Source organism: Thalassophryne amazonica, chromosome 3 (assembly GCF_902500255.1).
Source record: "Thalassophryne amazonica chromosome 3, fThaAma1.1, whole genome shotgun sequence".
Taxonomy (NCBI): domain Eukaryota; kingdom Metazoa; phylum Chordata; class Actinopteri; order Batrachoidiformes; family Batrachoididae; genus Thalassophryne; species Thalassophryne amazonica.
In genome coordinates, this window is record NC_047105.1 from 55176909 (window position 1) to 55321087 (window position 144179).

At 40.0% G+C, this 144179-nt stretch overlaps 3 protein-coding genes across 3 annotated transcripts; 1 reads left to right on the forward strand and 2 right to left on the reverse strand.

Annotated features, from left to right (window-relative positions):
* The first annotated feature begins 2577 nt into the window (after window positions 1-2577).
* On the forward strand, window positions 2578-102419 carry uba7 (ubiquitin-like modifier activating enzyme 7). Its single transcript, XM_034166346.1, has 24 exons — window positions 2578-2759; window positions 2827-2995; window positions 15231-15365; window positions 16272-16378; window positions 16466-16556; window positions 19229-19361; window positions 19682-19779; window positions 19879-20028; window positions 21143-21307; window positions 25266-25379; window positions 25473-25553; window positions 26919-27074; window positions 27601-27766; window positions 27872-28068; window positions 28488-28552; window positions 30683-30893; window positions 44305-44379; window positions 47605-47806; window positions 47896-47987; window positions 54848-54940; window positions 55431-55622; window positions 91297-91398; window positions 95288-95379; window positions 102195-102419. The coding sequence occupies exons 1-24, from the start codon at window positions 2713-2715 to the stop codon at window positions 102352-102354; spliced, it is 3093 nt and encodes a 1030-aa protein (XP_034022237.1). The 5' UTR covers window positions 2578-2712; the 3' UTR covers window positions 102355-102419.
* A 2571-nt stretch (window positions 102420-104990) lies between these two features.
* On the reverse strand, window positions 104991-108041 carry LOC117506760 (PAK4-inhibitor inka2-like). The gene is made up of 3 exons (XM_034166347.1): window positions 107933-108041; window positions 107788-107835; window positions 104991-106130 (listed from the first exon to the last, which is right to left on the reverse strand). The coding sequence occupies exons 2-3, from the start codon at window positions 107788-107790 to the stop codon at window positions 105228-105230; spliced, it is 906 nt and encodes a 301-aa protein (XP_034022238.1). The 5' UTR covers window positions 107791-107835; window positions 107933-108041; the 3' UTR covers window positions 104991-105227.
* Window positions 108042-118206: 10165 nt separating this feature from the next.
* LOC117506761 (guanine nucleotide-binding protein G(i) subunit alpha-2-like) lies at window positions 118207-126089 on the reverse strand. Its single transcript, XM_034166348.1, has 4 exons — window positions 125946-126089; window positions 125379-125532; window positions 125095-125287; window positions 118207-119363 (listed from the first exon to the last, which is right to left on the reverse strand). The coding sequence occupies exons 1-3, from the start codon at window positions 126072-126074 to the stop codon at window positions 125097-125099; spliced, it is 474 nt and encodes a 157-aa protein (XP_034022239.1). The 5' UTR covers window positions 126075-126089; the 3' UTR covers window positions 118207-119363; window positions 125095-125096.
* Between the last annotated feature and the right edge of the window lie 18090 nt (window positions 126090-144179).

The window sequence follows — 144179 nt, forward strand, 5'->3', positions numbered from 1 at the left end:
AATGACTCCAAGATTTCTCACAGTATTACTAGAGGTCAGGGTAATGCCATCCAGAGTAAGGATCTGGTTAGACACCATGTTTCTAAGATTTGTGGGGCCAAGTACAATAACTTCAGTTTTATCTGAGTTTAAATGCAGGAAATTAGAGGTCATCCATGTCTTTCTGTCTGTAAGACAATCCTGCAGTTTAGCTAATTGGTGTGTGTCCTCTGGCTTCATGGATAGATAAAGCTGGGTATCATCTGCGTAACAATGAAAATTTAAGCAATACCGTCTAATAATACTGCCTAAGGGAAGCATGTATAAAGTTAATAAAATTGGTCCTAGCACAGAACCTTGTGGAACTCCATAATTAACTTTAGTCTGTGAAGAAGATTCTCCATTTACATGAACAAATTGTAATCTATTAGACAAATATGATTCAAACCACCGCAGCGCAGTGCCTTTAATACCTATGGCATGCTCTAATCTCTGTAATAAAATTTTATGGTCAACAGTATCAAAAGCAGCACTGAGGTCTAACAGAACAAGCACAGAGATGAGTCCACTGTCCGAGGCCATAAGAAGATCATTTGCAACCTTCACTAATGCTGTTTCTGTACTATGATGAATTCTAAAACCTGACTGAAACTCTTCAAATAGACCATTCCTCTGCAGATGATCAGTTAGCTGTTTTACAACTACCCTTTCAAGAATTTTTGAGAGAAAAGGAAGGTTGGAGATTGGCCTATAATTAGCTAAGATAGCTGGGTCAAGTGATGGCTTTTTAAGTAATGGTTTAATTACTGCCACCTTAAAAGCCTGTGGTACATAGCCAACTAACAAAGATAGATTGATCATATTTAAGATCGAAGCATTAAATAATGGTAGGGCTTCCTTGAGCAGCCTGGTAGGAATGGGGTCTAATAAACATGTTGATGGTTTGGATGAAGTAACTAATGAAAATAACTCAGACAGGACAATCGGAGAGAAAGAGTCTAACCAAATACTGGCATCACTGAAAGCAGCCAAAGATAACGATACGTCTTTGGGATGGTTATGAGTAATTTTTTCTCTAATAGTTAAAATTTTGTTAGCAAAGAAAGTCATGAAGTCATTACTAGTTAAAGTTAATGGAATACTCAGCTCAATAGAGCTCTGACTCTTTGTCAGCCTGGCTACAGTGCTGAAAAGAAACCTGGGGTTGTTCTTATTTTCTTCAATTAGTGATGAGTAGAAAGATGTCCTAGCTTTACGGAGGGCTTTTTTATAGAGCAACAGACTCTTTTTCCAGGCTAAGTGAAGATCTTCTAAATTAGTAAAATAAGATCTACTGTCAAGCCATTGACTCAAGTAACTGAAAAGAAGTCATAAAAGTACAGATTTTTTTCTATGTAGTTATTTATTTTTGGTTCCAAAGGTTCGCACTTTTCTTTTACCTTTTTTGACAAGGAAGGACTTTAGTTCTCAGTTGAAGATGCTATGTTTACATTTTTACAAAAAAGGACTTGATCTTGGAGAGACCATTATGTTTACATTTTACATGCACTTTTTCCTTTAATTTTCTCCACAAAGGAAGGACTTGATATCATAGGTCTTTGTTTTTGAAATGTTTGAAAATATATCAAACTTGTTTTCAACATTCTGTCTTGTGATTTTTTTTAAATGCATTACACTCTTGTGTACATACAGTATGAGTAAACTTTAGGAATACTTTAAGGAGTATATTTTCAGTATATAAATAGTAAGCTACAAGTAATATGGCAAGCAAAATTAAAGTATTAAAAGTAAAATAGTGAAATAACCCATTTGTATAACAGTATATTTTAAGTATACGATAATAAACTAAAAATAGGGACTCTAAGTATACAACTAGTACATCGATAAGTGCTCTTGTGGTATACTTTAAGCATAGGAGAGGGATATATCAAGCACATTGATAGTATATAGATGAGTGTACTTGTTGTATGCTTTAAAGTGTACTTTTGCAAACTTAAAACGAACTTTAAAATATACTTTTATAAACTTGAAATGTTCCAATTTAGTCCGAAAATTAAGTTTGTGTACTTTCTACTATACTAACAGTACACGGTCTGTAGTATACTTGCTATACTTACACTTGGTTTGGTCATGGTCTTGTATACTTACATTAGGGGAGGTGATGGTCTAGTGGTTAAGGTGTTGGGCTTGAGTCCAGAAGATCATGGGTTCAAATCCCTGCCTGACTGGAAAATCACTAAGGGCCCTTGGGCAAGGCCTTTAATCCCCTATTGCTCCCGGTGTGTAATGAGCGCCTTGTATGACAGCACCCTGACATCGGGGTGAATGTGAGGCATAACTGTATCTGATCTGATGCAGATGGAAAAGCGCTATATAAATGTAGTCCATTTACACTTATACTGAAGCATACTTAATAAAATGAACTTTAAGTATACTACTTTTTGCTAAGGGAACTTAGTATTCTTTCTCTTTCTTTTCTCTGTCTTCTGTGTGGTTTCCCCACTCAGCCTGATTCCACTCGCCCTCCCCACGAAGGCCGGATTCTTGTCGTCCTGCAGCGCCCTCTGGTGGTCAGGAGGCACTTGTGTGAGAGCTGCGGGGAAGCGAAAGTGAAAAAAGCAGAAGCGGTTCCGCTGCCTGTCACAATCGGAAGTCCACTCGTGCTTCTGCGCGCGTGTTGGAGGAAACTTTACACTCGAGCTCTGACTGAAATCATCGCAAACTCTAAGCGACATGTCCGGAAAGGAGAAGATCGATGAGGGCTTCTATTCTCGACAGCTGTAAGTACTTGGATGGCCTCAGACGGCGGGAGCTGTTCCGGGTTTGAGCCTTTTTCTCTTTGCACAGGTATGTTTTAGGTCATGACGCCATGTTCCGCATGGAGACAGCCAGCGTCCTCATCGCGGGCATGCGGGGGCTCGGAGTGGAAACGGCCAAGAATGTGATCCTGTCCGGAGTCAAATCTGTCACTGTCCAGGACCAGGAGCCGGCAGAGTGGACCGACCTGTCCTCCCAGGTACCCCACTGACACTCATCCACAGAGAGATTAGCGGAAAGCATCAGCAGACTTCTCTAAAATGCACTTTCAGTTAGAGGTGGACGGATCGATCCTAATATTGATAATATCAATACCAACGCTGGTATTGATATTGAATGATCCTCGTGTAAAAAGATCGATATTTAAGTTTTTTTTTTTTTTCATTCCCGCATGCACTGACTGCTGCACACACAGATTCATCAAAGTCTACTTTGTCTGTAAGAGCAGCGCTGCTCCGTGTCACACAACACGGAGCAGCGCACCCTTGTATTGTGGTTTGTCAGCCCTCTACCTCAGTAGATTTTGTTTTATGTTGTGTTGAGTGATTTTTTTTTTTTTTAAACAAAAATGTGATTGTGATAATAAAGCATTTTGTTGTCACGTACAATGTTTGGCAAATTTCTATCCTAGGAGGCTTTGGATCCTAGGATAGATCCTTTGGATCTATGAAGCTTAAATATGAAAAAGTATTGGTATCGGTATCGATATCGGCAATAGTGGGCCTGTATTTACTTGGTATCGGATTAATACCAAAATTCCCGCTATCGTCCACCTCTACTTTCAGTCCTGGCCAGGGCGTGCCCCGCCCTATGCCCCGTGACTCCACCCCCCACCCCACTGACCCTTAATTGGAGTACAGAAAATTGATTAATGGGTGATGCAAATTCAAAACAGCAGGAAAAAAATTCAACTTAAAAGGAACACCTGGTAACAAACGTGAATAACATATGACAAAAAAGGCAACGATTTTCTGACAGATCAACGGCAACAATCCCACTGAAAGCATACACATGGACAAAATTGTTGGTCCCGCTATATTTTATGAACACATTTTAATATATGGTCAGAAATAAATGCAAACTATTGTGTCACAGAAGGTTTGTTTGAATATTGCCCAGGAAGACAGCTACAGTAGTGTTCAGAATAATAGTAGTGCTATGTGACTAAAAAGATTAATCCAGGTTTTGAGTATATTTCTTATTGTTACATGGGAAACAAGGTACCAGTAGATTCAGTAGATTCTCACAAATCCAACAAGATCAAGCATTCATGATATGCACACTCTTAAGGCTATGAAATTGGGCTATTAGTAAAAAACAAAGTAGAAAAGGGGGAAAGTAGTAGAAAAAAAGTAGAAAAGCTACTATTATTCACAATAATAGTAGCATCTGCTGTTGACGCTACAAACTCAAAACTATTATGTTCAAACTGCTTTTTTAGTAATCCTGTGAATCACTAAACTAGTATTTAGTTGTATAGCCACAGTTTTTCATGATTTCTTCACATCTGTGATTATTGGTTTGGAACCAAGATTTTACTCATTTACTAGTGTGCTTGGGGTCATTGTCTTGTTGAAACACCCATTTCAAGGGCATGTCCTCTTCAGCATAAGGCAACATGACCTCTTCAAGTATTTTGACATATCCAAACTGATCCATGATACCTGGTATGCGATATATAGGCCCAACACCATAGTAGGACAAACATGCCCATATCATGATGCTTGCACCACCATGCTTCACTGTCTTCACTGTGAACTGTGGCTTGAATTCAGAGTTTGTGGGTCGTCTCACAAACTATCTGCGGCCCTTGGACCCAAAAAGAACAATTTTACTCTCATCAGTCAACAAAATATTCCTCCATTTCTCTTTAGGCCAGTTGATATGTTCTTTGGCAAATTGTAACCTCTTCTGCAGATGCCTTTTATTTAACAGAGGGACTTTGCGGGGGATTCTTGCAAATAAATTAGCTTCACACAGGCGTCTTCTAACTGTCACAGCACTTACAGGTAACTCCAGACTGTCTTTGATCATCCTGGAGCTGATCAATGGGAGAGCTTTTGCCATTCTGGTTATTCTTCTATCCATTTTGATGGTTGTTTTCTGTTTTCTTCCACGCGTCTCTTTTTTTTTTTTTTTTTTTTGTCCATTTTAAAGCATTGGAGATCATTGTAGATGAACAGCCTATAATTTTTTGCGCCTACGTCTAAGTTTTCCCCTCTCCAGTCAACTTTTTAATCAAACTACGCTGTTCTTCTGAACAATGTCTTGAACCTCCCATTTTCCTCAGGCTTTCAAAGAGAAAAGCATGTTCAACAGGTGCTGGCTTCATGCTTAAACAGGGGACACCTGATTCACACCTGTTTGTTCCACAAAATTGACGAACTCACTGACTAAATGCCACACTACTATTATTGTGAACACCCCCTTTTCTACTTTTTTTTTCTAATAGCCCAATTTCATAGCCTTAAGAGGGTGCATATCATGAATGCTTGGTCTTGTTGGATTTGTGAGAATCTACTGAATCTACTGGTACCTTGTTTCCCATGTAACAATAAGAAATATACTCAAAACCTGGATTAATCTTTTTAGTCACATAGCACTACTATTATTCTGAACACTACTGTATGTGCATTTTTTTTTTAACAGGCTTGAACAACCGAGTGGTCTCTCTTAGGGCAGACACAGCCTTTTATAAGCAATTTTGTTTAATCAAAATATTTTTAAACATGTCCAAAGTTATTTTGCAGCAACAACAAAACAAAAGAAAAAAACCTGATATTAAATGTGTGCTGGACACAATTATTGACACACTGATGAATTTACTGTAAATCATCACAAGTTAACGTATGAATACATGTACATTTCCAATTCACTGAATGTGTCTTTGAAATAATTTCTATCAATCTTTAAGAAATACAAGATGTGTGGTACTGTGTGGTAAATCAGTCTGGAGGAAGCATTTCTCAAAAATTGAGTGACTGTGCAAGAAGGTGACTAGTGAGGGAAGCCACTAAGACACCCAGACAACTCTAAAGAAGTTGTAGGTGTCTGTGGCTGTGATTGTAGAAACTGCACACAGAGTAACTCTTAATTGTTGCATCACCAGTTATATATGGTATATATATATATATATTCAGTGACTTGGAAATATTCATGTATCCATCCCCTGACTTGTCTGAAGAAAACTGGCAATTAAAGTGATTATTTACAGATATTATACCAAGGGGACTGATTACTTATGCAACCCATCATTTTGGCTTTTATATTTTTACGTAATTTATATCAACTTGTAGAGATTTACTTTCAGTTTGAGTCTAAGGAAGATAATTTTTGAAATTTTTATATTGAGAAGCCTGATGTACTTTTTGGATCTGCAATTAAAATGCATGAAATTGATGTTATTTGGAAATTATAAAAAAGATATACATGGGGTAAACATAGAGCATGTCAAAGAGAATAAGTTTGTTTGTTGCTGTGACGCCACTCTGAACTTCACACGGTTGTATACGCTTCTTTTATTTCTGTTTAGCGCTCTTCTGGTTATTAATTGTATCTACTCTGAACGTTATTTAACAACAGTCTTGTTGTGAATTGCTAGCAGTTAGCATTCGCTAGCTAGGTCGACCCCTCCCCTCTCCATCGTTATTTTTAATAGCTGTTTCTTTTTTTACCTGTTTAATACTTATGTTCATTTTTCAGTCGAACTGCTGTGAATTTATTTTACTCCTGTGTAAAATCTTAGGAGCGGCTAGCATTTTTGCTAGCAGTTAGCTTGCGTTAGCTATTTTGGACCCCCGTCATCATTTTTTCATTTCATTTTTTTTACACTCCTGTTAGTTAATTAACTGTTTAGTGTATTTTATAGCTGCTGCTTTTTTACCTGTTTAATACTTCTGTTAGTTTTTCAGTGTAACTGCTGTGAATTTTAATTCATTTATCTGCGTCTGTGCGAGCCTTAGGAGTGGTTAGCTTATCCATTATTGGATAGCTCGTGTTTGCTTGGCTACATTCTTGAATTTCTTAGTGCACAAAGTACACTACTAATTCTACTTTACACCCTCCGTAAATCGTGCGTGATGTTGGAAGATAGGGTGGCTCTCTTAGAGAGCCGTGTCCGTAAGTTAGAGCAGCTTCTTAGCTCAGTGGAGTTAGATGTTACGGGCACTCCAGATGAGGTTAGTGTTGGGCCGGCTAGCGAGCCCATTAGCATCAGCTTAAAAACGCCGGCTGTGGAGGACGGCTTTCGGACTGTGGCTAGGCGGAGGAAGCCCCGTAGGGCTTGGTGCCCGGTTGTGGCACCCCGATCACACTCGCCAGTGCGAACTGTGAATCGGTTCTCCCCCTTGGATTTTCCTGATGTGAATTCTCTGAGCCCACAAGTGACTTCCACTCCTGTCTCCAGGCCGAAACACCGGACTTTAGTGATAGGGGATTCTATCAGACGCTGGCTGACGTTAAATGTATTCCTGGGGCCAGAGCTCCCGACATTGCATCTCATCTTAGGGTGCTGACGCTGCAGAAGGGAAGACAGACGAAGGAACATGACATGAGATATAGTCATATAGTTATTCACGTTGGCACCAATGATATCAGGATGAAGCGCTCGGAGGTCACAAAGATGGACTTAGAGAGAACTTGTGACCTTGCCAGAAAGATGTGTCGGCATCGATTAATATTCTCTGGTCCCCTCCCCTCCCGGGGTACTGATGAGGCGTTTAGCAGGCTGACATCATTAAATAGGTGGCTGGCGCAGTTTTGTAGACAGCAAGGCTTTAGCTTTATTGATAACTGGCCTTTGTTCTGGGGCCGCCGTGGCTTGCTGATGCCAGACGGCCTCCAACCTACTGGGGAAGGCGCCGCCATCTTGACTGCGAACATAGATAGAGCTCTACAGGGAGGGTAACATTAGGAATCTACAGCAGGCCATGGAGCAGGTGATTAGAGACCCTGCAAGGCTTATGACAAATGTGGGTAGCTTAGCGGGGAATTTAGTGCAGAAAATCCACTATGGTGATAGTGCAGTTTATTTGCCAGGGAGGGAATTTCAACAAGTTGAGACTGTGGCCTGCTTCCGTAGTCGTGTCCATAAAAATCATAGAGGGATATGCTTTCCAAACTTAATACCCATTACTATATTGGATGATGTTGAAATTGAGGATGACCCAGTGGTTGTTCCAGCAATAGCAAAGATTTCGTGTCTGGTACCTACAACGCGCGAGGAATGTCTCAAACCTAAATCTACTTTTAGGCATCTTATATATGCTACTCTGGAACCACCCCTAAACCCAAACAGTTCAACAACTGTCAACCCCACTGAGGTCCTTAGACTGGGTCTCATTAACATAAGATCACTGTCCTCAAAATCATTGTTGATCACTGATCTAATTATTGATCATCACTTAGATATGATTGGGCTATGTGAAACCTACCTTAAACCTACAGCTGTCCTCCCCTTAAATGAGGCCTGCCCACCAGCATATACATTTAGTCACTTCCCTCGTGATGTGAAGCAAGGCAGGAGTGTTGCTCTTATTTATAAATCTAGGTTTAGCTTATTAGCTGTTGGGGGTTACAAATATAACTTCTTTGAGCATCTGATTCTCCGCTTTGCTCAGGATATTACACATTGCCAAGGTCGGAAGAATAAAAATCAGTCGTATTACTTTGTCACTGTATATAGGCCTCCTGGCCCATATTCTGAATTCTTAGATGAATTTGGTGCATTCATCTCTAACTTGTCAGCTAGTGTAGATAACATTCTGATCATTGGTGACTTTAACATTCATATAAATAAGCCTTCTGATCCCCTCTGCAAATCATTTATGGAAATTGTGGATGCATTAGGATTTCGGCAATGCATTCGGGATTCGACGCACGTTAGTGGAAATACCCTGGATCTGGTTCTCGCACATGGTATTGCTGTCACGAATATTGACATCATGCCTCTTACATCAGTGGTGTCTGATCACTCACTTATTAAGTTTACAGTTTCGCTGCCGTGTTTAGTGGAACAACAACCTTATATGTCATTGCGGCGATGCATCAACTCCTCAACTAAGACTGAACTCGAAGCTAGACTGCCTGATGTCTTAGCTTCACATTTGACAAATACCCAGTCAGTAGACAGACTTGTGGATAGTTTAAACTCAGTGCTCAAAACTACACTCGACATGATTGCACCCCCTGTGTTAAAACCACGCTCCCCCAAATCACAGTCACCTTGGTTCAATGATTATCTGCGTGACCTCAAGCATAAAGCAAGAGGTCTAGAACGGAAATGACGTTGTTCAAAATTAGAAGTATTTCACCTTGCGTGACGTGATGCTATCTTAGACTATAAGCATGCATTATTGGCTACAAAGCGGACTTACTACTCTGATTTGATCAACAAAAACAAGCAAAACTCAAAGTTCTTGTTCGACATGGTGGCAACACTTATGCATGGACAACCACCTGTAGTTTACTGTCCTTTTACAGCACAAGATTTCCTGGATTACTTTGGGAAGAAAATAAAAGACATCAGGTTAAACATATCCCAGCATGCCTTAATCCAGCCACTACACCCTGCTATTGAGGTGGGCGCCACTACTGAGGTATTACCTAGATTTACAGAATTTGATAGTATCTCACTAGGCATGCTGACAAAACTCGTAATGTCAACAAAAAGCACACCTGTTTATTTTATCCTATACCAACAAAACTGTTTAAGGACCTGTGGCCCACTCTTGGGCCGACTGTGTTGGAAATTATTAATCTTTCTTTAACTTCTGGATCTGTTCCTAAATGTTTCAAGTCTGCAGTGATTAAACCATTACTTAAGAAACCTAATCTTGACCCTAGTGTATTGACAAACTATCGGCCGATTTCAAAAAGTGGTGTCACGGCAGCTCATAGACTATCTTACTGAGAATAATCTCTTTGAGCCACTGCAGTCTGCTTTTAGAAAATATCATTCCACAGAGACGGCGCTCACTAAAGTGGTGAATGATCTTCTGCTTACAATGGATTCGGACACCACTACGGTTCTGTTGCTGCTAGATCTCAGTGCTGCATTTGATACAGTGGATCATCATATTCCACTTGATAGGCTGGAAAATCATTTTGGGATTACTGGGAGTGCCCTTGCACATAAAATCCTTAGAAGATTGCCTTGCAGCAGTGAGAAGTTGGATGTCTAGAAACTTCCTACTTTTAAACTCTGATAAGACTGAAATGATGGTTCTTGGTCCAGTGAGACTTCGGCATCAATTTGACCAGTTAACACTCAGCCTCTGCTCATGTGTCATACATCACACTGACAAAGTGAGGAACCTTGGGGTAATTTTTGAACCTTCGTTGTCCTTTGGCCTCCACATTAGAAATATTACTAGGACTGCTTTCTTCCACCTGCGAAATATAGTGAAGATTCGTCCCATCCTGTCTATGGCTGATGCTGAGACCCTGATCCATGCATTTATCTCTTCTAGATTGGACTACTGCAATGTTTTATTTTCTGGTTTACCGCAGTCCAGCATTAGGGGTCTCCAATTGGTTCTAAATGCTGCAGCCAGACTTTTGACACGAAGCAGAAAGTTCGACCACATTACACCCATTTTGGCATCCCTTCGCTGGCTTCCTGTCCCAGTGAGATCAGATTTTAAGGTTCTGCTACTAACCTATAAAATTATTCATGGACTGGCACCTCCCTACCTAGCTGACCTAATTAAATCTTAACATACCGGCCCGGGCTTTACGTTCTCAGGGTGCAGGACTACTTTGTGTCCCTAAGGCGAATAAGACGTCTGCGGGTCACAGAGCTTTCTCTTATCATGCCCCTGTTCTGTGGAATGATCTCCCTGCATTAATAAAACAGTCAGATTCTGTGGAGATTTTCAAGTCCAGACTTAAGACGCGCTTATTTTCTCTTTCATATGGCTAGCATACTGGTACAGTTTTGTTTTACGCTTTTTACTCTTTTAATTCCTTTATTAGTAATTGGAGCGGGCCGCGGCCTCAACTTTACCTAAATTCTGGGTCTTTTAGTGAAGTTTAGGGCTAGTGGCCGGCGATCACCTTAGTATGTCTGTTTTTCTTGTTGTTTAATGCTGGCAAATTATACAGTATTTTTTTTTTCTTTTTGATGCCTGATTCTGTTTTTTTCTCTCTGTTTAAGGTGCAGCTGCATCCAGAGATGGGAGTTGTATTTGTGTTGGCAAGCCTCCTGTCCTGTGCGCCAGTAGCATTTCTTGTATATTCGTCCGTCAATTGTTCTGTAATTTATGTTGGCCCAAGCAGAGGGTCACCCCTTAGAGTCTGGTCTGCTTGAGGTTTCTTCCTCAGAGGGAGTTTTTCCTTACCACTGTTGCTCTGGGGGTTGGTAAGGTTAGACCTTACCTATGTGAAGCGCTTTGAAGCAACTCTGTTGTGATTTGGCGCTATATAAATGAAAAAATAAATTGAAAATAAGTTTTTAGGTGTCATTATTAATGAAAAAATTAATTGGAAAGCTCATATTCAGCATATTCAACTGAAGGTATCAAAGAGTATTGTAGTATTAAATAAAGTAAAGCATGTTCTTGATTGCAGAGCACTTCATACTCTGTATTGTTCATTGGTTGCACCCTACTTGACTTATTGTGCTGAAGTTTGGGGTAACAATTATAAAACTTCATTGCAACCATTATTCATTCTTAAAAAAAGAGCATTAAGGACAATTCATAATGCGGGTTATCGAGACCACACCAACCCACTGTTCATTAAATCTCAAATATTAAAACTTAATGATATGATTTCATTCAAGACTGTTCAATTAATGTACAAAGTGAAAAGTAAACAAGTGCCATTTAGAATTCAGGAATATTTTACTGAGAGAGAGGGAAAATATAATTTACGGGGCATGTATCATTTTAAAATTGCTGGCGCTCGGACGACCAGGAAAGGTTTCTGTGTCTCCATGTGTGGCCCTAGAATATGGAATAACCTGACAGATGAACTCAAACGATGTCCAAATATCAATCAGTTTAAAAATCAGTATAAAAAAATGATGTTTTCAAGATATGTATCTAATGAAGTACGATGAGTTTTGTGTTGTCAGTTGTAATTGTGAACTGGTTCAGTAACATTCATTTGTGTATGTGCATGTATGTATATATATATATGTGTATATATATATATATATATATATATATATATATATATATATATATATATATATATATATATATATATATATATATATATATATATATATATATATATATATATATAATGTGTGTGTGTGTTGGTGTGTGTGTATACATGTAGACTGTATATGTATGTAAATATGTATGTAGACGAAGACACGGTGTTCACTAGATATGTTTATGATATTGGGATTTGAGTTTGTGTTGTTAAATGTGTTTGTAGCATGGCCCAAGCAGAGGGTCACCCCTTAGAGTCTGGTCTGCTTGAGGTTTCTTCCTCAATACATCAGAGGGAGTTTTTCCTTACCACTGTCGCCTGTGTGCTTGCTCTGGGGGTTGGTAATGTGTATATATGTATGTATATAAGGGGTGGGCATTTATAACTTTGCTTCTTCTCGCCCCCTTTTTGGTCACACGTCACTGTGGAATTGTCTTGTGTATCAGTTTTTGTTGTTGTCGCGTTTGTGTGCCAAAATAAATAAGTTCAAGTTCAGAAATACCAAGGGACTGAATACTTTTGCAAGCCACTGTATGTGTAATCATTTTTACAATATTAGAAGTAATAAAACTAAAACATGGCCTTTAAATTAAGAGTTTTTTAATCTGACGTAGTGGAAATCATATTTAGTCTCATTTTCTGATTATAGGTTTGAGTGAGCTATTAGCAGACTTTCATATTTTAAAAGTGTTCTTAAGTTTGTGATTGGCTTATCTGAAACTGCACAATGACAGCTCAACATGTTCACAGTGAATAATTAACATTTTTGGATGCAGGGTTCTCCCCAGACATTTTTAGTATCACGTTGATGTTGGGAACTATAACCGCGTGCATTTCCACTCGGGGTCTGAGCCGACCTTGTGTCCTGAAGCCCAAAGACAAAAATGAAAATCTTTTATTACTGTTTCTGGTCTGATTCTGTGTTGAATTGTTGATTAGTTAAAGTAATCTAAAATGTTTGTGTTTTGTTGATACACTGTATGTAACAAATGTTCAGTACACTTATTTGAAAGAAAAAAAATAATGTACAGAAAGACAGTTTAAAATGTGGGAGATTCCAGACTTTTTTACACTTTTCCCTGCATAGTTTTCAGTTTGAACAGTTTGAATAAGTCACAATATCACCAGGCTGGGGGCATTCACTTCAAAGTGTTTAAATCTCACCTTGTCCTTGTGATCCAGAATTTGACACCTCTCCATACTGTCAAAAAATGGAAAAACAAAAGGTCCAGCTTTCTTCCCCAAGTCAGCAGGTGCATTTCTGGAAAATGTCTTATTACTCTGCATTTTACTCTGCATTTATTGGCATTTCTCAGCATGTGATGCACATTTTAGGAAACGCAGAAACATCAGGCTGACACAATGAAGAAATGAGCACTGTTTCATCCGATAACGAAGCTTCTGAGCTTTCATTCGAAAGTAAAGGTTCAGATTTACAGAGGCTGTACAGAGAGACAGGAGGCGACACACTTCACCCCAAAACTCTTCATTTTTTCAGACTGTCGGATTTTGGATTCTAACATGTGGTGACGCTGCTGTTTGTGTCGCTGGACACTATTTTAGGCTTTCTAGTCAAAACGTCCACAAACCAAAAAGTCTACAGCCAAAAGGTCCAGACCTAAAATGTCCAAATGCCAAAACGTCCATAATACACACCAAAACGTTAACATGTCCACATAGATTGAATTTGTTTATTATTAGTTCTGCTTCCTCTTCAAATATCATAAACAAAATATATGTTGCTTTTACTAAATGTTAATCTTTTTTGTGCATATAATTTTGCTTTGTTTTAATTTATGATTATCATAGAAAACTAATTTAAGTGAAATATATTCTGCTTTTAACGTGATTACTGTTCAGTGTCTTACTTTGCTTTATTATTATTGTGATTATTATAATTACTATTTTCTGTGGGAAAATGCTTAGAGAACATATTGTATATAATATAATTACTATAGTCGAGTGTGGACGTTTTGGACTTGTGGACCTTTTAGTTTGTGGACGTTTTGGGTTTGGACTTTTTTGCTTGTGGACGTTCTGACCTGATACCCTATTTTAATCCCGCCGTGAGCGTGCACACGGAATGTCTCCATGGCACGGTTTCTTTACAGGCTGGACACGCAGCTGTTTTTTGTTTGTTTTGTTTTTTTTACATTGGGAAAAAGTCGGAATACTTTATTTTCAGGAGATAATGGACTTTCTATCTAACCATGAGAGAACTTTGTGAGGAGCTCTGCAAAACCGGTTGGTGATCACGCGCAATCCGTGCATGGGGACCTTTGGTGGAGTGGACTTTGGAAATCATAAGTGGATGACTGTTCAAGGTTTTTTTTCTTCTTCTTCTTCTCAGTGGAGGGTTTATTTTTATTTTACTTTGAGTGTCTGTCTTGATGTGAGACTGTTCTGTAACGGAGCAGCGTGCACCGCACTTGCACAATGTGCATGCACACTAAGTTTTTGCACAGTGTAAAGCGGCTCCTTTACCGTGACTGCATCAGAATGAACAGTTATCACTTAAAAAACGAGTCATCATAACACAACATCACACTTATATAAACGTTGTAATTAATCTGTGGTTCCGTTTTTAACCTTAACAGCATTCAAGTGCACAGTGTCCTCTAAGAAACGCTGTTGGAAACACTCGAAAATGTTCTAATTTCAGTGCGACATGTCGTTTAAAACATAGAAAAATGGAAATAATGCACGCAGCTATCCAGCACCAAAATCTCAAAGTGGGTCTCGGTACCTGAATAATTTTGAATTCCGTTCTGCCGTTTTCTTCATAAAAGCGTCCCTGTTCACTGTCACAGAGGCTGCAGTATCGTTCTTAGCCTCTGATCTGATCGATTCCACAGCAGACAGCATTGATCGAGTCGGCTGTGCACCCGCCTCTGTGACGCTTGGAGCCGGCGTGCCTCCTCCCCAGACAGCCCGGCCATTGCTGCGTCCCTGCCAAGACGAAACAAAACATGCAGAGATCTGGCTTCGTGTAAGGCTTGTTTTGTGTCATCTGGATGTAAACAGGATAAAATAAAGCTGAAGTTGTTTATGTGAAATTTCCCACAAAAGCAGGTTTGCGTGCTGATAGATTCCCACCAAGGTGAGATGACACTACACTATAGTGGCTCTAGATGGCAGTATGACGGCGTGGCGCCGTTGTTCCATTGTCTGGGGAGAACTCTGGGATGAGTCATATCTGTAGCTTGTTTTGGCTCACACAAAACAAAAGTGTGTGTTGAACAGTTTGTAACAAATTTGTCCTTCTCCACCAGTTTTTCCTGAACAAGTCTCACCTTGGTCAGAACAGAGCCATTTGTTCCCTGCCACAGCTGTCTGCCTTAAACCCGCACGTGCAGGTGTGCGCTCACACTGAGCCGCTGGATGAGAATTTTCTCCTGCAATTTCAGGTAACTTCAGAGATCCCCCTCTGTAATATCAGAAACACTTCAAGGTGCCCTGTCTGGACATTGTCTGAAACTCACCATAGCATCAAAACCACACATATGTACAGAGAGAGAGATGGAAGAAGTGTCTGTTTTAGCTGCATATAGACAGACAAACACAGTCACACCTACACACACAGACAATTTCATGTTTCCTAATCACCTAACCTGCATGTCTTTGAATGTGGGAGGAAGTCAGAGCACCCGGAGGGAACCCACACAGACACTGGGAGAACATCCAAACTCCAAACAGAAAGGCGACAGGTGGGAATTGATCCCATGTCCTTGCTGTGAGGCAACAGTGCTAAGCCCTAAGCCAATAATCAGTCATATTTTTACAGTCTTCTAGACAAATATTTTTCTCACATACAGAAAGCTGAAATTGTTGTGAACATTTTAGTATACAACACATGGGCATTATACTAAAGGTATGTGTAAAGGGGAATTTCTTAAGGTATGGTTAAATCAAGAAAATTCCCTTAAAAATCCTTTCCACTGGGGTTGTGTGGGGATATGACAGATATTATGTGAAACATTCACAAAGCAAGTATACCTCTCTGATTTAGTGCATTTCTGTCCAGGCATTGTCTGTCACTGACAACCACACCTGCTCCTGATCCATCATCAATCCAGCATCCACTAACTATCCACCAGGTGGCAGACATATCTGTGGAATATTACATAGGCAAAACAAAGGTGCTTTTTGATCTACTGGATCAAAGTTCACCAGATTTCTAAGTGTTTGTCATGTTGACAAACCAGAGGGAATGGAGTAATCGATCTGTCTGTCTATATCAGATTGATGGAGTGGGAAATAGTTTAGTGTAAAAACTATGCAATTAGCATACTTGATTTTTATTTTTTTTTTAGGTGGTCGTCCTCACTGACTCCACATTGGATGAACAGAAGCATTTTGGTGAATTCTGCCATTCGCAGGGAATCAGATTCATTGTAGCTGACACCAAAGGACTCTGTGGGTAAGTCGGCCCTCATTATCGATATCGATCTGATACGCTGAATATTGAACAAAGTAAATGAGCCAAAGTGTTTTGATCTATTTGCAGTCAGTTGTTCTGTGACTTTGGGGAGAAGTTTGAGGTCACAGACGGTGATGGAGAGATGCCTGCATCAGCAGTGATTGATCATATCAGCCAAGTAACGTCTGCACGTTTCTCTCTGTTTCATCCATTAATTCCTTCATTTAGATTGATGGCTCCCAACCTTTTTGTCCACTTGTATCCAAAGTCATTCAAACCAATTATGTTATTTTAATTATTTGTTTTGGGGGCCAAAATTTGCACGTTATAATACACCATTTTTTCCTCTTAGGTTCATTGCAAGGGGGATTTTTTTTTTGTTCTAAGTTAGTCTTGATTGTGCAGTAAGTGTGTTATTATGGCTTTATTTAACATGCACAATTAGTCTGACAACCTAGGAGCAGAAAAAAAAACCTCATGCACTCCCTATGATCTTTGGTGATTCCCCTGCTTTGTGTTTAAGATTAAACTAGAAATGGTCTTTATAAGGGCTATACTACTGTATTTTCCAGAGTATAAATTGCAGGGTTTTTACTAGTTTTGAGGTTCTGTAGTTTATTCTCCAGTGCAAATTGTATGCCAAAAAAAATTTGTGACTAATAATAGTAGTTCTAATCCAATTACTTTTTTTCCCGCAAATCTGTTTGTTGTGAAATTTCAGACCGTAAAATATCAGGTGTAAGATCACAAAAATATTCAACCATTTCACATTTAATGTATTACTCCGCGTCCTAACCGGCCGTGCCTGCTACTACGCAGATGTCAATAATGGCGGTGTTAGCTGAGAGCGAGTGAAAGTCGCGTACCAATGACGATGCTGAAAAGGGTGAATTTAAGCTACCGTACAAAAATATTGATGTGGATTCTGATACAGAATTACCATTTCACATTTGATCGATTTGATGGATTTTCACATTTGATGGATTACTCCGCGCGCTGACCAGTGTTGGAGCGATGCTGCCCCATGGTAAACCTCGCCGACCAAATTACCTATAGAAAAATAAACCGTGCAAACGATGGAATTGGATTAGAATGGGAACAACCCCCTTGTGTCTGTTGATTTGTGGACATTCATGCTGGATTATGGTCGCAAATATCCGTTTTCCGCTCAATTTGTGACCGTATAACCAGCATGAACGTCCGCAAAACATCAGACACAACAGGGTTATTCCCTACTTATGGTACATAGGGCTTCCCAGGAATCAAAGCACAAAACAAAATATACTCTAATAATAAAAGAAGAAATGGCAATTATAAAAAGTACACGACAACAAAGCATAAAAATACCAAATTAAAGAGCTGATAATACAGAAAAAAGGTGTGATTTATACCGCATCTGCCTACCCCTTTTTTAATGAAAGTTGGGTAAACTCCCACTCTAAATTAGTTTTTTTTTTTTTTTTTTTTTGTATAAAGTTGATTAACAGCCACCCTAAAATAAATTAATTTCGTGACTCCCCGACACATTGTAAAAAGCAAAAAAGAGTATATTTTCATGATGTTTTTCTCATCCTTTCCACGTCTTAGTAGTAGTAGTCACATGACAGTGATGTCAGTTTGAGAGTTCACAATATGAGAGTTGTGCACAATGTGTAGCAGATCTTTCATTGTCTGGTATTAAATTTATTTATTTTTTATTTGTGATGAAATCAGACATTTTACTCAAAGGGGTGTTCTGGTGAACAACAGCCCATTCCCTCTTCAGGCAAAATTTTGCACGGAATGCCCCGACTTATATTCCGGTGCAGCTGATACTCCGAAAACCTTTTCAGCAAGCTAATAAATGTTATGAGGAATCTTCAAAATCAAATCTTAGAAGTTCAGAACATAATAATGGGATTTCAAAGAAATGACTTGTTTTTGTTAATGTTACTATAAATGGGAGGTAGCTTCTGGCCATGCCCCCTGTCAGAAAGCAGGGGGAGTTGGAGCAGTGTAATAGCCAAACGGTCCGTCTCTCTTTCCAGTGCAACCTGTGGGGCTGTTGCAATAAACATGACTCATATCAGTCTAAAATGATCTCTTTCGAGCCTAAATTTGGCTCATAATCAAAGGCCTTCTACATTAATGGGAACAGAAGAAGATGGATTTAAGGGTGTATAGCATGAGTCAAAGGGACTTACTTCACATGAAACGTCAACATTTTTAAACTGTATCAGATATAAAAGGCTTCGTCTCAGTGTGTCCCTTTAACAGGTTTGCACTAACAGCAAATCCTCAGTGTTAATTAAGTTTGTATAGTGTTAAAAATAATGAATGCCATTTATATCAATTTCTGTAATTATCACCACATCTTTTTAAAACTTGTGACATTTTCTATGGTCTAAAATATGAACTTATTTATAGTGCTGACTTTTTGACAATCATTGTTACTCTATACCTAAGAGTATTTCCAAGACTGTACAGAGTAATTTAATGTTGTTTGGGATGTGGGGTGACAACGACTTCAGTTTGGGATTGGGCTACCAACTCTCTTTTCTAATTTATCACTGAAGTCATGGACAGAGTTAGAATTACATCTTCAGAGAGTTAAATTAGACTTGTAGAGAGTTCAATGAACATTGATATGATCAATCCTGAGAAACTACTCAAACACTGTTCAAGATGTAACATAGAGTGTTAAAATAACACTTTTAAAGTATACTGTAGATTTTTACCACTTTAGTTTTTGTTGTGCATGATAATTGCATCTTTTTATGGCACATATCTGACTATTGCAGGTTTGTTTAACATTATAGAGTGTCTGCATGAATATCATCTCCTGAATTTGTCTATTTGTCTTTGTTTAAGGGAAATCCTGGAGTTGTTTCATGTATGGATGATCAGAAACATGGCTTCATTGATGACACCAAAGTTTACTTCTCTCAAGTCCAAGGCATGACGGAGCTCAACAGCATGGGTCCCGTGGAGGTCAAAGTTTGTGGTCAGTATTACTTCTGCCATGAAGCTTCATTTCCAGCTGTTTCTTTGTCTGGTAACTAATAGGGCGTCTTAATTATTATTATTATTATTTATTTTATTTTTTTTACAAAACCAGATTTTGGGGCAGGTCAACAAAACAGAACAACACCAGGAAATAAAAAAAACATTATTTCTAAGACTGCTAATGCCACATTTTAGAGTATAAACTCATATATTTTGACATAATTAATAATATATTTTGGTTTCTTTTCACACCTGACAGAACCAAGTTCAAATATATTATCTCTTTGCTTGTTTCTAAATTATAATCTCTGTCACCAGGCCCACATTCTTTCACGATTGGCGATACCTCGTCCTTTTCTGCATATAAACGTGGTGGCATTGTAACCGAGGTTAAAACACCCTTCATTTTGGAATATGTAAGTACTGTATTAAGAGTTTGTGCAGTTAAAGCATTTCAGAATCAGTTGTAATATAATAATAATAATAATATATATATATAACAATATGGATTACAGAAACCGCTGAGCGAGGCTTTACTGGATGTTCAGCTGATAAAAATGACAGATTTTGGGAAAGCATCAAGGCATCAGACACTTCATTTGGCTTTCCAAGCCCTGCACAGCTTTGTGAAGAAGGAACAGCGACTACCTCGTCCCAGATCTCAGGTCAGTGGACATGGGCATGAAGGTTGTAACGGCTATGGAAATCTGACGTTTAACCCCAATGACCTTGACCTTCATCTAAATTACTGACCTCTGCCTGTGCCACATTTGGTCCAAATTGGGTAGGAAGTCAATTTTTTTTTTTTTTTAGACTTTGTCAAAATGATTTTTTTTTTAGCATCAGTTTTGAGCCCAACCTTCAGTGATATGCCAAGTTTGGCAACCACCAAAAGGACCTGTAAGAATTAAGACCAAAAAAACACAGACATGACCGTGAACCAAAGTATTAACCTTTGCAATTTTGACCCTGCTGGGCAATTCTGGAAACCACTCCCATATGTGTACCATGTCTGATGCACATCCGAGTGAAAGATGTCAATTTTGGCCTTTAATCCCAATGGCATTGACCACAGTGATTGGCCTTTCGTAAATTTGACCTCACCTGAGCAATTTATATATATATATATATATATATATATATATATATATATATATGCGCCAAGTGTGATGCAAATTAGAGTGGAAAATGTAATTTTTGACCTTTGACCCCATTTAGCTTGTCCCCAGAGATTACACTTTGGCAACTTTGACCTCACCTAGGCAATTACAGAACCAGCATACATGTGCCAAGATTAGTTCAAATCTGAGTGGAACAATAGCCCTTTATTTTGACCTTTGACACCAATGACCTTGATTGACCTTGATTCCAATGACTTAGTGATTGACCTTTGGTAAATTTGGTGTCACTGGGGCATGTCCAAAATGTACTGACATACATCTCCCAAGTCTGGCTGACATTGAAGTGAAAAAAATCATAAATTTTACCTTTGACCCCAATGACTTTGACCTTTACCAAAACAGACTACTTGAGGGTGACTCTGGGGTCAACCTGAATGCATACAACAACATTGGTGGAAATTACCTCAAGCACCTTGGGGGAGTACTAGACCAAACAAACATTTCTCAAATTACAGTATTACACGCCCAATAATTGATAACCCTTACCAAAAAGTAGTATATGCAAGTATGTTTCAAGTATACTTCTAGTTTACTTTTTATATACTTATCAGTACTATTTTTTGGTAAGGGAAACTATCCTTTGATTTATTCTATGCAGTCCGACGCAGACACACTTGTTGCCCTGGTGAAGGAGATGAATGCAGCTGCACAGCTGGAACAGCTGGACGAGGCCATGGTGCGAACTTTGGCCTACACGGCGCAGGGTGAATTGGCTCCTGTCAACGCTTTCATTGGAGGGTTGGCTGCTCAGGAAGTCATTAAGGTGAGAATAATGTTCAGTGTGTAACAGTTTAACTTGAAGCTGTAACTTTAATACGTTTGTAACTGGAGTTCTTTGAACTGGTGCATGTCCACAGTTGTACTCATTACATGGTACCAGTAAAAACTTTGTCAATCAAAATGGCAGAAAAATTATTAAAGTTACAAAATAATTGGAATTTTGCAGTGACAAAATAGTGCATTCAGTCCTTTCTGCTATGGCACCCTCAGTCTTTTCAGTGTTCCCTGCTTCTCCCTCAAGGACTCCTTCCAGTTTGATTTGATCTATACATAGAGAACTATCAAAGGGAGGTGTCCAAATCAGCTGCCCCAAACTACACAGCTGAGTCCTTTCGATGCAAAATGATCAGCAAAGTTCCTTTTGGATGTCAGCCCTCCTGACCCTGTCGCTAACAGCGATGACCTCAAATTCAAAATAAGGACCTATCAAATTGGTCTCTGTAGCGTTTGTTGACCCACGTTGTTCAGAAATACGCTAATACTTACACTAATCAGAAAACAATATAGGCTTAATGAATACTTTACACGTTTGATTTTTACCCGATGCCATCAACTACGGCCATTGGGTATTGCAAAGGCTTTTCGTCCGTCCTTCCATCTGTCTGTACTCAGCATAAGTCCAGTCCTATTACTGCCAGAGTCTTCAAATTCACAGGGAACATTCTTGTGACACAGACCATGGACAAGTTCACAGGTGGCTAACCTCGACCTATTTTAGGAGGTTAAAAAGTCACATTCTGTAGCTAATTTTATGATAAACATTCTCAGGCACAGTGTGTATCATTCTGCATTAGAAGAGCTCCAGCCAGATGTCAAGAATGACCCCAAAGTGACACAGTGTCGTGATCCAGAACCGGGCAAAGTGATCCATTTCTGGCAAATATTTGCACCACACATAATGTGGCTTCACACTTTAAGTAGAAAGGCTACCCCATCCAGACTTTTTCAGCTAAATAACGTCCAAATACCCAATAAAGGACATTCAGTTGCATTATGGCTCCGTATAGAGGACTTTCAAAAAAGTGATCCAGAACTGGGCAACTGACTGTATGTTAGCGTGCATGCTAACATCTGCTAAGGAGCTTCTGCTAATAAAGCTAACTTCCTATGGAGTTAAATTTGTCTCATTAATACCTGCAAATGCACAGAGGATGATCTACAAACATGCACTACTTCCGCTCTTGTCAAAAGCTCATGTACGCACACACACGCAATCTGCCCTTAAAATGCAAATATCGTTTTTGATTGATTGATTGATAAAGGGGCTTTATTGAATATGTACAAATTGTACGTAAGACAGTAATAGTTAATTAAACAACTGAAAATGATAAGGAACACAAAGCTCATATAGCTCAGGGTATTTTAGCATTGTGTTATATTCAAGGGCGCAATTTCTAACTAGAAATTGGGGGGACAAAGTGTGAGGCCCGCAGGGCCAAAGCCCATAGGCCGGGGTTCTGGGGGCTGCTTTAGGCCCCCAGAAGCCAGCGGATTCTAGATAAGCTCAAATGCATTCTGAGCATCCAGAACAGTAATTTTAATGTTTTGAGAAAACCATAAAGTGGACACCATTTGACTTATGCAATTTGAAACTGTGGATATAAGTACTTTATTCTGAGAATAGCCAGCATTGATTTTATTAACATCCTGGTGTAAATAAGGTATCACCACATGTGCAGAACTCAAAAAGAATGATACGCTGCAATGTGGTAAAATGTATTCATAAATATGAAAGAACAGGCTCTTAATAATTAGTAACTATCACATACTGTATTTTTTTCTCAAGATTTGTTTTTGCATAAGTTTGACAAAAACAACAGATCATAAGTTTAAGATAAATTAATTATCATGAATTTAATTTTCAAAGTGGCACTAATGACAACACTCATACTGAACATAATTTTGCTTGCATAGACTGATTTTGGACATCAAGCAATAATTGCAGATGGGCTTTCTGAGGTCCCAGATAGTTTTTATGATTTCCTTTTTCTAACTTTCAGAATTTAGTAAATTAGCATATGGTCCATTGATACTTGTGTAGACACTAGTCCCTAGAGGCAACTATTTTTGGTTTCAAATCTGGGCAAATGCAGTCCCAGAAAATTCCGAATGTGACAGATAAGAAACAGGTGTTGTAAACAAGCCAATGCTGCTAAAAATATAAACTTGCAGAAACAAAGATACTATTCTGACGTGGTTTGCACATAAGACTGACATAGCATGTTTCAAGTACACACATATATGTCAGAAGGTAGGGGGGACATACCATATTCTGTCTCCCCTGGTTGAAAAGGTGGGGGGACATGTCCCCCCATCCCCCACCAAATTGCGCCCATGGTTATATTTATTATTATTATATCCAAATATAATCCTTTTTAGTTATTTTAACAAGTAACTGCAAATCAGTTACACATTGTTTCTCAGTCACTGTAACAGATTACAGTTACATTTATTTTGTAATTTAATTACATAGGTCCATTATATGCAACTAAGTACTCCGCGACACTGCTCAATTAAACGTTCCTCTCCAGAAGTTGCCAGGTTGGGTTTGAATCTACAAGCTTCTGACTGAACAAAATCCAGTTGTTTATGCAGAAGCCTTCAGATCTGACTGTGAATGTCAGGCCCGGATCCTGACCTGTTTGGACCGATGCAGTTGCATCGGTCAGATTTTTTTACGCATTGTTCGTCATTGGGGAAAAAAAAACTCTCGAATAATCCCGAATAGTGCCGAACGTGTCCCCGCGGTGAACACAGTTTTGGATTTGATCCCACAATGCACCACACAGGTACACAGGAAAATTCAAACTGGATCAAACAAACATAGCATCAGTCCAGTCAAGTCGACGATCATGGCATCCAGGAAAAAAATTGTGCAAGGAAAATTGGGCGCTTATTTCAGCAAGAAACAGTGAGTGGTTTATATTTTTCAGACAGTGTTTGAAAGGCATTCTATGATGACTGAAATTACATTTTCGCTGGTTTTCTGACCATACATGTCAACCTATATGGATTGTCCATAAACTATACAGATTTTTCCGAGTTTCAGAGTCATATGGACGTACAAATACAGTCGGATATTCAGGGTTTGGTCTGCAGCGGCTCTATAATCAACCGTTTCTGCAAATTACAAACGTTGTAATACAGACAAGAAACTACAATCGACTAAAATCTTTTTTCCTCCCAAAATGAGACGTACTGTATTTCTTTACAAATTCCTGACGTGCAGCACAGTCAGCTGTAAGAGCTGTGCTCAGATGTATGGAAAGACATTCATGACAATAATGTCTGAAAGGAAAAGCTTTTGACAAAAACTACAGATTTTGTTTATTTCTATGTATGTTCAGAGATCAAGGATCCACCATGTAGAGTTTATTATGTCCAAAGTTTAAGGATCCAGTGACCAATTTCATATTTATTTACTTTAAGACTCAATAAAATGTTCAATTTAATCGGCTTATAAAGCGCCAAATCACAACAAAATCCGTCTCAGTGCGCCTCACATAGAACAGTTCAACATAAAAAAATTAATAAATAAAAATAAAAAAATTCAAATACATAATTAAAAACAGAAGTAAAAGAATAAAACAGATAAAAAATAAAAACTATTCATAAAGAGAATAAAAGTAGGCTTTAAGTCTTGACTTAAAAATGTCCACGGACTCCGACTGTCTCATGGTCGCAGGAAGACCATTCCACAGAGCGCATGCACGATAAGAAAAAGCCGAATAAAAGAATGAAGATTATTTAATAACAGGACATGTACGATTTTTATTTTATCATTGGGCAAAAATGCATCTATCAGATTCTCACTCTGGATCCAGCCCGGGATGTGTTCATTGTTTTTATAAAGTGGTACTTTCTGTTGGTGGTGCACAGCTGATTGTAGGGTGTTTTGTTTGTGTGTGTGTGTGTGTGTGTGTGTGTGTGTGTGTGCACAGGCCTGTAGTGGAAAGTTTACACCTCTTAAGCAGTTTTTATATTTTGATGCACTGGAGTGCCTTCCTGAAGATGCTGATGAAGAGGTGTGTCTGACAGAGGGATCCTTTTCACCGGTGTGTTCACTTTAGTCTCCTTTTTCATTTGCTTTAACAAATAATAGTAACATGAACAATCCACCAAAATATTATTTGTTGTACTCCTGGCAGAAAGGCACAAGGTATGATGGACAGATTGCTGTGTTCGGCTCTGCATTCCAGCAGAAGCTTTGGAGACAGAAGTATTTCCTGGTGAGTGCAGACCTGCTGTTTGTCCAGTAGGGGGTGCTCTGTGCACTGGAGAGCAGGAAATCCTGCTGTTTTTCTTTGATGTCCTCTTGTTTTAATGATGGCACAAGCAGGAAGCAGCTGGAATCCATGTGGTGTCTCCTGTTTTTCACCAGCCAGCAGTTCCAAACCTTTTCTTTGTTTTCTTTGAAAATTATGTATTTTTATGATGTTATTTGCTGGTGTGTGTGTGTGTGTGTGTGTGTGTGTGTGTGTGTGTGTGTGTGTGTGTGTGTGTGTGTGTGTGTGTGTGTGTGTGTGTGTGTGTGTGTGAGAGAGATACTAAACATTCTGCCAACAAAACATGATGAAATCAATAATTTCTCTATGAGCCATACAGAATGAGCAGATAAGTATGACTTTTGGCCAGAATTGTTCACTTGGTCATACAAGCATCAGATTTGGCATGATTGTTCTTCATAAATCAGTGTTTGTGAAAAAAAGTGCTGGACACTTGAAAATCCAATATGGTAGCCAGGTAGGGATCAATGAAGGATTACACAGGGGTCAGAATTTACAAAAGCTCCAATCATATTGAAAAGTACAACACATTATTTGTCTGATCATAAATATTCCAAAAAGGTATAGTTTGGACTATCTGTGACTGAATGTTATGGAGTTATGTGGTAAAAACAGCAAAAATGGTGACAAAGGTCAGTTTCAGTTTGTACAGGGGTCAAAAGTTAAAGCTGCTCCAATTTTTGTAAAATGTGATGCAAATTATTGGTTGAGTTAATAGAGTTTTAAAAAGGAATGGTTTGCACCATGTGTCATGCTTAGTTGTCATGTTACAGGGTAACATACGTCATATGCCATAGAATCCAATGGACGTCAACATTGTTTGACATTTACTCTGCAAACCAAGCATTCAACACAGTCAAAACTATTCCATCTATTAATCCTATTAGTTCAACCAATATTTTGCACCACTTTCTACCAAAATTGGAGCAACTTTAACTTTTGACTCCTGTGCAAACTGAAACTGACCTTTCATACCATTCTTGCTGTTTTTACCCCATAACTACATAACATTCAGTCACAGACAGTCCAAACTATACCTTTTTGGAGTCTTTGTGATCAGACACATAATTTGGTATAGCTTTCAATATGATTGGAGCATTTTTAAATTTTTTAACACTTTTTTCTCAAACACTGATTTATGAAGAGCCTTCATGCCAAATATGATGCTTGTATCGCCATGTGAAGGATAGTTTCAGTTATCTGCTACACTACTCAAACTTCATATTTTTTATTATGCACTTATTTCAGCATGTTAGTTTTGGAGCTTTGCACATTAACTAATCTGCACCACCTTTATCCTTCTTCAAGGTTGGCGCTGGTGCTATTGGCTGCGAGCTACTTAAAAACTTTGCCCTCGTTGGGCTCGGCGCAGGAGAAGGTGGACACATCACCGTTACAGACATGGACTCCATAGAAAGATCCAACTTAAATCGCCAGTTCTTGTTCAGGTCTCAAGACATTGGGGTGAGATCCTGCTCTTCAACATATTCAGATTTTCTTCCGTTTCTGAGCAGGAACATCAACGTTAAATCATCGTGTAGCATTAGACTCCAACTTGACATCACGGCTCGCTGACTGTGGATGGATGAGGTTAAGTGGACAGGTCACACGTCTTTACTAATGGTGCAGGTCAGGAGTAAGCACGTGTCAGATTACACACAGCTACTACACACTCTGACATAACATCTGGTTGCAGTGTATGTTGCAAACAAAAGAGTGGACCTGGCTTGAAATAGAAACAAGGTGCCGTGGAGATAGGTGGTACCTGTCTGTGCCTAATTCATTGGTGGTAAGAGGAGAATAGACACTCAAATGCTTCACCTCAGGGAGCTGTGGTGGATGACTGCTACTAAACAGATTTACTCAGCATGAATATCACAACAAACTGAACTTTTGCCCATTTCTGCTTGTCTCCATCATGCAAAACTACCCGTATTTGCCTTACTTTTACCTGATTTGTTGATTTCTCATGTTTTTTATCGTTGAACAGAAACCAAAATCTCAAGTTGCAGCAAAATCGGTGCGAACAATGAACCCACAGATGAACATCACAGCTCACCAGAACCAACTAGGACCAGATAGCGAACAAATCTATGATTACGGTTTCTACATGAGTCTCAGTGGAGTTGCTGCAGCCTTAGACAATGTGGAAGCCAGTGAGCTTACGTACACCATCACTGCTCGGCTCTTCTAAATACCAGGGAATATATGAGTCCAAATGTCTTCACGTATGAGTATGTTTGCTCCTTTTTGTTTTTCAGGAGTGTATCTAGACAAACGCTGTGTCGAACATCAGAAATCGATGCTTGAAGGAGGAACTCTAGGAAGCCAAGGTCACACTCTGGTGGTCGTGCCTGGCCTGACGGAGTCTTATGGAGCGGCCAAATCCAGTTCTCATGCTGCCTTCCCGCTGTGTACTCTGAAGAACTTCCCGACCCGTATTGAGCACACTTTGCAGGTAAGATGTGCACTTCCAGATTTAATAGCAAATATTTCTAAAGGTTATTTTGATAAACGTACACCAAATTGCCACAAAAGTAGAAACACCTGTGTAATGAAATAGGCACCACTGCAGTTAATGCTAATTTAAAATGTTCGGTTTTGCTTGAGCTAATCTGCTGTTTGAAAACAGCAATGTTATAACATTTTTTTTCTTCATAATTAACTTCCTCATTTACAGATGTCAAATGTGAAAGCATGAATGATATATTTGAATGCACCAACTATGCCCTGAAAAATCATATGAGAGTTGATGAAATATCTGTCTGGTATACTGTCTCCTATATATATATATATATATATATATACACACACACACCTCTGTATGCATGTTATTTAGGTTTGCTTTCCAGTGACTTGGCTTTGTGATTCTTATAGTGGGCCAGAGATCAGTTTGAAGGACTGTTTAAACAAACTCCTGAAAAGGTGAATCTCTACCTGAGGTAAGAAATGAGTGCTTTCATTCTGCAGAAATGTACTCTTTATATAACTTGTGTGAGTGTGTGGGGATTCACAGCTAGTACTGTGTCAGTTTTAATTTACTTATTTTTTGCCAGGCTGTAAACATGTTTATTTCAATTAGATTAAGTTAGACTAGATAGAACTTTATTAATCCCTTGGGAAGACTCCCTCAGGGAAACTGAGGTTCCAGGAGCATTGTATAGCAGCACACAGGGTAAGAAGCACACAGAATATCGAAAGTGAAACTAAAAAAATCAAGTGAAAGTAAAAAAGAAAAACAGTTTTCAATATAAATACACAATATAAATATCAGACATACTGATCAATACGGGTTTACTGGCTACTATTGTTCCTCTCCTTCCCGTCCTCTGTCTTCCTGTTACTCCTCCTCCCCCTGAGTGAGGAGTTGTACAGTCTGATGGTCTGAGAGACAAAGGAGTAAAATTCTTCTTCTGTAAAATTGGACATTTTAATCTGGGGTCCAATGACTCAATATTTTGGAGCCAGCCTCAAGTGGTCATTAAATGAACTGCAGGTTTTGGCACTTTTGCATTGATTTAATTCACCTCTGGTCATAATTTCATGTGTACACTCACCAGCTACTTTATTTGGTACATCTTGCTAAATACCAGGTTGGACTCCCTTTTGCAGTCTGAACTAGAAACAGCCTTCAGAGATGTTGGTCCATATGGACTTGATCGCATCACGTAGTCCAGTTGCACATTCAGTCTGTCCATTCTCCTCTGATCTCTGACATTAACATGCCTTTTTTTTTTTTGTCCACACAACTGCCATTTACTGGATATCTTCTCTTTTTTGGACCATTCTCTGTAAACGCTAGAGATGGTTGTATGTGAAAATCCCAGTAGATCAGCAGTTTCTGAAATACTCAGACCAGTCTGTCTGGCACCAACAACCATGCTACATTCACAGTCACTTAAATCCTCTTTCTTCCCCATTCTGATGCTCGGTTTGAACTTCAGTTGTCTTAACCACATTTAAAAGCCTAAATGCACTGAGTTGCTGCCGTGTGATTTGGCTGATTAGCTATTTGTGTTAAGATACAATTGAACAGGTGTACCTAATAAAGTGGCCGGTGAGTGTATATTTCCAAGACCAAACCTGTCTGGTATCTGAGGTGCACTACCATCCTAATCCAACCTTTTTGTAACATTTGCTCTCATGAGATTTGATGTAATCTAATTTATTGTAAAGTATTTGTCGAATTTTTTTGCGCAACCACCCTGACTTCAGCCCGTCCACACAGACATTCTTATATTCCTGAAAAGTAAAACGAATTATCTCCACTTTGCTCTCAAATACATATCTCATACCTGCCAACATTTGAATTTACCAATGTGGGACACCCATGCATGGCCATGAGCGCCAAGGGCGCAGAGCATAATTAGGGGGCGAGGGGGCATGCCCGGACCCACACAAATGCGGGACTAATGAGCATCCAGCACACACTGGTGTGGGACACGGGGGTAAATACCGGGACTGTCTCACCCAATGCAGGATGGTTGACAGTGCTGATATCTGTCATAGAGACACTGAAAACCTTCCTTGACATTTCTATGATGCAGGTCAGCTACTCGTCAGAGTCCAGTAACTTTTGCGTCATAGTTAATGAAGCTACAGAAATAAACTCATGTTTTGTTCTGTTTACGTTCCACTCATGCTACTCCATTCAGAACTGTTCCTCACAATGTTCCTGTTTAAATGTACCAGCAGAAAGAGGAAGCTGCTCACTTTGTTTCCACAGCTGTGCTTTCCACTGGAGCACACGAGAATAGTGGAAGAGATGTGAAATGTGAGGTGCTTCCATGGCACAGTCACTTCCTACCTCTTATCAAAGTAATACCCAAACTGACTGCACCCTAACTGACAAAGACGTGTTTAGTCATCCTCCTCCGCACCTCATACAGCTGAGAGCAGCTGCATGTTTCATCCACGAAGACTCGCAGTATTTTTATTTTCAAGGTCAAATGTAACTGTGCTATAGGGAAAGAAAAAAAAAAAAACCCAGGCCTGTTCTACCCAAATTATTTGCCAGCTGTGATGAAATGCTGTGATATCTGTCATTAAACGGGCTGTGCTGTTTGCTGCAGGGACGCAGAGTTTGTGAAGCGGACTTTGGGACATGGAGACGGAGAGGCGCTGGAGATTCTAAACGGGGTGTGGCGCAGTCTGGTGGATATGAGTGCTGGAGGACAACGTCCAGAAAGCTGGAAAGACTGTGTCAGCTGGGCCCGAAACATTTGGGAGAAACTCTACAACAACGACATCCGTCAGCTTCTGCACTGTTTCCCTCCAGAACAGGTAGAGTCATATAATCAGAAACTACAACGCACGTAAATCTGTTAGGGTCATAACAATCTGCCATTACTACACCCATTCATGGAAGTGCATGCTGGGATATTTTTTTCAGTCCTGTATATGAATGGAGTAACTTAAAGGGATGATCCTTGCTGCTATCTAGTACCCCGGGGTGGTGCAGCGACACACAGCAGCTCATCTCCCAGACTTTTTGACTTGGTGGAAGGTTTGAGGGTCAACCAAGAACAAAGTGATTTGATTTTGAGAAAAAATTGGGTTAATGTTCAAGTTCACAAAATCAATGTTTGAACAGAGAAATGGAGATATTTCAAACTAGATGGGCAATTTTCATACTAGTTTCACTAATATGAATGAACAGAACCACTTTATTTAATCACATAAGCTTTGACCTTAACTGACCTTGAAAGGTCTAAGTGAAGGGCATAACTTTTTAACTCAAACAGTTTGGAGCCACTATGGAGTAAACACTGTGAAGGGTTGTGTGTTGTGCGTCGTGAATTAGATTAGATTAGCTAGAACTTATCCTTTGGGAGGACTCCCTCAGGGAAATTGAGGTTCCAGCAGCATTGTATAGCAGCACACAGGGTAAGAAGCACACAGAGCATCAAAAGTGAAACACTTTGCAAATATAAATACCAGACATACTGATCAATACTAGTTTATTGGCTACTACTGTTCCTCTCCTTTCCGTCCTCTGTCTTCCTGTTACTCCTCCTCCCCCTGAGTGAGGAGTTGTACAGTCTGATGGCGTGAGGCCCAAAGGAGTTTTTCAGTCTATTGGTCCTGCACTCGGGAAGGAGCAGTCTGTGGCTGAAGAGGCTCCTCTGGTGGCTGATGACGGTGTGCAGAGGGTGACTGACATCGTCCATAATGTCCAGCAGTTTGTCCACTGTTTTCTTCTCTGCCACCATCACCAGAGAGTCCAGCTTCATAACAACCATGGAGCCAGTGGTTCAGCTTTGGACAAAATTGCTTAAATGTTAAAATCACACAAATCCTAATATTATGATTTTTCATGACTTACATATTTCATTACTGTTATTATTATTGATGTTAATATGTTGCTCCAGAAAAGTCCATAAATTTTACATTGGAATTAACAGCATTCTTCGTTTTTTATTATAAAGGAGTTTTACCAGTGACCTGTTAGCGGAGCTGGTAAACCGGATATTTGCAACCGTAATCCATCATGAATGTCCGCAAATCATCAGACACAAGGGGTTAAACCCATTCTAATCCAACTCCATCGTTTGCACGGTTTATCTTTCTGTAGGTAATTCGGTCAGCGAGGCTTACCGTGAGGCAACGTCGCTCCAACAGCGGTTAGGGCGCGGAGTGATCCATCAAATGTGAAATGGTAATTCTGCATCAGAATCCACATCAATACTTTCATATGGTACAGTGGGGTAAAAAAGTATTTAGTCAGTCCCTGATTGTGCAAGTTCTCCTACTTAGAAAGATGAGAGATGTCTGTAATTTTCAACATAAGTACACTTCAACTATGAGAGATAAAATGAGAAAAAAATTCCAGGAAATCACATTGTAGGATTTTTAAAGAATGTATTTGTAAATTGTGGTAGAAAATAAGTATTTGGTCACCCACAAACAAGTAACTTCTTCTTTAAGAAGCTCTTCTGTCCTCCACTCGTTACTTGTATTAATGGCATCTGTTGGAACTCGTTATTTGTATAGCGTTACCAGAGAATAATAAACACATCAGTGCCTCATGTCACAAATCAGAAATGAAGGAAATGACCCAGAATCCACATTTGGATCCTGAGCACCAAAGATGCCAAACAAAAACACTAAAGTTTAATGTGCTCTTCTGTTGATAGGGTTGATTATTCTCTCAGCTTTTGTGAGGATCAGCTTGAAATGTGTTGAGTCATATTTTTAACAAACTGGATAAAAGACAGAGTCTTTGTAGAATCAGTGATGCAGCACTTGAGAAGCTGAGCGAGGAATCTGAGTGTCTGGGTTTGCAGTTATTCTGGATCAAGACTAAGATCCAGGCTTTGATTGACTTCCTGAAAACAGTGAAAGTGTTGAACGCCTGGAGACATTCACTTATCTCGGCGGTGACTGTTCATGTCTCTGTATCCTTGACTTTTGGGATCGAGAGACGTCTGGTAACAGTTATGGAGTCAGAAGGTCACTGGACAGAGGTCCATATTGTTACAGGGGAATGAATGTCCAAGTCTTTGGGGTCCTGCTGCTTCCTGTCTTATTGTATACCAAAGGGGACCAAAGGTGACAATTAGATTTCTTTAATACTACATCTCTCCAGATGATTTTTGGGTATCACCAGAATGACTTTGTGCCAAATGAGCGGTTACTTAGGAAGACTAAGATGAGGAGCATCATGAACATTTTGAGGGAGCGTCAGCTGCATCATTTTGGACATGTGGTGTATTTCACTGTGGATGATCCAGCACAGAGGTACCCCACTGTTGAGAACCCCAGTGGGTGCAAAAGGTCGAATGACACACTCACACTTCACCTGGCTGTGGCAGATAGACAGCTGTTTGTGGGAGGTGGGGTTTCTGCCTGTGTGGTTGCCATCTAAGACCAAAAGCAGTTTTGTGGTCTTGTGTTATGGTGATGTGCCCCCCCCAACACACACACACACAAAAGACCCATTTTGTTGTGCAGAAGTAAGTAAGTAAACAACTGATGCAATATCCTTATCTGGATGGTGTTCAACACCAGAATTGAACACATTCTTGCTCTTGATAGTATTGATCAATGTGATTGATCAGTCAGGTTGTGTTGCATGTAGTTGAAAACATTCTGACTCAACAGACAAAGAGGCGCCGCATGAACAAGAGACCCTCTGGCAGGAGTAAAAAGCCACTCTGCAGTCAAGCATGTAATTATAAATTATGAACACAGGGTGGCGCTGTTGTGTGTATAACTTTGACCAGGGTGCACCCATCGAATAAATAATGTGAAGTTAAATGAACAAAACAAAAAAGAATTATACAAATGATTACATTTGACTACATGAAGTGTCGCGAGACATTCCAGCCCACACTCTGTTTACACAATTTGAAATTTGAACCGCTGGAAGCCGCTGCTGATAAATATCTGCTGGCTTTGTAATCTGGTGAAGCATGCAGACAGAGTGATGTCACATGGTGCTGTCACACCTTGAGGGGGCACGGATCAGTAACAACCAAAACAGACCCTCACTAAACCCCAGTCCCAGCCCAACTACTGAGGCTCACTATATGTTCCTGTGAGGTGCAGTGTTCACCATCCAACTGCCTAAATATTTATTGCAGCAGACTGCGGATCTCCAGAAAGAAACGTGACCTTTGTTATTATTGTTGACATGTTCAGCTGTTGCCTTTGGTTTCCTCTTTGTTCCTTCCGTACTTCTCTTTGTGGCAGTTAGCGGTGTGATGGTTATAGTTTCATTGTCCTCTGAGAACGTCACTTTCGACCACGGCTCTCTGAGGAAGTGCGATAAAGCAGCAGCTATGGTCCGGTAATGCTCCCAGGAACAAATACTTGACATATGACCACACATTTGGTTTACAGACTCAAATGATGGTCGGGAACCTTCACATCGAAGTCAGCATGAACCTCACAAGTATGTCCTAAATATAGAACTGTGAAGCATATTTAGAACAGAACTATAGGGAAAATTAGAATAAGAACAGAGAGAAAAGCTAAACTCACCAGGCCTCTTATAGGCCACTAGGCTGAGATGCAAATGAGGATAACCATATAGCCTACGCTCTAAAAAATTAAGAAAATTTACACAGATGTGATGCATAAACTTTTGTATGTGTTCATATGCATTTTTCAACCAAATTCATACATATGCCACATATTCCTCCACTGGGAAGTGGCTATGATGTGACTAACAAGATGGGCAATCACCTGAGTGGGGGGAAAAAATGCTGTTAAGTTATCTTGTACTTATTTTTATTCTAACCCTATACCTAGTATTTAACAGTAAAATACGTGTTGTGCATGCAGACAGTTATAGGAATATGCAAAAAATATTGTGGTTACATTTTTGTATCATACACTATAGAAATAATGAAAGTTTATGAGTGCAAAGGTAAGAATATTTCATGAGGTGAAAGATGGAATGATCCCTTTCACCACATTCATGAAATATTCTTTCCACTGAACAAATGAAAAAACATTCATTATTTGTTTTGTGTAACATCTATTAAAACGGACTTACACTTTAGTGTGCGTTACTGGTCCTTTGATGTCAATAGGTTCCAAACAGTCCAACAAGAATTTTAAAAAGCAGTCCAATCCCATCCAAAATTGTTATCAGTCAACTTGCAAAAACAGTCAGATTTCAATTTAATTTCATTTATATAGCGCCAAATCACAACAGAGTTGCCTCAAGGCGCTTCACACAGGTAAGGTCTAACCTTACCAACCCCCAGAGTAACAGTGGTAAGGAAAAACTCCCTCTGAGGAAGAAACCTCAAGCAGACCAGACTCAATGGGGTGACCATCTGCTTGGGCCATGCTACAGACACAAATTACAGAACAATTCACAAAACGAATACACAGGAAATGCTGTTGGTGCACATTACAGGAGGGTCGCCAGCAGAAATACAACTCCCATTTCTGGATGGAGCTGCACCTTAAAGTAGACCTGCATTGAAATAAATGCAGTCAGATCTTTGGACCAAAAAATGACTTACATTTACACATAAGATCCTTCTGAATGTAGTAAAGTAAATCTGGAAGCCCAGATCTCTCATTCAACAGAGAAATCTTCATTTAAAAATGACAAATTTACAGCTAACATTTAGCCCTCCGCAAAACTGTCCCTCTCATCATGGACGCTGCCGAGACGTCACAGAGAAGACCCTCTCTCCCAGCATGCATTGCGCGCCAACTGTAATTTGTGGATTTACGTCAGTTTGCATCTGCACCTTTTTCTTGTCTTATACGGAAGGATCTACTTTTTAAAAAACTTCATATTGTCTTGCGGCACGTTTGGTGAGTACACATTTATTTGTGCTTGAAAATTATTTTGGGGGACTTTTTCATACGCCCGTTTGATTGAGTGGTGTCGCAATGAAAATCTACTGTCTTTCGCCTCCGGTACCATCGCGGGATATGGAGGCGAGACCCGCAAAGAATCCCAGTCATTAAAATATATAAACCTCTCTCAGCGTCCATGGAGCTCTGGGGCTCCGATTGCCGAGACGTGCGGTGCTGTGGATTTTGCCGCAAGAAGTCTGTCCTTGCAGCAACAGGTGTACCGGCCGCTTCGCATTAAAACAGCGAGCGTAATCTCAGGACTTGTGCCAAGTGTGCTGCAGCTCCATTCAGTAGACAGAGAGGTGATGCCGGTGTTGTGCGCTGAATCTGGCACAACACCGGCTGCAAAGCAGACACTGGCGGTGTGAGTGGCCCGCGTCGGCGGTTAAGGAGCTCGTTAACGAGCCCGCAGACTTAATAAGCGCAGCGGAGGCAGAGAGCGGGAGAGGAAGAACGGCGCCCGCTGTCGATGTCGTTGCTGATCTGAGCACACAGATCTGTATCTCACATTCATTGCAGCTTACTTTTGGATGTTGAAACCAGGACATGTATAAGTAACATTACTAACAGATAAAATCAATCTCAATGCGGGATCGGACTGAAGGCGGGAGCGCGTCGTCTTGTCCCTGACGTCATGGAAATGATACGGCTGTACAAACTGTTTTCACAGAGGGCTAAATTTTAGCTGCAAATTTGTCATTTTTAAACGAAGATTTCTCCAATGAATTACAAATTTGGGCTTACAGATTTACTTTACTGCATTCACAAGGGTCTTATAAATACATATCAGCTATTTCTTTCTGAAATCTGACCACATTTATTTCAATGCAGGTCTACTTTAAACAGAGAGAAAAAACAGAATCAGCCATCAGAAAGACAACAAATACTGTATAATTTGCCAGCATTAAACAACAAGAAAACAGAAGAAATACTAAGGTGATCGCCGGCCACTAGCCCTAAACTTCACTAAAAGACCCAGAATTTAGGTAACGGTGAGGCCGCAGCACGCTCCGTTTCCTAATGAAATGAATTAAGAGTAAAAAGCGTAAAACAAAACTATACCAGTATGTTAGCCATATGACAGTGAAAATAAGTGCGTCTTAAGTCTGGACTTGAACGTCTCCACAGCATCTGACTGTTTAATTGGCACAGGGAGATCATTCCACAGAACAGGGGCACGATAAGAGAAAGCTCTATGACTTGCAGACTTCTTATTCACCCTAGGAACACAAAGTAGTCCTGCACCCTGAGAACGCAAAGCCCGGGCCGGTACATAAGGTTAAATTAGGTCAGCTAGGTAGGGAAGTGCCAGTCCGTGAACAATTTTATAGACTAGTAGCAGAACCTTAAAATCTGATCTCACTGGGACAGGAAGCCAGTGAAGGGATGCCAAAATGGGTGTAATGTGGTCAAACTTTCTGCTTCGTGTCAAAAGTCTGGCTGCAGCATTTTGAACCAATTGGAGAGCCCTAATGCTGGACTGCGGTAAACCAGAAAATAGAACATTGCAGTAGTCCAATCTAGAAGAGATAAATGCATGGATCAGGGTCTCTGCATCAGCCATAGACAGGATGGGACGAATCTTCGCTATATTTCGCAGGTGGAAAAAAGCAGTCCTAGTAATATTTCTAATGCGGAGGTCAAAGGACAATGTAGGATAAAAATTATCCCAACGTTCCTCACTTTGTCAGTGTGATATATGACACACGAGCCGAGGCTGAACGTTAACTGGTCAAATTGATGCCGATGTCTCACTGGTCCAAGAACCATTGAGACCGTTTAAAAGCAACATTGAGGATGTGGTCCATAGCAGATGCCGTGCACTGACTTCTTTGTGCACTTGATTGCCATCTGCTTTTCTCTGTCCAGCGAAAATTCACAACAGAAATTTGTTGAGCTCTTCATCCAACAGCAGTTCTACTTTAGCTAGATACGTCCCAGCACATATTGCAAATGCCTCCTTATGGCTTACTGGATTTGTTTTTCCTTCTGTATTAGAAGACTGAGCAGCATCAATAATCTGTTAAGCGCCGTCGCTGCTAGTGTACGCGCATGGTGGTCACAGCGTGCACTGAAATTTTCAGGCTAAATGGAACCAAAATTGCACAGTAAATGGAGCACAATGCCAAATGAGATGAATGATCAGTATCACGTGACATACAAACCACCAATCAAATGACAAGGATCTATTCATGCGTTATATAAATGAGGATATGTTCCAAGCACTTGCAATCACCAGTGCAGTGGCCGTGCCCCTGTGGTCTGGTAAATACTTCAACTTGAGCAGATTAGATCTGGGAGCACAGGCTGGTGCCATGCTAATGCTTGAAACCGCCTTGATTCCTGAATGGTAACCACCCAGGTATATACAGACCGTCTGACTCCTCACTCAGCTTCTCAAGTTGCTGCAATCAGAACATCCACTGATTCTGCAAAGACCACAGTAGTCACAGTCATCAGCAACCAGAGGAGGCTCTTCAGCCACAGACTGCTCCTTCCCAAGTGCAGGATCAACAGATTGACAAACTCCTTTGTCCATCAGTCCATCAGACTGTACAACTTCTCATTCAGGGGGAGAAGGAGTAACAGGAAGACAGGGGACGGGAAGGAGAGGAACAGTAGTAGCTAGTAAACCAGTATTGATCAGTATGTCTGGTATTTATATTTGTGTATTTATATTTATATTTGCAAACTGTTTTTTTTTTTTTTTTTTTTTTTTTACTTTCTCTTTTGATACTCTGTGTGCTTCTTACCCTTTGTGCTGCTATGCAATGCTGCTGGAACCTCAGTTTCCCTGAGGGAATCTTCCCAAGAGATCAATAAAGTTGTACCTAATCTAATCTCTAATCTAGTATGGTCTGTGAAGGAAAAGTCAGTAATCTTTTCCTTACTGATAAAGTCACCTAGTCATTGGTTTCCAGAACCCTATCCAATACCCAGTCTTTGCAAGCATTGAAAAGCATAGGAGCCAGAACACAGATGCCAGTATTCACTGAGAAAAAGTCAAAGATTCTGTCCCTGTTGTGTATAGGACTCAAAGTACCTATGTGTAGACTGGCTGTTATGTTGAGCTGTGACATCCTAACTGTTGTCAGGATGTCCCAGAGAGCAGACTGGTCATCCAACTCAAATGCTTAATGAACATCAACACAGGCTACCAAGAAGCATTGCTGATATTTGTGTTTGTGTTCAGTGAGTATTCGCCGAGCGAGGATATTGTTGATGAGTGAGTTCTTGGGTGTGAAGGCAGGTGTGCTTGAATATCTTGTACAGATACCAGAAAATAAAACTGGAACTGAAAGTAGAAATACTGTTGAACCACAAGTTCTGGTTTGGAGTACCAAACCTGTGACAGTGGAAATTTTTTGCATTTTGTGACTGTTTCTTTAAATGAAAGAGCTGCTGCTTGTCACAATGCCTCTACTTCAAAGAGAGTTTCTTTCTACATGGATCATGGCTGTGTGTGTCATATAATACACAGAGTGGCTTGCTGGGAATGCAGGAGTTGACATTAATGCAACAGATAATAGAATATTTACAGAGAAAATGGTGATGCAAGCACCAAATTTGGCACAAATACTCCTTAGATCAGAATAGAATTTGTTGCCAAGTAAGTTCTCACATACAAGGAATTACACTTTTGCGAGGCATTACTCTTTTGAAAAAGCAGAGTGTCCATGTGGATTTTCAATAGGCGGCCAGGGAGGGGTCATTTGAAGAATTGCACAGGGGTCAAAATTTAAAAATGCTCCAGTCATATTGAAGGGTATTCCATATTATTTGTCTGATTGTAAAGATTTTAAAAAGGTATAGTTTGGACTATCTATGGCTGCATTTTATGGAGTTATAGGGTAAAAACTAGCAAAAATCAGTTTGTACAGGGGTCAAAGGTTAAGGTTGCTCCAGTTTTGGTCAAACATGATGGCAATGTTGATTGAGCAAATAGAGTTGTAAAAAGGAATAGTTTGCACCATCTATCATGCTTAGCTATCATATTACCCTGTAACGCCATAGGTATTAAAGGCACTGCGCTGCAGTGGTTTGAATCATATTTATCTAATAGATTATTATTGGTTCATGTAAATGGGAAGTCTTCTTCACGGACTAAGGTTAATTATGGAGTTCCACAAGGTTCTGTGCTAGGACTGATTTTATTCACTTTATACATGCTTCCCTTAGGCAGTATTATTAGAAAGCATTGCTTAAATTTTCATTGTTACGCAGATGATACCGAGCTTTATCTATCCATGAAGCCAGAGGACACACACCAGTTAGTTAAACTGCAGGAATATCTTTCAGACATAAAGACATGGATGACCTCTAATTTCCTGCTTTTATGGCTTTTGCCTTACAGTATAAAGCGCCTTGGGGCAACTATTTGTTGTGATTTGGCGCTATATAAATAAAATTCATTTGATTTAACATGTTATATGCCATGGAATCCAGTCGATGTCAACATCGTTTGACCATTACTGTGGACACCAAACATTCAACACGGTCAAAATTATTCCACTTATTAATCCTGTTAGCTCAGCCAATGATTTTCATCACTTCTTACCAAAATTGGAGTAACTTTAATGTTTCACCACTGTACAAATTGAAACTGACCTTTGTCACCATTTTTGCTATTTTACCCTATAACTCCATAGAATTCAGTCATAGATAGTCCAAACTATACCTTTTAGGAATCTTTATGATCAGACAAATAATATGGTATAGTTCTTAATATAATTGGAGCACTTTTAAATTTTGACTCCTGTGTAACTCTTCAATTGCCCCCTACCTGTTCGCCTATTGAATATTCAAGTGGACACTCGGCCTTTTTAAAAGAGCAAGGGATATTTGTGCCACTTTTGGTGCTTGCATCACCATTTGAACGATTTTTTTTTTTTTTTCAGTTATCTGCTGCACATTATGGACTTCTGTGATGTACATATAAAACGAACTGTTTCAGGCTGAATTCTTATAACTTCCTTATAACTTTATAATTTCTACATGCGCTGTCATAGAATTTTCAGACTTAGCAAGAAATCATAGCAAAGCATGAAAGCAAAAAAGAAGATAAAAGCACATTTTGCACGTATGAGACATAATGATGATGACTGATACCATTCTGTCTTTAGGAATAAAAAAATATCTTTACTAAAGTATTAAACTGCCTAAAATATTTGATTATTTTTAAAATGAAATCAAGAGTAATAAAACAGTCCTGGGATTTAAATAATATATTATTATTATTTATTTATCTGATTTTAACATAATACATATGGAAACACTTCATGTTTGTGTCAATCAGAATTGAGATTAAAGATCTGGATGGGCCCCAGAAGATATTAATAATTCGAAACGGGTATCTCAGGGTCATGTTCACTAGTGGGAGTAAATTTGAATAAATTTCTTTGTGGTGAAGAAAGAGCTAAACCAGAAGGCGAGACTTTTGATTTACCAGTCGATTAACGCTACTGTCCTCACCTATGGACCGAAAGAACAAAGTCGCGGATACAAGTGGTAGAAATGAGATTAATCCAGTTGGGTATCTGGCCTTACACTTCGGGACAGGGTGACAAGCTAAAATATTGCATTGAAAGAGGAAGCTGAGGTGGTTTGAGGATGCCCCTGGTCATCTCCCTAGGGAGGTCTTCCAGGTATGTCTCACTGGGAAGAGGTCTCGGGAAGGGTAACTTCTCATTTCGTCGACACCCGATTTTGACAGTTTTCCCATTTCGTCTACTTTTGTCGGAAAGTGCAGTTTTTATTATTTTATTATGTTTAGTTTTCACTGTTCATGTCTTAAATGATAACAACACATGTTTTTAGTATTTACAATATTTATTAAACCCTTGGGAAGACCCAGCATATGCTAGAGGGTTTATACCATATTTCCCAGCTGTCTTGGGAACGCCTCAGGATTCCCCAGGAAAAGTTACAGGACTTGTCCGAGAGGGAAATGTGGGATGAGCTGCTTTGGTCTACTGTCACCGCGACTCAAACTCAAATGAGAGGCAGAAAATGACTGAATAAATGAAAAAAAATACAACTGTGCTGTTCTTAAATTTTGGGATGGCTGGACTATTTGATTAAGTTAGTAAATGCAACCAAAAGCTTTTTCTCAGTTAAATTTTGTAAATGTTGTAACTAATGTTTTTATATACCACAGACAAAAGATGACACAATTTTCGGCAGCAGTAGCTTCATGAAAATTTATGGTAATTTGTCAGTTTGTTTGACATTTTCTTTAAGGAACAAGCTGCTTGTCTAATAAATTCTAAATAATAAAGTACATTCAGCCCTGTTGTAGAGGAAAACAACAGGGACCATAACGTGGAAAACTGCCATTAATTTGTTTTAATGAAATGTAAGTTAATATAAATTTGTTATTCAGCAAGAAAAGAATCAACTCTTCAGTCTGTCATTGGAACCTTTGGTATAAATGCTGCACTTGATAATGTAACAGCTCGGCTTCGTCTACACCAGAAGAATAGAATCTACATTCTACATTCTGCTGAGCTGATACTTTGTTCTTGGACAGTTTGTAGACTTTAAGGCTTCCCACTGTGAAGAGTAGCGCCGCCAGTCGGAGGCGCTCTCTTTCCCAGCATGTGGACCATTTGGCAGCATCAAAGATCTCAGGCCTTTTGTTCCTTTTTCAGACATACAAAGTGTGTAGTTGACACACAGCTGATAACTATATTAGTGTTGCTGTCTGATAGCAGTGATGTGGACCGTCTGCTGTGCCAGCAGAAGGGTTGAGGGAATATTTCATCATCAAATTATATACAAGCTGCTGAATGGTCCATCTTTTTGGTTTGAACAAAAACTAAATTAATTTGATGTAATATTGATTCAGAATTCAGACGCCGTCATGGGCTAGCTGGCTGTATAATGTTATTTATGGAGCAATCTGAAAACATGTCTTGTCGCCACTGAACAGGAGAAAATGTCATTAGTGATTGGTCGCATGGAGACTTCACTCACTAAATGTAAATAAACTGTATAACAATCGATTATACAGTTATACACATAGCCTCTTAAACCCCTTTCGCACCGGGCCTGGGTACAGTTACGTTATGTTGCGTATCTGTTATGCAGGAATGGCTGCGTATGTTGTGTGTCGGGGGGCTTTGGCCCACCTCTTCTGCAGTTTGGGCTCACCTCTTCTTCTTCTGTGGTTTTGAAGCTTCACTGCCAGCAAAGTTCAGCAGAGTCTAGTGGGATGAATGAAATCTAGCAATGCAGGTATGTACTGATTAAAAAAAAAAAACCTAAAAGGATTTTTGCCGGATTTGCATAGGGTAGCGTACAATTGCGGAGGCTTGGCATGCAGTAGCGCAGTGTTGCATAGACTTATGTAGAGCACTGAACGCCGTGCTCTACGCTGAATGTCCATGAAAAATTAAACATGTCCATTTGACAGACCCCTTTGCATCCCTCAGTGTATTGCCATGTAGGGCTGCATAACCTCAGCGTAGTCTGTACGCCCCATTACGCAACTCTACATTGGCCTGATGTGAAAGGGACTTGTCTCTCTATGGCCTTTCCAAGGCTCCAGTTGCCGTATATTCCAGAGCATTGTGCATATTTTCTGTATTATCAGCTCTTTAAATTGGGATTTTTGGGCATTGTTGAAGTGTACTTTTAATATTGGTATATTTATTCTTTTATGATTGAAGTTTATTTTGTTTATTGCTTTGGTTCTGGGGAAAGCCCAATATAAATAGTTATTGATAACACTATGTAACACAGTTTTTGTTCCTGGCTTCTAAGTGTTATATTTCAACTGCTTATGTCTAAAGTCTATGGAAAAATGACTACATTCAGCACAAACTTTGATTTAATTTTTTTTAATGTTCTAGAAAGTTCTAAAAGTTTCTTGAAATTTCTAGTTAATTCTGGAAACTTCTAGAAAATTCTGGACAGTTCTGGCAGTTCAAAAATATTCTAGAAGACTACTCGGTAGTAGTGAAGGCAAATCGAGAATAGTCTTGAAAACAGACAAATTTCAAAATATCACTGTCCTGATCACAGAAGCAAAGTTTCTGTGGAATAACAGCTATTTTCTATTTATTTAAGGCATAAGAAGTTAGGAAAACACACTGTGTACCCAGGAACAAAACAAAATTAAAAATTTGTTACATAGTGTAATAAATGGATCCTTTTTTTTCTTTTTTATAAGTTGTACTGGGGTATGAGTCCCAAAACCTACCAAATGAATAATTTAACAAAAAACACAACTTATACTCTAGAAAATATGGTAAGTAAAGTTTTTGTTTAAAATAAACAAATAAAGTGAAATTGGGAGAAATGCTAGAAAAAATGTTGCAGTTTTGGAGCATCTTTTGTTTTTAAGCTTTTTTATTCTTCTCTTTAGTTAACAAGCTCTGGCCTTCACTTCTGGTCCGGGTCCAAGAAATGCCCTCACCCACTGACCTTTGACCCTAATAATGTGAGTAATCTGTATTCCAGTCAAGGCGCCTAACTCTTTAAATCATAATCTGAACATGGGCACTCAAAAAGTAGCGAAAGAGTGAGAAATTCAAAATATTTGTTGAGGATGGCTGACATTCTTTCTTTATCTTGTCAGATAGTGACTTTTTGTTACTCAGATAATAAACCTGATAGTTATCACAGCTGTAAATGTCACTTTAATGATAAAGACAGACAGATGGATTGTTATCTGCTATGTAATCTCACATGGACTAACATTAAAAAGTTTTGTCCCACTATGTGCAAGTAGACAGTTCCTCAGGAGCTTTCATTTTGATGCAGTAACTTGCACTCTCGTGAGACTATGGGTTGGATGTGGTGGTGCTGACAAAAAAAAAAAACCATGTGCAGCCCATATACGGTGCATTTGGAAAGTATTCATAACACGTCACTTTTTCCACATTTTGTTATATTACAGCCTTATTCCAAAATGGATTAAATTATTTTTTTGTCAAAATTCTACACACAATACCCCATAATGATAATGTGAAAAAGTTTTGTTTTTATGTTTTTGTTTTTTGTTTTTTTAGATTTTTGCAAATTTATTGAAAATTAAAAAAAAAAAGAAATTACATAAGTATTCACATCCTTTACAGTGAAGCTCAGAATTGAGCTCACGTGCATCCTGTTTACACTGATCATCCTTGAGATGTTTCTACAGCTTAATTGGTGTCCACCTGGGTAAATTCAGTTGATTGGACATGATTTGGAAAGACACACACCTGTCTACAAATAAGGCCCTGCAGTTGACAGTGCATATCAGAGCACAAACCAAGCATGAAGTCAAAGGAATTGTCTGTAGACCTTTGAGACAGGATTGTCCCAAGGCACAAATCTGGGGAAGGGTACAGAAACATTTCTGCTGCTTTTACCATCCCAATGAGCACGGTGGCCTCCATCATCCCTAAATAGAGGAAGTTTGGATCCACCAGGACTCTTCCTAGAGCTGGCTGCCTGTCTAAACTGAGCAATCGGGGGAGAAGGGCCTTATTCAGGGAGGTGACCAAGAACCCAGTGGTCACTGTCAGAGCTCCAGCATTCCTCTGTGGAGAGAAGAGAACTTTCCAGAACAACAGCCATCTCTGCATCAATCCGCCAATCAGGCATGTATGGTAGAGTGGCCAGATGGAAGCCACTCCTATGTAAAAGGCACATGGCAGCCCACCTGGAGTTTGCCAAAAGGCACCTGAAGGACTCTCAGACCATGAGAAACAAAATTCTCTGGTCTGATTAGACAAAGATTGGTGTGTATGGCAGGCGTCATGTTTGGAGGAAACCGGCACCATCCCTACAGTGAGGCATGGTGGTGGCAGCATCATGCTGTGGGGATGTTTTTCAATGGCAGGAACTGGGAGACTAGTCAGGATTGAAGGAAAGATGAATACAGCAATGTACAGAGACATCCTGGATGAAAACCTGGTCCAGAGCGCTCTTGACCTCAGACTGGGGTGAAGGTTCATCTTTCAGCAGGACAATGACCCTAAGGACACAGCCAAGCTATCAAAGGAGTGGTTTCAGGACAACTCTGTGAATGTCCTTGAGTAGTCCAGCCAGAGCCCAGACCTGAATCCATTTGAACATATCTGAAGAGATCTGAAATTGGCTGTGCACCAACGCTCCCCATCCAACCTGATGGAGCTTGAGAGGTGCTGCAAAGAGGAATGAACAAAACTGCCCAAAGATAGGTGCACCAAGCTTGTGGCATCATATTGAAGAAGACTTGAGGCTGTAAATTGCTGCCAAAGGTACATCAACACAGTATTAAGCAAAGGGTGTGAATACGTATGTACATGTGATTTCTTAGTTTTTTTATTTTTGATAAAGCTGGAAAAAAAAACTTGTCATTTTGTGGTGTTCTGAATAGAAGTTTGAGGGAAAAAATGTATTTACTCCATTTTGGAATAAGGCTGTAACATAACAAAATGTGGAAAAAGTGAAGTGCTGTTGAATACTTTCCAGATACACTGTATGATCCGTGGTCCAACTGGCTTTGAGCCCTCAAGCTTAATTCCATGCATTATGCAATGCCTTTGCATTAGTTATCAAACCTGAAAAGTTCATTCTACTCAAACGTTTTGATGAAAATGCTTTCTGTAGTTGAAGTTGAGTTGCCTCAGGTGGTTTACCCATCAATTTTCGCTTATCTGTTTTAAATCAACTTAAAAAGTTGAAGAATTTCATACTATGATGCTTTTGGGTATTGATCCACTGACGTTCTAGTTTGCAAACTGCTCTACCAACTGAACCACAATGCTTGACATGCTTATGTGAAATTATGTTTACACTGTCTTCCTTTGCCTTCAGGTCAAAATGTTTGCATTAAAATATTCATGAACCTACCAAATGGCTTGAGCAGGAGAGATTTGTTTGATGGATGTGATTAATGGGTCAGATTCAAACCTTGATCTGCACTCCCAACTAGAATTTGGTAGCATTGAACATAATGGAAGAAGGTATTTACCCAAGTTGTTTTAATTTTAAGTTAGCTGTACTCAGTGTACCTGAGGCATTGAATTGGCACAGAGTTTTCAAGTGTTGTGTCACGTGATTTTGAGTGTCATAAGTCAAAGCATTTGGCTTTAGTTCAGTTACAGAGACCACAAAAAAGCCAACAGAGCACTATGGTGGCCAAGTATCTGGTTTGCTTGCTCCCAAAGTAGAAGGTTCCATCTGTGCCCATTTTCCATGTAATCTGGACTTTTGTCAGGAAGGGCAGCCAGTGTAAAACTTGCCAAATCACCATGGACATCCATATCGGATCTACTGTGATGACCCCGAGTGTAAAAAGGGAGAAACCTAAAGAACTTAGTTTTTACAAACAAAACTAAATATTGAGTTGATTTATCATCTTTTAAAAAGTGTCTTTATGGAGTTATTTTAATTCTGTGACCTTAATCCAATAAGACAAGTGAAAATATTTGACTTTTATTAAAACATTAATTTGACTGTAATCAAAAGATACATGTAGCACAGACTTAATATATTTAAACTCTGAGAAACGTTAACTTCTAAGTTAATCAACTTAAAAAAATTTTACCACTATCAGTTGCCTTAATTATTTATTTAGGTTTTATAACTTATTTGGGTTTACAGGGTGCGGTTGGGAAAACTGAGTTTGAAAGTGTTTAGCCAAGATGTATGTAAACGTATGGTCTCCATTGTATATTCGGGTGCTGTGTTTTAGAACACCCACATGGACTACATAGTGGCAGCAGCTAATCTCTACGGACAAATCCACGGGATCAGCGGGACAAGAGACGTTGTTTCCATCCAAAGAGTCTTAGAGGAAGTTCATGTTCCTGCTTTCACTCCCAAGTCCTTTGTGAAGATTCATGTCACTGATGAGGAGATGCAGGAGGACAAAGAAAAGGGAAGTGATGATGCCGGTGAGGTATTTTGCATTACTGGTGTATTACGTTGTTGTCCGACCTACATCCAGTTTGAGTTTTCTTTACTTTGTTTTTCTGCTGACCAGAAAAAGCCCAGCTGAAGGATTTAGAAGAAAAGCTGTCCTCTCCCTCACTCAAAAACTCAGCCAAGCAGATGCACCCCATTGAGTTTGAGAAGGTAAGACAGCACTGCAGTGACACATTTCCTACTCCGTGCACTGCAGAAGCTACAGACAGAGTGGCGACAGCATCGTAGCAGGAAGCTTATCGCAAATCTGTAGGCACCCTTAGAGTGTTTCTTTTTCTCCAACGTTGGGTTTCAGTGAACCAAATCTGTGCCGTTTCTCAACAGACGCATGAAACAAAGTTTGCTTGTCTCTGTGTATGTTCTCAGTCATCCAGGTGAAGATCAGAAACTTCCCGTGGTTTACTTGAGGAAACTGGACTTTCACTCATGAGCGGTGAAATGTTTCCCAGATAAATGAGAAGTCCAGCTGACTCAACTAAACGTAGGAAGCTTTCAGAACTCACTTGTGTTCTGTGTTCGCTGCATTAATGCCTTGGGCCTAAAACATACAGTATATAGCATAAAAAAAAAATCACCCCAGCTCATGTAGAACAGGTTTTTTTTTTTTTCTTTTCATTAAAGCTTTTTTTGTGAGAATTAAACCACTGTTATTAGGATTGGATTCACATTGATGTTCCTGTGTGCTTTCATCCTGCCTGTGACTGTGTCAAAGGCTTTGTTGTGACGGATAGTAAAAAATCTGATTTATGTGCATATCTGATTTGGATCTGATCTCTTGTTGCAAGTCTGAATTTTAAAATTCAACTTTTTCAAAGCCTCTTTCATAAGTGGTTTGAACTACATTTCAACTCACGTTTGCAAATCTGTTTTGGACTGAGCACTTAGATTGGCCACGTAATATTGAGCACAGAGTGGAGGGATCTGTTCTGTCCTCCCGCTGCACAACTCACAGCCACTACAGACCACTCTGCCAAAATATCATGTCTCATTCCGGTCGATTTTCACCCCACTCCAATAAAATCGCTCAGCACTCACGCAAACAAAGAAAACAAAATATTTGACGTGAGGTGTGCTTACAGGGCTCTGTTAATGAGTGACAGCCAGTGTTCATCTCAGTGAGCTGGGTGGTGCACATACACACACACACACACAAAAGCCCAAACTAATTTGGAAAATCCAAGATCCAAAAAATGGTCTTGGAAGATACAGAGTGTGGAATAAAGTTATTATCAAAGACAAATGATGTGGAAAGACTGAGCAGCAATGTGAAAGCTGCCTTCAGCTACTACATGCATCATGTGTCACACTTGCTTGCCATGTGTTTCAGCCCTAATAATACAGGGATGCATGCTGGGTGAATCATGGATCAAATGAGTAGTGAGTGGTTCCGGTACCAGTCCGGTATGTGACATTGGATTAAGAGACGCTCCAGTTTTCTTTTTTTTTTTTTTTTTTTGTATGCCACTCCCACTCCACTCACATGACCCGCTGGATGCTGTCATTAATGTACCAACTGTTGGGGATAAGACGGAAATCGAAGATTGCTACACAGACACACAGATTGGATCTCGTCACATGTGCTACATAATGTGGGCAGTCAGTCAGTGAGATGAGATTTGAAGCAGATATGCAATAAAACTGATTTGAACTGGCAATCCGAACAACGCAAAAGACTACCAAACCCTATGGACAGGATGGCAGTCCATTAGAGATTACTTCTCAAACCAAGTCTAGTATCCATTTGTAGATGGGTGAATTTTCAACTTATTTTCCTTTATATAGAGCCAAATCACAAAAAGTTGCCACAAGGCACTTCACACAAGTAAGGTTTAACCTTACCAACCCCTAGAGCAAGCACACAGGCAACAGTGGTAAGAAAAACTCCCTGTGATGATTTGAGGAAGAAACCTCAAGCAGACCAGACTCAAAGGGGTGATACACTGCTTAGGTCATGCTACCAACACAAATTACAAAACAATTCACAAAATGAATTTACAGGAAATGTTGCTGGTGCACAGGACAGGAAGGATACAGAAACAGACACCACACCCATCTCTGGATGGAGCCGCACCTCAAATAGAGAGAAAAAACTGAATCAGGCATCAGAAAGACAACAAATACAGTATAATTTCAGCATTAAGCAACAAGAAAAACAGAAGAAATACTAAGCTGGTTGCCGGCCACTAGCCCTAAGCTTCAATTTCAATTTCAATTTATTAATTTATATAGCGCCATCTCATGACAGAGTCGCCCCAAGGTGCTTCACATAACACACAATTCATAACAACACAAAGTAAATTAAAATCAAAAAGGGCACAATAAAAAAGGTAAAACCCAGTAGAATAAAAAGAAATTACAAGGCAAACATAAAAACAATAAATTATTGATAAGACAGTCTAAAAAAGTGGGTCTTCAGTCTTGATTTAAAAGTCTCCACCGTGTCAAACTGCCTTATTACTGCCAGTACATCATTCCAGAGAGTTGGACCACGGTAGGAGAAGGCTCTATACCCCACAGACTTTATATTCACCCTTGAGACACACAGAAGCCCTGTGAACACAAGGGCCGAGCTGGTACGTAGGACTTAATCAAGGCCGCCAGATAGGACGGAGCCAGTCCATGAACAATTTTATAGACCAGCAACAGGACTTTAAAATCCAATCTGGCAGAAACCAGAAGCCAGTGAGGAGATGCCAAAATGGGTGTAATGTGGTCATACTTTTTACTTTGTTTCAAAAGTCTGGCAGCAGCATTCTGTACTAATTGAAGACCCCTAATGCTGGACTGCGGCAGACCAGAAAATAAAGCATTACAATAATCCAGTCTGGAAGGGATAAATGCATGCAAGGCTTCACTAAAAGACTCAGAATTTAGATAAAGTTGAGGCCATGGCATGCTCTGTTTCCTAATAAAATGAATTAAAAGAGTAAAAAGCATAGTAACATACTATGCCAGTATGCTAGCCATACGAAAGACAAAATAAGTGCATCTTAAGTCTGGACTTGAAAGTCTCCACAGAATCTGACTGTTTTATTGATGCAGGGAGATCATTCCACAGAACAGGGGCACGATAAGAGAAAGCTCTGTGACCCGCAGACTTTTTATTCACCCTAGGGACACAAAGTAGTCCTGCACCCTGAGAACGCAGAGCCCAGGCCGGTACATATCTGGTCCAGTCTATTTTTGCATATAAAGAAAGCGTTACACTGTTGGTGTACAGTCACAAATCATTCTGCATTATAATGTCCAATGTCTAAGCACAGTCTCATTTTTACCATTTTAGCTTTGTCCCTTTTTTTTTTACCACATTCACACATTGACAGTGTGCAGAAGATGGAAAACCAGATGTTCTGCACTTTTCAATCAGAGAATGAAGTTTCTCTGTTGCCTTTGGCTGTGTGCCACACAGTCCAATGAAAGATGATGGAAAAAGTCAGAATTTTCCAACTCTTTCTTCTTACTGCAAGTGCAGTGAGAGATCAAGCGGGGATTTATTCACAAAGATGGTAAGTTCAGACACAGCAAGGTTCTTTAAGTATAAGTTCATCCAGCTTTGGGTTGGAAAAGCAGCTGAATTTGTGATGTTACAGAGAAAAGGGATTTCATGATTGAGCAACAGTTTCATCTCTCATATTTAATAGTGCTTTCATTTCATAGTCAGTCCACACCCATGTACTGTGAGTGCTGTGTGCAGTGAGGGGGCAGAAACCCAAAATTTTTCATCGTGAAATCTGGCTTTTGTCAGAGATGTGTTCTGGCTCCTACACTGTTTAATGCTTGCACAGAACGGGTATTGGGTTGGGTTGTGGAACATGCCTTTGCTGATGAGGAAAGGTTTACTCACCTTGAGAAACGAAGCTCAACTAAGTGAGGAATTGGAGTGTCTGGGTGTGCGATTGTCCTGGATCTAAGACTAAGATCCAGACTTTGAATTACTTTCTGAAAGTGCATCTGTATGCAGCAAAAAAGACTGCCATAACTGAATGTTATCATGGCAGTGTCGTTCATGTCTCTGGAGCCTCTGCCTTTAAGATCAGGAGATGCCTTGGAAGAGCTTATGGATTCATGAGGTCACTGGGCAGAGGGTTGCAGTGACACTGATGTTTTTGCAAGAGAGCAAAGGTCCAAGTCTTTATGGTCCTGGTGCTACCCGTCTTACTGTATGGTTGTGAGACTTGGGCAGTAACCAGTGACTTAAGGTGACAACTGGATGTCTTCTGTATTTGGTCTCTTGGGCAGATCCTTGGGCATCCCTGGAATAACCTTTTGTGAAATGAGCAGTTTCTTAGGAAGACTCAAATTTGGAGAGTATCACTTTCATAGGAGTAACAGGAGGAGGAGTAACAGGAAGACAGAGGATGGGAAGGAGAGGAACCGTAGTAGCCAGTGAGCAGTCTTTCTGGTATTTATATTCATATTTGCAAAATGTTTTTTTACTTTCACTTTTGATACTCTTGTGTGCTTATTACCCTGTGTGCTGCTATACAATGCTGCTGGAACCTCAGTTTCCCTGAGGGAGTCTTCCCAAGGGATGAATAAAGTTCTGTCTGATCTAATCTAATCATTGTGAGGGAACATCACCGATGACATTTTGGACTTATGGCATGATGTTGAGCACACAAGAGGGGATACCCATGTTCTACCCGGCTGCAGAAGATAGATGGTTACTTTCGAAAGGTGTGGCTGGACTGGTTGTCTGCCTGGATGGTTGCCATTCAGGACCTGAGGTGGTTTTGTGGTGCTATGGATGCAGCAATGGACAGATGAAAACATGGGCTTCCAGCATGAAGCTCCAAAGAGAACTATAAGCAGGATATTTTAGGTGTTTTATTTCATAACAAAATTGTGTAAGATGAATATTTGTAAAGGTTATGGAAATTCATTATCACACAGCCTGAATAGGATTCTAGTAAAGCATTTTGTGACTCAGAAGTGATGGAATTGTAGTCGGCTAGATATCAAATGTCGCTGTGAATAAGAATGAGGTTCTCCCCTTCTTTTCATTTTTATCCCTGTATGCCTTGGTCGTGCTGCGGAGCGACGTAATGCGTGTAGGCGGGATTTCAAAGCATCAGGTTGCCATTTCGGCACTTCTTCACGGCGCCTAAAGTCACGACTGAGTGACACTCGCCATCCGAGCTTTTGTAGCACTGCCGCGGTAAAGGCATGAGCTCACTGGGCACATCGATCACAGCAGAATCTGATTTTGGCTGCATTCTGATGGGGTGAGCAAATCATGTGTCCGGGTGATTTAAATTACTCGCCAACAAAGCCTCCGTCGCTCAAAGCTGTGCATCACATTACAACCCTCGGGCAAAAATGATGGAGTCACCGTACGTTGAGGATGTTTATCTCGCTTTCTTACTTGGTGAAAATGAACACATTAAAGACACACAAAAACAAATTAGTTCAACAGCTGAACATCCTCGCTATGTAAAACATAGTAAATATGTTTTTGTGTCATTGGTGGCATAATGTTTTCTAGATCAAGTCAAGGGGAAAAATTTTTTGGAATCATTCAGTGCTGAGAAAAAAATTACTGTCATCAGGTTAAAAAATCATAATCATTGCATTTTTCTTTCTGAATGCTTTGTGATGTAGACTTCACTTATGAAAAATAATATGGTTCTATGGCTGATGCTGAGACCCTGATTCATGCTTTTGTTTCTTCTAGATTGGATTATTATAATGTCCTGTTTTCAGGGTTACCGCAGTCCAGCATTAGGGGTCTCCAGCTGGTTCAGAATGCTGCTGCCAGACTTTTGACATGAAGCAGAAAGTTTGATCATATTACCCCCATTCTGACATCTCTTCACTGGCTTCCTTTCTCTGTGAAAGCAGACTTTAAGGTTTTGCTGCTAACCTACAAAGTTGTTCATGACTTGGTGAAGCCCTACGTACCGGCCCGAGTATCAGGGTGGAGCCTTTCGGTGACAAAAATTTTCTTAATGGCTATAAAAAAAACTTTGCTGGCCACATGTTGTTTCGGGGGGTGGGGGACCACTGGATGTTTTGGTAGAATAGCCAGTACCGTTTCCTCGCTGTCATATACCTGCTCCTTTTACTGCTGGGTGGGCACCAGGGGGGCTGAGGGTGCCAATCCCAACCTTCTGCACAGAAGGCTGGTGTCACAGATAGAACGGCCCCCCCTAAAACACGGTTCCCTTGCCTTCACTGCGCATGCGTCATTTCGGAGCGTCAGCAGTGATTCACCGATTCACCTCGTTTCTGTTTAAAACTGACTTCAGAATGATTTAAGAGGTTTTACTTTGTCATCTGATGGTTAATAATCATATTATTCCCTTTGATCGCTTTGGATGTAGAGAATCAGACTCAGAGAGTCAGACTTGACATGCTGCTGTGAATGGTAAATGGACTGCATTTATGTTGCGCTTTTCCATCTGCATCAGACACTCAAAGCGCTTTGCACATCAAATGTCTCACATTCACCACAATGTCAGGCTGCTGCCATATAAGGCTCCAGCTACATAGTGGGAGCAACTAGGGGATTAAGGACCTTGCCCAAGAGCCCTTAGTGATTTTCCGGTCAGGCTGGGAGTTGAACCGAGGATCCTCTGGTCTGAAGCCCAACGCTTAATCACTAGAACATCATCTCCCTTCACGGAAGTGATCAGAGCTGTGGCGTTCTGATCACTTCCCCCGTCTTTTATTATGAAATAATGTTGAATTTATGTGGAAATGATTGTTGTACAAAAGCTTCAGATATCTGTTGCTGAGATACATGAATGCTGGAGTGCAGTTTGAAGCAGAAATGAGGTGATAATCGTTGAATTGCTGCTGATGCTCTGAAATGATGCATGTGCAATGAAGGCTGGGGGATCGATTTTTCGGGGGGAACCATTTGATCGGCGACACCGGTGCTGCGACCGCTGATCCGTCACACCCCCAAACCTGAAAAAAAGCTTTTACTGTTATTTGCTGTGCATCAAAATGCGTTATCACGACTGTGTTGGACTCATGCTGTTGGTTTAAAATCCCTTCTGACGCAGGATGATGATACTAACTTCCACATAGACTTCATCGTCGCAGCTTCAAACCTGAGAGCGGAGAACTACGACATCCCTGCTGTCGACCACCACCAGGTCAGTATTTTCATCAAATGAAATCTCTCTAAAGTCTAAATGAAATCAAGGAAATTGGAGGGGATGAGGCTGGAGCGGGGGGATAAAAGGAGGGGGGTAAAAAACAAGAAAGTAGGTGCCTCTCTGGGGGCTGAGGTCTTAATTTGTGTCTGCACACACCTGCCCTAAAGCCACACTAGCAGCCGGCTCACCTTTTGTTCGTGGAGCAGAAGTAATCACAGCACTTTACCTGTCGCCTGGGAGCTGACACCTGAGCCGTGCACAGACAGATGGGGGTGTTGTTTGGTGAAGTGGAGCAGTGGGATTCAGTGGGCTTAGCTGTGTGTAATGGTGCAGATTTCCACATGTTCCATCTTGTTTGTCATTAAATATCTTCACCGTTACTCTCATTTAAACTGTTTCAGATGCAAAAAGCACACAGTCAGTAGAGTATACCACACAGACCTCACCATCCTTTTACAAAGTACGCTTTGTCGTCTCTTCTCCACAGAGTAAACGCATTGCTGGGAGGATCATCCCAGCTATCGCGACCACCACATCTGTAGTGGCTGGACTGATGTGCCTGGAAATGTACAAACTAATCCAAGGTCACAAGAAGATCAGCTCCTACTGCACAGCTTACCTTAACGTCGCCGTCCAGCACTTCGTGATGTCCCGGCCGAGTCCAGCCAAGCAGTTCACAGTGAGTAACACTTCAGCCCATCTGTGATTGCTTTTAGCTCCTCTCAGCGATTGTGTTGCGTTCAGATTTGAGATGTGTGTGGCTGTCACTCACATGATATAAGACCTGAGTCTGTTTTGTCTTTTGTAAATTCGCACCCTTCCTCTCTCACAGTGCGACACTGCTCCTCTCTTTCAATGTCTCGTGAGTAAGTCGAAGCTTTATCTGCTCAGTAAAAGCCACGCGGGTTTCCAAAGTGTGATAGGACGCACACATGAACAGGGCCACATGTGTTTGCACAAATTAATTTCATTAAATATATGAAGGCGACTATAATCCAAAGCAAAAAGAAAGTTCTTTATTTGTTCAGGACAGAGTCTCATTAGGTCAAATTCCACCTTAGTGTTTGAGGATATAACCGGTTCATGAAGTCACACAAGGTTAATTTAAAGGTTTGGTGACTTATTCTAGCTCATAGTTTTCAGATTGGTTTAAATCATTTCAATTTTGTTAACACAAAATATTCAAGCATGATTTTCTTTAAGTTTAAAAAATGCTTCATGATTTTTTATTAAATTGTAGGGCAGATAACAAAAAATGTTCAGATTGTCAAACAAGCATCATGTTTTGTTTGTGTATTCTTTAAAGAATGGCAGCAACCCGCAAATTCAACATGGCCGCCATTTATCAAGATGGCCACAATTGGTGACATGATTTGATTTTACTTTTCTCTGTATTTTGTAATTGAATGGGCCAATTCTTATTATATTGGCATAGATTTATATGTTTTGACTCTTCTGGGTTAAACTTTGGCATTAGATGTTGCCTAAGCATGCACATATTCTGTGCAGAATTCTATCTGAAAAGGAGATGGGCAGATGCACGAGTGCACGGCCAATATTGTATTCATCAGATACAGCCACCCTTTTGTACAGTAGTGTTCAGAATAATACTAGTGCTATGTGACTAAAAAGATTAATCCAGGTTTTGAGTATATTTCTTATTGTTACATGGGAAACAAGGTACCAGTAGATTCAGTAGATTCTCACAAATCCAACAAGACCAAGCATTCATGATATGCACAGTCTTAAGGCTATGAAATTGGGCTATTAGTAAAAAAAAAAAGTAGAAAAGGGGGTGTTCACAATAATAGTAGTGTGGCATTCAGTCAGTGAGTTTGTCAATTTTGTGGAACAAACGGGTGTGAATCAGGTGTCCCCTATTTAAGGATGAAGACAGCACCTGTTGATCATGCTTTTCTCTTTGAAAGCCTGAGGGAAATGGGACGTTCAAGACATTGTTCAGAAGAACAGCATAGTTTGATTAAAAAGTTGATCGGAGAGGGGAAAACCTATACACAGGTGCAAAAAATTATAGGCTGTTTATCTACAATGATCTCCAATGCTTTAAAATGGACAAAAAAAAACAGACGCGTGGAAGAAAACGGAAAACAACCATCAAAATGGGTCCTTTTTGGGTCCAAGGGCCGCAGACAGTTTGTGAGATGACCCCCAAACTCTGAATTCAAGCCACAGTTCACAATGAAGACAGTTAAGCATGGTGGTGCAAGCATCATGATATGGGCATGTTTCTCCTACTATGGTGTTGGGCCTATATATCGCATGCCAGGTATCATGGATCAGTTTGGATATGTCAAAATACTTGAAGAGGTCATGTTGCCTTATGCTGAAGAGGACATGCCCTTGAAATGGGGTCAACAAGACAATGACCCCAAGCACACTAGTAAACTAGCAAAATCTTGGTTCTAAACCAGCAAAATTAATGCCTCGCAGATGTGAAGAAATCATGAAAAACTGTGGTTATACAATTAAATACTAGTTTAGTGATTCACAGGATTGCTAAAAAAGCAGTTTGAACATAATAGTTTTGAGTTTGTAGCGTCAACAGCAGATGCTACTATTATTGTGAACACCCCCTTTTCTACTTTTTTTTTTTTTTTTTTACTAATAGCCCAATTTCATAGCCTTAAGAGTGTGCATATCATGAATACTTGGTCTTGTTGGATTTGTGAGAATCTACTGAATCTACTGGTACCTTGTTTCCCATGTAACAATAAGAAATATACTCAAAACCTGGATTAATCTTTTTAGTCACATAGCACTACTATTATTTTGAACACTACTGTATATTTCAAATAAATGGCTGATTTTATCATAAATAACTTATCCATTTGGTGCCTGATACTGGCAGATCCATTTCGCCTTGTGCACAATCCTTATACTGCTGTGCTGGTGCATCAAACTCACGTCAATGTCATGCAACTATTATTGATTTAAAAAGAAAAACATTGCGTGCATGTGTTAAAGCAAATGAACAAATAGTAAGTCCCTTCGGCTGCTTCCTTGTTTTCTACTTGGGGTTGCCACAGCAGATCTAAGGTGGATCTGGATCTTGATTTGGCTTAAATTTTACACCGGATGCCCTTCCTACCACAACTCCACAATACATCGAGAAATGCAGTAGGGGTGGGGTTTGAACCGGGAACCTCCCGCACTGAAACTAAGTGCACTAATCACTTGGCCACCACCCCTGCCCAAAAGCAAATGAATAAATTAATAGTAATAATGATTTACCACGCTAAATAGAAGATATTGTGGATCACGCATTTACATATAGTGCCCTCAAAAAGTATTGGAACACTTGGTATTTCACAAATTTTAATTTATGGCATTTCAAATATAAAAAATTTAATTTATTTTATTTTATTTTATCCTTAAACTCAAACTGAAAGCAAATCTCTACAATTTGATATAAATTAATTAAATATATAAAAGCCAAGATGTTGGGTTGCATAACTAATGGAACACTTTGGTATAATGCCTTTAAATAATGAGTTTTATTGACAGTTTTCTTCAGACAAGTCAGGGGATGGATACATTTCAACATTTCCAAATCACTGAATATGTCTTGAACTTTATTTACATCAGTTATGAATAAATACAAACAGTATGGCACTCTGTGGTAAATCTGTGTGTGGAGGAGACAGTTCTTAAAAACTGAGTGACTGTGCAAGAAGGAGAAGAGTGAGGAAAGCCACCAAGACACCCAGACAACCCAGAAGAAGTTACAGGCTTCTGTGGTTGTGATTGGAGAAATTGTGCACAGTGCATGTTTTGCATTTTGTATCACCAGTTACACAGCTTCATAATGAAGTAGTACAGCTGAACTTTCAGGTTTCCTTTTGAAGAAAATCCAACCTGAAAGTAAAATGTGTGACATACCAAGTGTTCCAATACTTTTAAAAGGCATTATAATTCTGTTAAGAGCACCACACATTGATGTGTTAGGGTCACAAAATTTATTTTAATTGAGGATTGCTGTTTAATCAACTTTAATAATAATAAAAAAGGCTTTTGCACCTCTGGAAGAAATAACATATTGGAGCTGCCTCTGCCACATTTCTCAAGGGTCATAGGAGGTTAAGGTTTGAGGTAACTTTGTCCTCTGGGACATGAGAGTGCAGTGGGAGGGCTCTGAAACACAGGGGATCTCATTTCAGCTTTGGTTTCAGGCAGAAACGCTGCAGCTGCAGTGAAGTGCGCTGCAGCGACAGTGGCAGCTGTGACTTTCTCTGCAGTTCTGAAGTTCCATGCATGCCCTCTTCTGTACATACAGAGACGCTCGTGTTCTTGCAGTTGTTGGCTGTCAACTTTAAAATAGGGCCATCGCTTGGGCAACACGTATTTGTGTTTTTGGCTTCTTTTTTTTCAGCTTTGCTGGCCTGAGCACTGCATTGCTTAAGCAGCATGGAAAGTTTGATAAAGTCTGCAATGGCAAACAGCCACACTGACATCATCCCGAGCCAGAGGACAAATAGTCAAATACTGAGGAATATGGAGACATTTGACTTTTCAGACTCTTTCAGGACAGTTGAAGCTGTTGGGGAATCAGCAAGCCTGATTCCGTGGAAACAGCTCAGGTTCTGGTTCTGTGTTTGGAAGGTGATGGGTAATTCTTGGAGAGTTGTTTTAATAGCAGATGCCGATGAGGGTGAAACGGAGAGGAGAGATGAATAACTGCCAAACAGATTCCACTGTCGGAATGGGAGTTCTCAGCTCTGCCAAAGAAAATATTCCAGTTTTTATTTTTGATGATGAACTTGCATTTAAACATTAAATATTATAGGGGAGTCTGTTTATGATGACTAGTGTTGTCTTCTGAAATGCATTTTTATTCTGTCTTGTTTTGTTTTGTTTTGTTTTTTTATCTAAGCTGATAGTGAGCTGTCATCATGGAAATATTGGGCTGAAGTGGAGTAGGACAGGGCAAGAGACAATGCCCTGTGCTAGTAACAACGTTCAGCTTGGACGGCAAAAATGGATATGAGTGGGTGAACAAGCGAGTGAGTTAGTTTATCCCAACCAAATTGTGTAGACAATAACTCAAAAACAACAAATGGTATCATGTTATAAACATCAAATTAAAAAGCACACATAATGAAGGTGAACTAAATAGCTTGTGGTGAACATTTATGCACTAGATACATCCAAAAAGCAACTTTATTTTGTCAGTGTCATATCCCATAGTATACAAATAATGAATATTCATGAGTTTAGTGGTACGAATATTTCATGAGGTGAAAGCTGGAACAACTCAGTTTTGCCTCATTGAATAGTACATTCCATCTTTCACCTCATGAAATATTCCTTTCATTGAAAGAATGAAAAAACATTCATTATTTGTTTTATATAATGGCTAAAATAGATCATCATTTGATATTTTATTAATTTATAAACAACAGAAAAGGGACTTACACTTTGGTGTTCCACTGCTGTTAAAGTCCAACACAAACTTTAAATTGGAGTCCAAAATTGCGACAATATAGTCTGTGATGCCGTGCACTGACTTTGTGTACTTCAAAAAAAAAAAAAAAAAGACTTTGTGTAGTTACTCAGTCCGGTGAAAAATCACGTCAGAAATTAGTCCAGCTTTTCATCCTAACAGCTCTTCATGCTTCCAGACGGCTTACAGCATAGTGGATTTGGGGTTTTTTTGTGTGTTAGAAAAATTAGCACCGTCAATTAGCTCCTTAAAATCGTCGTCCGCCAGCAAAACAAATTCTACTATGTGTAGCTAAATGCCACCCCCAGTAGTGTGAGCATGTGCGATCATCAGGGTGTGCAATAGCACATTTCATATAGCACCAAATTGCACATTAAAAAGAACTATTGCACGGTCAATGAAACACAACGGCAAATGGTACAAATAATCCATGTCACGTGACATACAACCCACCAATCAAAGGACAAGGATCCATCCACTCAGCCGTTACATAAACTTTGCTATAGTCTGCCTTTCACCTCAGCATCAGCTAACAAGCAGAGATAGTGAAGAAATATACTAGCTTTTTAATTGCCATATTTTCCAGAGTGTAAGCCATGGTTTTTTGTTTTGTTTGATTTTGTTTTTGTTGTTGTTGTTGTTTACTAGTTTGGGAGGTTCTGCAATTTATATACCAAAATTCACACATACATTATTATTAATAGTCATAACTATGGTAATTATTCATATAGGGCTTTCCCAGGAATCAATGTATTCAACAAAATAGACCCCAGTAATAAAAGAATAAATGCAGGTACAAAAACTGCACAAAAATCCCAAATTAAAGAGTTTATAATATAGGGAGAAAAAAAAGGTGCAACTTATACTCTGGTGAAACTTGTTTTTCTCTTCAATAAGTGTATTTTTGACAGGTGGGGCTTATACTCCAGAAAATATGATACACATTTGCATATTGTGTGCCATGAAGGGCAAGTCGTTGCAGGTTTTCCTTGCTACTTATCATGTCAGCAGGTGATTTTACAGATGATCAGGATTTCAAGTTGAGGAGAGCAGCTCATCAGTAAAACCACCTGCTGAGGTGACTGGTTGCAAGGAAAACCTGCTCTGTCTCTGCCCTTGCTGCCCACTCCTTGTCTAGACCTCCGTCTGCATCATGAATGGAATTGTACACAGACTTGCCTATGGACTATGTCTTACTGGAGGATTCCACCAGGGGACACATCAGTGGGCACTCCAAGATCTTGTAAGATGTAATCAGTAAAAATAAAATTTGACTGATCTCTTGCCAGGTGTTCCGACAGACAAGTTTGTTATTCTTAATCTTGGTTTTCAGATAGGTGGTGAGCTTAAATTGGACAGTCAAATTGCAGCAGTGGTGAAATCTGGTTTTTATTATTTGAGGCATTTGGCAAAAGTGAAACCTTTTCTTTCCAGGCAGCATTTTGAGTTGGTTATTCATGCTTTTGTGTCATCTCGCCTGGATTACTGCAATTCACTCTATGTGGGAGTAAATCAGGCACTTCTCTTCCATCTGCAGTTGGTCCAGAATACTGTGGTGCGGCTTTTGACAGGAACTCGGAGGAGGGAGTATATGGCTCCTGTCTTGGCTGCACATCACTGGTTGCCGGTTCGTTTTAGGGTTCATGTTCATTTTAAAATTCTTATGTTTGGTTTTAAGTCCCTCCATGGTCTAGCTCCATTGTACCTCTCTGGGCTTCTTCAGCCCTATGTACCTAGTTGGCCTCTCAGGTCGGCTGACCGGCTGCTCCTGCAAGTGCCCAGGTCAAAGAGAAAACTCAAGGGGAGAGAAGGCTTTCTCTGCTGTTTTCCCAAATTGTGGAACAGCTTGCCTCTGGGTGTTAGGGAGGCACCCTCATTAGTCCTTTTTAAAGTTTGTTTAAAAACGTATCTTTTTGCCTTGGCTTTTGACACCAATGAGACTTAGTTTAATAATTTTTAATTGCATTTTAGTGGTTCTTTTTATTTTTATTTTATTGTTTTAACTTGTATTATGTTTGTAGTGTATAGCACCTTGTGTCAGTGCTGGCTGTTCTAAGGTGCTTTATAAATAAATTGGTATGGTATGGTATGGTTGCTGTGCAATGGGTGTGATGCATCATATACCTACCACTCATGTATTTTACACTGTGTGAACGCAACATATTCATTTCTGAGGATGTGCAAAAGTGATGTGGCAAACAGGTTCAGAACATGCCAGGGAGCCATCATGCACATGCTAACGCGCTGTTAGAAGCAAGTCTGTTTCCACCTTCAAACTGGTGTCCTTGAAACACCATGCTCGCTACACGGGCAAATACGAGTCAAAATATACAACAGAACGAGAACGTAAAACTGGAATGAAATGATAAATATGTAAATTTGCCAATGCAAATTTTGGGTTATTCTAATTTATTATGTAAAGTAAATGTCTGAATTGAACAAAGAATGTGATGAGATTGCATTGTATGAGACCCAAATAAATTGCATCAAACTGAATTGTTCCATAATCTAAAGCAGAGGTCTTCAAGTGATTCCAGCAAAGGATGAAGGGGTGCAGGTTTTCTTTGCAGCCACCCACTCCACAAAGGGATTTCACTGATTAACATCACTTTGAGCAGACGGAATCAGTTAATCAACCCGCTGCTCTTCACCCTCTATACCTCTGACTACACCCCTATCCACACCAGCAACACCGTCATTAAGTATGTGGACGACACCACAGTGGTAGGCTGCATCACTGGAGGAGACGAGTCCGCCTACCGGGATGAGGTGGAACAGCTGACGGTGTGGTGTAGAGAAAATAACCTGTTCCTGAACACATCCAGAACCAAGGAGCTAATCATAGACTTCAGAAGAAACAAAACAGACATTCAGCCTATTATCATTGGGATGACCTGTGTGGAAAGGGTCAAGGACTTCAGTTTCCTGAGCATCCACATCAATGAGAAACTGACCTGGGACAGGAACACCATACACTTGGTAAAGAAGGCACAGCAAAGAATCCTCAGGAAAAATAACGTAGACCAGAGATTGCTTGTGTCTTTTTACCGCTCTACCATGGAGAGCATCCTCACATACTGCCTCAGTACGTGGTTTACCTGTCGCACGACGGAAAATGGGAAAGAACTCCAGAGGTTTACCAAAATGGCAGAGAAGATCACTGGATGTTGTCCACCTACACTGGGGGACCTTCATGGCTTTTACTGTCTCAGGAGAACCAACAGCATCCTAAAGGATGCATCCCACCCTGGACACTCTCTGTTTGAGCTACTGCCATCAGGCAGATGGTACAGGGCCATTAAAGTAAGTACAAATAGACTGAAAAACAGTTTCTACCCAACTGCTGTTTGTATGAATGCCACTGGAACCAAATAGCCAGGTCACATGCCACAGCTGAGTGCAAAAGTTGGTCATGTGCAATACCCACTGCCACTGAAATATCCAGTTTAGCACATACTTTTCTCTTTTCTATATGCAATCTCTTTGCTACTACGTTCTTATAATTTTTTTCTTTTTAATTTACCACTCTCATTAAATTAAAATTAAATTTTATGTTTATTTTTCTTTTCTTCTCCAAACCTTTCAAGTCGGAGCCTGGTTTACTCGGGTTTATATTTGCACTGAAACCCTCGAACATTACCTTTTGTTGTACTGGTTACAATGACAACAAAGAATCTGTATCTATGTTTTTAAGGGAAGAATTTGCACCTTTAGTACATTTTTGCACAGCAATAAAAAAAATAGAACACAATGCTAAAATACCCTTGGCCCTGTGAGCATAAAAATAGGAAACAGAATGTGACCTTTTGACCTCTTAAAATAGGTCAAAGTTAGCCATCTTTGAACTTGTCCAAGGTCTGTGTCCCAAGAATGTTCCCATGTGAATTTGAAGACCCTGGCAGTAATAGGACTGGACTGCTGCTGAGCACAGACAGACAGAGAGACGCAAAGTCTTCACAATACTTGATAGCCTCTGGTAAAAAAAAACAAACACTTTGATTGTTGTGTTTTTAGGTGGAGTTGGTAATGTTCTGCATCCATGCTTGCAAATGTAAACTGAAGATTAGAGGAGCTGCTATAAGGTGGCATTTGAAGCAACCACAAGCGTGCAGCTGTTAAATATCAGCGATCAGACATGCTGCATGCACAGCTCAGCTTCCCTTTGCAGCGATGCCACCCATGGGATAAAAATCACTTGATTGATATCAAATAACAGCACTTAGATCTCACTGGTAGTACTAGTGACCCCACCCAGTGCTGGTCTGAAGTTTTTTTACCCAACTATACAGATATCTGGCCGTCGCTAAAGACGGGACACTGTAATACGTGACCTCACGTGACCCGCAGTGTCCTTATTCATTCAGTAAAACAAACCACTGCTTTTTTTCTCCCTCCATCCAAGCCTTTTCTAAGAAATGTTGCTTTAAAACAGCTGTTCCAAAATAGGAAGTTTCCCCCCTCTGAAGCTCCAATGTCCTCTCTGCGGAGGCAGAAATATGTAAACAGATGGACTTGCTGCTCAACGCTGCCATACTTAGTGTTGCTCTCCTCCCTGTGTTTGTTTTTTATTTTTTTAAAGGAGGGGCAAAAAAAATTGCTAAAAGTGCTTCTCAAAATACACTGCAAAAATGTTTTTGTGGGTGTCACTTCTTCCTGACTGTGCTGAAACTCATAGACTCTGTATATATATACTATATAAACCCTGCATGACAACAGTCGAATATTATCTGTGGAGACCCACAGCCTTTTGGAGCACAGCCTCAGATGATCTGCAAGGAGAAATAATCGCAGAACAAGCCATATCGTTATAGATATTTGCACTAAAATGCTCAGAAAGGACATATTTTCTGGGGCATAAGTCACATCTAGTGTACTCTGTGTGATCGGAGCTCTGACTCTAACCTCGGCTCGCAGCAGCAACTGGCAGCTATAGGGACCAAAACTTTTTTTTTTTTTTTTTTTTTTTGGAAACATGTTTATTTCTGCTCTAAAGATGGACATTTTAACATGTGCTTCTGTGGCAATCTGCTTGCTTTTGGAGCCAGACTCAATGTGTGTGTGTGTGTGTGTATATATATATATATATATATATATATATATACGGATGTGCCCTTTGTACTGACAGTAGGTCTTAAGGTTACAAAGCATCACAGACGGGGCAGTGCATGTCGGGTTTTTGTAGAAAATCAAATCACTCAAGATATTAAATGTGTTTTCAGAGGAAGATTAATGAGGGCTGTCCTGCTGCAGCTGTAACTGAGTTGCAGTAAAACCAAAGGCAGGGACATTTCACACAAGGTCCATGCAGAGGAGCGCATCTCAGCTGGATAATTTTTATCCAGTAAGGGGCCAAAGTCTCTCTTCCATATCTGTGCCTTCAGACGGACATCGTCCACACTCCGGCCTTAACTACATCCACACTTGTCCCACGTCAGTTTTGTATTTTCTTCCTAATTGAATTATCAGCATTGGAGGCGAGGTCCTGGTGCCGCTGCAAAGTCTGCGTGCACGCTGCTGCTTTGTTAATTGCTTGCAGAAATGGCTGTTATTTCCTGCCTTCACAGGAAGCGGTGTATTGAAACCAGATTTCCCAGAGAGTGCTATTATCATGCTGAACAATTGGTAGTTTTTGCACTTCATTCACAGCGTGATGAGAAAAATAACTGCTTACATCTCTGTGGTAAAACACTTAAGAAGCACTTTACGCCTTATCTTGGTCGCCAAAATCTGCAGCTACTTGATTTGTGATTCGAGCACTTTCATAATTGAAGGCTGCACATCTGTGCCCTGGAGAGCAGGGAAGATCTTAAAAAGTAAACCTGCACGACATGGAGGGAGATGTACCTCCCGTGTGGTTGAAGCTGCTTTTGCCTCCTCAGGCTACGACGAGGTGAACATGATCCAAGGCGTTGTGTGCTCCTTGGGAAACTCCAGCATGGAGCTGCTTTCTGGAGTTTGTAACTCAAAACCCACACATGAATGGTGCTCACAGGACAACATGTAATCTTTCATCAACAAAGGCGGCTTGTGCTTTTTGTTGGTTTTCACTTTGCTGTTATTGGTTTTTTGCAGTTGGGCTTTTGTTGTTTAGTCAAGTATTGTCCCGTTATTGCTGCTCTGACATGCCCACTGATAATTCTCTTCCCATTTTTGTCTTCGATTAGATCAGACAAGGTCAGATTTTTATATATCAAAATTATCCTTCTATAAATCCAGGCCACTTTACAAAATCAGATTCATTACGCGGCATGTAAAGAGCATAATGAACTTGGACACGCCCCAATTATGCTCCTCAAGATAGAGAGCCCTGTGAATTTCAACTAGATGAACCATTCTGAAGGTTCTTACCAAACCTTGCAAAACACGTTCCAAATCCTTTTGAGTGTTGCACTATGTTTGCAGAGAAGAAGACTTGTAACGTACATGTGCACTTAAAGGGCACAAGAGGTTCAACATTGGGAGGAAGTTGAAGGCAATCCGTGATCTGGAAGACCAAACTCAATGAGCTGAACCGCTGCGTTGAGCATGTGAAGCATGGTGTCCATTCGTGATGGAGATGATTACTGAGGAACGTTCCATTACAGTCTGGAGTATCATCAGGGGGAATCTTGCAGTGTGCAAGGTGTAAGCAAAGATGGTCCTCAAGCTGTTCGAGTACCAGAAATGGCAACGAGTCACTGTCTGTCAAGACATCTCGAGGACAATCCAGCCATGCTAATGAGACACGTTACTGGCAATGAATTGTGAATGTTTGAGTATGATATGAGAGTAAAGATCATCATTGTTCTTGGAAAAGTCCAGGATCCCCAAGATTAACAAATGCAAGAACATCAACATTGAAAGTCAAGGAGATGATCATCATGGTTGACCAACATCTGGGTGTCCCAACATGACAGCTCCCCTTTTCACAGTGCCCTTAGCAGTCAACATTTTATGGTGGAAAGCACCACAAAGATCTCGTATTTCGTTCCACCATCCAGTGTGACCAATGTGTGGGTGCCCCAACATGACAGCTCCCCTTTTCACAGTGCCCTGAGCAGTCAACATTTCATGGTGGAAATAAACTAACTCTGGAGAAACCCCTGTATTGCCAGACTTGACCCCTTGTAGTGTTTTTCCTTTTCTTCAAGGTCAAGGGGCTGATCAAGATTTCCTGATTCCCTGATGTGGAGGCTTTCAGAAGGGCTGATATGGAGCTCCTGACTATTCCAGAAGAAGATTGTGCATACAGTCATGGAAGAAGTAGATGGACATTTGAGACTGTAAGGAGATTATTTTGAGGGGGACAAGATGTGATTTCACTATATATTTTGTAATATGTTTTCAATGAAGACAGTCCCGTTAGTTTTTAAATGGACCTCGTATCTCATCTCCACCATGCAGTGTGAGGCTCGTACTGCCGTTCACACAGCTTCTCTTCGTCAGGAATTTTGAACTTGACATGTGGAAGATATTAAGAATTCTCTGTCCTCATTATTCTCATTAAAGTACCAAGGAGACGAGCAGATTTTTTTTTTTTTTTTTTTTTATAAGTAGCATTAAGTTTTATGTTCTCAGCTGTTCCTCATGTCATTAGTTTTCAAATTTACATTTTACAAAAGTTCTTTATTTCTCTTTCCTTCCTTCCTTCACACAGAAACTGTCACAGATGGTCCGTGCGAACACTGATGTCTGACGAACAGTGACATTTGTCTACTACTAGGAGTGGAACGATAGTGTAGCTCCACAATACGATACATATCTCAAAACATAGTTATGTGACTGTTCCCACTAATTATGTGTAAAGTATTCTGTGGCAAATATTTAACTTTAAATAAATTTTTCTTAAGTATAAATTGTAGTCCTTAATCTTATGTGTTTTCCATGTGTAAAAGTAAGTGTGGCTGCTACCTTGGTTTTTTCACTCGGGGTTTCCACAGCAGATCCAACGTAGACCTGCATGTTGATTTGGTACAATTTTTACACCGAATGCCCTTCCTGATGAAACTCCACACTACATGGATAAATGTGGCAGTGGTGGGGTTTGAACCAAGAACCTTCCGCACTGAAACCCAGTGCACTAACCACTTGTCCACCACCATTTTTATAAATCATTCATGATTCTTCTGCAAGAGGTCATTATTTCTTCCATGTGGCAGTTGAATTTTTTTGATATATATATATATATATATAATATGGCAAAAATTATGGAATCACCGGCCTCGGAGGATGTTCATTCAGAATGTTTAATTTTGTAGAAAAAAAGCAGATCACAGACATGACACAAAACTAAAGTCATTTCAAATGGCAACTTTCTGGCTTTAAGAAACACTATAAGAAATCAGGAAAAAAATTGTGGCAGTCAGTAACAGTTACTTTTTTAGACCAAGCAGAGGGGAAAAAATATGGAATCACTCAATTTTGAGGAAAAAATTATGGAATCATGAAAAACAAAGAACGCTCCAACACATCACTAGTATTTTGTTGCACCACCTCTGGCTTTTATAACAGCTTGCAGTCTCTGAGGCATGGACTTAATGAGTGACAAACAGTACTCTTCATCAATCTGGCTCCAACTTTCTCTGATTGCTGTTGCCAGATCAGCTTTGCAGGTTGGAGCCTTGTCATGGACCATTTTCTTCAACTTCCACCAAAGATTTTCAATTGGATTAAGATCCGGACTATTTGCAGGCCATGACATTGACCCTATGTGTCTTTTTCCAAGGAATGTTTTCACAGTTTTTGCTCTATGGCAAGATGCATTATCATCTTGAAAAATGATTTCATCATCCTCAAACATCCTTTCAATTGATGGGATAAGAAAAGTGTCCAAAATATCAATGTAAACTTGTGCATTTATTGATGATGTAATGACAGCCATCTCCCCAGTGCCTTTACCTGACATGCAGCCCCATATCATCAATGACTGTGGAAATTTACATGTTCTCTTCAGGCAGTCATCTTTATAAATCTCATTGGAACGGCACCAAACAAAAGTTCCAGCATCATCACCATGCCCAATGCAGATTCGAGATTCGTCACTGAATATGACTTTCATCCAGTCATCCACAGTCCACGATTGCTTTTCCTTAGCCCATTGTAACCTTGTTTTTTTCTGTTTAGGTGTTAATGATGGCTTTCGTTTAGCTTTTCTGTATGTAAATCCCAGTTCCTTTAGGTGGTTTCTTACAGTTCGGTCACAGATGTTGACTCCAGTTTCCTCCCATTCGTTCCTCATTTGTTTTGTTTGCATTTTCGATTTTTGAGACATATTGCTTTAAGTCTTCTGTCTTGACGCTTTGATGTCTTCCTTGGTCTACCAGTATGTTTGCCTTTAACAACCTTCCCATGTTGTTTGTATTTGGTCCAGAGTTTAGACACAGCTGACTGTGAACAACCAACATCTTTTGCAACATTGCGTGATGATTTACCCTCTTTTAAGAGTTTGATAATCCTCTCCTTTGTTTTAATTGACATCTCTCGTGTTGGAGCCATGTCCACTTGGTGCAACAGCTCTCCAAGATGTGATCACTCATTTTTAGATGCAGACTAACAAGCAGATCTGATCTGATGCAGGTATTAGTTTTGGGGATGAAAATTTACAGGGTGATTCCATAATTTATTCCTCAGAATTGAGTGAGTCCATATTTTTTTTCCCTCTGCTTGGTCTAAAAAAGTAACCGTTACTGACTGCCACAATTATTTTTCCTGATTTCTTATAGTGTTTCTTAAAGCCAGAAAGTTGCCATTTGAAATGACTTTAGTTTTGTGTCATGTCTGTGATCTGCTTTTTTTCTACAAAATTAAACAACTGAATGAACATCCTCCGAGGCCGGTGATTCCATAATTTTTGCCAGGGGTTGTATACACACACACACACACACACAATACAGGCTTCGCGATACAATTATCATGATTCACGAATCATCGATACACCCCTATTTACTGTTCTCTGGGGTGATGGACAGACCTGGAGGCCATAAGATGGAGAACAAATATACAAGAAGTACAAATATTTCTGTTTTGTCAGAATATCAGCATTGATCACAGTAGAACAAACTATCGAAATGTATTCATAACATACACTTAGATGTTCTGTGCTGAGTGAGGTGATCGATGTGAGGAATGATATTTATATTTCAGTGGTGTCCAAAGTATTCCAGAAAGGGCCAAGAGGGTGCAGGTTTTCTTTGCAGCCGCTGACTTGAGCAGGTGATTTCACTGATAAACCCGTCCCATCTGCTCAAAGTGATGTTAGTGATGTGAAATCACCGGCTGAAAACCTGCACCCTCTTGACCTTTTTTGGAATGTCTTTGGACACCACTGTTATGGGTGGATCAATAAATAGGTAGTAGTAGCAATACTACTACTAATAATAATACATTTATTTGTACGGCACTTTAACAAAATTCAAATTGCTTCACAACAATTAATTATAAAAGCAACATATTATACAAACAAAATTAAGACAAAAAATTTAAAAATTACAGACCTTCAATGAGCATAGGCAGTCAAAAATGTGAGTCTTCAGTCTAGACTCTCTGCTGACAGTGGCAGAGAATAGAACACTGGACAAACTGCTGGACATTATGGACGATGCCAGTCGATACGATATGATACACTTTATTGTCCCCTCTGGGAAATTTGTCTTGGACTCCAAGAGCTGCACAGATGAAACTGCCATGGCATAGTTACATAACTCATGCATATTGCACATAACTTAATACACACACCAATATTGCACATACCCCTTTGGCACAACAGTCTTGCACAGATGGTTCATGCATAATGCACATATCCCTAATACACATATCTAAATTGCACATAACCCTATTGCACATCAGTCTTTCACATATGATTCATGCATATTGCACATGTCCCTAATACACATACCCATATTGCACATACCCCTGTTGCACAGCTGTCTCACACGGTGGGTATTGTTAAAAGGAAAAAGCTGACAATATAGTAAATGACAATGAATAAATACAACCCCATTTCCAGTGAAGTTGGGACGTTGTTGAAATGTAAATAAAAACAGAATACAATGATTTGCAAATCCTCTTCAACCTATATTCAATTGAATACACCACAAAGACAAGATATTTAATGTTCAAACTGATAAACTTTATTGTTTTTGTGCAAATATTTGCTAATTTTGAAATGGATGCCTGCAACACGTTTCAAAAAAGCTGGGACAGTGGTATGTTTACCACTGTTACATCACCTTTCCTTCTAACAACACTCAATAAGCGTTTGGGAGCTGAGGACACTAATTGTGAGTGTCATGATTGGGTATAAAAGGAGCATCCCAAAAGTCTCAGCTGTTCACAAGCAAAGATGGGGTGAGGATCACCACTTTGTGAACAACTGCATGAAAAAATAGTCCAACAATTTAAGAACAATGTTTCTCAACTTTCAATTGCAAGGAATTTAGGAATTCAATCATCTACAGTCCATAATATAATCAGAAGATTCAGAGAATCTGAAGAACTTTCTACATGTAAAGCCCCTTTCACACTGGCGTATTCGTAGAGCTGTGTATTGCGGTGTCATGTTTCATTTAAATGCACGCGTACTCAGCCTCTTTCCGTGTTCGTAGATCTGCTTGCAGTTGCGTGTGTTCGCTTTTTAATGTGTCCACACAGTCGTGTGTACCTTGCCGCTATTTAAAACCAGTTCACTCCTGTCGGCTATGCAGAACACATCATTGCTCTTGGAAAACATTGGACTGTATCATGAGAGTTTTACTGTTGAATTACTGCCATGTATGTAGCCAAAGCTGCTATTTTCTGCCTTTGTGGAAGTGCGTTCTGTTCTGTTCTGTTCTGCACAGTGTGGTGCGGCTCAAAAACAGAGTCATTTAACATTATTATTATTATTTTTTGTCTTAGTGGATCATTTTCATTGTGTACAGATGCTGCTGAGTCTGGCTGTGGTAAAGGCTGCCGTGAATGAAGCGCTGTGACGCAAACTTTTTTAAAGCTCCGGTTGCTCCGATCAGGTCCGCTGATTTGATCAAACCTGATCGATCAGGACAGCTGATGATCGCACCGACATGCAGCGACGGCGCTTTTATTTTAAAGAGTCACACCTCTTTTCAGATTTGATCAGACCTAATCGATCAGAGCGTTTGATGATCGCACCGACATGCAGTCACGAGGCTTTTATTTTAAAGTCACAGTGCTTATTGTTTGATCAAACACACAGAGAGAGAGAGAGAGAGAGAGAGAGAGCAGCAAAGAGAGAGAGTGAGGGAGAGAGCGATAGAGGGAGAAAGACAGACAGAGAGAGAGAGCGAGAGAGTGAGAGAGAGAGCGATTGACCTGCTGTTTCTAGATTTCTGAGTTGAGGTTTGATTCCCTGTTCTGAGCACACACACGTCCATCAGTTAAATCAGCTGTGAGCACACACAGGCGCCGTGGGCTGTGTGATCATGTTCTCCAGCTGAATCATTCTGGATGCACGCACTCAGTTTTTGGTTGTGTACAGGAGCGCTGTGTTGCACAGACTTGCATGCAGTAACGCTGTGCTGTGCAGACCTGCTTAAAACTGTGTCCAGCGCTCTACCCCGAAGAAAATTAAATGTGTTTAATTTCTTCCATCCTACACACGTAGCCCTCAGCACACTTCTGCATAGGGAGAAAAAACTCAGCGTAGAGCTGCTAAAAGTGGGCGTAGAGCTGCTCAACTCGGTGTAGATGATACACCACAATAAGCAGCTCTACGAATATGCCAGTGTGAAAGGGGCTTAAGCGGCAAGGCCGAAAACCAACATTGTATGCCCGTGACCTTCAATCCCTCAGACATCACTGCATTAAAAACCAACGTCATTGTGTAAAGGATCTTACCATGTGGGCTCAGGAACACTTCAGAAAACCATTGTCAGTTAACACAGTTTGTCGCTACATCTTCAAGTGCAAGTTAAAACTCTACCATGCAAAGGGAAAGCTATACATCAACAAAATCCTTAAACGCTGCCGCCTTCTGTGGGCCCGAGCTCATTTGAAATGAAGAGACGCAAAGTGGAAAGTGTGCTGTGGTCTGATGAGTCCACATTTCAAATTGTTTTTGGAAATTTTTCCGTGTGGCACTCCGGTCTTTGTAAAATTCACATTTTTTTTCAGAGTGGTGCTCCGGTCTTAGTAGAATCCATATTTGTTTCCTGTGTAGTGCTCCAGTCTTAGTAAAATTCTTTTTTTTCCTGTGTGGCACTCAGGTCTTTGTAAAATCCATTGTTTTTTCTGTGTGGTGCTCTGGTCTTATTAAAATCCATATTTTTCCCTTGTGGTGCTCCGGTCTTTGTAAAATCCATATTTTTTCCCTTGTGGTGCTCCGATCTTTGTCAAATCCATATTTTTTCCCTTGTGGTGCTCCGATCTTTGTCAAATCCATATTTTTTTCCCTTGTGGTGCTCCGGTCTTTGAAAATCCATATTTTTTCCCTTGTGGTGCTCCGATCTTTGTAAAATCCATATTTTTTCTCGTGTAGCACTTGGGTCTTTGTAAAATTTGTGTTTTTTTTCTGTGTGGTGCTCCGGTCTTGTATAATCCAAAAGTTTTTCATGTGGCATTCCAGGACAAAGTGAGTTTTCTGAACCGGACTGACTTTCTTTCAGTCCCTGCAATGTTTTTTTTAACTGTATTTTTCATGGCTGTGTTATTTTCCAGGCATAGAAAGTCCAAAATTTTTCCAAAATAGCCTGTCCTGTCCTCGTAGCCGCTAGATGCTCAGATAATGGGATTTTAACAGCCTCATCCTCACCACAAACACGCCTCTAAAATCCTTGTTTGTCCTCATAGTACCTCGTGCACAAACTGCCTCACGCTGTTGTTGCTAAATTTTGAACTTCTTGAAATTAGTGCCACACTCAGAGATGAGCCTCATTAGTGAAATATTCTGCCTAAGAGCCTCTCAGAACCACTACTGTCCCACGATTGTTGAATAAACTGGGCTCATACAAAAAAAAAAAAATATGCTACGTGACTCATTATTCATCCTTCATTATTCGGTGGGACCAGGCCTTTAGACGTCAGTGCTGAAGGCTGCTGTCCCACAGACTGACATAGAAGAAGATAGCAGTGTGCAGACTGGAGCTGTATCGGCTGTATTTATTTATTTGTTCAACTTCATAATAATGTTATTTATAGCTCTGCACTTTTTGTGTGAAGGACATGTTGAAATGTTCAGTGAATTAAACGTGCTGCAAAACATTTTCAAGAAAGTTTTGTGTTAAGAGTGTGTTGTTATACTAAATTTTGACACGTTTTACTGCAGGCAAATACCAGCCTCAAATATCAGTATCAGCCTGCAAAGCTTGTTGATAATCTGTATCGGTATCAGCCCTTAAAAATCCATATATACATTGACCCTACTTTTTATGCAGCCATGTCTGGGGTCAGGAAAAATACATTAGCAGGCAACACTTTACTTCCAAAAACATTTTATTTATTGAATTACCAAATATGTAGTATGCTCCTGAAAGGACCAAAAAAAAAAAAAGCCCTCAGTGCCATGTGCATTGTTTTTGTGTTATTAAACTTTTCCCATTGTCTATTGTTAAAAAAGGAAACAAAAATCACAGTATATCAGAATATCAAATTGCAGTACTTGTGCAATGTCATTTCTTAAGAATCACAATATATATCTTATTGTGATAAATAACATATTGCATGGTAAGTGTATTGTCCAACAACCACAGAGCAGTTCTCACAAGTGAGCTGCTGGTTTTTTTTATTATTATTATTATTATTATTATTACCATGTTCTGTGATATGACTTTGCCTCGTTTTGATGATAATTCAGTGAGTTATTCTGCCTTTTGCTCTGGCTCCAGTCAACATTTTATTGACTCAGTCTTTCTGCCCCGGGTCATTTGAGTCAGGTGGAGTGTTGTTGTCGTCTCATTTGAAAGACAGTCACTTTGAGTCTGTTGGCTGTTTTACACGTCAATAGCAGCATTTCAAAGGCAGCGGACTGCCTTTCAAGATGGTGTCAGGCTTTGACACCATCTTGAGAAGTGTCAGCAGAGCAGCCACTTCCACTGAGGCTCCTTCTCCATTATGTCATTTGTATTCTTTTTTTTAATGCAAAATACAGTTTACATTCTAGTGTGTTTCAGGCCAGTTTTCTAATTTTAAAGTTGCGCCGAAGTAGACTGTGTGTAAGACTGACTTCCTTTTGGTGTCAGGTTGATCATGGTGGTGGGATGGACCGAACAGTTGGAGGTCTCAGCCATCTGTTAACTTAATGATCAATTGTGAACAGCGAGCAGATGACAAGTTCTTTCGAAGTGCACATTTTACATGACAGTGCTGTTGATCTTTTGTCACAGTCATTACAGGTTTACTGTTTTCATCATCATAATTACAGCAGATCAAAACTGGGCATGGGGACCTTGCTGCCCTGCAGGATTTTAAACCATGACAGCATTGTGTGTTACTAATGTAATCTTTGTGACTGTGGTCCCAGCTCTCTTCAGGTCATTGACCAGGGCCTCCTGTGTAGTTCTGAGCTTTCTCAGAATCATCCTTACCCCACAAAGTGAGATCTTGCATGGAATCCTAGACCAAGGGAGATTGACAGTCATCTTGTGTTTCTTCCACTTTCTAATAAATAAATCATAACAGTTGTTGTCTTCTACCAAGCTGCTTGCCTGTTGTCCTTTAGTTCATCCCAGCCTTGTGCAAGTCTACAGTTTTGTCTCTGGTGTCCTTAGACAGCTCTTTGGTCTTGCTATGGTGGACAGGTTGGAGTGTGATTGATTGTGTGAACAGGTGTCTTTTATACAGGTAACAAGTTCAAACAGGTGCAATTAATACAGGTAAAGAGTGCAGAATAAGAGGGCTTCTTAAAGAAAAATTAACAGGTCTGTGAGAGCCAGAATTTTTGCTGGTTGGTAGGGGTTCAAATACTTATTTGCAGTAGTAACGTACAAATAAATTATTTAAAAAATCATACATTGTGATTTCTGTATTTTTTTTCTTTTTTAGATTATGTATCTCACAGTGGACATGCACCTAAGATGAAAATTGCAGACCCCTCCCTGATTTCTAAGTGGGAGAACTTGTAAAATCACAGGGTGTTCAAATACTTATTTTCCTCACTGTATATAGCGCCAAATCACAACAAAGTTGCCTCAAAGCGCTTCACACAAGTAAAGTCATCTTTGAAGCAACTAATAACCTCCAAACCACAACACAATTTCAAACTCCATTTTCACATTTTAAGTCACTTAAAAACACATTTGAAATTTTAATCTACATTTCTCATGTTTGTTGCTTTCTAAATCTTATTCCTGTATAAATTATAGCCTATGTTATGGTTAAAGGTCCGGATGGGACCGGACCGGTACAGGCTATGGACCCAAATGCTGGGAGCAAGAAACAGAGTTGGTTGTAAAGAAAAGATATTTATTGACAAAGGACAAATAATATTGCTGTGCTGGGGGTGCCTGCAGAGTGGAGAGTAGCCGGCTCCTAGCGGTGAAAATAGGGAGCTGCAGGTTTCCGAGCCAGTCTTGAAGGAGAACTGAAACTGAGTATGTCAATATAAAGAAAAGGTACTTGGAAAAGTAAGATTTTTTTTTCTTTTTTCTCTTTTTATTTATGTTTATTTATTTTAGTCATGAAGATTATGTCTCTTGGTGATTTTTGTGTTTTTCACAATGCACCCAATACTCTATAGTTTTGTTTTGTTAAAAAAACAAAAACGAAATATTGGGAATGGAATTGGCCAGGGGTCACATACTAGTTCTGCGACCAAGCAACACAGTCTCACAGCAAGTTGTAATTCAGCAGCATGAAATATATATTAATCGGTTGGTTCGTGATATTGTGACGAAAAGCGTCATTTTTGTCACGGCATCACGAAATTCCATGATGGCTGCACGAAATTAAAAGTGGAGCCGGGGGGTCGGGGGTGATTATGGTTAGGGTGGGGGGGGGAGTAGGATTAGGTTATGGTTCAAGTTAGGGTTGGGGATAGGAGTAGGGTTTGTAATAGTGAGTTAAAAAAACCCTGTCACAAAAATTTTACTCATTTCATGACGGGAGGACAAAAAAAAAATGTGAGACTGGGCTGGACCAAGAGGAATATCAATGTATGTCTTGTAATTTTCTCAGTGTTTAAACTTGCAAATACCTTACTCAACACAGAGAGTGGAGTATTATTCATGCAGATGTTGCCATCCAGATCATCACCTTTTTCTTCCCAGAGTGGCACAGAGATGTTCTTTCTTGCAGTGCCAGGGGAATACAATCTCTGTGCACCTGAAAAAGCTTAGCCTTGATACCACACATCTCAACAGCTTTACCTGCCTTTACCTTTGTAACCTCGCTGAGATTCTGCGGTTTGTTGTTGACTAGTGGATCAGCTACCAGAACACTGCCAGAGATGCCCAACCTCCCGGGAGGAGGGTCAGCCTCATACAACTGCTCAAGAAGGCAGTCTCGATGGGACAGTACAACAGAGTCTTCTTTATGTACCATGATATCACTTGCCATGATTGTGGTGGAACAAAGTGTATGATTGGAGGAATGCAAAGTTTTGATTTCTCTGAAAGCAGGCCAAGGGTTGATACACTACAAATGGTGTATCACCTACTCACAGATTACTCTAACAAGTGCATCCTTGTCTTTTCTCAGTGCCAACACAGCCCACTTTCCCAGCTCCCTATACAGCCCAAAATTGTCACTGAGTCATACTGTACAACTCATCCAGATGATAGCCAGGGTATCGTCTGAGATGAAACACCTTCTCCAGTGAACATAGAAATACCCGTGGAGTTCCTGGTAGCTTTCAGGGTCCTGTCATAAATGTTAGTTCATTATGTACAGAGTAATGCTTCAAACAATAAATCTGTCACATTTCACAAAAAAATACACTGTAAAGAGAAACAAAACCTATATACATTGAACTGGATTATAAGTCGCATCTTATTTCTGTATGTGGAACTTGTTTTGTAGCACAGCATTTCCCCGGGGGTGAGTTTAACAACATACACAAACTCAGTGTACCACATGTGCACACATTAGTCTGTGCTGTTACTCAACATAAGGACTTTCACATTTAACAATAAACAAAATGGAGAAATAAATTGATTACATATTGATTATTTGGCACAGCATGGACAAAAGAAATCATCAGATGGACAAGAATTGCTGGCCTACAGCAGCATGGAGGAGTGAACAGTGGATTTATGCAGGAAGTCCTCAGCTTGTGGTGTGGAACACAAAGGCTGTTAAAGTCCAATAAAATAAATGTGTAATGGACAATATATTGGATGTTACTTGATGCAGTTTGTACAAAAGAAATTTTCAGTTGGACTTGGATAATTGGCCCATAGTGGGGTGATTCTTAGACTACGGGCACTTTTATGTCCCTTGATCATATTTTATGAAAAAAAAGAAAAAAGGGGAAATTTCACACTTTTACAGTTATCTTTACAATGAAAGTGTTTTAAGAAATTTGTCCTAGTAGTCTATGATGACTTTTTCACCTTTTTTCAGCATCATTATATGCAAATATTGCCATTTTGTGCTTGTCCCACAACCAGACTTATGATCTTCAATGATAAAAATGAATAGTAAACAAACGTTTTTTTCTAATGTTTTAAAATATCTCTGAATAAAATATCAGTAAAATAATCAAAACATAATTGGGGTATTCAATGTCATACAACTGTTGTGATGTTTTTAAACGAAATGTAGTTGTCCCACACTATTGCCGTAATTTCCACCACAACAATAATGTCCCTTTAAAAAGTTTGTATGAAAGGTTGTGTGGGTAGTTTCTATGGAGATAAACAGTGACATCAGAGCACATGTATATAGCGCCAAATCACAACAAAGAGTTGCCCCAAGGCGCTTTATATTGTAAGGCAATGGTGTGGTGGAAATTACATTTACAAAGCCAATAGTGCCCGTAGTTAAAGAATCACCCAGTGTTAGAAAAACTACAATAAAATCCAAGTCCATTTGACTTTTTTTTATCAGCTCATTAATTTAGGATTTTGGTCCATTGTTGTTGAGTGCTTTGATTCCTGGAAAAGACCTATATAAATAGGCATTATATTATTATCATTATTCATATTATTATTCAATTTCAGTTTATTTAATTTATATAGCGCCAAATCACAACAAGTAAGGTCTAACCTTACCAACCAATTATTATTATTATCATTGGGGATGCACCACTTTTTTCCAGACTGAGTACAAGTACGAGTACATACATTTTGGTACGAATACTTAGTGATACCATTACAGTTTTATGATGACTTTGAAAACATGTTTTTATTCATCAGTTGTTCCTTACTTTTTGACTGTAACTGCTACCAATATCATTAGCTTTGTTTTTATTTACAAACATTTCACTGAGATCATGTAACTTCACTTTTTAACTACAACAAATTGTCCTTTAACTTTAATTGTATGTTTCTTAGCAAACATGACACTGTCAGACATCTCACTGAAATGTAAACTGTGGACTTCAGCACTACAAAATATACAACACCAGTAACAGAACCGAAACTGTCCATCACTAACTATTTCTGTCTGTGAGGAAAAGCCTTTTTGAAAATGTGAGGGGCAGATTCATGTTGATAAAGTTTCTCTGTGTTATCAGCTGTGAACCTGTTTTTATTTTTTTTTACAATGTGTGACCCTGAACTAAACAGCCTTTCACTCGCCACACTATTTATTAACTTTTAATTAAATACGTATCGGTAACATACACAAATACAAACCATAAAAGTTTTTTTTTCCAAAGGTGGAACATGTAATATTGATAAGCACGATGTTCACGCACACACAGTGTTGCGTGGCATCTCCGCGGCACGCAGAAGAAAAACGGAGTAATTTTAACATTATTTCAATTTTTTCTTTGTGGCTCATGGGATAATTTATTGTGTTCCGACAGAATAGCCTGAAGCCTGTGGTAAATGAACCGTTAACGAGGCGCAGTGACTCAACTTCATGCCCAAATTGCGGTTTGTGGAGGAACAGCAGAGGTTCCGAACGCAGCCCCACAGAGATTCCACAAATGGATTACGGACCGAGCCGGTCTCCCATCGGACTGAACACCCACACCAAGGGCTGAAACTCACCAACCTGATGGACAACTTCCGCTTCTGAAACCCTGATCTGAGTTCTGGTGGAGGAACTGTGGAGCAAAGTGCTGAACTTATAGAGGAACTTTTTTCAGCCACACAAGGATTTAAAGTATTTTCAGATGTTGTTTTCCAAACTCAGGAGGCTTTGTGTGGATTATTTTTCTTTAAGATCGTATGATGATGAATTCCACTGAAACTAATGGGTAAGGCTTTTTATTTACTGTGTGTTAATTTATGCCACATGACGAGCATTGATGGCCGTATTTCGGCTTATGAGTAAATTACATGAAAGCCTGTACAAATGCAAAAAAAAAGCATAAAAGTGATTCACAGGATTACTAAAAAAGCAGTTTGAACATAATAGTTTTGAGTTTGTAGCATCAACAACAGATGCTACTATTATTGTGAACACCCCCTTTTCTACTTTTTTTTACTAATAGCCCAATTTCATAGCCTTAAGAGTGTGCATATCATGAATGCTTGGTCTTGTTGGATTTGTGAGAATCTACTGAATCTACTGGTACCTTGATTCCCATGTAACAATAAGAAATATCCTCAAAACCTGGATTAATCTTTTTAGTCACATAGCACTACTATTATTCTGAACATTACTGTATACCTCTGCCATATGTTTGTAGTGCTGCTTTTATTCAGAGACTAAGACTAAACATGGCATGTAAAAGCCGGTTGTTTGTGTAAAGAAAGCTATAGAGAGCTATAAGAGATAAAGATGAATTTAAGCTCTAAAAACTCCACACAGATCCCCCCCCATCTCCCATAAAGCTCACTTTGAAGGGCTCCAAAGGGAAGGAGTTTCCTTTGAAGAAGCAGTTCTGGAGCCACAATGGCTTGTAAAAATGTTTCCACTGTTGGGATTTTGACCAGATATTGAGGCTGAAGCAGGAACAGTGAGGACGGCTCCTCAGCGCGGCTGTTTCTTGTGGTGTACTGCAGGGAGGAGGTTTGCCGCTGATCCCAGCTTCCTGTCAACAAAAATGTCTCATTGTCTTAAAGGGCAGAATTTGGAAACTCACATTGTGAGTTCTCTCCAAATACAGAGACATGTGCTCCCACCAGAGAATTGGGATTCATTCTGCCCCCTTATCTCTTTGACTGGACTCTTTGGTTGAACTCTCTCTGACTCTGCTACGTTCTCATGCCCTCTGCACATCCTGTGTATGCGCTCATTTAAGAATCACACGTGTATCTGCAGCCAGACCGGTCTAACTTTAGGTTTCATCAATCAGTGGTCTTTGTCTTCACACAAGAGTTTATCAGACTGCGTTTAAAACTTCTACACTGTCATAGCTGTAAGGAATATGAAAAGTACGTAACAGTTCTGAGCTGTACAGGGGAGTGACAGTTTAAAGGAAAAACCTGAATGCTTGACCCCCAGCATTGAGGGGATCTGACGGCACTGTTAACCGATGGGAAATTTTGCTGATATGGTTTTGAGGGAACAAGAAGTAAAGGCCCTGTCACACCTTGACGATTTAGCCTGCGTATGCCGACCGTATTAAAAAGTCTGGTGCCCGCTGTCGTACATCTAATAAATTAATGCAGCTGTCACACCTTGCAGATTATCCAGTGTTATCCAGTGCATCCAACTAGTCACTGTTTTGGAAGACGATGCATCCCGGCCGGCATGACATTTTTTACACATTCAAAAATTTCATGATCACTCCGTGCTCTGCAGCGCTAGTTTTACACCACTTACACCCTGTGTCCCAGACCGAACGGTTCCCCCCCCCTAAAATCGGTCCGCCCTGCCTTCACTGCGCATGCGTCATTTCGGAGCGTCGGCAGTATTTCACAGATTATCGCCTTGTTTCTGCTTCAAACTGCACTCCACTCATCATCTATCTCAGTGACATATCTGAAGCTTTTGTACAACAATTGTTTCAACATAAATTCAGCATTATGTCATAATAAAAGACAGAGGAAGCGATCAGAGTGCCGCCGCCATAACGAGATGCTCCTGTTGCGTTCACTGTGCCTCCATCATGTCAAAGCGTCACTGATTATCACTTCGTTTCTACTTAAAATGGCCTTGTTTCCGTTTAAAATTGACTTTAGAATGATTCAAGAGGTTTTACCTTGTCATCTGATGGTTAATAATCACATTAATCCATTTGATTGCTTTGGTAGAAGAGACTCTGTCTCAGACGAGCTGCTGTGGTCCCAAATGACGCATGCGTAGTGGAGGCAGGGCGGACCAATTTGTAGGGGGGAACCGTTCGGTCAGCGACACTGGCGTCAGACCACAATTATTTTTGCACCAATAACATAGATAGTCAGGCAAATCAGCAGTAGGAGACTTATTTTGGAAAATATCACTTGTTTTGAGAAACCTTGTCAGGCCAGATGCACTTATTATGTTGACAGATATTTTTTGTTAATTCATTTATTATTTTCCTCTTTTAGAGTGCTGAGTTTTGCAATCAAACAGATCCACAAAGAGGATTCAGTGCTGGCTTGTCATAGAGCTGGTCAGTATGAAAATACAGCAGATCAATCGTTTCCATCTCACCCTGTCCTCTGTATCTTCCTGTGTCACACCAACCACCTGCATGTCCTCCTTCAGCACATCCATAAACCTCTTTAGCCTCCCTCTTCTCCTCCTGCCTGGTGGCTCCATCCTCAGCATCCTTCCCCCTATATACCCTGGGTCCCTCCTCTGCACATGTCCAAACCATCTCAATCTCACCTCTCTGACTTTGTCTCCAAACCATCCCACCTGAGCTGTCCCTCCAATGTGTTCATTTCTAATCTTGTCCATTCTCATCACTCCCAAAGAGAATCTCAACATCTTCAGCTCTGCCACCTGTCTCTTTGTTAGTGCCACCGTCTGTAAGCCGTACAACATAGCTGGTCTCACTACTGTCTTGTAAACTTTCCCCTTCACTCTTGCTGATATTCTTCGGTCACAAATAACTCCTGCCACCTTTCCCACTCCACCCTGCCTGCACTCTCTTCTTCACCTCTCGACCACACTCTCCACTACTTTGGACAGTTGACCCACAAGTATTTAAACTCATCTACTTTCACCACCCCTACTCCTTGTAACTGCACTATTCCGCTGGGCTCCCTTCCATTCACATACATGTACTCAGTCTTGCTCCTACTGACTTTCATTCCCCTGCTCTCCAGAGCATATCTCCACCTCTCCAGGCCAGACTCAACTTGTTCTCTGCTCTCACTGCAGATCACAATGTCATCTGCAAACATCTTAGTTCATGGAGACTCCTGCCTGATCTCATCCGTCAACCTGTCCATCACCAGTGTGAACAAGAAGGGACAGGGCTGATACTTGGTGTAAGGGTGATTCTTTAACTACGGGCACTATTGGCCTTGTAAATGTAATTTCCACCACACCATTGCCTTACAATATAAAGCGCCTTGGGGAAACTGTTTGTTGTGATTTGGCGCTATATACATGTGCTCTGATGTCACTGTTTATCTCCATACAAACTACCCAAACAATCTTTCATACAAACTGTTTAGGGACATTACAGTGTTGTGGTGGAAATTACGGCAATAGTGTGGGACAACTACATTTTGTTTAAAAAAATCACAACAGTTGTATGACATTGAATACCCCAATTATGTTTTGATTATTTTACTGATATTTTATTCAGAGATATTTTAAAATATTAGAAAAAACATTTCTTTACCATTCATTTTTGTCATTGAAGATCAAAAGTCTGGGTGTGGGACAAGCACAAAACGGCAATATTTGCATATAATGATGCTGAAAAAAGGTGAAAAAGTCATCATAGTCTACTAGAACAAATTTCTTAACACACTTTCATTGTAAAGATAACTATAAAAGTGTGAAATTTCCCCTTTTTTCTGTTTTTCATACAATATGATCAAAGGACATAATAAGTGCCCGTAGTCTAAGAATCACCCATATAATGATGCTGAAAAAAGCTGAAAAAGTCATCATAGACTACTAGAACAAATTTCTTAACACACTTTCATTGTAAAGATAACTATAAAAGTGTGAAATTTCCCCTTTTTTCTGTTTTTCATACAATATGATCAAAGCACATAATAAGTGCCCGTAGTCTAAGAATCACCCATATAATGATGCTGAAAAAAGCTGAAAAAGTCATCATAGACTACTAGAACAAATTTCTTAACACACTTTCATTGTAAAGATAACTATAAAAGTGTGAAATTTCCCCTTTTTTCTGTTTTTCATACAATATGATCAAAGCACATAATAAGTGCCCGTAGTCTAAGAATCACCCGTAAACGTCAGTTATGAAATTGGTCAAACAATGCAAGGATATGGAAATTATTTGATTTAAAAATGTCCAAATAGAATAATTTGATAGAAAACTGACATTTCAGTGAACCACAGATGTTGAACCACCTAAAAATACTTGAGTTGTTTGAATGAAGGTCTTCCAGCTCAGAAATCAAACCAGGTTGTCATTTATCATAGACTTCAGTCTGCGGTTCTGCACCTTTACCTGTGGCATATCAGTACTGTCCATGTTTGATATTATGACAGAATGTTTTTGTTTTTCTTCAAGCCTCTGATGTCTAATCTTCATATTTTTAGGAAGAACAGGAAGGCTGCTCAAGCAGTTTCCTGACAAGAGGAAGCAAACAAAACATTTGGCTTCTTGTGTCGGATATGAGGGCCACAGACTTACGTATTTTTAATAAGTGATGGCTGCAGCAGTGAAGTGAGAGAGAAATTTAAATAAAAACTAGTCTTGAATTCCTTCATGGTTTTTGAAAGCTCAGCTGAGAAAAGTTTAAACCTGCTTTTGTAGAACGAGTTATGATCTGTGGACAGCAGATGAGAGCTTTGGCTGTCATCCAACAACAGAACAGACTGAATATAAAGTCTCAGAATGTGACATCGCTGTGGATTTATTCCACAGAGGCTCATGAAGTGGCCATTTGTCTCGTCCTCCTTCTCTGATGTCAAACTCATTGCAGTTCAAGATCCTGACTCCCGGTTCTGCTTTATGTCCAAACGGACCTCCGAATGAAAGAGGTCAGTGTTTGAAGATGGCTATAAGTTAATATTACACAAAAACAGACTCGCAACCCTGCTGCTCACCTCTCTGCTTATGAAAAAATAAAACTCACTTTAATAGGGATTATTGCAAAGTAGAGACCTAATCATGTCTACAGTGTATCCCACCAATCAGAACCCAGCCAAACTTTATGTGTTCTGCTCTTGGACAATCAGGTCCCACCCAAAATGCAGTCAGTCCAAGCAATCCAAAAGAGAGATTAAACAATCCGCACTGCAGCATCACTTTGTGCCAGAATGCACAATAAGAAGAATGACTTATTTTTAGACACCTCCATTACGCTGAAGTGGTTGTGATCCACTTAAAGCAGAGACCCGGAGGGTGAAACAAATCCATCCTTTAATTTTAAGAAAAAAAGAAAACACTCCAAGTCTGAATTCCAGGTCATGACCTCATGTAGTGTCCGCCAAGCCCACATGCATTGACATGACATCGTGTGTAATGAACGGAAAGAACTCTTTGGACTCTATCTTGCCAGTGGGTACATAAACTACAGTACACATAGGGTAAGCACAAAGGTGGGTGCTGGGTGTAAAGGGAATGGATTCATTCTCTTCCTTCATCAAAAGGCTTGTTTTGAAGTGTAACAAGTTAAACCATCTTGAAATGTTTCATCAGATTGGGCCCTACCACTGCCTTGATGCTGGCAGCACTGCTGTTTCCAGAGTGCACTGTAGGGTTCAAAATGACAAGGAAATGGACTGGCATGGAATCAGCTGATTACATATACACATAATAACATCAAGATTCTATCCAAATTTTTTTCACCGTGGGAACCTCTCAGGTTAGATCTCAGAGCGCACATCTGGAGATCCACCACATATAGAACTGCCCTGGGTCCTGTTTGGCAGTCACCAATGCAGACAACAACCGGTCAACCTGCCTTTCCATAAGTAGCCATTTGTCTGTCATTGCCATGCGATACATGCCTTTGCTGGGGTCATGAACACTGTAGCAACTGTGTGTTGGATCATGCCCAGAGAAATGTGTCACATGGCCATAATTTAATATCTGCCATTACCTCTTGTTACCTCTCAAGTAGTACGCCACATCTGCATCTCCCATACTAAACATTTGTTTGACACAAAGTCTTTCCAGGGGTATCCAAAGATCCACGGGAGAGACATACTATAAAATACATCCAGATGGCCCTTAGATCTGTGGTTAGGGGCCAACTTTTATACCCATATAGTAAGACTGCAAGCACCAGGACTCTAAAGACTCGAACCTTCCCTCTCTTGCAAAGATGTCAACATGGCCAAACATCTCTGTTCAACAATCTCATGTATTTGACCCAGGAAAGATCATAAATCAAGACACTGTGACTCCTCAGTCAACTTTTCAAGTGCACAATCAGGTCTTCCATTGATTCCCAAACATTGCAGCATCATCTGCAAAGTCAAAGCCGATGAATCTTTCCTCACTGACGCACACAAATATGTTGATGCCATAGCTCTACCCAACACCCAGTCTATGCAGGCACTGACACAAAGTACGTCCCTGACAATGTCAGTATTCACTGGGATGAAGTCAGAGACTCTGGCCCAGGTTAAGTGTTTGAAACTCTGGTAAACAGACTGAATATATATGGGTGATTCTTAGACTACGGGCACTTATGTCCTTTGATCATATTGTATGAAAAACAGAAAAAGGGGAAATTTCACACTTTTATAGTTATCTTTACAATGAAAGTGTGTTAAGAAATTTGTTCTAGTAGTCTATGATGACTTTTTCACCTTTTTTCAGCATCATTATATGCAAATATTGCCGTTTTGTGCTTGTCCCACACCTAAGACTTTTGATCTTCAATGATAAAAATGAATGGTAAAGAAACGTTTTTTCTAATGTTTTAAAATATCGCTGAATAAAATATCAGTAAAATAATCAAAACATAATTGGGGTATTCAATGTCATACAACTGTTGTGATTTTTTTAAACAAAATGTCGTTGTCCCACACTATTGCCGTAATTTCCACCACAACACTGTAATGTCCCTAAACAGTTTGTATGAAAGATTGTTTGGGTAGTTTGTATGGAGATAAACAGTGACATCAGAGCACATGTATATAGCGCCAAATCACAACAAACAGTTGCCCCAAGGCGCTTTATATTGTAAGGCAATGGTGTGGTGGAAATTACATTTACAAGGCCAATAGTGCCCGTAGTTAAAGAATCACCCATATAGCGCTTTCTTTGTCAAAGTACTTTATAGTGAGGCTTCACATTCAGACAATGTCAGAGTGCTGCCATGCAAGATCCTCAAATGCACATCGGGAGCAACTTGGGGATTAAGAACTTTGCCCAAAAAGGCCATCACTTTCCACAGTCATGTCATTGTAGTGGCAGAGTTACTATCTTCGGAACAACAGGTTGGGGGTTCAAGTCCAGGGCGGGACATACATCCAGTCAGTGTCTCCAGGGTAGCCCCCAATGCTTGGCTTGATTTTTATTGTGAAAATTCCCTGACAAAAAGTTGTTTGTGCTTGTGGGAAACATTTGTAATTGTTTCTAGCAGCCGTTGGGTTTTTGTGTTCTTGCCTGTTTTCCAGTCTGGCCACAGTGGTGATGTTGCTCATACTACACAAAGACAGTTGATTGGCGTCAAGTTCCTGCCACAGTTGTGTGACAGATATGAGCGAGAGGAAGGGAGGGGTGAGAGTAAAAATAGACCTCATGACCGCTTTGTATTGTGCAAAATCTGCATCTGCTACATACACAGAAACCCACATGAAAACCAGCTGAAGGAGGAGGTCAATTTATAACATGGCTTTGCAGGAACGTATTCTTTACTAGATCATTCTAAATGCTGTTTGTGTTTGAATGTAGACTCTTGGGGTTTTTTTGTCTCTGTAAACCATTAAGCAGCCAGGCCCGAAGTACAGTGAGATGTACAACGTTTAAACAAAACCTGCTTTGTCTGGGACCAAGGACAAAAGACCCAGACAAATTTGAGGAGAAGTATGCCTTGAGTGTGTCTCCATAACCCCAAATCCTAGTGGGAGCCGTGAGGGCTGGTCAAAAAGTTCCCCTTGGCTGCTGGAGCAGAGATAATTGGACCCAGGTTTAGCCACAGATTTGGTATTCACATCTTGAGCCAAGTTTTGATCTTCACAGGTTTTTTTAACAAGCGCTGTCTGTGCAATAAAGACCGCCTGAGTGACATGTTTAGATTTTTTTTTTTTCTTCTCTGCATATGATCATTGTTGGCCCACTGGGGTTAAAAAAAAAAAGAATATATTTGGGTGATTCTTTAACTATGGGCACTATTGGCCTTGTAAATGTAATTTCCACCACACCATTGCCTTACAATATAAGGCGCCTTGGGGCAACTGTTTGTTGTGATTTGGTGCTATATACATGTGCTCTGATGTCACTGTTTATCTCCATACAAACTACCCAAACAATCTTTCATACAAACTGTTTAGGGACATTACAGTGTTGTGGTGGAAATGACGGCAATAGTGTGGGACAACTACATTTTGTTTAAAAAAATCACAACAGTTGTATGACATTGAATACCCCAATTATGTTTTGATTATTTTACTGATATTTTATTCAGAGATATTTTAAAACATTAGAAAAAATGTTTCTTTACCATTCATTTTTATCATTGAAGATCAAAAGTCTTGGTGTGGGACAAGCATAAAACGGCAATATTTGCATATAATGATGCTGAAAAAAGGTGAAAAAGTCATCATAGACTACTAGAACAAATTTCTTAACACACTTTCATTGTAAAGATAACTATAAAAGTGTGAAATTTCCCCTTTTTTCTGTTTTTCATACAATATGATCAAAGGACATAATAAGTGCCCGTAGTCTAAGAATCACCCACTTATGGGGAGCGTGTGATTCTTTATGAGTACACTATCCAGCCAGGGACAGTGGAAATTGATTTGTCCTGTGTTCAGACTTTGTCTTCTTTCTCTAAAGGTCAAGGGTCAAACCTATAGGAACCATTGTTTCATGAGGTCACAGGATAACCACAGGAGTTTTGTGTGACTGTTCGAGTTTGTTTAATTTTGAAATTTTTCAGGAAGATTAAATGTGAACTGTGGTCCCTCAGCTCTACCACGTATCTGCTTGGTCCTGGCAGGCATAATATCTTGACATGTTTTGGGGCGAGATATTAAGTCCAAAAAAGTTTGATTTCAGCTTCATCTTGAAGATGACATGGGGATGATTGAGAACAGTGACTTAAAACTGCCTGCAAAACATTTTAAATGCACATAGCCAATGAGAAATCTGGGAACATAGCTGGAAATACTCCTGTGCTGTTGTCTGACCCCAAAGAGCAAAAACTGTATCCCATGGTTCCAAAAGCACAAATTTTTCCTGTTCAACAGTATGAACATTGTAAACAAATCAGGTTAAAAAACAACACAGATGACTGCAGCTTGAAAGATGAAAGCCCCCTGATATGCAAAGTGATTTTTGAAGAGTGTTTACAAAAGTAAGGAAAATATTGCAAAACCAGCTCTTTGCTGAATTCAAGGTATGACGGTAGGAATTCAAGGAAAATAAGGTATACAAGGTGTTAGGAGAGGTGATAGTCTAGTGGTCAAGCGTTGGACTTGAGACCAGAGGATCAATGGTTCAAATCCCAGCCTGACTGGAAAATCATTAAGGGCCATTGGGAAAGGTCCTGAATGCCCTAGTTGCCCCATTGTGTAGTGAGTACCTTGTATGGCATCACCCTGACATTGGGATGAATGTGAGGCATTATTGTAAAGTGCTTTGAGCATCTGATGTAGATGGAAAAGCGCTATATAAATGCAGTCCATTTAAGGTAATGATGTATTGATTATGACTTTGTCAAGAACTAGGTAGGGATTGCTATATTATTGAATCAAATTATTTAGCTTTGCAAAGAAGACATAACATGGCTAATGAGCAACCTATGCTCTGTGATTTTTTTTTAATTCAAAGCAAAATGGCGCACAGTCAACAAGGTGTTTAATAATTTGCCAGTTGACATTTTTATCTTGTGTACAGTGGGTAAGTCTGTTTGTCCCCCCAAAAGTGGCACATACAAATAAATAATATACTACTGTCACAAGTTGCTTTGAATTAATATGGCCAAACTTCAGTGGCTCAATCCAAGAGTCTGTGTAATCATAAATGCAATATACATATATGTGTGTGTGTGTGTGTGTGTGTGTGTGTGTGTGTGTGTGTGTGTGTGTGTGTGTGTGTGTGTGTGTGTGTGTGTGTGTGTGTGTGTGTGTGTGTGTGTGTGTGTGTGTGTGTGTGTGTGTGTGGTCCAGTTAACATAGAACTATTGTTTCTACAGAGCTGTGCAATACCATGTAATACTGTGTACTGTGATATCTGGCCCATGCCTAAAATGTAGATGCAAGTTTTATTGCATTCATTTACATTTATTGACATGTTGTATGTTCCATTTATTGCATTCTTTAACATCTTACTTCAGATGTACTAATATGATCTCTGGCTTACACTAAAATGTGAAATAGCACGGCTCACTCCATCATGCATGTTATATGAGGAAGCAGCTTCTTGTTTGGGTGTGCACTGCAGCCTTCAGAGACCGGCTGATTGTTCTCAGCTGCTTCAGGTTCTAACACAGTGATGAAAAATCCATCGGCTCTGCCGGGCAGTGTTCCCTGCCCTCGATGTGGACCCTACAAGACTCTCTGCACATCTCCTGAGTCCTTCATCTGTCAACTGTGTGTTTGTGTCCTTGTGAATTTAATGTGTGTTCACCATGTCTGTCTGCAGGTTGCAGGAAGGGAATACACCCTGTGGGATGACTTCCGTGTTGAGGGCAGGCAAGGCGGTCAGCAGGAAATGACCTTGGAAGAGCTGATCCAGTATATCAAGGTACAGCCTCCTTATTTCTTTCAGCACAGAAAGATACATGCACACTGCAGCCGGGACATGTCAGTGCACATAGTGTGTTTGGCTCCATTCAAACTTCCTTCCTCCAGTTCACACATTGTCTGTTGTACACGTTTGGTGTTTCACACATGCAACTGTAAGAGTCTTTTGTCAATTCCCATCACTACAACTTCTGGAAAAGATTATGGAGTCACCACAAATATAACACATGTTACCACTTTATTTACTTCATAGCAGAAAAGCAAATCACAAATAATGGCACAAAACAGTTTTTAACTAACTGAACATTCTGGCTCTATGAAATATACCTCAGACAAATCAAAATGAATTTTGGTCAATAATGGAATTTGTTTACCACATCAAGTAGAGGAAAAAGTTATGGAATCACTAAATACTGAGGAAAAAATGTGGACTTATTTTGCAACAAATTGAATTATTTGTGCGTGCGTGCGTGTGTGAGAGACTGATCCGAAACAGCTTCACTTAAAGGTGTATCATAGAAAATGGGTTTAGTATTGCCAGGACCATGAAGAACCAAGGTGACAACAACAGTGTGTGAAAACAGACTTATTTCGAGAATTCAGACCCACAAGCCTTTAGCCCCATTCTTTCTCATGTTCACTGATACATATGTATCTCGGAAGCCTGCGATTTGAAACCTTGGAAAACCTTAAGGGGGGTCCCAGAGGATGTCTGTGATGAATGGGGATATTAGCTCATTGCGCTGTTGCCTTGATTAAACCATGGCTAAGTTTTCAGCATGTAATTTGCCGCTATATAATTGTGATTTGGCGCTATATAAAGGAAATAAATTGAAATTGAAGTTTAAAAAACTGTCATTTTTTTTTTTACACTACCTTTGTAAGTCTGTGCAGATCCATTGTCCTATCTGTCGTGCCATCATCGGGTGGTTTTTAAAAAGTGCCATGTTTGTGCTAAAATTATACGGCAGGTGTGCTATGGGTTATGCCATGATTACTTTCCTACACATTGCATGGAACAAGTCAACGCATTACATAATCAAACCACGTGCTTGATCACATTCATTCCCAGTCATGATCTTCACACACCAGAGTGACACATTTGCAGATTGCGAAAGTGAGAATGGGGCTTTATGCATGCAATATGCGAGAAAAATCTTGTTGCCAAAGCTCAAAAATCTTTTTGGGTTGTTTCTTCATGTGTTATTGTGCCTACTACAGTGAGCGACATCAGGTTATGAAAATTTATCATTCAACAGTTCAACATCCAGGCTGCCATAAGTCCCCCGCTGACCCCTTTCAGAGCGTGGCCACAAACATCGGTCATAGAGTAAAAGATGAAATGCTTAAAACATTCATTGTACAGGTTGTCTTCTGCCCAGATCAGAGTGTTAAGTAGGTAGGTAGGTGGGTAGATAGGTAGCTGGGGAACTATTTAGGTAGGTAAGTGGGTAGCTATGTAGTTTGGAAAGTAGGTGGGTAGACAGGGAGCTATGTAGGCAGGTAGGTAGGTACAAGTGGGTAGCTAGGTAGTTTGGAAAGTAGGTAGTTAGGCAGGTAGATAGGTAGCTAGGAACTATGAAAGTAGGTAAGTGGGTACCTACTTAGTTTGGAAAGTAGGTGGGTAGATAGGGAGCTATGTAGGCAGGTAGGTAGGTACAAATGGGTAGCTAGTAGGGATGGGTATCGAGAACCGGTTCCTTTCGGGTATCGTTAAGAAGTGATTCGATCCACCGACATCAATAACCTTTTTACTTAACGATTCCCTTATCGGTCTTTCAGAGTGGCCGTTGTTTTTGAGGGTGTTTGTCAGGAAAATGATCATTTCTCTACATTGATTACAGACCCTGCAGCGGTCTGTAATTAACTTTTCTGCAGCGCAGCTTTGCTTTGAACCTTGAACCAATCGAATCAGTGATTCGCAGCAGTGCTTCGATCATTGCTTCGTTGATTAATTTTTTTCTTTCGCTTTCCCCCGCTAAAACCCTAAAGAGCATATGGCTGTGAGTATTATTTACCTTTTTTATGTTAAACCGACCTGTTACGGTCTTCTGAAACAGTTGATAGATGTATTTTATAACTTAAAAACGGGACCGATGCTAACACGTTAGCATGTCTATGGCATTTTCAATGGTAAAGTTAGCATTAAGCAGTTGCAGCTGTCAAGCATTTGTTGTCGTAAAAGAATCAAATGTATTACAAATTGTAACATTTTTTAATTTTATTTTTGTTTATATATTACCTAGTGACCTATTACCTATTACCTTGTTTATATATATATATACCTACCTAGTGACTCTTACTCCTCTATTTCATCCCTGTCTTATTTAAGTTTAATGACAGTTTGTTTCAGTCAAACCATATTTTCAGTGTGTTAATTTCTTCAGTGATTTCCTCCAGAACTATCTGCCAAGCTAGAAAACTGCTGCATCCTAGTAAGAGCCGAATACTACTGGAATGAATTTGAATAAGAAAAGTTGGGTTTTGTTATGTTTGTTTTTTTGTTTTGTTTTGTTTTTTTTCAGTTTATTGTCTGGAATAGTACCAGATTGCATTTCAGAGCTTCTAGAATTTAAACATTTTCGTGTGGGTGGTGTTGGGGGTAATTTTGGGTTTCAGCTTTTTTTTTGTTTTTCACCACTTTCATCCCTGAATATGTGAAATCGTGAGTCACTTTTGTGCGGATTAAAGTTACTAACTGGAATTCCTGTCTTGTTGCGAGAAAGAAACGAGAATCGTCCTCCGTTCTGTTCACACAGCTCCAAACGCTGCGCGGCTCTCTGCCAAGTCAAGTTAGAACGATAGAGTCCAGTTGGAATTAATAACTTCAAAGCAAAACACAGTTTTGTTTATTTTTATTTCTGTCCAGAGATCAAGGATACAGTGACCAATTTCATATTTATTTACTTTAAGACTCAATGAAATACATAGAAAACCTGTAAAGCCTACTTTTAGTACAAAATTCGCAAGAGGTATCGATAAGGGAATTGATAAGGAATCGGATCAATAAGCAGAATCGATAATGGCATCGATATCGATAAAATCTTATCAATACCCATCCCTAGTAGCTAGGTAGTTTGGAAAGTAGGTAGGTAGGTGGGTAGATAGGTAGCTGGGGAACTATGTAGGTATGTAAGTGGGTATCTACGTAGTTTGGAAAGTAGGTGGGTAGACAGGGAGCTTTGTAGACAGGTAGGTAGGTACAAATGGGTAGCTAGGTAGTTTGGAAAGTAGGTAGGTAGGTGGGTAGATAGGTAGCTGAGGAACTATGTAGGTAGGTAAGTGGGTAGCTACGTAGTTTGGAAAGTAGGTGGGTAGATAGGGAGCATGGTAGGCAGGTAGGTAGGTACGAAATGGGTAGCTAGGTAGTTTGGAAAGTAGATAGGTAGGTGGGTAAATAGGTAGCTGTGGAACTATGTAGGTAGGTAAGTGGATATCTACGTAATTTGGAAAGTAGGTGGGTAGACAGGGAGCTTTGTAGGCAGGTAGGTAGGTTCAAGCTAGATCGTTTGAAAAGTACGGAGGTAGGTAGTTCGAGTGGTAGTTTGGTAAACAGGTAGTTAGTTGGGCAGGTAGACATTTCATGACAGGAATGTGCCAACCCAGTACTTACAACTCATTTCTATTTCCATCTTGTCTAAACAGATCTTTGATTTATTCGTTCTGCTGCCACATTAGCCTCAGGAGTCAAGCAAAAAAAATAACTTGCCAAGTGTTATTTGTTCCAGGTTTCATTTAATTTTGGCCTGCTGAGGTTGTTTGCAACCACAGCTCATCCTCAGACCTTTACATCATTGACTTGCTGACGCTGTAGAAGGTTCCTCTGCGTAATGCATTCTGGCTGTAATCAGTAACGAAGTGTTTATCTTGTGCTCTTCCTCTTTTTGCAGCAAAAATACAGCTTGGAGGTTTGCTGTCTGTTCTATGGACCAGCTATGATATACGACGCCGGTCGTGACCACCAGGAGAGGCTCCAGCAAAGGTTAGGCTGGTGAAGACTGACTTCCAGTAAAGTCATTTTACATATTCTGTTTTAAAATTCTGTGTGTACGACCACACGTGGTGAGCACGCACATAAACAACCCCAAACTGCAGCCTCGCTTTGTTTATTTGGAGGCTAATGGCAGACAGAGGCGTTCCGTCAGTATGAATCACGGCACACTGACGAGTGACGCTTCTCCTCCTCAGGTTTCCGCCTGTTTGTTGATGACAAGTGTTAAAGAGTTAAATTAGCTGGATTTTTTTTTTTTTTTTTTGTGCACATCAGCAGGCTTGCTGTTAAAACGTGTTTAGTGTTGCAACATATTAAAGCCACGTTTTAGGAGCTGCGGGGTGTTTGAGCCGATTCCTCGGTTTTCCAGTCAAAGAATTTGTCCCCTCAGGCGTGTTTTGATTCAACAAAGCAACATGTCTGACTTTCTTTGCTTCGCTCTTCGTTTTGACTCGGACTGTGTGCCAGTCTTCCTTCGCCCTTTTGGGTGCTTAACTCCCTGCGGAGCTTGTGTTGGTTTTATGGATAGACAAAGCTTTTAGAGGAGAGCAGAGTAGTCCAAATTGGACACATCCTCTCCAACATACTCTTCCTGTGCTGCTATGCCCCTTCCGAAACTACCAGTGCAGGGAATCTAGAGGGGGAATAAAATAAAGTAAATCCTCAGATGTTATGAAACATCTTAAATGATGACCCGTGAATGCAAGTAAGCTGTTACATAGAGGTGGTGACATCTGACAGGTCCGTATTGGAATCACCAGAGGCACTGAGTGCTGACAGGCAAGACAGGCAACTGCTTGGGGCCTCACGCAACTACAGGCCCCCAAGGTCTGACAAACGTTAAACTACAACCACCTGTCGCTTAGGTGGTTTTGATAAATACTTGCGTCACAACAACTCATTTTCAATTTTCAATTTATTTTCATTTATATAGCGCCAAATCACAACAGAGTTGCCTCAAAGCGCTTCACACAGGTAAGGTCTAACCTTACCAACCCCCAGAGCAACAGTGGTAAGGAAAAACTCCCACCTGAGGAAGAAACCTCAAGCAGACCAGACTCAAAGGGGTGACCCTCTGCTTGGGCCATGCTACAAACATAAATTATAGAACAATTCACAGAACAATTCACGGACGAATATACAAGAAATGTTATTGGCGCACAGGACAGGAGGGTCGCCAGCACAAATACAACTCCCATCTCTGGATGGAGCTGCACCTTAAACAGAGAGAAAAAACAGAATCAGGCATCAGAAAGACAAAAAAAAAAAAATACTGTATAATTTGCCAGCATTAAACAGCAAGAAAAACAGAGAAATACTAAGGTGATCGCCGGCCACTAGTCCTAAACTTCACTAAAAGGCCCCAGAATTTAGGTAAAGTTGAGGCCGCGGCACGCTCCAATTACTAATAAATGAATTAAAAGAGTAAAAAGCGTAAAACAAAACTGTACCAGTATGCTAGCCATATGAAAGGGAAAATAAGTGCGTCTTAAGTCTGGACTTGAAAGTCTCCACAGAATCTGACTGTTTTATTGATGCAGGGAGATCATTCCACAGAACAGGGGCACGACAAGAGAAAGCTCTGTGACCCGCAGACTTCTTATTCACCTCATAGGGGCCATCCGTCATAAGAGAACTTTTTTATTTACTTTACACTTTTTTTGTTTATTTGTTTTTGCACTAATACTATTTTGCTACTATTACTGGAGTATTAATGGTTATTATGCCAAAAAAAGATAGAGGTAAAAACATGATGACTAATGATAAAAGACCTTGGAATTTTTGCCTATGGCCTCAACAGATTCAGGAATTGCTACTGGGAATCACTGGTGTTTGTTTTGTGGAATGATCTTTTAATTATTATTATCATTATTAGTGGTTGGTGACCAAGTAGTTAGTGAGCTTCCTTTCACTGTGGAAGATTCCCAGTTCAATCCCCACCCCTGCCACATTTCTCCATATAATGTGGAGTTGCATCCGGTGTAAAACTTGTGCCAAATCAACATGTAGATCCACCATGGATCTGCTGTGGTGACCCTGAACGAAAACATGGGAGCAGCCGAAGGGACTTACTGTACTAGATGGAAGAATCCATGAAATTTTGGAGTTGATCAGGATCTGGATTTGGATTTTAGATAGTTCTTTGTTTTTGCATTTACATGGGGCAGTGGCGCATTTGTCAACATTTCATTTTAATTTCTCAAAGTGTTTTTAGCTGACCTTTAATTATTTATTAATTATTCCCCTCTGGCCAGTAAGCCTCGGGTGGGCAATTATAGAAAAGTAGTCCATCCGTCATATTTCATGCCATCATCATCACTGTATGATACAAAGTGCTGCCATTCCTTTTAGCATGCCTGCACATCTGCCCTTCTAGTGTCACCAAATTGGCAAAATTTGAAGCTGTGTTTATTTTGAACCCAATGCCAAATTTCCAAATTCATGTACCGTTGCATTCCTTGGGTCAGGCTGAGTTGAGTGCATCATATGATGTAAATTTTTGTGTTCCATCTTTATTGGATATTGGATTCCTTGAAAAATTCACAAAAACCCCCCCAGAAATAAACTCATTCACAGGCCAGACGTTTTGTCCAGTCTTCACAAAAATTATCAGTTAACATTCAGCCCAAGCCTCCCATTTGTGTCTTTGTGGCTGTTTGTTATGTTACTTTGACAGATATTGTGAGATGATTATCTTTTGGAGAGGCTTTGAAAACAGTCAAGATCAAGGTGAACAAAAACTTGATGCAAAAATATTTTCTGCTGTTTCTCCAAACCAACTGGGCTAAAGAGATTATCTAAAGTTTATAATGATCAGCCAAGCGTTGGTGATTGATTGGTAACATGATATCGGACATGGCTATATCTGAGTTTGCAGAGCACACGGGGTTGCATCAGCCCTATGATTCCTTTCATTTTACTATGTGATCTTGTGTCAGGAAGTGAGGTCATAGCTCTGCAGCGCTTTGAGGTACAAAAACCAAGCTCATTACGTGGGCTCAGGACCCCATTGTGAGGAAGCATACAAAAATGGGTGTCATTTAACCTCTAGGGGACGCTGAATCTGCCATGGATGCTCGGCCACATATTGCCTTGTTTTTGCGGTGAGCAGAATTAAGTTGAGAACTTTGGAACTTTTTGCAAAGGCTTTGATTAAAATAGACCTGCATTGAAATAAATGTGGTCAGATCTCAGAAAGAAATAGCTGATATGTATTTATAAGACCCTTATGAATGCAGTAAAGTAAATCTATAAGCCCAAATTTGTAATTCAGTGGAGAAATCTTCATTTAGCCCTCAGCGAAAACTGTTTGTACATCTGGGTCATTGCAGTGACGTCCGGCAGAAGACAGAGCGCTCCCACCTTCAGTCCGATCCCGCATTGAAATTGATTTTATCTGCTAGTAATGTTACTGTTATACACGTCTGGTTTCAACATCCAAAAGTAAGCTGCAATGAATGTGAGATACAGCTCTGCATGCTCAGATCAGCGGCGACATCGACAGCGGGCGACGTTCTTCCCCGACACCTCACTCTCTGCCTCTGATGCGCTTACTGAGTCTGCGTGCTCGATAAATGCCGAAGCGGGCCACTCACATCGCCCCCATGTCTGCTGTGCAGCCGGCACCACGTCCCTGTCTACTGAATGGAGGTGTAGCCAACTTGGCAAAAGTCCAGAGAATATGCTCGCTGTTTTTATGCGGAGCGGCCGGTGACACCTGTTGCTCGCAAGAACAGACTTCTTGCGGCAAAATCCGCAGCGCCGCACGTCTCGGTAATCGGAGAGCCGCAGAGCTCCGTGGCCGCTGAGAGAGGTTTATATCTTTTTAATGACTTGGATTCTTTGCGGGTCCCACCTCCGTACCCCGCGACGGTACACCAGAGGTGAAAGACAGTAGATTTTCAATGCGACACCACTCAGTCAAACGGGCATATGAAAAAGTCCCCCAAAATAATTTTCAAGCACAAATAAAAGAAATGTGTACTCACCAAACGTGCCGCAAGACAGTATGAAGTTTTAAAAAAGTAGATCCTTCCGTATAAGACAAGAAAAAGGTGCAGATGCAGACTGACATAAATCCACAAATTACAGTTGGCGCCATGCATGCTGGGAGAGGGTCTTTTCCCTGACGTCTCAGCAGCGTCCCGGATGTGATGACAGTTTTGCGGAGGGCTAAATTTTAGCTGTAAATTTGTCATTTTTAAATGAAGATTTCTCCGTTGAATGACAGATCTGGGCTTGCAGATTTACTTTACTACATTCAGAAGGATCTTATGTGTAAATATGAGTCATTTTTTGGTCCAAATATCTGACTGCATTTATTTCAATGCAGGTCTACTTTAAACATATTTCAGTGGGACGCTGAGCCTATGAGCTGGCCATACAGAACATTTACTAGTGTGTAAGGAATTGTGAAGGCAGCCCTAAACTGACCCCTTATCCTAACATAACCTAAACAGTACTGTATCCCTTTGTACCTTCAGCACTCACAGGTCTTTTTAGTGTATGTAGGTCTCTCCCTTTCAGCTTGCTGGGCTCTTGTCTCTATCTTGTAAAATAGACCAAACTGTTAAATTTGACAGTGTAACAGTTTGGTATTTCAGGAAATAAAAAGCTACATTGTACCTGCACTGGAAGGTGAACAGGCTTGTACAGCAAAAAATATAGATGAATGGGCGAGTGAGGGAGTTTTTCCATCCCAGCCAGCTTCTACAGGCAATTACTCTAAAACAATCATTGCTATCATCTCGTTACCAATCAAACAACAAGAGCACCTAAAAACGATTATGGATAACTTTGATACATCACATAAGTTTCAAAAGCAACTTTGTTTTCCCTTTGTAATATCCAATAGATGTTTGCCACCTGCTGGATGCAGAGCTCACCTTTACCTGAGCGTCAGCTGACAACATAAACTAGAAACTAAGTGTGAGGAGAAACGCATTACTCACTATGTGCCCAAATACAATATGAAATGCACAACAGATTGGGAACAAAAGAGCAAAGTTAAATAATGAACAGAACATGTGGCTGGGCATGACACTACTACCTGATACTTTTTGTCAGTACTGCAAATTAGTGATGACAAACTCAAGAGGCTTTTTAGTGATGTTTCGAGACCTTTGCAACAACCTTGTTTTTGAACACTGGCACCTGCTGGACAATTCACAAATGTGCATCCATATCAAATTATGGGTTTTGCATTAAAATGTGTGGACAAAAAAAAGTCAAAGAGTTCTGTATTTATTTATTTGGCACTGCAGAATTACAACCTTAGGTTCCTTCCATATTTGAATTTGCTGTTCTGGACATCAGGGTGGAGACGATTAACACCACAAAACTGCCATGTCTGGACAGGAAATGCTCGCTTTAAGAAGAGGAAGTGCCAGCCACGAAATGCACCTCTTCCTTACGACCAGTTCCCAGGCTTCACATCTGAATGTTAATCACAGCATCTTTTTTCCTTTATTGTCTTTTGTCGCTCCACAAGGAGGTGATAGCTGCCATTTGTCGGTTTGACTGTTGGCAGCATTATTATTATTATTATTATTATTATTATTATTATTATGTTAGTTTTTAGAGAATCTCCAAAAAGCTTATCCTGCCGTTATTATGATCAATCACAAGGAAGACTCTTGTTCCACTTTGATGTTGATTGGGATCGAGAAGTAGATTCTGTTTGTTTGCCTTTCTTTAAACAGAGAAATTAGTCTTTTTTTTAAATGGTTTTATAAAATTCCCCAAAACTAATTCTGATTGGTGGAAAAATGCCATTTGTCTGTTTTTCTTTTAGCAGGATAACTCAAAAAGTAATGAACAGATTTCAGTGAAATTTGGTGAGCTGATAGATAATGTTCCAGGAAATGTGCAGTTTAATAATTGTTGAGGTGATGCAGAATATATTGTGGAACTGAGATCCAGAAGAAAGTGTGGTACATAGCAACATTTAATTCAAGAAGATGTGAGAGGATGTTGATGCAACTCAGTGAGCAGATGGATGATGTCCTACAAAATGAGGGATTTTATTTTGAATTTAAACCAGAACACATTTTGTGGAACATATGTATGTGGCCTTGGTGGAGGTATGCACTCCCCGAGTGCCTTCTACTCAAGGTGATTGTGATACACTGATTTTAATTTAATCTGTCATAACAAGTGGAATGTTGCAGAATACATGAATTAAGATGAACACGTACCGTATTTTCAGCAGTATGTAACTTTTTTTTAAATTAGTTTGGGAGGGTTCTGCAACTTATACTCTGGTGTAACTGAAAAATTATACATTAATAATAATAAAAAATTATAATGACTGCTGATGTGTATAACTTTCCAAGGATTCAAATTACTTAACAAAATAAACTGCAATAATAAAATAATGAAAATAACAAAAAGTACATTGCAACAATGCACAAAAGTCCCAAGTTAGAGCTGAAAATACAGGAAAAAAGGTGCAACATACCCTGGCATGAGTTATTACTTTGGAAAATACAGTAATTTAAATCCCATGTCTTCTTTTTATTGCCTCAGATTTTTCTAATTGCATTTTTTCTCAGTCAGATATTTTGGCATAATATTATTATAAGTTTTTGTTTATTTTTAATGAGTGGTCATGGCCCACTCACAATATCTTCATGGCTGACTGGAGGACTGTGGCCCACACTTTAGACATCACTGTACTAGAAGAAACAAAGTGATGATTGAACACATTTATTTTCGTTTCACGTACAAATACATGAATTTCACATGAATTATTTTTATTTATTTATTTTAATATAAATTTGGATTTTTTTGTTTGAATTTTTCAGTGTGTCTGATGTTGTGACGACTGTAACCAGAGCAGAAATCCCTCAGCACAAGCAGGTGTTGGAGTTGATCCCTTCATTCACTGAAGATGAAGAGTGTGACCCCGTCCCACCGATCAGATACGTGCGCTGGTCAGCAGGATCTTCCACAGAGATGAGATGAAAAGGCAGGACATGGCTGCATCTCAGTCTCAGCAAGCAAAACCAACACCCTCATTTCAGTAAGAAGAAGGAGGGCCGTGATAGCTGATTTAGATTCTTTTCCAAATGTTACGGTGTGTTATTAATTTTTGGTGGGGGAGCAGGTCACATTCCTTAATGACTTTAATGCCTAATGTGTGAACAGATTGTGATCGCCACTAAAAATGACCCGCTCGCTCACTCTCTATGCCTCTTGCTGCCTCTAACAACCAGTGAACTGTCACAGAATCAGATGTGTCAGTTGTGACTTCACATGTGTTTCCACGCCTGCTATATTGATTTGCATACTAAAAGCATCTTTTAAGGAAGGTAATCAGTGAGATTCTTAAACGGCTGGCTGCACAATCTGAATTTGATGGGCTCGTGCTGCCGAAGAGATGATGGACTGGTTTCCACATTTAATGTCCAAGTCAGACTGAGAATAATGAGACGGTGAAAGGAGGACAGACAGCTGGCGCACTGGGCGCGGCGCCTGACATCCAGACACAGCTGTCCTGTTGAAACGCTGCTCAGAGCACACGTGGATCCACCTCCTCCTACTCCTCCCTGAAGGATCCACCATCACAAACACAACCTTCATATCTTATGAACAGCTTTTTGCTTCGTGATTTGATTTTGAACTTGTGATTGAAGGACATGAATTCTAACTGAATTACGTCTGAACAATAAAATAAACAGGTGTGCATATGAGGAAGTGCGTTATGTGTGTATTTCTCCAACAGCCTTCAGTTCCCTCTAAAGACGCATCATAGAGCAGCATCTCTTACATTATTAATTTCATGCATGTAATTGACTGTAACGACTGTTCACAGCCCTGAAAAAATCTGGATTTAATGTTTGTCAGGTAAGTTACTTTTGTAAGCTTTGTTAAAATAATAATAATAATTCAGATGGCAACAGGGATATTGACAGATTCGACTCTTCATACTTCAGAAGAAACACCACAGATTCATTAAATACAAAAATTTATTTTCAGTATCAAATTGTGGTAAAATAAACAACCTTCTTTTAAGGGGTCATATTGTGCAAAAATCTGTTTTAACACAAAATTTACATTTAAATATGACAGAGTATTAAACATAATCAAACTCCCACATTTCTTTGGCGGTAATGTAGAAACAGCTGCAATGTAAACTAAGCAATAAGCCTGAAATGACTCATTTTAGATTTTTGTGACGTTCAAAATATAGCCACCCAGAAGAGGCAATAATTTGCAGTTCCTTAAATGGCCACTTGAGACTGGCTCCAGAAGCCAGTGTTTAAATGTGCTATACACGTTTACAGACTGGTGGAAAATAAAAAAAAAAAGGTTTTGATCTCTATAGTGATCTTACCCCTCCCTAACAACTGTATATGGGTTGAATTTGTTTGTTTATTTTGGCTTTGAGTGACAGCTAGTCTGTACCTCAGAGCGGAGTTCAGAGCTCCAGTCGTACAGAGGCCGCTCCGCTAGCTGTGGCCGCCATGGAGTAGCATGTGTGTCCTGAGCATTTTATTACAAACATCTGTAATAATGTGGCTTTTTGTTTGTTTAATTATACTAACTGCTCCAATATTTCCATCCAGTGAGATTTTTAATGTTGTACGCTAACAGCACTAGCATTTGTAGCAGCTGTCTTTAGCTTGACATTAATCGACAATTACTGAAGAAATAATAAGGTCATAATTTTTAATGCCCACACCAAAGCAAACCATTATGAAAACCAAAAATGTAAACACTCAAACCAAGGTTAGGCTATTAGTTTGTTCGGTGGCTCAAAGATTTGTCGTATTTGGCCTTCAGTTGTCCTGCCCAGGTCATGGACGGTCTTGCCCACACTCCAACTCGTTATCTGTTTATGGGTTGGTTGTGATGTAGAGTAAGCAATGCCAAAATTATGACACCCAGAGCAGCAATTTTTGGGCTTCAAAACAGCTTTTCCAAACCTGCATACCTATAGGTGATGTCACGTACAGCTTTGTCCACTGTGTACGTGTGTATATATATATATATATATATATATATATGCATGCACAGAAAGTATTCACAACACTTCACTTTTTCCACATTTTATGAACCGGCCTTATTCCAAAATGGAGTAAATTCATTTTTTCCCACAAAATTCTACTCACAACACCCCATAATGACAACATGAAAGAAGTTTTTGTTTTAATTTTTGCAAATTTATGAAAAAAATAAATCGCATGTACATAAGTATTCACATCTTTTGCTCACTACTTTGTTGATTTACCTTTGGCAGCAATTACAGCCTCAAGTCTTCTTGAGTATGATGCCACAAGCTTGGCGCATGTAACTGGGCAGTTTTGCCCTTTCCTTTTTGCAGCACCTCTCAAGTTCCATCAGGTTGGATGGAAGATTAAGGCTGCAACATTAAAAAAAACTGGAAAAGTGAAGTGTTGTGAATACTTTCCGGATGCACTCTCTCTCTCCCTCTCTCTTTATATATATATATATATATATATATACACACACACCTATTTCTGTGTATGTCACAGAAATATGTGGGCTCCTGCTTGTACCGTTAAACACGCCCACCAAGCTGATCTGTGTTCTGCGTGACAAGCCCATAGTCTGTGAGAAGAGGGGAGAGAGATGACCTTCATCTGAAGATAGAAGATGTGTGTCAAACAGCAGCTCCTTTCTCTTTAAAGTGAAAGTACAGAAACATGGAATTTTATGATACACCACATCAGTCCCTGGGGTGTTTTTTTGGCTTCAACTTTTAAGATCTGTTTGTAAGACACCTGGTGACCTACATTAATGTGATGAAACAATGTATAATATGACCTCTTTAAATTTTCTGGTACATGGTCACTCTGTAGTTGTGACTTTGTTCAAATGTATCCAATGATGTCATTGCATATGATGGGTTGTCGGCTTCCCGTCTTCATAAGAGCAGTGAATCGATAAAAATCAGAGTCTGGTTCATGTAAACCCGTGTGGGACTGGTGGAAGAAAGGCTTCAGCGCCTGTAGTCCCACCGGGCAGGACATGCGTTTGGAGGCTTCTGCAGACTGGCTGACCTTCGTAGACTCTGCTGACTTTGGCCTAGACAATCCTGTCAGCCTCCTGCGCATGTTGACCAAAAGGTCTTTGGCATGTCGCCGGCCCACAACTGGTTTTAATTCTGCTGGCTCAGGGCACTCAGGAAGGTCCATCCAATTTTTTATCAAATCTGCAAAGCTGTTGTCACCCAGAACCAGGGGCTGCCTGTTCCTGCTGCGGCTCAACAGCAGTGTTGTCCAGTCCTGTGGCTCACTGGCCTCAAACGAAGTCCAGCACTCCAGGCAGGCATCTGAGGTGGATTTGGGTCTGATCCGTCCGGAAGGACCTCTGTTTGTACGAAGACAGGCAGAAGAAGAGACTCGCACGTTCCTGGTCCTCCTCAGCACCACGCCATCATCCTGCCAAGACGCCTCAGAGTAACCCGAGTCAAAGTCCAAAGTCTTGTCACCACTTGGGGAAGCCTGCGGCAGCCGTTGCTGCTGCTCATCCTCTTCCTCCAGGGTGCTAGCAAGGCAGCAGGCGGAGTCGTAGGTGCTGGAGTCACTGACCCCAGACAGACGAGACAACCGATCCTTCTGCGCCTTCTGTTTGCACATTCGCGTTACGGAGAAGGAGCGAACACACGGTTCACTCAGTGGCCTCAGCCGGCCGATCTGCTTCAGATCCTGCAAGGACCTCATCATGTACTGCATCTGCTCCCGAAGACAAACTGAAGAATCTCCTAGACACAGCTGGACCACAAGAAAGACACAAAGATTTAGAAACACACCCAATTTCATCTAAAAATCAACTAAACAGCAGGATTTAGAAACACACCCAATTTCAACTAAAAATCAACTAAACAGCAGGATTTCTACGTTTTCCACAAGACAAGTCAAAGTAGAGTCGTGGCTGCCTTCCAAAACATCCCTTCATGTCCTGACTGGTCTCGCCGAGGCTTCACCGTGTTATTTCCAGAAATGGGCCAATAACATTTTTCCCAGCAGACATCACTCTGCTCTGTGGCCACATAACCAGTCAAGCATTTCTGACGAACAGCAGCTTCATGTGCAGAAAAAACCCTCCGCACCCTGACAACAGGATGCACATTTTACACAGGGAAAGCGTGTGCGCTTCCTAAAGCGAGAGGGGAAGTTTGGACAAAGTAGGGCTGAAACACAGAGGCGTGCAGAGGGTCGTATCCTCTCTGAAAAGCCACTAAACCACAGGATGTTGTGGGACTGGTATCAATTATCAGAGCTCAAGCAACTTCTGAGAGGTGCACAATGAATAATCAGATTCACTATGAGTCACGCTATGATCCACATTAGTGGAATCCGCTTGATATTTTGTAAGGGGAATTTTTTGGTTTTTTGTTTTTTCCAGTGTGTTGGTTCAAACTCTGGTACCCTGCCAGAGTTCCTGCAGCAGTAACAGCAGCACAATGGCATGATGTTATCACAGCTGTAGGTGCTGAACCATTTGCCCCCTGGGGAGGGGGGGGACACTTATCTGGCACACAGAAACATCTTCAGTGGGACTCTGTGGATAGAGTGAACTATTCAAAATGGCTTGTTCTCTTTGAATTGTTTCACGCAACAGAAGGAGAAGTGATTCAGCCACTTGTGTACATTTAACAAATTTAAAAAAAAAAATCTTCTCCTCCCCCCGCCAAAAAATAATTATAATAAATAAAAAAACTGGGGAAAAAAATGAATTAAATAATATGGTAGTGCTGAAAAATTTAAGACACCCTAGAATTGTGATAAAATTCTATTTTAAAAAAAGCAAAAATGCAAATTAATGAAAAAAAGCCTTAATTTGTTTGATACAGTCTCACCCCTTCCTTCTTTCTTTGTCAACACAATCAAATTCTGAGAAAATTATATATATATATATATATATATATATATATATATATATATATATATATATATATATATATATATATATATATATATATATATATATATATATATATATATATAAGATTAAGTTGCAAACCAATTTCATAAAAATCGAATAACATGACTACAAAGTTAAATATAAACTGACTGTTGTAAATTACATAAGATCACCAAAAACAGCTTAGTTTTATCACCTCATATATCGTGTTTTAAACATGAAAAGTGGCCAGACATTTTACATATTTGCTTATTTTTAACTATTAGATATTTAGCAGCTTTGGGTTTTTTTTAATTATTATTTTTTTATGTGCACATTAGCTAAAATAGCAAGTTGTTACATTAAATATTTGTTAAAAAGGAAAGAAATTCATTCAAGTTGCACAAAATATTTCTTAAAGTAAAACTTTGCACAATATTTCTTCGAGGTTCTTGATAATCATCATGTCCAAGTGGGAACAAAGTTTACAGACACCCATAACAGAAAATAAAATTTAAAAATTACCATTTTTGTGACTGGATGCAGAGATTTTCACAATCCGGTTAATGTCTCCTGAAAACAAAAAAACAGTAAGATATTTACGTTAGATTCATGCCGAATGTTAAAGTTGTCCATAAAGTGTGTGGGGAAAAAGGTTAAACATTCTCACCTTTACATTGGACCACAAAAAGTCACTCAGAGGAGACAGAATCTGAACTACACGAAATCTGTCAGCGGAATATAACCACCTCCAGCTTTTCTTTCCAGCCAATCAGAGCAGAGCCTCGCTGATTTCAACCAATAGCGAGTCGCCTGAAACCAGATCCAGCGCTCAGTTATATCACGCTGCACTGAACACGTTCTAAATGAGCTGCACTTTTATTGGAGTACTCGGTTATTCTCCAAAAAAAAATAATAATTGTTTTGATTAAACAATTATTTGATATGAAAGATTTACGATAATATTGGTACATTAATGCACAAAACTCCACGTTTGTTAAAGTTGTCTTCTGAGCTGCAGCGCTTTTACTCAATGTCGCCACCTGGTGGTTGTCTCGTACCTGAGCACGAGCACTGACTGCGTGCTTTCCTTTGTGAGAGAGCACACAGCACATGCTTTTGAAATGCAAACATCCTGCTGTGAAGACGTCGTTTCATTTGCAGATGGGCATCTCACTTAACATCTGATACAACTTTGTGTTTTTTTGAAGCCAAATCGTGCCAGATTGGACACAGCTGTCACAAATTTAGCTGATAAAGAGCAGAGCGCCCTGTAAAAAGTGTAAAAACACTGGTGCATGGACCTGGTCTAGAGGTGGGCGGATCGATCCTAATATTGATAATATTGATACCAACGTTGGTATTGATATTGAACGATCCTCTGTAAAAAGATTGATACTCAAGCTTTTTTTCTCTCCCACACGCACTGACTGCTGCACATGCAGATTCATCAAAGTCTACTCTCTGTCTGTAAGAGCAGCGCTGTGCTGTCACACACAACACAGAGCAGTGCACCCTTTATTGTGGTTTGTCAGCCCTCTACCTCAGGAGATTTTAAGTTGTGTTGAGTGATTTTTTTTTTAAACAAAAATGTTGATTGTGATAAAGTATTTTGTTGTTACGTACAATGTTTGGCGAAATTCTATCCTAGGTCTTTTGGATCCTTTGGATCTATGAAGCTTAAATATGAAAAAGTATCGGTATCAGTATTGATATCGGCGATACTGAGCCTGTATTTACTTGGTATCGGATCAATACCAAAATTCCCGGTATCACCCACCTCTAACCTGGACTGGACAATGTGTTGGTCAGTGTTTTTTTTTTTTTTTTTTTTTTTTTTAGCAAAAAGCAGTATTGGAGACATAAAAATTCCTTTAAAAAACCTATAAAATGGAGAATAAGGAATTGTCATCCACAACATGGAAGTAATCGTTGTCCCAGAATATGAAAGTAATCTCAATCACCCTTTTCAACATAGACAAAAAATGGAAACACAAAAAAGTGCTAAATATTTCAGGCACATATCTTGTTGATTCTATTTTTTTAAGTTAATCTCTAAAATATCTAATATTTATGACTAAATATAAATGTTGTATATCACCAGTTATATGAGGGTAGGTTGAAAAGTTCTAAGGCTCACCAAGAAGGAGAAATGCCATTTCAATAAAACTTGGCATGCATTAAGTTCAACTCTTCTGATGACTAACTGTGTTATTTTCTTCCAGCTTGTGAGGTAGTTTGTGGTTCATAGCCAAGTTTGAAAGTTCGTGGTAGAGGGAAATGGCAAAAATGGACAAAATCTGGCATCGCGGTGTGATTAAGTACCTGCATAAGAAGGGGTTAAAGCCCAAGGACATTCATGCAGATATGGTTGCTACATTAGGGGATGAAGCTCCCTCCATATCTACAGTGCAGAAGTGGGCAGCTGAATTTAAGAGGGGCAGAGACAGCCTTGAAGACGACCCAAGGTCTGGGCGACCTGCAACAGCCACAACCCAGAAAAACATTGACCTTGTTCATGAAATGGTGATGGATGACAGACGATTGATGATTAATCAGATAGCAGATGCTGTGGGATTATCCCATGAGAGAATTGAACACATTCTGCATGAAGAACTTGGAATGTCAAAGGTGTCAGCTCGGTGGATGCCACGTCTTCTGACGCCTGATCAGAAACGTACCAGGCTAGTCATGTCGAAGGCAAACTTGGCACAATTTGAAGAGGATAACGTTTTCTTACCCAGGATGAGTGTTGGGTTCACCACTTTGAAGCAGAGACAAAAAAACAATCAATGCAGTGGAAACACCCAAGGTCACCACCTCCAAAGAAGGCCAAGTTCGTTTCGTCTGCGGGGAAGGTCATGGTTTCAGTTTTCTGGGATGCCAAGGGCATTGTGTTCGTGGACTATCTTGAAAAGGGACAAACCATAAATGGACAGTACTATTCTAACCTACTGAGACAGTTACGCGAGGCTATCAAAAAGAAGCGACCAGGAAAGCTGACGAAAGGGGTGCTGTTCCATCAAGACAATGCCCCAGCTCACAAGTCAACAGTGGCCATGGCCACTATCTACGAGTGTGGATTCGAACTGGTAGATCACCCACCATACTCCCCTGACTTGGCACCCTCAGACTTTCATCTGTTCCCAAACCTGAAAAAAAACTTGGCTGGGAAGCACTATCGGAGCAATGATGAGGTGATGGCTGCCGTTGAGGACTATTTTGACTCGCAAGATGAAAGCTTCTATGCCAAGGGAATCGAAGCACTCAAGCACCGCTGGAAGAAGTGTGTTGAGTTACAGGGAGACTATGTAGAAAAATAACCCTGAATTTGTTCAGTTCGACAACTGCATCATAGTCAGCCTTAGAACTTTTCAGCCTACCCTTGTAGAGTGGCACAGAGAAGAATTCTCATATGAGAAAACTTCAAATCTATGCTCAAATCTCCCATGTGCCTTCTGGCAAAGATAATCAAACTTTTTTCTCATCAGAAAGTTTTGGTCGTGACATTCCTGTCTCCGGGTCCTCGGCCTTTGAGATCAAGAGATGCCAGTGAAGAACTCGTGGAGTGGCCAGGCCCAGGAAATTTTGATGGTTCCCAACCGAAGGGGTAGTTTGGCAAGTTGTGCACATTTATGGCACCTACAACAGCACTTTTTAAACTCTACCCACTGAGACTATTAGAATGACACCCATTAAGCCAAGTTATACCATTGTTTGACTCACCAGATCAGAAAGTTGTCTCATGTTTCTGTAAAATCCACTAAAACTTTCAATATTTTGGGTATATGTTTGGCCATAAAATGTTCCAAAGTTCTTCAAATACCTTGATTTTTATCACTGAAGGTCTCTTACGTCAAATAAATCCATATAATGAAGTTTGGTTGGAATTCAGGTTGCATACTTCAAGAAATGAAAGAAAAACTGTAAGTTGCATTTTATTTTATTTTTTGCGGTTTTTGGCAAGCAAGAGGTTAATTTGACATATTGTACACTGAAGCTGCAACTACAATATCATTTTTTAGAAACTGGACATCCTCACAGTCAACATGATACCAATTTCAAATACCTCCAGTTGGGGTATCTCCTTAATTAGAGACATTTTTCAGCCTCGGCCACTGCACTAAGAGGTGTTTGTTGATGCCTATATCTTTGCAGGAGAATGAAGATCTGAGTCTTTCAGGTGCTGGTGGTGCCTGTCTTGCTGTATGGTTGTGAGATTTGGAAACTAACTAGTGACCAAAGGCGACGACTAAATGTCTTTGGTACAAGGTGTCTTTGAATGATCTTTGGGTATCATGGAATGAATGTATCAAACAAGCGGTTACAAAGAAAGACGGGGATGATGAGCATCAACTGCATTGTGAGGGAGCATCAGCTCCGACATTTTGGCCATGTGGCCTGTTTCTCTGTGCCCGATCCAGCATACAGGTGCCTGAGTGTTGATAACCCCAGTAGCTGGAGAAGGCCAAGGGGATGCTCAGTTTTCACCTGTGGCAGATGAATTGTTATTTTAGAGACCGATTTGTCTGCCTGGGTGGTTGCCATCCAGGACCCAAGGCAGTTCCATGGTGTTGTGGATGTGGTAAGTGCAGTACCAGTGCATGCTCCCAAACTTGATATGACATGGTGTCTGTCACTCAACCATGAAGCTGTCCGTGGCTGGTGATTCAACAGACAAATGTACAGTAGTGTTCAGAATAATAGTAGTGCTGTGTGACTAAATAGATTAATCCAGGTTTTGAGTATATTTCTTATTGTTACATGGGAAACAAGGTACCAGTAGATTCAGTAGATGCTCACAAATCCAACAAGACCAAGCATTCATGATATGCACACTGTTAAGGCTATGAAATTGGGCTATTAGTAAAAAAAAAAAAGTAGAAAAGGGGGTGTTCACAATAATAGTAGCATCTGCTGTTGACGCTACAAACTCAAAAGTGTTATGTTCAAACTGCTTTTTTAGCAATCCTGTGAATCACTAAACTAGTATTTAGTTGTATAACCACAGTGTTTCATGATTTCTTCACATCTGCGAGGCATTAATTTTGTTGGTTTGGAACCAAGATTTTGCTCATTTACTAGTGTGCTTGGGGTCATTGTCTTGTTGAAACACCCATTTCAAGGGCATGTCCTCTTCAGCATAAGGCAACATGACCTCTTCAAGTATTTTGACATATCCAAACTGATCCATGATACCTGGTATGCAATATATAGGCCCAACACCATAGTAGGAGAAACATGCCCATATCATGATGCTTGCACCACCATGCTTCACTGTCTTCACTGTGAACTGTGGCTTGAATTCAGAGTTTGTGGGTCGTCTCACAAACTGTCTGCGGCCCTTGGACCAAAAAAGAACAATTTTACTCTCATCAGTCCACAAAATATTCCTCCATTTCTCTTTAGGCCAGTTGATGTGTTCTTTGGCAAATTGTAACCTCTTCTGCACGTCTTTTATTTAACAGAGGGACTTTGCGGGGGATTCTTGCAAATAAATTAGCTTCACACAGGCATCTTCTAACTGTCACAGCACTCTGTTTTTTTGTTTTTTTTTGTCCATTTTAAAGCATTGGAGATCATTGTAGATGAACAGCCTATAATTTTTTGCACCTGCGTATAGGTTTTCCCCTCTCCAATCAACTTTTTAATCAAACTACGCTGTTCTTCTGAACCTCCCATTTTCCTCAGGCTTTCAAAGAGAAAAGCATGTTCAACAGGTGCTGGCTTCATCCTTACATAGGGGACACCTGATTCACACCTGTTTGTTCCACAAAATTGACAAACTCACTGACTGAATGCCACACTACTATTATTGTGAACACCCCCTTTTCTACTTTTTTATTAATAGCCCAATTTTATAGTCTTAAGAGTGTGCATATCATGAATGCTTGGTCTTGTTGGATTTGTGAGAATCTACTGAATCTACTGGTACCTTGTTTCCCATGTAACAATAAGAAATATACTCAAAACCTGGATTGATCTTTTTAGTCACATAGCACTACTACAGTATTATTCTGAACACTATTGTATATGTTTATTTATGTTGTTGTGTGCTGGGCAAACATTTCCACATCATACCTGCTACAGACAGGAGGTGTACGTGTAATAATACCTGTGTTACAGTGGTGACATCCCGTTCAGTTGTGTTTCTGGGTGCTGCACCGAGCCTCTGACATACGCGCAATTTCACATACATGTTATTACATAACATTTCCTTCGCTCTCCCTGGCTGGGGTCCAGGGGAGGTGGACAAATGTGGCACAACAACATGTCAACAGGCTTTGCTGTGACCGATCGATCTCAAAGCTCAATCAACCGCGATCAGATCGTTTCAGATGCTGTTTTGATGCCGTCAGAATATGTAAATTGCAGTCAGATGGTAGGCAGGTCGGACAGGTGTCCCATCTCAACAGCACTTAGAGGGTTTTGAACATGTGCATCACACTCGGGGCACCGACCGATTTTGACCAAATGTGTCGACTTCCGCAGATGGCTGTCAGAATATTTTGGAACTGAAATCCGACACTTATCAGATGTGCGCCAATTCATAATTCTGACACCAATCTGCGTGATCTCGGCTATGTGTGATGGGGTAAAAGTGTTGGGGATCACCCAAGTACACCTTTATGCTAAATATGAAATAAATTGGTCAACTGGGTCTTGAGATATCGCGCTAAGAAGGGTGGCGATGACAGTATCTTGAATATCTCACTGTGACCTTGAAATTTACCTCAAGGTCACTGTAAATGACTGGTGTCGGGGGATTACCCAAGTACACCGTTATGCTAAATATGTATGAAATTGGTCAACTGGGTCTTGAGAAATGGAGCTTACAGGCAAAAATGGACAGACAGACGGACATGCTGATTGCTATATCCCCCGTTTCATACCGGGGGAGGGGATAAAAAGTGAGTAAAGCTCAAAGTCCTTGTGATAGCTTTTATTGCCATACATGGAAATTCATTGGGAACACCTCACATTCTATTCGCAATGAAGACATGAAGAAAAATTTATCAACTTTGTTATTACTTGACCACAGTTTCAGAGAACTGCTTCATATCTGTGTTGCATTGAGTTGACCAACTTCTGGCACCTGTGTACAGGTATTCTAGCCCAGGATGATTGGACTACATTCTACATTTCCTCTACATTTCTTGGTTTTGCTTCAGAAACAACATTTTTGATGTCACTCCACAAGTTTTCTATTGGATTAAGGTCCCGGGATTGGGCTGGCCACTCCATAATGTTCATCTTGTTTGTCTGGAACCAAGATGCTGCTTGATTGCTGTTGTATTTGTGGTCGTCATCTTGTTGAAACACCCATTTCCGACACCATAGCTTAAGAAACACACCTGATGCTTGCTCCACCATGCTTCACTGTCTTCACAGTGTACTGTGGCTTGAATTCAGATTTTAGGGGTCATCAGAGAAACTGTCTGTGGCCCCTAGAACCAAAAAGAACAATCTTGCTTTCATCAGTCCACAAAATGTTGCACCATTTCTCTTTAGGCCAGCCAATGTGTTGTTTGGCAAACTGTAACCTCTTCAGCATGTCATTTTTTTCAACAATGGGACTTTGTGGGGGGCTTCTTACCAATAGCTTGGCTTCACATCGGAGTCTTCTCATTGTTACAGTACTCACAGATAACTTTAAACCTTCTTTGATCACCCTGAAGCTGATCATTGGCTGAATATTTGTGATTCTGGCTATTCTTCAATCTATTTCAATGGTCTTACGTTTGCTTCCACCTCTTTCTACTTTTGTTGCCATTTTAAAGCATTTCAGATCATTTTCTGCACTTCTTTGTATGTTTCCCCCCGTCCAATCAACTTTTTAAACAAAATACACTGTTCTTATGAACAATGTCTGGAATAACCCATTTTACTGAGCTTTTCCAAAAGAAATTCACAACAACCAGCATGTGCAACATTTGCTGTCTTCATCTTTAAATAAGGGCCACCTGTAACGAGGCTCCTCTCTGAGCGTGGCGCTAATTTCAAGATGTTCAAAATTTAGCAACAACAGCGTGGCGCAGTTTGTGTTCGAGTTACTGCAACGGCTTAGAGGCATTTGCGTGGTGCTTACGAGTCTGCAAAAAGTCCATTATCCGTGCGCCTGGCACCTTCGCAGGACCTGAGAGGCTATTTTTGGAGCCGCTCCTCCTCTTGCGCGCACAATTGCACCTGCTCTGTGCGCTGGACTCTATATATTTTGTAGTGGATTAATCATTTTCTGCCAAACCTTGGATGTTGAAAACACTTCTAATCACTTCTGGCATTTTCCTCTCTTTCCTGCTCCATGTGGGATGTATTTTGAGCAGCTTAAGGTAATTATTTTTAATGTTTTTTTATAGCTTGATAAAACAGTTCCTTGCTATAAAAGTATGTATGTTGATGTCTGTTGTGTGTAAAAGTATGTTGATTTAATATCTTGTTAATGGATCACTGCGTGTGCGCACTGAGGCAAGACCTGAGAGGCTATTTTTGGAGCCGCTCCTCCTCTTGCGCACCAAATTCCACCTGCTCTGTGCGCTGGACTCTATATAAAATAATTATTTTGTAGCGGATTAATCATTTTCTATCAAACCTTGGATGCCGAAAAATACCTGTAATCACTTCTGGAATTAATGTATCACATGAGCTCCGCTGTGTGTGCGCACTGGCGCACTGAGGCAGTAGTGACTCCTCATCACGCTTCAAACGAGCATTTGGGCAGAACGCCAGCTCACAAAAGAGTGATATTTCAGTCAATATTGGACGAACACAAAATTAAAATTTGGGTGACTGCGTGAAAGTGGATGTGTGTTTAAAGCCATGGAAGATAATAACTCCAGTGGAGCAACTAAGAGCTGTGCAGCAACACAGGTGGAGAGCGCGCAAAAGAGCGATTTTGAAGACACAACACAAAGTTAAAAGTTGTATCATGGTGACTTGTAAGCTGCGGAAGAAATAAAGAAATATATATATATTGAAAATGATCCACAGGTGTATATAATAAAACGGCCACCTCATTCTATATGCAGAACGGCACCGCGCGCAAAAGAGCGCTTTTGCAGAAATAAACAGACGAACACAAAGTTAAAGTGAAATCACGTTGTAAAAATGATTGTGCTTAAAGCCAGGGAAAAAATAAAGCCAGCAAGCCACGGATGGAACGGAAGCCAGAAAGAGCAGAGAGGCGGCTGTCCATGAAAGGACAACAGCAGCGCGCGCGCAAAAGAGCGATTTTGCAGAAATAAACGGACAAAGTTTTGTGTGTTTAAAGCCGCAAAAAAAAAAAAAAAAAAAAAAAAAGCCAGAGAGCCGCGGAGCCAGCGAGGAGCACAGAGGCCGCTCTCCAGGAACCCGTGGTTCGGGTCTAGCTGGTCTGGTGCATTACAGGTGGACTGCAGCCTGGCGCACAGCGCACAACTGCGAACTGTGATGGAGTGTCTATTTTTGGACTGTGTTAAAAAAAAAAAAAAAAGAGACATCTTTAAATGCTGCTGTGAATCTGTGAATTGAAAACCCACACTTTAAAGGGACCAGGTGTGGGAGGGCTGGAGGTTTGGACCAAACTCATGCCTAAACGTGCGTCAACATGGCGTTACCATGGTGCTATCGTGGCACTACGTGGCTTAGTGTGGCTGATGCGAGCCATTCGAGGCTGTAATGGCAGGTCGGTCGTGGCTCACTAGAGGCTGCTACGCAGCACATGCGTGGTACAGAGAGGCACATAGTGGCACCTTCATAGTGGATACGTGTTAAGATGAAAACGTGGGTCATTCTTCAAATAATCACCCCACACCCATGCGTGGCTCCTTCTTCAGCCTTCATTATTCGGTGGGACCGAGGCTTAACTGAAGATAATGCCTCTAAGAGCCACTCTGAGCCACTATAATGCCACAATAGCTCACGAAAAAAACAAAAACAAAAAAAAACAGGGTGCATGGCTCCTTCTTCACTCAGTGGGACTGAGTGAAGCCTACCGGTAATATTCCGTTTCTTCACTTTCTGTCAAGTCATAACAAATTTGATTAATTTTTCATGTTTTGATTTAGAATAGAATGTGCAGTGTTCCCAATGCATTTGTATGTATGGAAATGAAAAGGTATTATAAGGATTTTGAGCTTTTTACTCACTTCAATCAGCTTGGGACTCTGACAAGGCCGGTCACATCTCCTCCTCTCTCCTCTATCTCTGCTCCAACCTTCAAAGTCCCTACTTCACCAGGCTGTGAATTCTTCAAACTATATTGGATAATCATGGAATTGATCAGCTGGTCTCTGAATGCTATTGACACCATTTTTTCTACAAGAAGATCAGGGCCAGGGGACCCTGCATGCCCGGATGGAACTTACCCTGCGGGCTATGTTCTATGCCTGGGAGACTTGGTGGGTCGCATGCTTTCTGCCTTTCTCTGTGGAGGACGTCAAGGATTTATTCATATTTGGATACATAGTAGGAAGGCTGGTACTTATTGGCTTATGTACTGCCCTGACCTACCGGAAGATTGGCAAGATGGCTGCCGCCAAAATCACAACCCCTTGCTTTTCCATCATGATTAATGAGTTGGGCAAGGCGATGCATTCTCAGACTGCATTAACCCTTGAACTCAGACACAAATTGGATAACATCTCGGAGCAAATGCATGTCTTGCAGGGGAAACTGAAGATTTCAGAGGCCGGGGAATTTTTCATAATTGGGTTTTGGTTTGTTCATTTTGAAACACACTGTTGTTATTTTGAACACAACTCTACATAGTCTATCTGCAGATTACTGCAGATATCAGCAACCATTCTTTAGTTATGTTCACAGCTGTTCATGTAACCACACGCAGCAATAACATGATTCAATGTCTTATACATTTTAAACGTTGACGTTCCCTTTTAGATCTCTGATGGAGTAGAACAACATACAGCATGCATTTTCTTTTCACATATCACACTGAAGAATGAAGGCTCATGTGACGCAACTTTTATTTTCATTGAACAAGTGAAGGAGTTTTATGCACCTTGATATTAATGAACAATTACATGTGTTGTGTGCAACAAATGGAGGTTTATGTGAGCTCAGGTGCAGTAGAAATAGCCCTAACTGACACTATGAAGACAGCATGTCTCTAAAGAACAAGTGTAAACAGATATCAAGGCACAAACATACGTAAAAAGACCTGGAATGAAACAAACTGTACAGAACAACTCATGAAAGGAGCAGACAGAAATACTTAAAATATTGTTGATATCTTAAAAGTGACACATAACTTTTTTTTTTTTACTTTTTTTATTTGAGAGACATTACTTAAGGAATGTTATTCAGTTTGTGGGAGATACAGGCTAATCTATGGGCAGTCATGCAGAACAATGCACTATAATACAAGTGTGAATATTGATTGTGTAAACACTGTACAAAAGCATTTTCCCTTCGTCCAATTTCATTCTCCATGCCTGTGTGTTTTCTTCTAAAAAATAAGCTCTGCCCAGTCAAGTTTCATAGAATACCATTAGTAAACTTAAATTAATGAGAATTTTTTTTAATATCTAGTATATATAAAAGTCATTGTACTATGCCTTCTCATTAATGGAAACCTATATTAAAAATCAAATTGAACTCTGAATACAAAAAAAATTTAAATAATAATAATAATTAGAAAAAGAAGAAGAAATCAAATAAAATCAGCAGTTCTCAAACTGCTCCCTGAAGCCCCATTAATGATGAAAACTATGCATGACTGGAAAACAGATTCATAATGTGAAGCATTTTACTCTTACAAAAATAATTTTCCACTTATGCTCGCCATTTTATTGAATTAACTTTACAAAACACAGGCAGGTCACTCTGATTGTTGGTGAATCTTTTGGAGGATAATTTGGAGGCTCTTTTCACTGGCGATCAGCATGAATAGTTTGAGAAACCCCGATCATTTCGGAAAAGTATAACCAAACAATAACAATGAGATGTTAGACAGAGAATGTGATGTTTGCACATCAGTGATTGTTGGATTTCTTTCAGGTTCCCCCTGCAGGAATCAAGTCCGTTATGGTTTTCATTATGAAAAGCAGTAATCATCACATCACTGTTGCAGTCTCTCATGTAGTCTGTGTGCGTCTCGCAGTGTCCTGCATGAAAATTAAGACACATCTCAAACACAACATAAATACAGAGAAAATAGCTATTGTTTCACGGCTTTAATGGACCCAGCCTTGGCTTGTTTTTCATCTTACATAGATACCAGTGATTTTACATTTTATTTACCAAGGCAAAAAAGTAATATATAAAAGGACTTCTTTTGATGCTTGCCATACTTAACACCACACCACACAATGCTTACTCATACTCGTTTGTAATGTGAATTTTATCTAATCTTATATATATATATACACACACACAACCCCAATTCCAATGAAGTTGGGGCATTGTGTAAAATGTAAATAAAAACAGAATACAATGATTTGCAAATCCTCTTCAACCTATATTCAATTGAATACACAACAAAGACAAGATATTTAATGTTCAAACTGATAAACTTTGTTGTTTTTGTGCAAATATTTGCTCATTTTTAAATGATGCCTGCAACACATTTCAAAAAAGTTGGGACAGGGCAACAAAAGACTGGAAAAGTTGATGAATGCTCAAAGAACACCTAATTGGAAACAGGTGAGTGTCATGATTGGCTACAAAAAGGAGCAACCCCAAAAGGCTCAGCCATTCACAAGCAAAGATGGGGCGAAGATCACCACTTTGTGTACAACTGCGTGAAAAAATAGTCCAACAGTTTAAGAACAATGTTTTTCAATGTTCAATTGCAAGGAATTCCATCATCTACAGTCCATAATATAATCAGAAGATTCAGAGAATCTGGAGAACTTTCTACACGTACACGACAAGGCTGAAAACCAACAATAAATGCCCGTAACCGTCGTTCCCTCAGACGACACTGCATTAAAAACCGACATCATTGTGTAAAGGATCTTACTGCGTGGGCTCAGGAACACTTCAGAAAATCACTGTCAGTTAACACAGTTCGTCGCTACATCTACAAGTGCAAGTTAAAACTCTACCATGCAAAGCGAATGCCATACATCAACAACATCCAGAAACGCAGCCGCCTTCTCTGGGCCCGAGCTCATTTGAAATGGACAGACATAAAGTGGAAAACTGTGCTGTGGCCTGATAAGTCCACATTTCAAATTGTTTAAGGAAATCATGGACATTGTGCCCTCCTTGACAAAAGAGGAAAAAGACCATTCAGATTCTTACCTGCGCAGAGTTCAAAAGCCAGCATCTGTGATGGTATGAGGGTGTGTTAGTGCCCATATGGCATGGGCACCTTAAACATCTGTGATGGCACCAACAATGCTGAAAGGTACATCCAGGTTTTGGAGCAACACATGCTGCCCTGCTTATTTCAGCAAGACAATGCCAAGCCACTTTCTGCACGTTTTTCAACAGCGTGGCTTCATAGTAAAAGAGTGCGGGTACTAAACCAGTATGCCTGCAGTCCAGATCTGTCGCCCATTAAAAATGTGTGGTGCATTATAAAGAGCAAAATACGACAACTGAGACCCCGGACTGTTGAGCAACTGAAGTCGTACATCAAGCAAGAATGGGCAAGAATTCCACCTACAAAGCTTCAACAATTAGTGTCCTCAGTTCCCAAACACTTACTGATTGTTGTTAGAAGGAAAAGTCATGTAACACAGTGGTAAACATACCACTGTCCCAGCTTTTTGGAATGTGTTGCAGGTATCCATTTCAAAATTAGCAAATATTTGCACAAAAAACAATAAAGTTTATCAGTTGGAACATTAAATATAACGTCGAAAGGAGTCAGTTGAGGTGGCTCTGGCATCTTTTCCAGATGCCCCCTGGACGCCTCTCTGGAGAGGTGTTCCGGGCACGTCCCATTGGGAGGAGGCCCCGGGGAAGACCCAGGACACGCTGGAGGGACTACATCTCTCGGCTGGCTTGGGAACTCTTTGGGGTTCCCCCGAAGGAGCTGGGGGAGGTGTGTGTGGATCGGGAGGTCTGGGCGGCTTTGCTTGAGCTGCTGCCCCCGCGACCCGACTCCGGATAAAGCGGAAGAAAATGGATGGATGGATGGACATTAAATATATTCTTTGTGGTGTATTCAATTGAAAATAGGTTGAAGAGGATTTGCAAATCATTGTATTCTGTTTTTATTTACATTTTACACAACGTCCCAACTTCATTGGAATTGGGGTTATACACACACACACACACACACATACACATATATATATATATATATGTGTGTGTGTGTGTGTGTGTGTGTGTGTGTGTGTGTTTGTGTGTGTGTGCGCAGACTGACCACACAAAAGGAAAGTGTAAAATCACATAGTTAAAACTTTTGTGAGATTATAGAAAACCACTGGGTAATGTCAACCTGATTTCATGCCAAGTTTGTGATTGCATTATTAATTAATTTAATTACTATTAATTTTTGATACCGGCATGAAATATAGTTGATCTGTGTGATACCATCACAAAATTTGGAGTGACGTGGGTGCAGGGGGGCATGGTTATGGTTCAGGTTAAAATTTGTCAGTGATGGCTGATCGCATCACAAAAATGTAACATTTTGTGACAGTATCAAACTGGGCTGGAATCTTTATGTTAAAAGTGCAACTGTGTGTGTGCATGCATGATTTTTTTTTTTAGTAAGTACAATGTAAGTGCATAATATTAAAAACACAGAAATAACAAAAGGAAGTGAAAACACTTATTTCCATTGCGGTCAATTTAAAAGTCAAATGACAAAATAGAAGTAAAAATTTAATAAAATAAAAATATTAATAATGACAATAATAATAGTGTGTATATGATAATAAGAATCTAAAACATTTATAAATAGATTAACACAGTAAAGTAACATAAAAAATTACGTAATTAACAGGAAAAAAGGGTTGAGTTCTTCTAAGGTTCTAAAAACATTCTGGACTCGCACGCCATTCCAACTCATTATAGAAACTTTGCACAATTTATTACCAACGTCAGCTACGTATTTTACAAACACTAGCCAATTTACATGTTAGTGTATGTATACATGTGTGTGTGTGAATGTATGTATGTATATGTGTGTGTGTATGTATGTATGTATATGTGTGTGTGAGCTCAATCTAAACCTCAACTGACCCAATTGTGTGTGTGTGTGTGTGTGTGTGTATGTATACGAGGTCTGTGAGAAAAGTATCGGACCTTTTTATTTTTTTCAAAAACCATATGGATTTGAATCACGTGTGATTGCATCAGCCAAGCTTGAACCTTCGTGCGCATGCGTGAGTTTTTTCACGCCTCTCGGTTGCGTCATTCACCTGTGAGCAGGCTTTGTGTGAGCACTGGTCCACCCCTCTCGTCGGATTTTTATTTACTGCCGCTTTAAGGACGGCGCACAACTGCTGGAATGTGCCGAAAAAGTGCTGATGTCCACGTCTCCTGCCTTTTTGTGAAAGTCAGACGAGGTCCTGGATCAACAAAGCCTTCACGTTGGAAATGATCTGGTTGTTTCAGCGGGGTCTGAGCATGTCGATCGGCGCTGGGAGCGCGCTGCGCTCTCAGCAGTTGTGGGCCATCCTTAAAGCGGCAGTAACACTCCTTAATCTGTATAATCCCCATAAAATCGTCCCTGAAAGCCATATTAATTTTCCGAACGGTGTCCACCTGGAGGTCTCTCACAGTTTCTGGAAAAAAACTGATGCAGCAAAGCTCCAAATCGTTCAGACATTTATTTGCAATAAAAATCCGACGAGAGGGGTGGACCAGTGCTCACACAAAGCCTGCTCACAGGCGAATGACGCAACCGACAGGCGTGAAGGCATGCGCACGAAGGTTCAAGTTTGGATGATGCAATCACACGTGATTCAAATCCATATGGTTTTTGAAAAAAATAAAAAGGTCCTATACTTTTCTCACAGACCTTGTGTATATATATATATATATATATATATATATATGTGTGTGTGTGTGTGTGTGTGTGTGTGTATATATATACACACACACTTGGGTCAGTGAAGACAGTAAACTAAATTGTAACCCTATCAAGTAAATGTGAATTACTTTGACAAACAGCTATCCTAGCCAGACTATGTTGTAGCTAGAGTCCCTTGATTGAGAGAGTAACGTCAACACAGAACATGGTGTCATTTTGGTTCCAACTGCGCTGAACAACTGAATGAACCTTTTATGTTTTCAACATTTTTTGAATCATTTAACAACATACAGCAACACATCCAGGTACAGGTACTATCAAAATAAATGTAAAAATAGTTAAGCTGTCAAATTTACAATTCATGATGACTTATTTAATTAATTTTAAAGCCTGATTTACACAGCTGCAGCTCTGTAACTCCATGTCATTTAATGACGTACGTGACAGTTTTAAAGTTCTCTGTTGCTGGATTATGCTTTAGTATGGATTAATTTGACCCTCAACACGCTTTTCTTTCTACAATCACCTCCTTTAATTCAAAGGTAAGCTGTACAATTTCCTCTTTTTCAGACTCTGTGCTGTAAAGTTGCAGACTTTTCTGATCCATTTGTAATCAGCGTGCGCACTCCAAAAACTATTACAATATGATGGCAAACGAAGGAGTAAAAGCAGAAAAGTGTCAACTCACAGCCTTTTGTGGTGTCTGATTTAACAGATGCACGTCAGGCTGCAGGTCCGAATCTGAACACGGTGTGAAAAAAATAAATGGTCATCCATTTAATCATGGAAATGACTCCGGTCCCACATGCAAGGGGTTTTTAATGGAAATACATTGCAATCGGAGAGGACATTTTAGCTGATGTGTGCAAAAAAATCTGTGATACAAAATCAGTTATATACAGTGTTTATCACATGGAAAACAATACAAAAACACTGGGACATTTTTGTCCGGTGACTGCAAATATCCAGTTATATAATGATGGTTTAGGTGAGTTTTACTGTACATGGGACTGAACAATAAATTTACCTCACAAAACTTTGACGATGACGTCAGCTTCCATCCCACACAGCTGACTTTATTTTCCCAAATTTTTCTGCTCTTCCGATGCAAAGGAAATCTGTATATCTTGAAGCCCTTGCTGTGTCTATTTGCGCCTCCAAATGCACAACAACCCGGTATTTTCAGCGGATAAATAAATAAAATAACTGGATTTATATGCAGACAGATTAATAGCGAATGCTATTTTGAACCTAAGATGGCACGGCAAGTCACGTGACCCTTTTTTTTTTTGACTCGTCATGTCGTTACTCTCTCAAGCAAAGGATGCTAGCTAGCTAGCATGCCATATCAGTCTACCATATAGCATCAAATGCCATATTAGGTAGCCATGTAAACTTATCTAACTTTTTAAAAGTTTGCCCTACTTATGTATAAACTATTCTGAAAACATACTTCCAAAGTTTGCAATCAGACAAGACAAGACAAGAATGGACAGCACAAAAATACTTCCTTCACTTGTAACTTATCTCTGATTAAGATCTGTGCTGGCTAGTTAGATGAGCGCACTCAGAACAATGGCTCTCCACATACACTTGAAACACCTTACAAACAATTTATCAGTTTTATTAATTGTGAAAACGTGTAATAAATGAGCTCATGTAAATAGCCCTTCACGGATACTGCTGTATTTTGAGCAACAGGATTGTTTTTGTCATTAAAATTATAAAACTATCCACAATTGGGATTGTGTTTACTTGACTGACTGCAGTATATAAACCATGCACCATAATGCTAGTCCTCCACAAATAATGTACCAAATAATCTTAAAATTAGTTTGATAAAGTTTGATCATTTTGATGACTTAACATTTCCACCACCCCTTGTTGTCACTCTAGCGTACCTTCAGAAAAGACCACAGTCTTTCAGGTTGTTTTTAATAATGACGTCAGTGACAGCGTCAAAGACAAACTGCACGTTCTTGGTGTCAGTGGCACAGGTAAAGTGTGTGTAGATCTCCTTGGTGTCCTTTTTCTTGTTCAGGTCCTCAAACTTGGTCTGGATGTAGCTGGCTGCTTCATCGAACTTGTTGGCTCCTGAGAAGCAATATCATGGATAGACTAGGACAAGTTCTTATTTAGAAACCTTATTGTGGTTCAGTGGTGGATGTTCTGAAGCGGCATGTACCTGTGTACTCTGGGAAGCAGATGGTGAGAGGGCTGCGGCTGATCTTCTCCTCAAACAGATCCTTCTTGTTGAGGAACAGGATGATGGAGGTCTCGGTAAACCACTTGTTGTTGCAGATGGAGTCAAACAGCTTCATGCTCTCGTGCATCCGGTTCTGGACAGAAGCATATTTGATTATGGCTGTGGACAACACAGCAGACCTGCCACCAGGGGGCGGTGATGTCTCATCATTGAAATGTAAGAAATCACTCCTGCAGAGGACAGCAGGCCTGTCCAAAGTACTTCTTTGAAATTCAAAAGTGCTTCAAGAAACTGGGGTCAAATGGTTCAATTCACTTGAAAATTTACTGAGTTTGATTTTTATGACATAATAATGTTCTGTTGGTTTGCACTGCAAGTGGATCATTTAAGTCCATTGAGCCAATTTTACCACCTGAGTAAATCAAAATAATGGGAGACAGTCACCTTGTGATTACGTCTAATGTAAGTTCCACATTCTCAAAGAGCCACATTAAACTTTCACCATTCATGCAGATGAAGATGGAGATGTTTTTACTTCAAACTTACCATTTCCTCATCCTCAGCCAGAACCAGGTCGTAAGCACTGAGTGCAACACAAAAAATAATGGCTGTGACTCCTTCGAAACAGTGGATCCACTTCTTCCTCTCGGAGCGCTGACCTCCCACATCAAACATTCTGAAGGGCAAATGAAGCAAAGAAGGATGTGAGTGTGTGCACGCGCTGTCAGAGCAGAGAATCGAGCACACTATAGGAAGAAAATGGGACAAGGAAGCAGACAGTCAGGATGCCCTTCAATCCCTGGATGTGCATGAATTTTTCAAGAGCTTTGAGAACAAAAATAGTGAAGAAATGTCAACGTATCAGTCAGAGATCACCGTTCTGTCAGACCACCATCACTTCCAGCAAACACTAATCTTTTTAATGGATTAACAGACATCATTGACGGGATCTCTACTGTTTTACTTGTTACTTATTTAGGATTAAGAATGGAGTCTGAACGATTTATCAGTTGGCCAATAATGTTGACGATGATTTAATATCAATATGCACCAGTCACCAACATATCGGTATCAGCATTGTTCTGGCCAATATGAAAACTTTGTTTTACAGAATGATTGAATGCCAAAAAAAAACAAACGAAAAAAAAAACCTTAAGCTTTTGAAAATGGTGCCATTACGTAGTGTGTCCAGCAGAGGGTGTGCTGACAATATTGTTTCCAGTGGGACCCCATCACCCCTTGGTCACATTAGCTACAAGAGACCAGCTACCATGAAGTATTAATGAGAATGGCCATTTACAGCAACAAGAGAAAAGGTGTGGCCAAAATACAATGAGGCAAATAAGCATTTGATCCACTGCCGATTTTGCAAGTTTTCCCACCTACAAAGAATTGAGGGTCTGTCATTTTTATCATAGGTACACTTCAACTGTGAGAGAGAGAATCTACAAAGAAAAAGAAAAAAAAATCAGAAAATCACATTGTAGGATTTTTTAAAATAATTAATTTGCACTTTATTGCATGAAATAAGTATTTGAACACTTAAGCCCCTTTCACACCGGTGCCAATGCAGAGTTGCTTACTGCGCAATGTACAGTTGTGTATTGCTGACTACATTGAGTTAACCAACTCTATGCCGTTTAAGCAGCTCTATGCCCAGTTTTTGCTCCCTACGCAGCAGTATGCTGAGGGCTACACGAGGTGGATGCAAAAAATTTAATTTGTCAGTGTAGAGCACTTGATGCAGAAAGTACAGTTTTTAACCAAGTCTATACAACACTCCACTACTGTATGTAATCTACACAACACTGCGCACTATACACCAAGCCTCCGCAATTCTACTCAACCCAACGCCAGGGCGAAAAATCCTTTCATCAGTACATACATGGATTGATAGATTTTTATTCATCCCACTCGACTTTGCTGGCAGTGAAGCTTCAAAACCATGGAATAAGATGTGAGCCAAGCTTCCACATTCAGAGGACATGTCCACGTCTACTCCTCATGGACAGATCTCCAGTGGGAGGACATGTCCACAGTCCACTTTTCACGGCGGATCATGCGCAACCGCCACATGCAGTTGGTGTCCTTTGCTTTGCTTTTCGCCTCCTCCAGTTCTCTCACAATTGCAGCAAGTTAAGTGAAGTCCATTAACTCCTGCTCATGGACAAATCGCCAGCAGGAGGACATTTTCATGTCCAGGTAAACTCCTCACGGATGGATGGCCAGCAAGGGGACATCTTCTATGTACAATTCACATGCATGGAACGGGCGCGTGGTTGCCAGTGGCCGCTCTAGGTACTTTCACCTTCTAAGTTCTCTCACGATTGTTGCACTTTAATAAAGTCCATTAACTCCTGGAAATAATGTCTTCTGACTTTTTCCAATGTATCAAATCCATTGCGTCAGTCTGTATGGAACCAACTCTCGCTCCCAAAACGCACAAGGTTTTCTCTCTCTCTCCCTCTCTCTCTCGCTCTCTCTCCTGCGTGCAACGTGAGTGCCGTTCATGTACCATTTTGAGAACGGAGCGCATTTCCATACTGTCAATAAAAGTAGGCAGGAGTGGATAGAAACTATAGCAGCGAGGGCTACATACATGGCAACCTGAAAGCAAGACTAGGAACGCAACCACACGTAAACACACACCAGCCTACACAGGGACTAGAGCTGAAACAACTAATCGAGTTAAGCGATAAAATCGATTATTAAAATAGTTGTCAACTAATTTAGTCATCGATTAGTAGCTAAATAACTTTGTTTTACCGCAAATGTTTGTTTCTTCCACATAATCAACCGAGCTTTGCTTTGATCTTGAACCAATGAAGGAGTGCTTCGAACTGCTGCTTCGTTGGTTTCATTTGTTTATTTCGCTTTATCTTAATTTTTCTCCACTAAAACCCTAAAGAGCATATGTCTGTGAGGAATATTTACCTTTTTATGTTAAACTGACCTGTTATGGTCTTCTGAAATAGTTGACAGATGTATTTTATGCAAATGCTGATGCTAACGCATTAGCATGTCTATGGTGTTTTCAATGTTAAAGTTAGCATTAAGCTGCCGGCATTTCAGCATGTTTGTGCATTTGTTTTCTGTATAATAATTAATGGCTCAGCGTTTGCTGTCGTAAAAGAGTCAAATGTATTACAAATTATAATATTTTAAAATTTATTTTTATTTATATATTAATAATAATAACAACAATAATAATAAGTAATAATAACTATAATGCTACAATACAATTATAGAGAAAAAGACATGAGTCTGTCATTGTGAAATGACCACAATAGTTTACAAGTTATACAGAGAATGTTGCACATATAATGAGTCAGGCTACAGTTTTGATTTAGGTTTTCTGGTTAACTGGTGATGCTAATTGCTCATTTGCAGCAACAAAATACCTCTTTTTTCACCATATATTTTATAACATTTATATGTTTCAATGTTGTTTTATGGCAACTCAGCACTTTGATAACGCAATGTCATTTGAAATAATTGTTTTGTTCTTATTATAAACTGTTTAATTCTTAATTGTTTTATATTTCAACAGCCAAGGAACATTGACGATTTGTTGATTTTCAAGTATTTTAAGTTTTCAAATAATGTTCTGTTGTTAAATAAAGTGATGGAGAGAAAAATTGTTTCCCTGGCACATTTTTAAAAAAAAATTCCCCGCTAATCTGATTAATCATGTCGAAACCCCATCAGATTTATCGATGATCCAAATAATCGTTTGTTGCAGCCCTACCAGGGACTACGCCAAAAGCTGCGCAATTTTCCAGCGTACTCCATATGGATCACAATGCAACTGTATGCAAGCCCAGTATGAAAGGGGCTTAACCAACCAGGAAGAATTCTGGTTCTCACAGACCTGTTATTTTCTTTAAGAAGCCCTCTTATTCTGCACTTTTTACCTGTATTAACTGCACCTGTTTGAACTTGTTACCTGTATAAAAGACACCTGTTCACAACTCAATCAATCACACTCCAACCTGTCCACCATATCCCAGAACAAAGAGCTGTCTAAGGGCACCAGGTACAAAATTGTAGACCTGCACGAGGCTGGAATGGACTACACGACAACAGGCAAGCAGCTTGGTGAGAAGACAACTGTTGGTGAAATTATTAGAAATGGAAGAAACACAAGATGACTGTCAATCTTTCTCGGTCTGGGATCTCACCTTGTGGGTTAAGGATGATTCAGAGAAAGCCCAGAATTACATGGGACCTGGTCAATGACCTGAAGAGAGCTGGGAACCACAGTCACAAAGACTACATTATTGAGCACACTACGCCATCATGGTTTAAAATCCTGCAGGGCACACAAGGTCCCCCTGCTCATGCCAGCACATGTCCAGGCCTGTTTGGAAGGTTTGCCAGTGACCATTTGGCTGATCCAGAGGAGGGGGTGCTTTTCGGCAAAGGGGACAGGATGACTGCACTGTATTGAAGGGAGGATGGATGGGGTTATGTATCCTGAGATTTTGGCAAACAACCTCCTTCCTTCAGTAAAAGCATTGAAGATGGGTCATGGCTGGGTCTTCAGCATGACAATGACCCCAAGCACACAGCCAGAACAACTACAGAGTGGCTCGTAAGAAGCATTTCACAGTCCTGGAGTGGCCTGGCCAGTCTCTGGTCCTGAACTAATAGAAAATCTTTGGAGGAAGCTGAAACTCAAACCTGTAGCTCTGGAGATGATCTGTATGGAGGAGTGGACCAAAATCCTGATGCAGTGTGAGAAAACTTGATCAAGAACTACAGGAAAGATCTGACCTCTGTAATTGCCAACAAAGGTTTCTGTATCAAATATTAAGGTCTGTTTTTCTGTTGTATCAAATACTTATTTTCATGCCATAAAATGCAAATTAATTATTTAAAAATCACACAATGTGATTTCTGAATTTTGTTTTTAGATATTCTGTCTCACAATTGAGGTGTACAGTGGGGTAAAAAAGTTAATACAGGTAACAGGTGGAGGACAGAAGACCTTCTTAAAGAAGAAGTTACAGGTCTGTGAGAGCCAGAAATCTTGCTTGTTTGTGGGTGATCAAATACTTATTTCCACCATAATTTACAAATAATTTTTTAAGAATCCTACAATGTGATTTCCTGGATTTTTTTTTTCTCATTTTGTCTCTAACAGTTGAAGTGTACCTATGATGAAAATTACAGACCTCTCTCATCTTTCTAAGTAGGAGAACTTGCACAATCAGGGACTGACTAAATACTTTTTTACCCCACTGTACCTACGATAAATTATAGACCTCTCCATTCTTTGTAGGTGGGAAAATTTCCAAAAGCGACAATGAATCAAATACGTATTTGCCTCACTGTAGGTACACTGGCTGGTTGTTGGTTATATTTACAGTTATTTATAATAAGGTTCATGTTTAAACTAGAAAACATCAAACCTCAATTATATTTCTTTGCCATAAAGGTTTGATAATGAAACTTTAGGAACATTTCCATTCTTAATATACAGTAAAACTCACATATAATGGATTCAGGTGGACCAGTGAATTTTGTCCGTTATAATCAAAATCTGTTATATGTATAAAATGGAGAAAATCCGTTATACGTATAAAACAATCATCAATCTCCAAACCAATGATACGGTATGTACAATTTCCTCCATTTCCACACGTCACATTAACGTGTTGGTTTACATAATGAATGACTGAACCAATCAGTGTTTAGCAGAGGCACTTTTACCCAGAATCCTTTGCGATCTGCCTGTCTGTTACAAAACCTCAGAATTAGTGCATTATTCAACATTAAAAGATATATATGAGGCTCCTCTGGTTGCTGCAGAGGTTGACTGGCATTGTCCATAATGTCCAGCAGTTGCCCGTGTTCTCTTCTCTGCCAGCATCACCAGAGTATCCAGGTTCATGCCAACCACTGAGCCAGCCCGCCTGATCAGTTTGTCCAGCCAGGATGTGTCCTTCTTGAATGTGCTGCTCCCCAGCACACCACATTGTAAAAGAGGACGTTGGTTACTACGGACTGGTAGAACATCCACAGGTGTTTCCTGCAGACGTTACGGACTGCAACCTCCGCAGAAAGTACAGCCTGCTCTGTCCCTGTGAAGTTGTTCATATTTGTGGACTTTCTGCCAAATGTATTTGATCCATGATCGAAATGTAATCATCGGGCACACTGCTAAAACTATTAAATATGATGGGAGAGGAAGGTGTGAAAACGTAAAAGTGACAAATTAAAGTCCTCTGTTTTCTCTGATTTAGCAGGTGCACATGTTCGCAGTCACACCAGAGGAGCTCTGATCTAAAGCGGTTTGGTTCGTCACACCCAGGGATATGCATGAAACTTAACACCATATTACAGTGCAGGCACAAAGCAGCATTTTGTTAATAATCACTGGCCTTGAATTACACTCTGCCTCATTTAGGTGCTGGGTCTAAATTCTAATTCAAATTTTATTCATTTGTATAGCGCCAACTCACGATAAAATAGCCTCAAGGTGCTTCACACAACACAACACAGAAGAAAACAGAACAAAATGAATTCAACGATTAAAAACATAATAAAAGCAAAAGCATAAAAAAGGTACAAGAATAAAAACACATAACACAATATACTAGTGGTAAAACAAGGAGAACAAATGAGTCTTTAGTCTGGATTTAAAAGTCTCCACAATATCCGACTGTCGTATATGCACTGGGAGATCAGTTCACAGCGCAGGTGCACAACAAGAAAAAGCTCCGTGACCAGCAGACTTTTTATTCACCAGAGAACACAGAGAAGCCCTGCACCCTGCGACACGGGGCCCAAGCTAGTACAAAGCCGGGTCTAAGCACAGTTTGAAAAAAAAAAAGGCCGGTCTTTTAATCAAGGAAATACGGTACCCATTTTCTTCGAATTGGTGAGTGCCAGTGCATCGTGAGTGAACTGCATTTTGTACCTCTGTTACTGGACACCTCCAGACTGGAAATAAATGGAAATACATTACGATGGGGTGGGACATTCTGTCCGATGTGAGTGAAAAAAGTGTTTGCCCCCTTGACCCTTTACATGTTGAATGTTTATTAGGACATCAAAAAACAAAACAAAAATTCAGGCCTTGTATATTAGAATTTCCAAATCATTCTCTTTAAAACTCACAGTGAAAGAAAAAATCTCTACAGTTTGATATAAATGATTTAAAAAATCTAAAACCCAAAATGGTGGTGTGAATAAGTAAGTGCCCCTCTTTAGTATAGCACATGTAAACCATCACTTTTATACAGTTTTCTTCGAACAAGTCGGGATGAATACGTGAACATTCCCAAGACACTGACTAGGTCTTGGACATTATTTACATGATTATGAAGAAATACAAACAGTATGGCACTCTATGGTAATCTGTGTGGAGTAGATAGTTCTCAAAACTGGATGACTGTATAAGAAGGTGAAGAGTGAGGAAAGCCACCAAGACACCAGGACAACCCTGAAGAAGTTATAGACTCTATGGCTGTGACTGAAGAGATTGTGCATAGTGCAAGATTTGCATTTTGTATCACCACTCCTGCCTTCATAGTGGAGTTGCACAGAGAATAATTTTCTTTCAACAACACATCAATTCTATGCTTGAATCTCCAATGTGCCTTCTGGCAAATTCTAGCTGAACTTTCAAGTGTTTTCTTTTCTTTTCTTTTTTTTTTATAGAAACCTTCTCTATACCACTTCATCATGAAGGTGTCTAACTGGTGATGCAACACTCAAAACCTGCACAAGGCACCTCAAATATACATGGAAGACGCCTTTGTACTCAAATAGTAAAATATTGTATTGATTTATTATGGATGTGCACAGTAAAACACACACACAGCAGAACGCATAATAACTATAATTATTATGAGTTTCACCAAAATGTGCTCTGGTCCACCTGATACACATGGAGGCATTTATTTAAGAAACCGTTAAAATTTTTTTTAAATATGTCCAACAATTACAATTAATCATTTGTCATTATTCTGTGTACGTGGAGGCAGCAGCCTCTATGTTGCTCTACTGCAATCTGTCAAGTGCAATGAATTAATGCCAACTTTTCAAATTCACAAAATAAAGACACAATCAGCACCGGCAAAATTTCTTTTTGATCTTGATAAATCATGTTGCATGTGCAAAACTCAACAATTTGCATGTTCCTTCCCAGAATTTTGCACACTCATGTGGACAAACCCCAAACTGCATATTCATCAAGGTAAACACACTAAATTGACAATGTGCACTACTGTGAGCATTTGACAGACGTAATCTTTGTTGTGTACTGTTAGTAACTCAGTATGCAGGTGTATTTGCAAGTGCAATAGTGTTTGCATAGATTTTCACGCATAGAACCTTTAGTAAATTAGGCCCAATATGTTTCAAATGCATCTGTACAAAAATATATCAATACCTAGCTGGGATTGGAAGAGGGCCAAATCATACCTTTACACTGTGTAAAAGATTCACAGTAAGTGACATTTTGCACACCCTCAGGCTGACACAGAGCTGATCCATGGCTCAACTGAGAACTATCATTGAAATATTTAGGCCCCAGTTGTGCAACCTGCATGTAATCTGTGATGCTCCATCAACTCAGGCTGCATTAAGTGACAATCTGGATCAAGGATGAGCAAACTGTGTGGAGTGAAGTCCAAATGGCTGTGAGTTTTAGCTGCAAGTGATCACATGAATCTCTGAATTACATTTCATCCTGTGGATTTGGAGATGCTTTTTTTTTTTTTTTTTAAATCCAAAACAGTGCACAGTGCACCACACAGTTGTGCTGGGTGGAAAATAGAACCCCAAATTCCTCCCAAATGTGCAGGTTGCACCAGTGCATTTCATTTTGCTCTGTGAGCTGTGCACTATACCTTGTGCTATGCTTTGCTCTGTACTGTGAGCTACACTTAGTGATGCGATGCCGATCCCTGGCTTAATGACGCTGTCCGTGCCCTCAGGCAGCAGTGCCGACAAGCTGAAAGACGTTGGAAGAAGTACAAACCAAATGTATACGGGGAATTACTGAGAGACTGTCTCACTGATTTTCAGCGGGTGATGAGGGAGGCAAAATGTCAGTATCTGGCTATTCTGATCCGGAGCAACAGTCATCGCCACCGAAATCTTTTTAACACTATTAATTTAGCTGTTAACCCATCCACATGTTCTGGCTGATGCTGTCAGTACTTGTGAGGACTTTCTTCATTTCTTTACTGAAAAAGTTGACAGTATAAGAAAACGCCAGCAACAGTGTCTGTGCTGACCAGGCTGTTGAACCCTAACTGACCTTTTGATATTGTCCCAACTAAGTTATTGATAGAGGTTTTTAATGTTCTGGGGCCCTTTTTAGTGTGTTTTATAAATTCTTGCCTCACCACTGGACCTGTGCCAGTTGCTTTTAAACATGCTGTGGTTTGTCCACTACTTAAAAAAAAAACACAGCTTGATCCCTCTATTTTATCGCATTTTAGACCTGTTTCTCACTTGCCCTTTCTGTCCAAGGTTTTAGAAAAAGTTTTTATACAGTTACAATAATTTTTAGAAAATAATACTGTTTTTGAAAATTTTCAAATTCAGGCTTCAGAACCTGTCACAGCACTGAATCGGGTCAAAGTGCACAATGATGTTGCATTGTCAGTAGATGCTAAGCGCGCCATGGTTTTAGTGCTCCTGGACCTGACAGCTGCCTTCGATACAGTTCACCACTCAGTCCTCCTGTCCCATCTAAAAGAACATGTTGGACTTAATGGCATTGTTCTGAAGTGGGTGACATCATATCTTTCTGATCGGCGTTTTTCTGTAATAATTGGTGACCTGTCCTCTTCAAGTGCTTCTCTTGCTTGTGGTGTTCCACAAGGCTCAATCCTTGGCCCCACTCTCTTTTCCCTGTGCATGTTGCCACTTGGATCAATCATTGCAAACCCAGCCCAGTCTCACGTTTTTTTTTCTTGCTCCCGTGACGAAATGAGTCAAATTTTCATGACAGAGCTTTTTATAACTAACTCACTATTCCTAACCCTACTCCCACCCCCAACCCTAACCTTAACCATACCTAATCTTACTCCTTGGCCCCACCAAAACCATAACCACCCCGACCCCCCCGCTTCACTTTTATTTCATGCAGCCATACAGCTTAGTTTTATCACCTCATATATCGTGTTTTAAACATGAAAAGTGGCCAGACATTTTACATTTGCTTATTTTTAACTATTAGATATTTAGCAGCTTTGGGTTTTTTTTAATTATTATTTTTTTATGTGCACATTAGCTAAAATAGCAAGTTGTTACATTAAATTTGTTAAAAAGGAAAGAAATTCATTCAAGTTGCACAAAATATTTCTTAAAGTAAAACTTTGCACAATATTTCTTCGAGGTTCTTGATAATCATCATGTCCAAGTGGGAACAAAGTTTACAGACACCCATAACAGAAAATAAAATTTAAAAATTACCATTTTTGTGACTGGATGCAGAGATTTTCACAATCCGGTTAATGTCTCCTGAAAACAAAAAAACAGTAAGATATTTACGTTAGATTCATGCCGAATGTTAAAGTTGTCCATAAAGTGTGTGGGGAAAAAGGTTAAACATTCTCACCTTTACATTGGACCACAAAAAGTCACTCAGAGGAGACAGAATCTGAACTACACGAAATCTGTCAGCGGAATATAACCACCTCCAGCTTTTCTCTCAGCCAATCAGAGCAGAGCCTCGCTGATTTCAACCAATAGCGAGTCGCCTGAAACCAGATCCAGCGCTCAGTTATATCACGCTGCACTGAACACGTTCTAAATGAGCTGCACTTTTATTGGAGTACTCGGTTATTCTCCAAAAAAAAATAATAATTGTTTTGATTAAACAATTATTTGATATGAAAGATTTACGATAATATTGGTACATTAATGCACAAAACTCCACGTTTGTTAAAGTTGTCTTCTGAGCTGCAGCGCTTTTACTCAATGTCGCCACCTGGTGGTTGTCTCGTACCTGAGCACGAGCACTGACTGCGTGCTTTCCTTTGTGAGAGAGCACACAGCACATGCTTTTGAAATGCAAACATCCTGCTGTGAAGACGTCGTTTCATTTGCAGATGGGCATCTCACTTAACATCTGATACAACTTTGTGTTTTTTTGAAGCCAAATCGTGCCAGATTGGACACAGCTGTCACAAATTTAGCTGATAAAGAGCAGAGCGCCCTGTAAAAAGTGTAAAAACACTGGTGCATGGACCTGGTCTAGAGGTGGGCGGATCGATCCTAATATTGATAATATTGATACCAACGTTGGTATTGATATTGAACGATCCTCTGTAAAAAGATTGATACTCAAGCTTTTTTTCTCTCCCACACGCACTGACTGCTGCACATGCAGATTCATCAAAGTCTACTCTCTGTCTGTAAGAGCAGCGCTGTGCTGTCACACACAACACAGAGCAGTGCACCCTTTATTGTGGTTTGTCAGCCCTCTACCTCAGGAGATTTTAAGTTGTGTTGAGTGATTTTTTTTTTAAACAAAAATGTTGATTGTGATAAAGTATTTTGTTGTTACGTACAATGTTTGGCGAAATTCTATCCTAGGTCTTTTGGATCCTTTGGATCTATGAAGCTTAAATATGAAAAAGTATCGGTATCAGTATTGATATCGGCGATACTGAGCCTGTATTTACTTGGTATCGGATCAATACCAAAATTCCCGGTATCACCCACCTCTAACCTGGACTGGACAATGTGTTGGTCAGTGTTTTTTTTTGTTTGTTTTTTTTTTTAGCAAAAAGCAGTATTGGAGACATAAAAATTCCTTTAAAAAACCTATAAAATGGAGAATAAGGAATTGTCATCCACAACATGGAAGTAATCGTTGTCCCAGAATATGAAAGTAATCTCAATCACCCTTTTCAACATAGACAAAAAATGGAAACACAAAAAAGTGCTAAATATTTCAGGCACATATCTTGTTGATTCTATTTTTTTAAGTTAATCTCTAAAATATCTAATATTTATGACTAAATATAAATGTTGTATATCACCAGTTATATGAGGGTAGGTTGAAAAGTTCTAAGGCGCACCAAGAAGGAGAATGCCATTTCAATAAAACTTGGCATGCATTAAGTTCAACTCTTCTGATGACTAACTGTGTATTTTCTTCCAGGTTGTGAGGTAGTTTTGTGGTTCATAGCCAAGTTTGAAAGTTCGTGGTAGAGGAAATGGCAAAAATGACAAATCTGGCATCGCGGGTGTGATTAAGTACCTGCATAAGAAGGGTTTAAAGCCCAAGGACATTCATGCAGATTGGTTGCTACATTAGGGGATGAAGCTCCCTCCATATCTACAGTGCAGAAGTGGGCAGCTGAATTTAGAGGGGCAGAGACAGCCTTGAAGACGACCCCAAGGTCTGGGCGACCTGCAACAGCCACAACCCAGAAAAAACATTGACCTTGTTCATGAAATGGTGATGGATGACAGACGATTGATGATTAATCAGATAGCAGATGCTGTGGGATTATCCCATGAGAGAATTGAACACATTCTGCATGAAGAACTTGGAATGTCAAAGGTGTCAGCTCGGTGGATGCCACGTCTTCTGACGCCTGATCAGAAACGTACCAGGCTAGTCATGTCGAAGGCAAACTTGGCACAATTTGAAGAGGATAACGTTTTTTACCCAGGATGAGTGTTGGTTCACCACTTTGAAGCAGAGACAAAAAAACAATCAATGCAGTGGAAACACCCAAGGTCACCACCTCCAAAGAAGGCCAAGTTCGTTTCGTCTGCGGGGAAGGTCATGGTTTCAGTTTTCTGGGATGCCAAGGGCATTGTGTTCGTGGACTATCTTGAAAAGGGACAACCATAAATGGACAGTACTATTCTAACCTACTGAGGACAGTTACGCGAGGCTATCAAAAAGAGCGACCAGGAAAGCTGACGAAAGGGGTGCTGTTCCATCAAGACAATGCCCCAGCTCACAAGTCAACAGTGGCCATGGCCACTATCTACGAGTGTGGATTCGAACTGGTAGATCACCCACCATACTCCCCTGACTTGGCACCCTCAGACTTTCATCTGTCCCAACCTGAAAAAAAACTTGGCTGGGAAGCACTATCGGAGCAATGATGAGGTGATGGCTGCCCGTTGAGGACTATTTTGACTCGCAAGATGAAAGCTTCTATTCCAAGGGAATCGAAGCACTCAAGCACCGCTGGAAGAAGTGTGTTTGCAGTTACAGGGAGACTATGTAGAAAAATAACCCTGAATTTGTTCAGTTCGACAACTGCATCATAGTCAGCCTTAGAACTTTCAGCCTACCCTTGTAGAGTGGCACAGAGAAGAATTCTCATATGAGAAAACTTCAAATCTATGCTCAAATCTCCCATGTGCCTTCTGGCAAAGATAATCAAACTTTGTTCTCATCAGAAAGTTTTGGTCGTGACATCCTGTCTCCGGGTCCTCGGCCTTTGAGATCAAGCAATGCCAGTGAAGAAACTCGTGGAGTGGCCAGGCCCAGGAAATTTTTGATGGTTCCCAACCGAAGGGGTAGTTTGGCAAGTTGTGCACATTTATGGCACCTACAACAGCACTTTTTAAACTCTACCCACTGAGACTATTAGAATGACACCCATTAAGCCAAGTTATACCATTGTTTGACTCACCAGATCAGAAAGTTGTCTCATGTTTCTGTAAAATCCACTAAAACTTTCAATATTTTGGGTATATGTTTGGCCATAAAATGGTCCAAAGTTCTTCAAATACCTTGATTTTTATCACTGAAGGTCTCTTACGTCAAATAAATCCATATAATGAAGTTTGGTTGGAATTCAGGTTGCATACTCAAGAAATGAAAGAAAAACTGTAAGTTGCATTTTATTTTATTTTTTGCGAGTTTTGGCAAGCAAGAGGTTAATTGACATATTGCTACACTGAAGCTGCAACTACAATATCATTTTTTAGAAACTGGACATCCTCACAGTCAACATGATACCAATTTCAAATACCTCCAGTTGGGGTATCTCCTTAATTAGAGACATTTTTCAGCCTCGGCCACTGCACTAAGAGGTGTTTGTTGATGGCCTATATCTTTGCAGGAGAATGAAGATCTGAGTCTTTCAGGTGCTGGTGTGCCTGTCTTGCTGTATGGTTGTGAGATTGGAAACTAACTAGTGACCAAAGGCGACGACTAAATGTCTTTGGTACAAGGTGTCTTTTGAATGATCTTTGGGTATCATGGAATGAATGTATCAAACAAGCGGTTACAAAGAAAGACGGTGATGATGAGCATCAACTGCATTGTGAGGGAGCATCAGCTCCGACATTTTGGCCATGTGGCCTGTTTCTCTGTGCCCGATCCAGCATACAGGTGCCTGAGTGTTGATAACCCCAGTAGCTGGAGAAGGCCAAGGGGATGCTCAGTTTTCACCTGTGGCAGATGAATTGTTATTTTAGAGACCGATTTGTCGCCTGGGTGGTTGCCATCCAGGACCCAAGGCAGTTCCATGGTGTTGTGGATGTGGTAAGTGCAGTACCAGTGCATGCTCCCAAACTTGATATGACATGGTGTCTGTCACTCAACCATGAAGCTGTCCGTGGCTGGTGATTCAACAGACAAATGTACAGTAGTGTTCAGAATAATAGTAGTGCTATGTGACTAACTAGATTAATCCAGGTTTTGAGTATATTTCTTATTGTTACATGGGAAACAAGGTACCAGTAGATTCAGTAGATGCTCACAAATCCAACAAGACCAAGCATTCATGATATGCACACTGTTAAGGCTATGAAATTGGGCTATTAGTAAAAAAAAAAAAAGTAGAAAAGGGGGTGTTCACAATAATAGTAGCATCTGCTGTTGACGCTACAAACTCAAAAGTGTTATGTTCAAACTGCTTTTTTAGCAATCCTGTGATCACTAAACTAGTATTTAGTTGTATAACCACAGTGTTTCATGATTTCTTCACATCTGCGAGGCATTAATTTTGTTGGTTTGGAACCAAGATTTTGCTCATTTACTAGTGTGCTTGGGGTCATTGTCTTGTTGAAACACCCATTGTCAAGGGCATGTCCTCTTCAGCATAGGCAACATGACCTCTTCAAGTATTTTGACATATCCAAACTGATCCATGATACCTGGTATGCAATATATAGGCCCAACACCATAGTAGGAGAAACATGCCCATATCATGATGCTTGCACCACCATGCTTCACTGTCTTCACTGTGAACTGTGGCTTGAATTCAGAGTTTGTGGGTCGTCTCACAAACTGTCTGCGGCCCTTGGACCCAAAAAGAACAATTTTACTCTCATCAGTCCACAAAATATTCCTCCATTTCTCTTTAGGCCAGTTGATGTGTTCTTTGGCAAATTGTAACCTCTTCTGCACGTCTTTTATTTAACAGAGGGACTTTGCGGGGGATTCTTGCAAATAAATTAGCTTCACACAGGCATCTTCTATCTGTCACAGCACTCTGTTTTTTTGTTTTTTTTTGTCCATTTTAAAGCATTGGAGATCATTGTAGATGAACAGCCTATAATTTTTTGCACCTGCGTATAGGTTTTCCCCTCTCCAATCAACTTTTTAATCAAACTACGCTGTTCTTCTGAACCTCCCATTTTCCTCAGGCTTTCAAAGAGAAAAGCATGTTCAACAGGTGCTGGCTTCATCCTTACATAGGGGACACCTGATTCACACCTGTTTGTTCCACAAAATTGACAAACTCACTGACTGAATGCCACACTACTATATTGTGAACACCCCCTTTTCTACTTTTTATTAATAGCCCAATTTTATAGTCTTAGAGTGTGCATATCATGAATGCTTGGTCTTGTTGGATTTGTGAGAATCTACTGAATCTACTGGTACCTTGTTTCCCATGTAACAATAAGAAATATACTCAAAACCTGGATTGATCTTTTTAGTCACATAGCACTACTACAGTATTATTCTGAACACTATTGTATATGTTTATTATGTTGTTGTGTGCTGGGCAAACATTTCCACATCATACCTGCTACAGACAGGAGGTGTACGTGTAATAATACCTGTGTTACAGTGGTGACATCCCGTTCAGTTGTGTTTCTGGGTGCTGCACCGAGCCTCTGACATACGCGCAATTTCACATACATGTTATTACATAACATTTCCTTCGCTCTCCCTGGCTGGGGTCCAGTGGAGGTGGACAAATGTGGCACAACAACATGTCAGCAGGCTTTGCTGTGACCGATCGATCTCAAAGCTCAATCAACCGCGATCAGATCGTTTCAGATGCTGTTTTGATGCCGTCAGAATATGTAAATTGCAGTCAGATGGTAGGCAGGTCGGACAGGTGTCCCATCTCAACAGCACTTAGAGGGTTTTGAACATGTGCATCACACTCGGGGCACCGACCGATTTTGACCAAATGTGTCGACTTCCGCAGATGGCTGTCAGAATATTTTGGAACTGAAATCCGACACTTATCAGATGTGCGCCAATTCATAATTCTGACACCATTCTGCGTGATCTCGGCTATGTGTGATGGGGTAAAAGTGTTGGGGATCACCCAAGTACACCTTTATGCTAAATATGAAATAAATTGGTCAACTGGGTCTTGAGATATCGCGCTAAGAAGGGTGGCGATGACAGTATCTTGAATATCTCACTGTGACCTTGAAATTTACCTCAAGGTCACTGTAAATGACTGGTGTCGGGGGATTACCCAAGTACACCGTTATGCTAAATATGTATGAAATTGGTCAACTGGGTCTTGAGAAATGGAGCTTACAGGCAAAAATGGACAGACAGACGGACATGCTGATTGCTATATCCCCCGTTTCATACCGGGGGAGGGGATAAAAAGTGAGTAAAGCTCAAAGTCCTTGTGATAGCTTTTATTGCCATACATGGAAATTCATTGGGAACACCTCACATTCTATTCGCAATGAAGACATGAAGAAAAATTTATCAACTTTGTTATTACTTGACCACAGTTTCAGAGAACTGCTTCATATCTGTGTTGCATTGAGTTGACCAACTTCTGGCACCTGTGTACAGGTATTCTAGCCCAGGATGATTGGACTACATTCTACATTTCCTCTACATTTCTTGGTTTTGCTTCAGAAACAACATTTTTGATGTCACTCCACAAGTTTCTATTGGATTAAGGTCCCGGGATTGGGCTGGCCACTCCATAATGTTCATCTTGTTTGTCTGGAACCAAGATGCTGCTTGATTGCTGTTGTATTTGTGGTCGTCATCTTGTTGAAACACCCATTTCGACACCATAGCTTAAGAAACACACCTGATGCTTGCTCCACCATGCTTCACTGTCTTCACAGTGTACTGTGGCTTGAATTCAGATTTTAGGGTCATCAGAGAAACTGTCTGTGGCCCCTAGAACCAAAAAGACAATCTTGCTTTCATCAGTCCACAAAATGTTGCACCATTTCTCTTAGGCCAGCCAATGTGTTGTTTGGCAAACTGTAACCTCTTCAGCATGTCATTTTTTTCAACAATGGGACTTTGTGGGGGCTTCTTACCAATAGCTTGGCTTCACATCGGAGTCTTCTCATTGTTACAGTACTCACAGATAACTTTAAACCTTCTTTGATCACCCTGAAGCTGATCATTGGCTGAATATTTGTGATTCTGGCTATTCTTCAATCTATTTCAATGGTCTTACGTTTGCTTCCACCTCTTTCTACTTTTGTTGCCATTTTAAAGCATTTCAGATCATTTTCTGCACTTCTTTGTATGTTTCCCCCCGTCCAATCAACTTTTTAAACAAAATACACTGTTCTTATGAACAATGTCTGGAATAACCCATTTTACTGAGCTTTTCCAAAAGAAATTCACAACAACCAGCATGTGCAACATTTGCTGTCTTCATCTTTAAATAAGGGCCACCTGTAACGAGGCTCCTCTCTGAGCGTGGCGCTAATTTCAAGATGTTCAAAATTTAGCAACAACAGCGTGGCGCAGTTTGTGTTCGAGTTACTGCAACGGCTTAGAGGCATTTGCGTGGTGCTTACGAGTCTGCAAAAAGTCCATTATCCGTGCGCCTGGCACCTTCGCAGGACCTGAGAGGCTATTTTTGGAGCCGCTCCTCCTCTTGCGCGCACAATTGCACCTGCTCTGTGCGCTGGACTCTATATATTTTGTAGTGGATTAATCATTTCTGCCAAACCTTGGATGTTGAAAACACTTCTAATCACTTCTGGCATTTTCCTCTCTTTCCTGCTCCATGTGGGATGTATTTTGAGCAGCTTAAGGTAATTATTTTTAATGTTTTTTTTATAGCTTGATAAAACAGTTCCTTGCTATAAAAGTATGTATGTTGATGTCTGTTGTGTGTAAAAGTATGTTGATTTAATATCTTGTTAATGGATCACTGCGTGTGCGCACTGAGGCAAGACCTGAGAGGCTATTTTTGGAGCCGCTCCTCCTCTTGCGCACCAAATTCCACCTGCTCTGTGCGCTGGACTCTATATAAAATAATTATTTTGTAGCGGATTAATCATTTTCTGTCAAACCTTGGATGCCGAAAAATACCTGTAATCACTTCTGGAATTAATGTATCACATGAGCTCCGCTGTGTGTGCGCACTGGCGCACTGAGGCAGTAGTGACTCCTCATCACGCTTCAAACGAGCATTTGGGCAGAACGCCAGCTCACAAAAGAGTGATATTTCAGTCAATATTGGACGAACACAAAATTAAAATTTGGGTGACTGCGTGAAAGTGGATGTGTGTTTAAAGCCATGGAAGATAATAACTCCAGTGGAGCAACTAAGAGCTGTGCAGCAACACAGGTGGAGAGCGCGCAAAAGA

What these genes read in the sequence shown, in the direction of transcription:
- LOC117506761 (XM_034166348.1), bottom strand. Translation starts at nt 126,074, where the DNA reads ATGTTTGATGTGGGAGGTCAGCGCTCCGAGAGGAAGAAGTGGATCCAC. An exon ending in TGGCTGAGGATGAGGAAATG is followed by an intron (nt 125,533 to 125,945) that starts GTAAGTTTGAAG and finishes GCTTCTGTCCAG; the next exon opens with AACCGGATGCACGAGAGCAT. An exon ending in CTGCTTCCCAGAGTACACAG is followed by an intron (nt 125,288 to 125,378) that starts GTACATGCCGCT and finishes ATTGCTTCTCAG; the next exon opens with GAGCCAACAAGTTCGATGAA.
- uba7 (XM_034166346.1), top strand. Translation starts at nt 2,713, where the DNA reads ATGTCCGGAAAGGAGAAGATCGATGAGGGCTTCTATTCTCGACAGCT. An exon ending in CTGCTGTCGACCACCACCAG is followed by an intron (nt 54,941 to 55,430) that starts GTCAGTATTTTC and finishes TCTTCTCCACAG; the next exon opens with AGTAAACGCATTGCTGGGAG. An exon ending in AGCTGATCCAGTATATCAAG is followed by an intron (nt 91,399 to 95,287) that starts GTACAGCCTCCT and finishes CTCTTTTTGCAG; the next exon opens with CAAAAATACAGCTTGGAGGT.